Raw genomic sequence first — 144,179 nt, 5'->3', positions numbered from 1 at the left:
GGGTTCTGTAAACTCTGTTCACTCCCATGGTAATGATGTTCAAATAATGCTTTAAAAGGCTTTAATCAGCAGTTTGTGAGACTCGTGTTGTGAGCAGACAAATGTTGAGCGAGTGTATGACATGTTGAAAGCATGTGTATGACTGGTTGAGCGCACAGCAGAGTGATTTTGAGTGTACAATAAACAAGACACACTCGCTCAAACCGGTGGCATTAATATCACTCCATAGACGTCCGCCATGATATGATCTGCGTCGTCCCCCCCCTGTGATGACACAATGACGTTATTCCGCCCACGGCATGTCGGTTGTAGGGTCATGAAAGTGTTTGTAAACAAGTCACCCACCAGATAATGTTCATATATAAGGCTCTCGGGATTATAAGGAGCAACATTCATTTTGGGGAAAATTAGAGGCTTTTAGGAGCACTTTATAGTGCGGAAAATACGGTAATCTGTTCCCTTTTAGAGATTTAGACAAAACTGTAAGTTCATTGTAACGTAGCGAATGGAGCTCAGGTTCATCTTCATTCAAAAATACAAACTTAAAAAATTATTCAGAAAAACTTAAACAAGTCTATATAAAGTTTGTTTGTAGCAGAGGCTAAAAGGGTAACATGCTACACAGACTAATCCGGGGAAATATTGCGAGCGCTTCAGAGATTGAAAGGTTATTGAAGACGTAAGAAGGCTCTTAAGAAGGAAGGCTAAGATACAGATGCATTTTAACTGCTTCATAGGAGAACCAAATCAAGCCAAAGAAGTCTTGTAAGAAGCTCTTGGTGGTCTTCGGCTAGTGATGTTCTGATGAAGTTTCATGAAGCAGTGTTATGTTGTTTAGAGGTCAGTAGGTGGCGCCATCAGTTTAAAAATGATGTGATGTTGTATTATTAATGTGTTCGAAACAAAGGAAAATAGTGCAGAGACTGCCATCTAGTGGAATAATGACACTGCATCATGAAGCATGGTTAGTTTAATGATATGATCCTTTGTCGTCTCAGACCCACTCTGCTGAAGTCTGTTCAGAAAGCTGTTTTCTGGTGGTTTTGTGTTGAAAAACAAACTAAAAAAGAGTTTAAGAGTAACAAGGCATGGAGCTCTCTCCTTCTTGGACCATCTACACATGCTAAATGTGAAGTCCAACAACCGCATCATCAACTGTTTTGACCAATTCTGTGAAAAGTTTTAAAAAGAAAACATTTTTTGCCACAAAACGTTTTATACAATATTTATTATTCGATCTGTATACTCACTAGTTATTGATAATTGACTAGTGCTTGAATAAATGTATTTGTCTGAAGTTTTAAGAAGTAATCAAGCTTGAAATTATGTATCTTGGTTTTAACAATGGTGCAGAGAGCTGCGTCACATGCACGAGCAAATGAAAAATGAAGGAGTATCAGTGCACACTCCGGCCTGTCAGATAGCTTGACCCGGCCTCGGGCAGGTGGATGATTCCAGCAAGCTGACCTTTCCTTATCACGGCGGCCGAGAGCTGAGAACCCTGATCCGGGGTCCCTGTTGATTCAGCCACGGGGCAGCGAGGAGCTGATAACAAACCTGGACCGCGGTCGTGAACCGACTCCATCAACGCTCTGGGCGTTTCCGATCATCCGCTCGGACTTCCTGTTGCAGCGCGAATCTCACTTTTGACAAGCCCCGGAAAGTGTGCGGCGGCTTGTCACAGCAGCTCAATCTGAAACATTAACAGCCTTTGAGGACTTTATTTCACACTGAGGGCCAACCATTTGGATTTGGCAGAGAATCTGACGGCTCAGTGCCCTCTGCTACTTCCAGAACTTTAGTCACATTTAATGATGCATCACGCTACACTCCGAAGATCACAATTCACTCTCAGACACTTACTGCCGGCTCACGTTGGATTACAAAAAGCCCAAAACACAGTAATTGAAGCTTTACTTTGAAAAGAGGGGAAAGAGGAACAAAGCCAAGAAAGATGAGATTTTCCACTTTCTTTCCACTTTTGGGGTTTAGGTTGTTTTTGTGATATTGGCGTTGTGTCTTTGATTTTGAATGTCATGCTTTCAATTCTGTTTCCATTTGCTTTTGCAACCAAAAGAAAATCATTGGTATTTTGTTGCTGTTTGATGATTTAAAAAAAAAAAAAAGTCTTTGTCATCATCTTGTGTTGAGGTTTCTAGAGATGGATATTCTGGTTTTCTTTTTGTTCTTTATATTTGATGAAAAACATGTTGTCTTTGTATTTACTTCTTATAACTTTGGGAGTTTTGATATTTCTTTTGTTTTTTAATTTTCCTTTTTTGTCTTTTCTGATTCTTATTTATTATGTTGTTAGGTTAGTTGGTTGTAGGTTAGTTGTAACTAAGTTTGACTTTGAGGTCCACACGAAAAAACACCCTTAGCTTTTTAAAGTTTCTTTAGGATGGATTAAATAATAAAATAAATACTGTAGGATGTTTGGGATCAATGTCAACCTCTGAGGTGTCCTACGATGCCTAAACCGCAATTTAAAGCAAATGAATGGTTCAGTTTGTGTTTAAAGGCATTTTACTGTCATTATTTTATCATTTGAAAAACAACACTAGCATTGAAACTGCCTGGGTAAGTCAGGATTGCTTTTGTGAGTTTTTTAGAGAAAACTTTATATAAACCAAAATTAGTTACTGGCCGATCTTTGTTTCCTTAAGCATTGATGGTCACATGTTTCTCTGAATTCAGCTGATTGGTTCTTGTGCTAATATGAATTCAGTTTTCCAGTATGGCCGTTTACCAACTTCATTAAAAAGTCAAGTCAAGGAAGAACAAGAACCCGAAAAAAAGTGGATACTTTTAAGAAAGTAGAATATAAAACATGTTTTGCGTTAATGTGTTTGTTGAGTACATAATTCCATATTCAGTGATAATATACCAATTAGAAATTGTCATGGAAATAAAAGAAAGAAAACACATGGAATATAAGGTTGTGTCCAAACATTTGGCCTGTACTGTATAAATGATAAACGACGGATAATGGATAAAAAAGAAAACCAAATAACTGAAGAAACAATGAGGAGAGAAAAGGATAAGTTCAGAAGGATTGTGGGTCTTACAATTGCTGAGAGGAGCTGAATGAGTGGATATTATTTAATATGGAATAAATATGGAATTAATTTAATTGAAACTAGACATGTTTAATGGGCCTTTGCACCCTGAAATCAGGAAATCTTGCTAACTGAGTATGTAATGAATATGGCTTGAATTCAATCAAAATGTCTTTCTGACATCCTTGTATCCCACGCTTCTCTTGATGTAATGGAGCTGCTTCCCCACTCAAAATTTTCAACGAGAGGTTAGAAGTCCAAAATCTGATCTCCAGGATATACTGATTTGGGATATACTAGTGATGATAGGCACCATGATGGAGCATCAATTGTTGGAGCTGAATCATGATTCAGTGTCATCATTTTGAAAGGCCACTAGATGGCACTCTCTTCATTATAACATTTGGCTCTGATCAACAAAATCAATGGAACATGGCATCATTTCTGAAGCAATAATGACAAGAGCGTTAAAAACTTCCCGACAAGTTCGTAGGTGGCGTACGAACTTATTTACCGCTCAGGTCCATGTCAGCGTCACGTTGAGATGTTCACATCAGAGTTACATTAACCATCAATATTGATCAAAATGATGATCGACTGATGATCTTTATTTATTAAGACCACATTTATCGCTTTATACAGAACATTTAAATCCGCCATTTCACGCAATTTACTCTGGTTCATTTAGATTTGATTTAAATATGTAAATAAGGGCCTGGAAAGGGACGGACAAGTCTGCGATTAATTCTACATTAATTGGGATGTATAAAGTGTTTGTATTTGTGTGCACGCACAGATTCATACGTCTGAATATTTTGGTACGTGCACCATTTTCTGGATTTGAGTGTACGACCGTTTTTTAGTAGAAAATCCACAAACTTCTATGTACATGAGGCGCCTGGATTCGTGGGATGAAAATCTTGGGTCTGAGCAGTACATTTCCGTTGTTACGTTAGTGTTGTTTTCCAGTGTTGCATTAATCCGTGTTCACCGGTGACACCGTGTTACCGGGAATTGCAAATCCCGCCGTGTTTTGCAGTGAGACGTTTTTTCCCTGGAGAGCAGGAAACGCCAGTTTTGCATGTTTTCTAAGGACCCGACAAAGAAAAAGCACTTTTGTTTGCAGTATCATACTTGGGGCATGTTGTTACGGAGAATATTATTTATCCTAATTCATCAATGAACCCGCGAAAAGCTTTGAAGGCCTGTGAAAAAGAGCGTCTCAGAGAGAAAAGAAAAAAAAAAACATTGAGGGGGGAAAAACAAAAAAAATGAAACATTGAAATTCCTCACCAGAGGAGAGAGGGAGAGAGAGAGAGAGGAGCTTTGAACCAGTTGGCTGTCAGTCTACTTCTGAGCGAGAAGATGCATGAGAGTTCCCTGTTCCTGCTCCGTGTTACCTCTCCCCTGAGTGTGGGCAAAGCCGCTGCACAGGTTGGAGAAAAAGTTTGTAGACTTTGAAAGAGTGGGAGAGGAAAGAAGAAAAAAAATCTCCCTTTTGAACTTCCACAACAGCTACATACACAACAGTCGTACCTGAGCAGAGCGTGGATGGGAATAGGAAGTAAAAAGTCAAATAACCTGGGAGTGGAACATTCGGTCAGGGAGCGCTCCTCTGCTCAAATCTACTGTCTGTATTTCCTCTATTTCAGCAGCAAAATATTTATCTTTGCTGTTTTTGACACCTCAAAACCACAAGGACAGAAGCAGCGAAGTTTTTAGCAACAGTCTTCTAGGGATGTTCTGGGCTGTAATGTAACTTTTAGAAGTAGCTAGTTTGTGGGTTGTTTATTGTTTACGCCAAGAAGCTTGTGTTAGTTAGTCGGTTTGTGAACTGACTCACTGTAGTTCCAACTGGATTTGGTAAAGTTCAAGGTTTCTTCATTCACTGAAGAGATCGCCTGATTTTTTCAGAACTAGCAAAACATTAGGAAACAGAGAAATCGTAACATTCAACAGTCATTTGAATCAAATTCCATGAAAATTTGGTGAGTAATTTTGTTTATTAACAGTTTATTAAAAAAAAACTGTTTTCCACTGAAAGAGGAAGTGCTGCCATACAGAAGTATAGTTGTCCACACCAGAAATGAAACATGTCAGTTTCTCCATTATTACACTGGAAAATTGCAAAAGTGAGCTTCTGTTAAAAGACGGATATAAATCCGGAAAGTAGTTTTTGAATGATCCATCCCATGTCTACGCAACAATCTTCTTGCCTTTGATGTCACATAACAACTAAAGTGATATTGTCTTTCACACGAGAAGATCATGTCACGCGACATGACGTGTTGTTTTGTTATCTTGTTCGTTCCATGATAACCGTCTTTCACTGGCCGTATCCATTAGAATAGGAAACCTGTTGCCGGGCAGATACTTTTCCAGAGCCTGCTGAACACCTTCCCAGTGTGTACGGTATTTAAACTTCAAGGCAGTTTATTTATCAGGTATGTGGAAGTTTGTGATGGAAACAGCTTCTTTGTGGCATGTTGACTGGTGTTATTGTAGCAATAATGGCAACATTCAGCAAAAATACCACATTTAATCCTCATTGAAAATATGTATTTTTCAAGCTGCAGAATAACAGCTTACAACGTCAGTATTGACTTTACAGTCAAGTGATGTTAACAGCAACTACTTTCTGAGAGAGTACACAACAACAGTAAAAAAAGACTTTTTAATAGAAAGGTTTTTTGGCATCGCTCAGAGATCAAGGGCGGCGAAGAAGAGAGTGAGGTATGTGTGGTGTACAGTGTGGGAGAAGTGTAAAGGCTAGAGAGCAAGGGAAGCGTTATGTTAGGGTACTGATATTAAAACATGATGTGAGGTTAAAGGAGTGACAAAAAGACAGGAAGATTAATAATTTTGATTTACAGTACACTGTAAGACTTGTATCCACGTCACTAAGATGGCGGCCGTTAAGGGTGGAAAGTGTCTATCGATCCACACTCAATTTTCAGGCAGGTTAGAGCGCCAATTGAGTGCTCATTGTGCACTACATTTTCGCACACTTCTCATCCTGACGCACTGAAAATACATAGTCTTCTAACAATCACGAAGTAGGGCTGTGTTCCAAAATCGCACACTTGTGCACTTAAACTTAGTATTTTGTGCGCCTCAATTAGCAGTGTGCGAAAATGTAATGCGCAATGAGCACTAAATTGGTGCCCTCAAATGGCCAGAAAACTGAGTGTGTATTGATGGACACTTTCCACCTCCATCTTAGTGACGTAGACGATGCTAAACGTAGTCATTTCCGGTAAGTGAGTTGCGACAATGTTTGATTTGAGACAGTACTATCTGTGGAAAGTTTGCCCACTGACCAAGTACGTATCTTAATGTGTACTATAAACCAGTGCACTCGGAGAAGATTTGGGGACACAACCATGGTGATGTAACAATCAGGAAGTAGACACAATTCTTGGTACGATTTTGAAAGAGTCAGCTGCACACGGGCTAAAAAAAACCATGTGTGATTACTTTAGTATTTCAGTAAATAAAATAAATGTCAAATGTCCTCCAGATGTAACTACAGTGCAGAATCGAGCCTCTACACATTGTTTATTTAAGTAAAACACTCTTTTTTTTTTTAGTCTTCACCAACAGGTCCGCGGCCGAGAGTGAGTGATCGTCACTGTTAGAGCTCTAATGACCCACTAGGCCAGTCTCATTGTTATCGTCACCATCTAAGCCCTACATCTGTCCAAACTGGGGATGTTCACCAGCAGCGGTGACTGCCTCCATTTGTCTCAACTTCTGTACGGCCACCTCTCCTCTAAATCACTCCCCTCTGAAACATCTATAACAGTGGAGCAGTTTGAGAACCGAGGGAGAGAAAGTGCCCGAAATGGCTCGCTTGATTGCTCCGGCACTGCAGCCACTGCACTACAGCTGCGAGAGGCAGAAAACAAGGGTGAGAGGAGAAGGAAAGTCGCGGCCCGGCGAATAACAGGCAGCAGCACATAACGAGCCTCATCCTCCGGCTTCATTAGAGAGGAGGAGTCCCTAACCCCGAGGGGAGAGGGTCTATTCCCACAACACCCATTGCACTTTTTAACAAGCCCCTGTTTCAGACGGAGCCCACCAGAGATTTGTCCGGTCCACCTGATTTGCTGAGTCCGGCCCACTATCACGTCTTAGTCTAAACAGGCGCCCGCCCCAGATTACGAAGGTCCTGCGGGAGGTGGAGGAGCCTCTTCTGACACCGACTGCTCATGTTTGCAAACGAGAGGCTTTGCCGTAAACATTGTATTACTAGCTGAGGACGAGTCACATTGTTTATCTCCAGTTGAAGATTGGAAATATGGGAACTTTTAGCAACCAAAAAACTGCAGAGAAATATAATCCGTCAGTGATCCTTCCAGTTTAAAACACTTTACACTACAACTCCCGGAATTTTGCTGTTCTACCTGTAATGCCCACACAGCAGCCGATTGGCTGGAAACCCCCCGTGGACATTCATTGTGTTATTTAAACAATGCGATCATTGTAGCACCACAGGAGGGAACATGGTGAGAGGGAGGTTGCAGTTGAAGTTGGGGGAGGTCTCTTCTTTGGTTGAGGATCAGTCTCCCAATCTGCAGTTTAATATTATATTATATATACTATATAGTACTTAAAGTTTTAGGATGCGCTGACAAGAAACCAGCTTAGTTGGGAACCAATTGTTGCAGGTTCAAAGGCCAAGGGGCATCTAAATCTAGAACTTTACTGTCCCTAGACCACACCAGAATGTTCTCCACAGAAGTGTCCCCAGCCCTTTGCCTGAGATCCAACTGGTAAAACACCTAAACTGGAAACATTCAGGGGTCTAAACTCATTCTTGAGTACGTTTCCTTCTTAACCACGGCCACATATTTGATACTGGGGAGGTACATACCTTAACAACAGTAACCAGTCGACTTTCAGTCAGGTCCTGCCCGTTTTATCAGAGAGCTGATTTGTTAACTCATGTGTCCTCGACTGGTTGGAACAAAAACCTGCACCAAGCCTGCTCTTTTTTCAGGACCATGTTGAATAGAGGGACTGTAGAAGCTGGCTTGCTGTGGGTCCATGAGGTTATAGTGCAACAGTTGATAGACAACCATATGTTTCACAGCCGCATAAGTTGGTGGATGCACAAGCCATCTAAAAAAAGTACATTTGTAGAGCGATCACATTCCAATAATATTCCTGAAAGGAAACAAATACCAGTGGGTCACTCTTTCTTCAACTCAGCTTCCTGAGGTTCTTTAAGTGTCTATATAGGGTGATTTGTTATCTCAGGGTTAGACTATCTCCAACTTCAATTTTCTGGAAGCTCTTCTCAGTCAAAACGCTGGTGGAACACAAAACACAGAGATCCATTTCCGGTTGGCAAAGAACCAAAGACCCTCTGCCCTCCAGAGAAGCCAGACGAAGGTAGCCTCCCCTCACTCACCACACCCTCCGGTTCAAAAGTACTCTCCGCCACAGACTTGATCACTATGGACGAGAGGAACAACCCTGTCTCTGAGCCACTCTCTCTGTACCAGACTTTCTTCCTCTTCTCTCTTTTCATCCTCTCCTCTATCTCCGAGCCGACGATCCGTCATGACGGATGCCGGCGCACATACCACCGCCCGCCTGGCGTCTGGACAACCTGCCCCGCAGCACGTATTTGAGATATTACAGGAATTACTGGGTTGAAATGTGTTGATCACAACTGTACACACACACACACACACACTATCTCCTGCTAATGGCTGATCGGCTGATAGCGAGATGTTTCATACGCCACGTTTTTAGATTTAGCTTCATAGCTGAAACAACATTATCGCAGTGACAACGCGCCTCAATCCATTAAGGTCTCTGTAATCGCTCTCCAGGTGTGTTTAACTCATTTCTGTAATGGCTGCAGCTCCAAACAGAAGGAGGAGACGCCAACCGTAATCACTCTGTTTTCTCAGAGAAAACACAGTTATTATTCAAACTTCACTGTGAATAATTGAGCAAGTGAAGGGAAGGGCCAAGAAACGAGACAGTAAGTCGGTGTGTGTGTGTGTGTGTGTGTGTGTGTGTGTGTGTGTGTGTGTGTGTGTGTGTGTGTGTGTGTGTGTGTGTGTGTGTGTGTGTGTGAGCGCCTCTTTAGCATGCGCCGGCTGCCTTCCCTTCGAGGAGCAGCCATTACTAATCGCTAAGAAATTTCCTCCCTTTTTCCTACCTGCAGGCCTGTCAGGTCGTAAATGAAAAGGAATTAAGTAGAAATCCATACATTTCCAAGGCTTCTTCCATCCCCGGCCACTCGCACCTCTTCGCCGTATATCATTAGAGGAGCAAATTAAACATTAGTGCTTGGGCTGTTGCTAGTTTGGGCTAATTGCTAATCAGCAGTTAAAGTTGCCTGGCACGGAATATTGCTTACCATAAGCTAAAGGTAATTTGCTTCTCAGGAAGAGCCGGCTCGTCTGTTGTTGTCCAGAGTCCATGCCTAATTACTGCCGCGGGGTGATGACAGTCACTCAATGGAGATTAAGACCGAGGCGAAAAAATGGAAATGTGCCATAATGCTGGAATGAACTAGAAGTGCTTCTGTCTGCTTTTCTTTAATTCCTTCGCTCTCTGGCTGAAAGAGATGGATTTCGGGAAGAGAAGTCAGCAGTTGGTACGTCGCTCGCTTCACTCATATCAACAACTAAAAAAAAAAAACAGCAACACATGAGGAGTACACACCTTTTTTTTTTTTCAACCTTCATGTTTTGGGTTTAAATAAAAGTCAGCAAAACTGGGTAGCGGAGAAGTAATTTTTTTTTAACAAGCAAGTATCAAAAATATTTAAGTTTTTATTAGGATTTTTTTTATATACAATTTATATAGAAGAAGTTATAAACTTTTCTGTAGCGAACCATCCATCCTTCCATCCATCTATTTCTAAGGTAAAATAAAAATCTTAGCTTTTTTGAGTCAAATAAAAACACTACAAAGTTTAAGTTATTAAACATGGAAACATATTTAAGGTTTTTACTTCAGTGTTTTACAATAATGTTGACATTTAAAGTTCAACTAATGTGTAGATATAAGTGTGTCTAAAATAGATGTTGTACCTCTATTGTATCATCAGTGTCTGATATTTACATTTACATTAGAAAATGTACTTAAGCCCCGCCCACTGAAAAACACTTTGTGATTCTAAAGATTAAATATTGTTTGTCATAACCACGCCTACTCTGCTGTGATTGGTCAAGCACCAATGTTTCTCATCTCATGTCATCAATCCCTGAAGTCTCCACCTCCAAAATACTTTTTGTTGTAAAAACAAAGTAAAGGAGGAGGGAAGACCATTATTATGTCATAATAGACTCCGCTCTTGTAACCTCTTGTTCGCTGAAATTTCAGACTGGGGAGAACTTTAAAGTAATAAGTTCAAGACATAGTCATGATGAGGGACTTACTGTATCTTGGAGAGGAAGACCTCAATATTAGAAACATGTGAGTGAGTCTGCAGAGTTGGGTTTTTAAATTATTTGCACTTTAACAATTGGTGTTTAAAAAGGATCTCATATTGTAAGTGAGAAAGAAAAAGCAAATTCTACAAAAGAGAGCGAGACCCAGGAGTGGAAGCAGAGACAGTCAGGCGAGCATTTAATTTAAAAAGTGTATTAATGAGAGTCAGTAGCTCGAAAAAATAAATAAAACACCCACAGCCGAAAAGTCCATGGAGGCATCGTCCTAGTAAAATACTCAGTGAATGATCTCAACTAAACTAAGAAAGCAAAGCACAATTATCATGAAGCGAGAAAACATACGAGGAGAACAAGCAACACCTTCTGAAACTAAAGGTGACATTTTTTAAAGGATCCAGCGGGTGATCATTGGTGATTGAGACAAGTTGTGAAGCTTAGACTCCTGATGATAAGTAAGTAAGTAAGTAAAGGTTATTTGTAAAGCACCTTTCTAGACCAGAGTCACAAAGCGCTTAAACAATCAAAAACAATACATAGTTCAAATATATACTTTAAAATGCCGAGACACATAAGACAAACACAGGAGTCCCAGAAAATCAGCCTACACAAATAAGAATGTGTTAAGATGTTTCTTGAAGGAGTCAGTAGATCATCAAACGTAGAGGGAGAGGAAGATCGTTCCAAAGCTTAGGAGCAACAGCCTGGAAGGATTTCTCTCCTCTGGTCTGGAAGCGTGTTCAGGAACCATCAGTAGATTTTGATCCACAGACCTCGGAGCCCGAGGTGGGGTGTAAGGCTGGATCAGATCAGTGATGTAAGGAGGAGTCTGACCATGAATAGCTCAGAAAGTAAGAATTTTCAAACTGATCCTGGAAGAAACTGGCAGCCAGTGCTTTAAGGATCGGGGAAATATGAGTTCTTCTACTAGAGCAGGTCAGAATTTTGAGAGAGTTTTGGATCAACTGCAGGCGAGACATTTCCTTCTTGTTAAGACACGAAATACAGGAAGTAAAGAAGTAACAGGAAGAGACTTAACAAGAAAATCAAAACAAAAGAAAACAGGAAGTGGCCAGTACTGCTAAGACAGACTGTTTTGTACTTGAAATAGTACAATATGTAATAGAGTGAAAAATGAAAAAACATATGATCATGGAAACAAGCAAATTTTGAAAAACTCTGAAAAGATAGCAGTGTTTTACACTGATCTGGTTTGTTTTTTTAAATTGTTTTATTATATATATATTTTTTTTTTATTATAAAATTGCAATAAAAACATTTATTTTAAATTTAATTTTTTAAGCCATTTACTGATTGATTGGAAGTTCTGAATGCACCGCGACCTCTTCAACTATAGATTTATGAATAAAAGAATCACAGTTTAAGTGGTCCATGGATCTTTTTGAGGGCTGAAATTATTGTACAGCCCCCACACAGCACCAAACTATTTAAGGTAAGGTAAGGTAAAACTTTATTGATCCCTCAGGAGGTCTCCTTTGGGAAATTGTTTTTTACCAATAGCCAGCAATTTTTCATAAACAATAAAAAATAATACATAAAAAATAAAATAAGAAGAACATAAAGAGGAAGAACAAGATGACACAATCTAAGTCTAAAGACAAAGACAAAGGACATAGGTCAAGGAAAGAAAAACAACAAAGACAAAGATACAAAGACTAACATGGAACAGAACATCCAGATACTTTCACTCCACTCCTGCCCCCGAACTCAGAATTGTACAATTTAATAGCCCAAGGGATGAATGAGTCCCTGAGTCTATTTGTTTTGCACCTGGGTAGGAGCATTCGTGCACTCATTCTGCTTCTCTGCTCACTGATGACAGTGTTCAGAGGATGACTGTCATCATCCATGATGGACAGTAGTTTGTTCAATGATATCCTCTCAGCAACTGTCACCAGTGAGTCCAGCTTCATTCCAACCACAGAACCAGCCCTCCTGATCAACCTGTCCAACCTGTTGACACTCCTCTTGGACACATTTCCACCCCAACACACCACAGCATAGAACAGGACACTGGCCACCACAGACTGGTAGAACATGCAGAGGAGCTTCTTGCAGATGTTAAATGATCGAAGCCTCCTCAGAAAGTACAGTCTACTCTGAACCTTCTTATACACATGGTCTGTGTTGCAGGACCAGTCCAGTTTAAAAGACCATAAAACAGTCTTATACTATGGATAAAACAAATAATTAAAATATCTTGTTTCCTTAAAAATGAAACAGTGATGGAAAACCCAGGTAATGTGTCGTAATAACTATGATATCATGTTGACCTTCATAAGCTTTGGACAAAGTTTCAGTTCTTCATTCTCCGGATTTTTAAAAGGATAAAAAAATGACGTTGGAAAAGGTGAAATGAAGAAATGTCTGAGAGGACAGCTTCCTCGGGAGGCAGTAAGGGACAATTTAAAGATGTCAAGTCGAGCTGAACAAGTATTGACTCACTCAATACATGTACATACATTAACCCGGAGTCACAAATCTACTTTCTCACTGACACCAATTAACTGCCTTTCAGTCCTATCAATACAGGCAAAATTGCACATTGTATTTGACGCTACTGGTGCAGAAATTATTCACAAAGAATTGGATTAATTAATGGATTCTTTTGACTAAACATTTATTCATGGACTCAATGAGGTGAATCAGAATTTGAGTTAGACATTTTTACTAATAATCAAATCCGATGAAGGATACATGGATCTAATTTTTACTCCTGGATGGATTCATCTCATGTAAATGTTCAGACCTTTTTGATAACAGGATACAAAGTAGATTATCTGTAGTTTCATCTGTATTAAGTAGGAGTCTTCGGAAATAGAAATATGGAGATATATTATGATATGTTTTTTCATGGTTTTAATTCGATCTATTAAAAAAAACATTGTTTTTGGTTAGCAAATCATTTTTTATGTGTCATCATTGTTCTTTTATGGTTGTGTGTAAATAATTAAAATTATTCAATTTTTTTCAAATGTACAATTAACATGCAAATATTCATGTTGTGTTTCTATTTGTGTTGCAATCAAACTTCAATCCTCTAGATGACATAACAACCTTCGCAGGGAAAGTAACATTGTAATCCTGCCAGATTTCGGCGATGACTGAGGACGAGGGGACACAGTTGACTCCAACCATTTCCAAAGATGATGTTTGGACATATTTTGGCTTTAAACTGAATGAAAGCAGTGACGACTTTGTCAAGTGGTCTGTAAATTCTGCCATACTCAAGTACTCGGACGATACTACAAATATATCCGTGTTCCTACAAGATCACAATATATAGCAACATATCCTATTGTTGCCCCTGTGTCGTTGTACGTATCGTATCGCCAGATTCTTGCCAAAACACAGCCCTGGCATAAAGCAAGGTTTTGAAAGATTATTTGTTTGAAAATGGATTAGAGTTGGTTTGCGGGATCAGATAGATTTTTATTTCCAAGCTAAAGCTTCTGCTGGTGTAGGTTCAATTCCAGTGCTTAACATTTCTAGTAGTGATGGACTGATGAAGCTTCATGAAGCAGTGTCATGTTGTTTAGAGGTCAGTAGTATCAGTTTAAAAATGATGTGATGTTTAATTAGAACAGTTGTTCAAAACAAAGGAAAATAGTGCAGAGACCGCCATCTAGTGGACTCTGACAATAATGACACTGCTTCATGAAGCTTCATCACTCATTTATAGTATGTTAGCCTGAGTCCATAATAAATCCGGAGGAAACTGTATCATGCATGTATATAAACACAAAGTACAAGCTCACATTGTAGGTCCGTCTTCATCAATGAGTGTATTTGCTGCACAGTTTGACAGCTTGTTGACTTTCTTCAGTTTGAAAATAGCTGCAAACCAACATGAGCCAGATTCGGGGCGAGAGGTGTGGGTGTCTCTGGCGAGCGAAGCAGCTCGGTTGGATGCTGGTACAGTCCAATCGATACATCGTTATAGATCGTAATCACGTGAAGGGTATAATCGCCTAAAACCTATCAATTATAGAGAGAGAGATAGCCGAGGCCCCCAAATCCTGGCCTGCAGCCCTCTTCCTCCTTGGATTAGGATCTGAGATTGGGCAAGGATCATAGGGGCTGCGCCCGGGCCGACCAGATATCAGATTAATGACCACTCCAGGGGCACACATCTCAGCCAGCAGTTAGAGCGGGAGGGAGCGGCGAGTTACTGAAAAATAAATAATACATCATTTGGTCTGGGAGCTGACATAATTATCACCTAAGACTCAGGCGATCTGACCACCGAGTCTCATAGATATCAGTCTGTTTGGACTGCCGGCAAGATTTGACCTGGAAAAAATAAAAGAGGGAAATGAGTCAAAGACACGAGGAGTCTCCATGAGTCCACGAATACAAACGCAGTAACTGATGTGAAAGTCAATTATCAGACACACAAAAATACATATTTTATGTTTTTCTGAGGGAGCTTCATTAGCCAGTGTTGAACTTTATCTTTTACGTTTCTGAAACCTTTTCAATGTTTAGAACCGTCCTCTGCACAGAAACCTCTTGAGTTTAAATCGTTACTTTATTTAGCTGACACATAAACCTCGTGGATGATGCAGTGTTTTCACTCTGGAGTTTGACTCTTAAATCAAGAAAAAAGGCATCACTTGCATACATGTAGAAATAGAGAGGATATGTTATTAGTAAAATAACTGAAAAAGAAGAAGATTTGACTGAAATTGTCAGGAAACCTTTTCAAGATGATTTAGTTTAGTCCCCGAGGATTCGTCACTCTCTGTGGAGAGCTGCAGTGTAAGTATCTGCTGTCCTATTTTTCAAATGCTAAAAAATGATATCACATCATAAATCTAAAATATACATTGCTTTACATATATTTTGGATGTTGTGATGCACTTTTATATTTTAAAAATGTGTCAAATTTATTTGTATTTATGTGTGTTAAATCAGGTGGGAATGATTATTCACATAACACAGCATAGCTAAGAACCACTCTGATGTGTATCAAGTTAAAAAAAAATTCCAGCCGAACAATGTATACTTGCTAGCCTGGCTAATGGCTAACATTCCTAGCGGCAATTTACCATCTTTATAACTTAATAATCAGCAAAACTATAATTTCAAATTAAAACATTTTCATGTCAAAGGATACAGATTTATACCAGAGGTATCAAATTATAAATGTAAACAGATGAGCGGTGAGATGAAGGTACGTTGTTTTTAGATTATGTTTGTGTACATATATTTTAGATGAAGGGGTGCACTTATTTACATTTAAAAGTCTGTCAAAAGCGTTCGTTTTTAGGTGTGTTCAGGCAGGTGCTAAATAAAGACCTCAGAGGGAACGATAATGAATGTAACAGACAAAACCCTCATTGTGACAGAACGACCCCTGTGATGCATATTAGGTCAAAAGCCTGTTTTTTTCCCCCCCTTCTAACTACAAGGTATACTTGCTAGCTTAGCTAATGGGTTCCAGTCCTAGTAGCAGTTTAATGTACTACCTCATAACACTTATCTTTGTAACTGTATAATCAGCAAAACAGGGATGTTAAAAATGTTTATGACATTAATAATATAGATGTATTCTTGAGGTTAAATACATCACACAGGAAACAATAATTGGCAGCAGGTTAGTTCTACTACCTGCCAGACCATACGTCCCTCCTCTCTCCAGCCTTACTCCCAACGCCTCCCATTAACAAGGCCGTGGCTCCATCGTGTACGCATTTGAACCAAAGATTTGAGGCTTTTGTTTTTCATGGAAGAACAATTCCAAGGAAGAGCGGCGCCCTGCTGTTCTGATCCCGCTGAAGTTAGTTAAACCTCGCTGCTGCAGATCATAGTATTGACCCAGCTACATGGCCAAGCTGGTAGGAAATTGGCATTCCCCTGCCGAAACACCTTGTTGCCAACAGCAAGGCAATTAAAGTCTCAGGAAGTCATTTCACATGCGTGTCTCTTGAGCCTAAATCTCCAATCAGGAGCCTGCCTGTGAGGTGAGGCGCTCTTATTACCCACATCTGCCATATGTGAACGTGGCGCCCTCCTTCCTCCAGTTACCTTCTGCTCCGGTACAAAAAAAAAACAGTCTGGAAACTACAAAAACAAATATGTATATTTTCAATTTATCTCACCTCCCATACCTGCCTTTGCTCCCCACAGCCTTGGCATCTCTCCTCGCCGTCCCTCCAACTCTGTATTTAAATTCAGAATTCCTAAGCGGATTTTCTCAATTTAGCCATACTTTTAATCTTTGCTGAAAATGAGTGATGACTTCTTTCAATAATAAATAAAAAAAAAAAAAAAACCTGACAGGCTTACAGCACACACCGGCGGATTAGTTTCCCGTGGAGATGAGGTTTTCCTTTGTGCCGCCGTGTGTCTGTTTGATGGGGTTTAACAGGCGGCGTTGGTGCTGAAATTGGAGGCAGCAGGGATCGTGGGTAGATGGCCCGGGTTCGATACAGACCCCCACGCTGCAACTTTGCCCTGTTCCTCTGCCTTCATTTCCCTTTCCCTTGGGTCTAGTGACTGAGGCTTTAAACACTCGCTGCCACACAGATACACACATTACTCACACCGATACAAACAGAAACCTTCTAAACTCACACACATCAGCACATAAATATGCACACATCCATCCAAAAAAAAAAAAAAGGAAGCCTTTGAACAATCCAGACGAGTATTAAATCCCACCTGGTTCATAATCTGAATCGGAAGGTCCGGACTTTGTTGTGCGCGCTGCACTCTCGCCTGCACACACACACACACACACACGACCGAGCTACACAACTTTAACGAACCGGCATTGTGGCGGGAATTGAGTCCAAGGCAGAAGGTTAATTTCATCAGATGAATACAGGAGATAAAACCGTCTGAGCTCTGGGACCGATTCCTCGGAAACTGAGATGTTGAAGTATTGATTGAAAGCACATGATTGATTACATCATTTTGTCATTCAAATTTAAAGAGTTTGTTTTATTAGCAAGATTGATTGAACAACTTCACTGTACAACCGACAGACAAAATAATTTAACGTTTTTTACTAACTAGACAGGCACTGAGACGATTCATATTGCAGCCAAGGAGATCGTTTTTGTTTGACACGGCAATTCTAAAGTTTCTACATTCAATGAGCCGCTGAGGAGTTAAAGGGTCAAACATCAAGAAATGTAAAGAGACTTGATAACAATGCTTTGAAGGATAGAAAGCACTGCATATATAAGATGGTCAGATCGAAGTGTTCACAATACATCCTGGACTCCAAGAGTCTCCTTTTGTCCACAAGTCTATCGACAGGAAGAAAAAAAAAGATGGTGAATTTGAAATTTCGCTTTTGATAATTCTGTTAAAATAACTTTTCTACTGAGCACCGGTACACTGTTAACCAAAGATGTCTGGCACACAGAGTCAAGGTCTTGTAAAAAAAATAGTTTTGAAAAACATGTTTTTTCATCATTACTCTGTATACATACAAGGTGTTTATATATACATTTAAAAAATAATAATTTGAGATGTGCATATTGGGGGACTACTTGCTCAAAAACTATTTATATTAAATAAATAAACATTTTTTGAATGGCTTTCCAATATATCAACATCTAAGAATCATGGGGAAAAAAAAACATTAACCGCTGCAAAGAAAATTTAAATGCTAATTGTGATGAAAGTTGGAATGTCAGAAAGTATAATATCAACTCTATTGACATCCTCCTGTCAATCATTTGGCTTAAGGTTTACTAGAGAAGTCTGTTCCACTGGTGCTACTGTCTCTTGTTAAACAATCACTGTCCAGCTCATGAGCAGTCGCATGCTCTGACGGTCGAATCGGCCACTTTGGGCCGACGGAGGTGTGAGAACAGGGTCATGACAGATGGCTCTGGTAGACCGGGCTCAGACAGTCTCAGACACTTGGCTTGGTGTGACTGGGTGCTCGGGTTCAGCCAACAAGCAACCGTGCTCCCAGGCTGAGTATCTATGGCTTGCCATTATTCCTATACCTCCTTAATCCAGTATAGAGGACTTAAGCCTCTTTGTTTGCTCATTTGACTGTGTGGGTGCCATATCCCAAAGCTGGGCAAAGGATTAGTCAGGCATTGTGTCAGTAGCTGGTGATGATGCTGGGGAGGGGGATGGGGCTGCTTGATTAAACAAGAGCCGACAGAAACAACATGGGCTTTCATTTTGAGGAGCGGCGCTGGATCCCACGAGTGCACCAACAAATCTGTGAGATGCTCCAAGTTTGGCAATATTGACTTATAGGTCATTGTTTGAAGTGGCTGCAATTTTACACACATACAAGACAAAAAATAAACAAAAAAAAACTTTACATTGAGTAAGTAAGAATGCATAAGACTGCAAAGAAAAGTTTTTCCACCTCAAACACCCTCAATAATAATTATTAATTTATTGTAAACAAGTCTTCTTTTTAAAGAGCAGAATAAATGTTTTCTACGTGTAATGCTAACATAGTAGATTTACTTGGTATGAGACATAAAACCAGGGCTATATACAAACAGTAGTGATGGCTTTTTATGGTAAAGTGTTGTAAAATTTCAGAGCTCAATATGTGGTTCTTTCAGTTTCTAAATGTTGGGATATTTCACTGAGGGTTCCATCTTGTGGCTGTTGAAAATGATGACACTGTCAAGATACCTACAAAAAACAGGTGCATTTTCTATCTATTAATTATTATTTTTTATCCCTAAAAAATGGACAAAATAATGACTCTTGTTTAGAGGTCAGTAGGTGGCACCATCAGTTTAAAAATGGTGATGTTTTATTATTCCAGTTGTTCAGGAAAAAAGGAAAATAGTGCAGAGACCGCCATCTAGTGGACTCTGGAAATAATGACACTGCTTCATGAAGCTTCATTATTATTCCAGTTGTAAACATATACGCTCATATAGTGCAAAGGAAACAACTTAGCTTTCTTAGGATGGTTGAGGACTTATTGGAGAGTTATTGAAATCAGTTTACAGTTTTAAGAGCACATGGTCCATTAGATGTCACTGTAAACTCACACAGGATATGACAACTACCCAACTTTGATTTATACTTAGTAATTCTAATCCTTACAAACATGGAAATGGACAACAGGCTGCGATAGCGACATTCTAAACATGAGAGAAAGACAAAGAGAGTGCCATCAACAAAATCCAATTTTCTCTTGTTATGTATCAACAATCTATTGAAATCCTTTCATCCTTTTAAGGGTTAATTTCCGAACATAAACACAGATTAAACCTCAGACAAAAGACCTTCGGTAATAAAAGCAGCTGTGAACGGGATCTGTTGAGTCATTTCTCCGTGACCCCAGCCGTGCACACACCAGCGGGAGAGGCATTTAGGTAATCTAACAATGCAGGGAGCGCTTGTAAAATAGCCATTCTCATCATTTCCTTTGATGTGTACATACATTTAGCGCGAGCCAGGGCTGGGTAAGAAGCATGACAAATCACTGGAGGGAGCTTCCTCTCTGTACCTTTCTCTACGGGCTCCGGCCCGGCAGTCCGGGTGAGCGCGGGAGTGGGAGTTTTTTGGCATTCCTTTTGGAGTTCTGCTCTTGACCTACTTTTTGGTTAATGGGATGCTCGGTGAGAAAAGAGCACTGTTTAGTCTGTGATGAAAGGCATAATGACATTTGGTTAAAGGCAATGGGCGAAGTGAATGAGGTCCAATCGGCTGACCCCTGCGGGTGTTTTGCCTTTTGTGAATGGGCGAAGCCGGTCGGGGCCCGGGCTGAGCGGAGAGCTAGATGAGCTTAGTGACACAAACACCTTTTGAAAAATGTTTGGTGAAAGCACTGCTGGGAGGCTTTCAATGCACTCGCTCATGAATCCACAAAAAGGCAATTTCAGAGATGCTCGGAAACCTAAAGTCTAAAGGGGATATATTGTATGAAGAGTATTCACATCCATCATACTGAGTGGAGATGAGCTGGCCTTAGGTGGAGAGATCTCCAGAAAGTTTGACTCCGGCTAACTACAGTGACAGCAGGTAAGAGAGACGCTGTCCGGAGAGAGAGCGAGAGCAAGAAAAAGCCTCAGCAATTAGAGTCTAACCTTCGAGGTCCACCTGACATCAAAGAGAATAATTCAGGTTTGTCCGTATTCTTTTATTTGATTGGGGCCGTCCTGACCTCTCGCCGCTCCAACCACAATGGTTCCACCAATTAGCCGGCGCGATGTAGATGCAGACGATGTGTTGTCAAAGCATGAAAGGTGGCCCGGCATTCCTAATCATGCGGCTCAGTCTGCAAATGATCCTCTCAGCACATAAATATGTTATGACCTGCTCCCCACGGGAATATGTCGGATTTTTATCACCAAACTTTAAGTGGGCCACGCAGAAAAAAAAAAAAAAAAAAGTATATTAAGTTTGTTTGTGGGGAATTTTAAGGTGCTTTGTTACACGCAGAGTATCAAGAAAAAAGTATCTAATAAAGCAAAAATGGTTGTTCCTTTGAAGGTGATGGTCGTTTCTCACCTACACAGGTGGAATTTCATCATGTCCAGACAGCTTATACTCCATTCTACCTACTGCTGCAGTGAAGCAGGACTCATCAAATGCTACAGACGGCGTTTTTTAAGGACTTACGTTTACGATAATAGATAATCCTTTAGTGCAGCGGTGTCACACTCAATCATGTAAGGTGCTGGAATAATAAACAGGCAAGTTTCGGGCTGATCACTCTCCATTTTACTTCCTCAATTCTAATTTTAGCATCAGGCATCTGTGGTTTTTGACATTTTTATGTACTGATGAAAACGTATAGCATAATTGTAATAAACATCCAAAGCTTTAGACATAGAAAAAGGCTGTTTTTGGAATGGAAATTGGAAAAAAAAAAAACTGTTGTTAAGTCGACCAAGGACTCTCTGGACATGGATAACTTTTACATGTTCTTGTAAAATTGCATTAAATGTGTGGAATTATATTCACAATGAAAGTAAAAACGAATTGAAAAGAGTGAGAGTTTAGTAAGACTTGTTATCGCCTTGACGCTGAAATAACTTTGTGTTATCTCAGGGTCAAGGTGACCCGAAGACAAAATGGCTTGTGGAACTCTGATGCTGTGTCTCAAATCGCATACTACTCTTAGTATACTAGAAGTTAGTATGCATCAGTTTAGGGTACGTACTAACTAGTACACAAATTCTCCACAGATAGTATGTCTCAAATCAAACACTGCTGCTACACCGGAAATCACATGACAGCTTCTTCTTCTACTTCTATTTAACGATGTTTGAACGCTATCGCCGACACCTGCTGGCAGCACGTATTGCAACTTTGGAAAAAGAAATAAAGAAAAAATATGAGAATCTAAATAATCGCGAGATATTTAAGCTGGTATCAGCAGCGAAGACGTGTTTATCCTCCTACTGCTGCTGAAAATGCAACTGTAAGTATATGCATATATATGCATTTATATATGACGTAACTTCCGTTTAAAACGTCACTAAGATGGAGCTGTTTAGTGTGGTTAGTGTCCATCGAACCATGCTCAGTTTTGTGGGCGTGTTAGTACGCCAATTTAGTGCGCCATGCACACTAAATTGGCGTACTAAGAATTGAGACGCACTAACGCACTAAAAATACTAACTTTTAGTACGCTAGTATGCGATTTGAGACACAGCATGAGATAACAAGGGTCCAACCATAGACACATATACATAGACATCGACCGCTGCTGCCCACTCGAGCGGTGTGTATACAGGGCGGCCATCTTGGTACAGTGACACTCGCTCCAACAGTGCATTACGTCTATAGAGGAAAGATGTGTTTACAATATACAGTAAATGTGATCATAAATCGCTGTCAACTTTTTTCAAGGGGTTAGTTTTTTAAACCTCAGACCAAATAGACAGACATTATTATATATATTTATATTATTATAAAAAAAACATTTTGAATATGATGAATCTGGGAGATGAAACAATCGGTCCAGAATTCAGCGAATAATTGTATTTTAAGATTGAGACGTACCTCCTTCCCTGCAGTTGTTATTTCCCCTGCTGCCTCTGAATGACACTGTACCAAGATGGCGGCACTTTATACACATCCGTCAGCAGTCGATGCCGTGTCTATGGATATATGTCTATGGGGTCCAAAGGCTCGAGCAGCCATAGTTTAACCAATGAGGTTTCAGCTAAAACAAGCAACACCAGACTGACAATCTACTGATTACAATCCTAAGACACCTGATTGGTCAAAACTCTTGATTGGTTGGAACAAAAACCTGCTCTAAGATGACGTTCACTCCGACTTAACAAGTGAATCTGAATCTGATTTTCCTTGCTCAAATTTGACCGAAATGTGACTTGCTCCTGACAGTACGCACAACACAAGTCATTTTGAATCTGGCCTTTTTCCAATCAGAAATAGGCCACTTTTAAATTTGATCTGAAGACTGCCTCATACAAGTCTGGATTAAAGTTTTTGTGGATCCTTGAACCAATCGTGACCGCGGAGAGAAAGTGCAGCGTCTCACCATCATCTGATAAAGATTCCATTGACAATTCCTCTATTTTCAAGCCGTGACCACTTGAAATGGGGGTTTTTTAGTGAGGGCTGCTTCATGAAGCAGTGTCATGTTGTTTAGAGGTCAGTAGGTGGTGCCATCAGTTTAAAAATGATGTGATGTTTCATTAGAACAGTTGTTCAAAACAATGTAAAATAGTGCAGAGATCGCCATCTAGTGGACTCTGAAAATAATGACACTGCTTCATGAAGCCTCATCAGACCATCACTATTTTTTTTTGGACTATTTGAATTGAAGTTATAAGTTGTTTCATTGTATCTCTTTGGAATCATCTGTACAGATGTTGTACCATTGCTCTACATAGAGTCACCGTTAAATATATAATTATCTTTCTTCTTCTTGTTGGCGTGATGTCATCAATGACCAGCTATCCATGATGGGCACTTGAGGAGCCAGGAAAGTAAACGAGCTGAAACAAACAATAAATCTCACAAGTGACACGATCGATGATGTGGGAGACGATAACAGTTTAGTTGCCTTGAGACGTTGGACGGACCGGCCGAATTAACGCGTCAAATTCTCGCGCGATCAAGTGAGACTACACACTACTGGTGGAAACCATGAATAAGAAAGCTCAGGAAACAGGAAGTAGATAACAAAAGAAAAATAACAATACTGTATATAAGAGATGGGAGAATAGTCTGAACACAAAAAACACTGACTAGAAATCATCATTTTGGTTAATTAATAAATCTGTATCAAGCTGTTTCCAGATGTAAGGCTGCTACGTTGAACAAACAAAAGAGCAAAATTGAAATAGGACATAATGTTTTTGCGGATTTAATAAATGTGCCAATTTCCGAAATATTTTGTTCACGCTCACCTCGACAGTCCGACCTTCGTCTGCTGAATAGATGTATTAAACGCTTCTCATTAAAGTGTTAACTCATCGTTTAAGTGGGCGTCTTGAATATGCAAGTGCTTTAAGGTCACGTACAGTGCATTGATAGACGAAAAAAGCTGTTTCAATTGAGAATATAGATGTTTCATAATGTTTCTCTCGGCCTTGTCGTAACCATCTTCTTCTCTTCCCTCCGCTTGCTCTCCTCTTCCCCTTCCTCTGCTCTCATTTGCTATTTGAAGCAACTATTAGTATTTTAACACCACAGGAAAGCGGCTTCATTGAAATGCAATGAAAACTGCACAGAGAAGGCAAAGTTAACTAATGGGCTCAAATTTTCAAACGAATGCAAGATTAAAGTCAATTGAATCTCCCATTGGGTTTTGACTGGAACCCTTTGAAAAGAAGCCCCACAGTGGGTTTCAGAAATGAAAAATAGGGCTTGTTCTAAAATATTAATAACATTTTATACCCTCATTACGGCGAGCAATAACATTTGTTCAGAAACTTCTTTACCTTGAGGTGGTTCATGTGAAGGCAGACGGGGCCGGGAAGGTGGTTTGTCTGCTTCACCTCGCTCACCGCCGGAGCGTCTGAAGATGTTGCTCATCGACACATCAGAGGACAGGATTTCATTGCAAATAGACTATATTCATATTTGATCTGCGGCTCCGACACGAGCCGCCGTTTCTCATGCTTTCTTCATTTCTTTTTTTTTTTCTATCCGTGATCCAGTTAAAATGAATGAAAGGAAAGACATTCCCTGACAATATTATGGTGTCTTGGCTTTCAAAAAAGTACAGAATATCGTAACAGAAGAAAGCAAGCTTAAGCTTCAGAGGGAGGGAGGAAAAGAAGGTGTTGTCTGACTCAAAACCTTAGAGAGAGAACCACACGGATTCCTTAGAGGACCTGTTTTTTTCCTCCTCACTTCCTTTGCACTATTATTTAAAGCACACACAGCAGATACTGCATCAACTATGATGGCCTAGTTTTTCAACTTTATATACCATGAATTAAATATCTTTTACAATACGTGCGCTCATCCTTTAAAACCTATTGCGCGGTATAAAACACATTAGGGGAAGTTGCTCCGGCAACTGATTAGAAAACTCTTTGTCTTTGGCTGACATGATTCCGCGAGTGTCTGTGGAGGATTTAAATGTGTCAAAAATCACATTGGTGGCGGAGACAAAGAGCAGCAGGCCCAAAGGACTGACAGGAGGAGGATCTGAAAACTCTTCCATCGCCTGTAATGGGCTAGAAGTCATTAAAAACATCACTGCCGGCCTAATTAAGACGGGACATCTGGTCTTTCCTCACAGAATGGATCGCAGCAGAGTACAAATAACTCCTCTATGACAAGTTGAGAGGTGTCATACATCTCAGTGATCGTCAATCAACATGGGAGTAGGAAAGCTCTTTCATCATTAACGAGCAAATGCTTTGTTTTTGTCCTATAAAAGCAAACAGTTAGAGAAAAAATACGTAGATAGGAAAACATCACAAGAAGCTTTTTCTTATTTTTTTTTATTCTTCTATTGCCGTTCAGGCTCTCCTTTTTATGTTGCTGCCAATTAGTTGGAGTAAACTTTACTTTGTCGTCGACAGAAACGTTTGAATGGTTCAAACTCAAGCAACGTGCACTAACTAAGATGTTTGTAAACAATGACCCTTTCTTTACACACAGATGTTCGCTTTTAGGCCAATGAGTCTCTTTGCAGATGATGTCCTAATATACATGCAGGGTAATTGAATATAAAACAAAGTGCTGGACATTATGACTTTACTTGTGTTGCTTCAGCAATTGTGTTTTAGGTAAGGGGGGGTAGGGTCACAACCTATCTAAGATACTCTCTGAGATTTTTTTTGCTGGTAAGGGATTTCATTGTTCTTTTAGTACTGCTGATTGTGTGCACTTTGAACACTACATTTGTGTTTATTCAGAATGATGTATTACCTTCCTTCTGTAATAAAAATTGCTTTTAGGTACAAATAAAGTAACCTTGACACCTTAGTAAAGCTTAGGGAGGGGAAAAAAAAGAATTTTAATTCACTATTTCATGATTACGATTCTTGAAATCCAAAATGACATCCTAACAAAACTCATCAGACTTTTCATTAGGACTTGGTTGACAAGTCGACTGTTGGATTCAAATGGAAACTCACCAGCGGCTTCTAGCAATGACTAGACCATGACTGATGGGAAGGTGGACGCAGTAGCTGACACAAGCTTTGTTGAAATGTGGCAGCAATTTTTTTCTTTACCACAAACGTGAAACCAAGTGCAGTATTCATTGAGCAGTGTCACCCAAACTTGGTTGGTACTGTTGCCATGACGATACGTGACACCAGCAATACATTAGACCAAGATGCAGAAATGACCCTTATTTGGAGTTAGTTATGTAGATAATGCAACCCGTTGATCCATCCATCTTTGCTTTGGTTAGTTCCTAAAGGTTAACGTATAAAACATTATTTATGCTCAACTAACTAACTAACCAGAAACGGTGAAATACATTTCTTTCATTGTACTTCGGTCATTGTAACTTAACAACATGTTAACACAACACGCCGACACCATACTGCAATCAATTTATTCATAGTTTGTGATTCTCGCTTTACTTTGCAGAAATATCCCACAATGCCATTCAGAAGAAGGTACTGCTTTCAAATTAAGAGCATTATATCAACTGTGCCTGCCTTGTAATCCTTTACTATCACGGTTATACTTGGTATTGTTTAACCCTTGTTTTATTTCAGGGTCAAGATGCCTGGCTATCAGAAATACATACTGCAGTGGTGAAGGTCGTTCACCTTGACCCCGAGTTAACACAAGGGATACCACAAAAACATTTGTTTTTCTTGTCATATTCTGAAATCATGCAGGCTTGTTTTCCTCATTTTTCCCATCCATGAACCTCAGCTGTTATCTTTCTCTTCTTCTTTTACCTGTTCTTCACATTCTTTGTCTGAACAGTCTCCCTTACCTCCTTAAATTTGTCCACAAAAATATCCATGTGTGTCGCACCTCTAAAATACCCATCACTGGTTTTGTCCTTTGTAGTTGCACCAATAACAAAAACTTGAGCATCTTTAACTATGACTATTCTCCAACTCATCAACTTGACTTTCAAAATCACTATATCATCAGCAAAGATGTTCATGGACACCTGAATATGTCAATCATTTTAACAAACAAGAGCGGATTTTGTACCTCGAGTCACTTCTTGAATTCTACACCCCACCATCCCACTGACCTCATGCATGTGCTGTACAACCCTCACACCCTCTTCAATGTACCACAATTCCTCATATAGTATCACAGTTCCTTTCTTGCACAATGTCATGGTTCTACAAAGATGGTGGACTCCTTTGACTTTCTGTATTTTTTAATGCAAACCACACTCCAGACTCTCCTACATCTTCATGGTGTGACTCATGACCCTTCTATAGTCTTCATGCATCAAAGTTGGCATCAAAAAAGGAAAGAAAACATAGAATGAACCACAGATCTATCCATCTTATAGTGTTACTGTGGTTTTGCTTATCCATGGCATCCATCCACGGACGGCATTCTAAACAACACCCTCGCGGCACCTCCAGACCAACTTCATTTTTACATTTCCAGGACTCCATTATGCATCACATGGCAGCGTGATATTTGCTCACAGGGCTTCAGCAAAACACTTTTTTTTTAAACTCTAAAAAAGAATCTAGTTAGACACAGAAGGAGCCAATGCATGAAAATAATTGGAGCCCAAGGGGTAATATTTGTTCTCCTGAAATAATAATTATTCTTATGGTCTTTGTGTGCTAATGCTGAGCCACAGAGGGAGAGCAAATCCAACATTATGTTTTCATCAATAACCGTTTGTGGAGGTCTGCGGAGGCAGCTGTATTTCATGCGTGTCACCGCACCTCTCTGTTTACACTAGAAAACCTATTTCCTGCCACATAATGCGCAGCTCATTTACCTTGTGGCTTTATGATTGACCACATTACAGCACTTCATTGATGTGTTGTTGTTTTTCTGCTTCATGGCCGCGTCCCTACATTTTCAAGCTCTGGATGTTGTAATTAGAGGCAAATTATGTTTGCAAATTTCAACACAGAGTTGAAATGAAAAGAGTACACAACATCTGGAGAGCTGATGACTAATATTGATGGGTTGGCAGGAGAGGTTCCTGTGTTCTGCTTGTGCTGTCCCGGGTTTTCCTGTCACAGTCCAAAAACATTGAAAGTCAATTGGTGGCTGCAAATTGTCTGTGGGTGTCTGTCAGTCTTTATGTGTCCTGTGATTGACTCATAAACCTTGGGTGTATCCTTCCATGCCTCCCACCCCAGATAGCTGGGAAGGACTCTAGCCTTCTGGGATCTAGTTGACTTCCCCTTCCACCTTACCTTACTGATCTTCCCACAGCCAGTTGGTCTTAGACCACCTGTCAAACTAGCAAATTCTCTCTGAATATAAGACAAAACACAGGTTTTTTCTGTACGCATTTTATAAAATGTTGTATAAAAGTATTATATTATATCTTCTGGATTCTCGCCTTATTGTGACACACATGAACGACGTAGCAATTTAAACCATGACGACAAAGTTGTTTGGGCACCTTGAAGGACTATATCAGATGATTCTGAGTAAAATCCATAGTCAACTACGAGTGAGCTCTAAGAGTAGATTACATGGATTTTTCCGGGTTGTTCGAGACTTCAGTGAAAGTACTACCATTCCTTTTGCGAGCTGAACCTAAATCTGCCCCATCTAGTCCTTATGTGCGGTAGGAGCTATAAAGCCTGAACAATAAAACTCTGAACTCTGGATTTGGATTCACAAGGTACTTATTGGGTAATCATTGTTGAACCAATTTACTTTTTGTAAAGTTAGTACTTTTGGATTATCCAAGTGCCTTGTATCACTTGTCGTGACCAAATCGATGCTCAACACTGTAAATATAAGTATTTTGCACTTGCATATCCAGAAAATAATAAGGAATCTTTAAACCGTCCTGCTGTCTGTTGCTGTGTTAATACAGATCTATAAACCTCACAAGTTCTGTTCTTCTGCTACTACCAATGGTCTCTTACAATTGGCATTTTACTAAAGCAGTTTAAAAGTAATGATAGGCAGATGAAGCTTCATTAAGCAGTGTCATTTTGTTTAGATGTCAGTAGGTGGCGCCATCAGTTTAAAAATGACATCATTTTTCATTAGAGCAGTTGTTAATAGTGCAGAGACCACCATCTAGTGGACTTTGAAAAGAATGACACTGCTTCATGAAGCTTCATCAGACCATCAATAGTTAAAAGTATTATACTACTAACTCCTGTTACAAATATAAGTTAGTGGAACAAAAAGCTGCGCTTTTATCGTCTGGCCGGTAATCTGATTGTTTAATTTGACACTAAATCAAAGGTTCGTCAACGATACTGAAGGGACTTCATGACCCTCTCTTAAATCTTGTTGACAAGGTGACAGAAAGGTTGTAATCCACCATTGTTATTATCAGATTTGTTGTTATTGATACTAAACTTTGGAACGATCTTCCTCTCGTTCTGCGTTTGATGGAGTCTACTGACTCTATCAAGAAACATTTGAGACCTTTTTATTTGTGCAGGCTTTTGGGATTATATTTGGGCTACTTAGTTTGTCACTGTGTTATCTTGACCTTTTAAAGTTTAAAAATGACTATTTATTTTTACTGTGTATTCTGTTATTTAACTGCCTTGTGACCCTGGTCTGCGAAAGGTGCTTTACAAATATAAATCACTACTTACTTACTTACATTGATGTTGCTGCCTGAATAAAACGAATACAGTTGTGGGTCTTTTTATCTTACCATAAATATGTATCAAAAATAATTAATGAATCATTTATAGTAGGGGTAGTGTTAAGATTAGCTCAAGTGGGCAGATTGTTCTACGAAACCACACCTGTAAACTGGGACTGATTTTTTTTTTTATATACATATATTTGGTGTGGACGACCAAAGTATTTGATGGGTTGCTGCTTTATATAAAGGATTTTTTTTTTTTACTATTTAATAAATAGTTACTGTTATATATTACATATATGTTGCAGCTATCAATATTCACAGGTAAAAATAAACTGATGATTCAACTTGAACTTTGACATTAGGGTTGTTATCAAGAGATCAATTAAAGACCATATTGTGAAACTAGGAGACTTAAATATATCAAAAGATGACTGCAGCGTGAATATGTTTGTCTCTCTGTTGATATGGCTTAGTAATAGCAAGTCTCCATCAGCATCACTGCCATTGTAGCCACATGAGCAGCAATATGAATCTTCAAACGAACACTTAGTTCTGATCGCGATGAGAAGCTCTCACCTTCAGTAAAGGGTCATTTTCAAAGTGGAAAACCCACCAGTCAAACCTTGAAACCACACGGCATCCTCTTCCTGACCTCAGATGAACGGCAGCGATAAGTAAAAGAAGTCCTCATTCCCGGCTAAAATAAGGCAATTTCTATGTAAATGGCCAATAAAGACAAACTTTTACAAATGCATAAGCCGGCCCATTATCGACACGTGGTGGTCGAGAATCGTTTAGCTGCTTGATAACCGTCATCTTATCTCCACAAGTATTTGCTTATCTTCCCTTTGTATTAATGTTTCCTGCAATATTAAGCCGTCCTCCCAGGAGATAAATATCTGCAGTGTAGCAGCGGCGCTCGCGATTCCCTTTGATTATTTAGCCAGGTAATTCCTTCAAACAGACGCGGCTCGGCCGCCGCGCGATATTAACTGCGAGCAAAATATCAATTTCAAATTGAACCTAGGATGCATTATTGATTGACCGCCGATATTGTTCCACGATCCAAGTGCCATTGGGTTATTGTTTAATATGAATGATAATACCGAGCCTCTATGTGGAAATAAGGTCCCGCTGTCCTACGCTAGCCTGTGGAATACGCTCTGATTGGCTCAATTGATACTGTGGGATTGTGCGGGAGGCAATTCTGGTGGCATCTGAGGTTCAGTCATTATTGGATCCACATTCACAAACGGAGAAGCAGATATAGTATTGTCGCATCTGATAGGGTTTTTATTACTTTTTCATGCAAGTTTTCTGCTCGCAGACGCGGAAGATATAGCCGATCCCAAATCCAACTTCTCGGGCTTCCTTATTTTAATTTAAGAAAAGATGGGAATATTGACATCGTATCATGATTTTATCAAAAGAAGTTTAAAGGGAACCATCAGGACCAAGAAAAACCGCACAAACAAGGAGACATGGAGCGCATTCTTCTGCTTATCTTATGATTATTTGTTGTGTTAAAACATAGCTTAAAAGCTAGCAAACCATGTGTGTTAGTGGAATCAAACCCACATGCTAAATCTATGTATGAAGACCTTTAGAGTCAATATTGCAATGAAACAAATCAAACAGCGTTCAAGTGCAAGTCTGATTATTGACAAAATAAATAATAGAGGCTACATAAAGATTCATATGGAAACCAAAGAGTGTTTATCATGAACTTTTCTAGCTATAATGAGAGAATAAGCAAGTGTTCCCAGACCAACCAGGAGACAACATCTCTTCAACATGGCCTGGCATCTTTAGTGGTTCAGCAACACTGATCAGCAGTTCTACTTTGAGTCTCTCCTGAATGACTGTATTCAGAAACCCTTTTTTAGAATCTGGTCACAATATGAACATGTCCTTCAACGGCATTATACAGTTTGTATACAGTCACTGCTCATTCATCTTAACCAATGAATTTAACACTGTTCTTTGTGCGGCGTGGATACGGTTGTGAGTTGAAAACCTGCAGACCGTGATATAGTCAGAGCAGAAGTGTGCAGTTAAAGTTCCAGTGTCAGGGCAGTTTTGAGCAGGTCTGTCAAATTATTTTATATATATTTTTAGCATGAATAAAATAAATACTGAGATGATAATAACAAAAGAAAAACATAAAATGCAGTTTCTATAAAGCAGTTCTATTAATATATATATACAGTATATATAAAAATTACCCTTAAAATAAGTAGTTACTAGAGTGCATTTATATTGACAGCAATGTTTTAAATACAGATTAATGAGGAAGAAGAATCATTTCAAATGTATGAATGTTGATAAAATAAAAAATAAAAAATATCTTACCAAGGAAGCTGTATTACATTAAACAAAAGATGTGGCAGAAAAAGAAAAACCAAGATGGATTATTTTTATTTATTTTTTAAAAGAAAGAAGACAGGGTTTCAGGAGTCCAACATGAACTTGACTATTTCATTGTTTTTCTGTCACTTTATTTATTTTTTATTTTTCACTTGAGAATCTAGTAAACAGTGAATGTAGTCACTTTAATATTTATCTAATTATCTTTTTTTTTTAAGCCTTTTTTGGCCTCCGAAAAGTAGTTTGTGGGACTTGAGTTTGACACTTGAACTACAGCTGCTCGTCTTGACCCTTGCTTGAAAAGCGTGAAGCTGCTAGCACGTGATTAGCATTAGCGAGAGATATAGCAGGTAATAAAGCTGACACGTGAGTCGCGGAAAGAGACGTTCATCAAAAAAAAAAACTCGGCAGCAGATGTTTTGTATTAGAGCTGTCGTTTGATTTATTTTTGTGTCATGCCATTACTCACTGTTTGCTCATTAGCACTTGTCACTCGAGCCTCTTGTACTCTGTGTTCTCTCTGCTGAATAGCTGTTGGCACCCGCGTAAATCCAAGACCTACTTTATTTTAGAGATTCTGGGAGTGTTACCCGCCGCGAAAATTAAATTGGTGAAGTTGAATTAGAGGTGAGAAGATCAAGAGCGGGGGGGAAAAAAAAGTGCACATTAGTCAACACCTTTGAAAATATTAAGCGATCTGCGGCTCGTGTTCTTTCACCCGAATCCCTCCACTCGACACACAGTGTCAGCGTGTGAATGGATAAAACTGCCTCCCACTTGTACCAGGGACTCTGACTGTTCTCACCCGTAGCCAGAACTTCTGCAGGAATTTGAATCCCAGTCAAGTGTGATTTATCTGAACCGGAGGCTGTTTGGGTTTGATCCAGTTGTCTGTCACAAGCGCTGGCTGCTGATAAGTACATCCAGTAGTGGGGCATTGATTTATTCATGTTGTTTCCTTTAAATATTCACATTGTGGTAATCCACGGAGACATGTGTTTTATCTCCAGAGCAATAGACGCGGCGACACATGCGGCTGAGGGGAGAAGGACCGCGCCGGTTAATTATTTAATGAGTCAAAAATAACCAGCAATGTGTGTTCGACCTCTGAGGAGTCCAAGCATCTGTTCGGAAGAGGAATTGGAACTAAAACAAGTTCGGCTATATAAGTCAATTTGCCATATACTGGCAATGTCAATCAACTTTAATATCATTTAACTTCCTTTTCTTCTAACTATTCCTAATGGTGAAACTTTTAGCAACCACACACATACAAATGAATGCCCATAAACACACACACACACCCACGCACACTGATTTATTGTACCAATTAAAAGTATAATAAATAAACAATTTAATTATGAATTATGATTATTATTTTTTTAACGTGATTCTTTAACATATTTTTTTATTTAAATACTAACTAAAGAACAATTTTTCCATTTTTACTTTTGAACTTATTTTATATGTTTTTGAAATAATCTTTTCTATAATATATTTTTTACAATAAATATTGTAATTCATTAAGTTTCACTGAACCAACAAATAATCTTAATTTAAATACTGTCCTCTTAAGTAAATTATGTAGTGTTAGTAGTAAGTAGTATTTAATTTTTGTAAAAATGATTTCTTTGTTTCTTTTTTCTTAAACCAAAAATATTTCACAAAGTCACTTATTTATTTTTAATCTTTTTTATCGATTCAAACAGAGCAATAAAAGGAAACAAAACTAGAAACAAACTTTCGTGTTTTCTTTATTGTTTTGTTTCTTTCATCCCATCGGAAATATACCATCTTTAAAAGTCTGAATAAAACAGAGTTTTTTAAAAAGAAATAGGAAGAAGCTGAAGAGGAGCTCTTTGTGTCGTTTATACTTTCCGTTTCAGAGTTTACACGTAAAGGGAGTCGTCAAATTGTTATTTCTCACCCAATATCTTGTTTTAGTGCATTAATCTGAAGGCAAAACTAATGAAATTCTGTGCTGCAGACTGTCTGGCGTACCACGATCACTAGAAAATTGCAGTATTGACCAAATGTCAGCTGCGGAGCAATGCAATGATGGAATAAAAGAGGATACATAATCAAGCGTGTGTGTGTGTGTGGAGGTTTCTTACATTGAGAAATTCTCAGCTTGAGAAGAAGCTTGGACAAAGACACTGACACAACCAAACAATTATTGGTTGATGATTTTAATGTGTTTTTGTCACCTGTTACGAAGGCAAGGTTCAGAATATAAAAGTGTCCTAACAAAAAAGTTTCATGGCCTGCATGCATTAAATACTTACTTACTTAAAATTAGGATAAAATAAAAACATTTATTTATATATTCCATCCAGAGTTTTTCTTAGAAGAGTTGAAAGAAGTAAGAAACTTTGCTCAGACTGGTGCCACCAGTAGATGGATGGATGGTTAGGTAGATATATGGATGGGTAGATTGATGGTTGGATAGGTAGATGGATGAATGGTATTTTGATGGACGTGTATGTAGATGGTTTGATGGCTTGGTAGATGGATGGATGGGACATAGATGTATGGTTGGATGGATAGATGGCTTGGTAGATGGATGATTGAATGGTAGATGGATGGATGGCTTGGTAGATGGATGGTTGGATGGGTAGATGGATGGATGGTTTGGTAGATGGATAGGTATGTAGATGGTTGGTTGGATGGGTAGATGAATAGATGGCTTGGTAGATGGATGGATCGGTGTGTAGAGCCATCTACATATACCGATAGATGGATGGGTATGAAGATGGTATGGTTGGATGGGTAGATGGATAGAGGGGTATGTCGATGGGATGGGTAGATGGTTGGATGGGTATGTAGATGGGATGGTTGGATGAGTAGATGGATGGATAAGTAGGTAGATGGGATGGGTAGATGGTTGGATGGGTAGATATATGGATGTGTATGTAGATGAGATGGTTGGATGGTAGATGGATGGATGGGTAGATGGTTGGATTTGTAGATGGATAAATGGGTAAGTAGATTGGATGGGTAGATGGTCGGATGGGTATATAGATGGTATGGGTAGATGGTTCGATGGGTAGATGGATGGATGGGTATATGGATGAATGGGTAGATGGTTGGATGGGTAGATGGTTGGACGTGTAGATGGTTGGATGGGTAGAGGGATAGATGGGAATAAGATAGAATGGGTAGATTGATGATGGATGGGTGGATGGATGGAAGGGTAGATGGTTGGATGGGTAGATGATTGGATGGGTATGTAGATGGTATGGGTAGATGGTTGGATGGGTATGTAGATGGTATGGGTAGATGGTTGGATGGGTATGTAGATAGAATGGGTAGATGGTTGGATGCGTATGTAGATGGTATGGGTAGATGGTTGGATGGGTATGTAGATGGTATGGGTAGATGGTTGGATGGGTATGAAGATAGAATGGGTAGATGGATGATGGATGAGTAGATGGATGGATGGGTAGATGGTTGGATGGCTAGATGGACTGAAGCTCACACTGGTGTGACTGTCTTTGCTTCCAGGTACTGACCGTCAGAGCGTGAGGTCACTCATCCAGAGGTGAAGAAGAGAGTGCAAACAGGGCGGAGCCTGCATTTCTAAAACCACAACAATGTTAATGACCTGCAGTTTTTCCATTCCCCGCTCATTTGAAGTGTGTTTGTTGTGTGTAATTCCTCCATGTTGCGCTGGATGTGATCTAATGAATCTAAAGCCGCAACCGTCGCCGCGGTGATTTGATTTCTTTTTTGATTCGAGCAGTTAAGGCCCATCTGTTCCACAACACCCTCAAAGCAACCTTCAGCCTCGCACCGTGTTTGATGGGAACTCCACTTGCCTAATGGACCTGCACGAGCTCATTTGTTTGCAGCAATTATTCCAAGGCAACTCTTTTTTCACCCTCTCACATCACATGGAGATTATTTGCATCCTTCCTCGCAGAATGACTGAAGGGCACCCGGAGACACCCGGCTTCACTGCAGCTCCCAATAAAAGGGAGGGAAAAGGTAAAGACTAGTGAGTGGCGTCTGCTGATGCGGTGTGAATGCGGAGATCGACCAATCAGCTTCCCACATGGAGAAAAACAATTTAAAAAATGAAAGAAGAAGAAGCCTGAGTCAGCAGGAGGTTTTGCTTTTGGTGTCCTAAGCCCTCGCATCAAAATGTAGATTGAAAAGGGAAAAAGAAAACAGCGGCGGCAACACAACCGTGTGATTCAGTGTCGCAATTAAAGATGATGGTGCGTTCAAGGGGTTCTGACACCAGGGGGCTCTCTGATTGGTCAGATAATAATGTTTATTAATGATACTTGAATATAAATTGAGATCTTGAATACCATAATTAAATATTTACATTCAAAACTTGTTTTGAAAGGACATTTTGGGGTCTAAAGGCTGAGTGGCGACAGTGACACCATAGAGTGACTTAGTGAAGTATGATTTGGTTTATGTTGCAATCAATGCAGAGAAAACAACTTCAGATTCACTTGTATGGGGCTATTATTGTTACATTCAAAATAAGAAGTACTAGACGGGTCTCAAACCCAGAATCTTGAGGTGAAGTGCTGTATAGAGTAGCGAAGAGCTAATCAGGGGGTAAAATGCCATAGATTCATTAAAAGATTTATATTAATTTGTGATACCCCTAGATAAATATTTTCAGGGTCACAAAGCGCTTAAACAATCAAAACAATACTTAATCAAATATATTGTTAGAGTTTTGACCGTTTTAATATACTAAAAAGGTCAAGATAACACCGAGACAAACAAAGGAGTTCCAGAAAATCAAGGAAAAGCCTGCACAAATAAAATGTCTTGAGATATTTCTTGAAGGAGTCAGTAGATCATCAAGTGCAAAGAGAGAGGAAATCTTTCCAAAGCTGAGGAGAAACAGCCTGGAAGGATTTCTCTCCTCTGGTCCTGAAGCATGTGTGTGGAACCATCAGTAGATTCTGATCCACAGACCTCAGAGCCTGAGCTGGGGTGTAAGGCTGGATCAGATCACTGATGTAAGGAGGAGCCTGACCATGAATGGATCTGAAAGTAAGAACCAGAATTTTAAAATTAATCCAGTGTGAAGAGTTTTAAGGATCTGAGAAATGTGAGTTCTTCTACTAGAGCCGGTCAGAAATCTCGCTGCAGAGTTTTGCATCAACTGCAGGCGAGACAGCTCCTTCTTGTGTAGATAGTAGTCCAGGCGAGAAGACACAAACGCATGGATTACAAGCTCCAGATCATGCTCTGACAACATTTTCCTAAATTTAGAGATTTTGCTCAGTTGAAGGAAACAGTTTGTCAGTTTTCTACATTGTTGAACTAGAGACATGTCTTCATCAAATACAACACCCAGGTTTCTCAGGCTCAGTTTGACAGACTGACCTAAGTCACCCCAATACTGACTCAACCCTGGAACCTTATCATGAGGAGCAATAACCAGAGTTTCAGTTTTGTCCACATTTATCTGCAAAGCGTTTTCACTCAGTCATTGTTGGATTTCTAGCAAACAGTTGACTAAGCTGTTCAGCCTCTGAGTTCATGAGTGCAATTGTATGAATAAAATATTTTGTTTTTGCCACTGTGAAGATAAATCTACACATTAAAATATTTTTGACTGAACACAAAAAAATCCCAAATGCTAATATATACATTTTAAATTATCCTTTTTAAACCACATATTCATTATTTAATTACTCAAATTATGCCCTTAATATAATAATTTTAAGTAAAAGTAGAATATCTTCCTTTAAAAAAACATCTTTCATTTATATCCTGCTGTTTTACAGGAGCCAAGGCCTTAAGAAGGCAAGTACCTGCACCGTTATGATTTATTTGGTTATTAGATAGGAGTTCATTTAAAGTGATATTTCACCCAAAATTAAATTTCACTCATTTTCTACTGACCCTCTTGTCAACTAGGGGTTGGGATTACTTTCAGAGTAATCTGTTACTTTGTAGAGTGATGTTCATCAAGTTCATTCAACGGTTGTGAACACGGCTCACTTTTGTACATCCAAAAATAATCACTTAAAATCATCAAAATATCTCTGTGGTGCTTTACTGTAATGTTTATTTTCTAATGACACCTCGACAAGAGACTTATATATCTGCCTTTAACTCCAAAAAGAGACAAATTAATACTGAAAATAATCCAAAACCTTAGTCAACATGAGGGTGAGTAGAAAATTAGTGAAGTTGGGTGAACTATCCCTTTAACTCTTCCACCTGTTAACACTATATAAACTGTTAATTTTTAAAGTAATAAAAAGTAAAAGTGATTTTAAACTGAATCCCATGCTAGCTAGCTAGCTGCTAGTGACCAATAGGGCTAGCTGCATTCATTTAAAGGTGAAATGAATCACGCAGTAACACTTATTAAATATTATATGTCTAAGGTCAAATTTAGGTCATTTAAAAAATATTAATAAATGCATTATGTGTCAATTGGACTGCATTGTTTCCATTATTAAGAAGTCAAAAATGAAAAAAGGCTTGTTCGCAAAGATTTTAAAAAAAGATCGATACGATAACAGTCAAATAGAAAGAGCCATTGTGTTGTCTCAGGGTCAAGGTGATACAAGGGGGCCCAAAAACCAATGTGTTTGCGGTATACCTTGTGTTGTCTCTGGGTCAATGTGAACGACCTCCACCACTGCATATGTATTTATGTTCACCCATATGAGCCAGAGACAACGCAAGGGATACCACAAACAGATTTGTTTTCAGGCATGCGGGTCACCTTGACCCAGAGACAACACAAGAGTTAATTAAGTAAATATTCCCTCTTTTTTCTACTGTTTTTTATTCATTAAACATTAATGCTATTTGATTTTTAATAATCCCAATAAATCCATTCTTGTCAAAAGATGGTGACGAACAGCAAAGAAGCGTCAGTTCAGTAAGTGACACGTGTCTTATCTTTCCAAAGGTGTTTCTGTGAGCCCTCTATATGTAATAACAAGACCTGACACGGCGCTCGTCACAGATGTTTGCCAGATCCCGAAGCATTATCACACATAACAGTGCCTTTATTACGTCGCTCTCCCTCAGACAGTCACAATTTAGCATTAGGCTGCGCGGCGATCACAACAGCGGCAGATAAACGCTCCGTTTACGCCTCAAAATAAATTCTCACTCAAGTGACATTTGGCTGGTAATTAAAAATATAAGCTTATCTGTCAGTCAACTATTTTGGATATCCAAACCTGCCAGATTTCCAACCCCCCCCCCCCTTAGACTGATCACCATATTTAAAAACAGCCCACAGCCAAGCTTAAAGGGGCCTAAAGGGGAGGGGGACGTATCAAAATGGCTACTGAAGATGACAGCCAATGTGTTGATGCGCCTGAATCTCGAAAATATATCCCGTCAATTTTTTTTTTTTTTCCCCTCAGCATATCAATCCCCTGGATGCGTGAAGAGGAGAAGAGATACTTCTTCCTGCTTTTTCCTCTATTAGCTCCCAGGTGGATCCTGTCTGATGTGAAGTGACTCCTTCTCCAAATCTCAGGCTTCGCTTGTGTGCTGCACGACTTGGAATGACTCAACTTCCACTACTTTGTTGGATCCCACCTCCAACAGTTTTATCAGGGCCATCATGTACTTTCCCTCCTGCAGACTTTTAGAGTTTAAAAAAAATGACTTCAGTCTGCTAAAAATTTGACTCCGTCAGACGCACGTTTTGAGTCCACAAATCAAGAGGCAACATCTGGTTTATAAAAGTGAAGTAAAGGCAGAAGTGAAAAAAGCAGCCACTTGAGGCTGGCAGCAGAAAGCCCTGCAGTCACGTACCCAACCAGGAGTAAACTGACTTTTACAGCATTCAAACGTATTCACAAATGGCTTAAAAGCTATTAACACACGTATATGGGGGAGAGTTTTCTTCTTACTCTTTTGATATAACCATACATTGGGTATTAAGGAGCCTGGGTGACTTGACGAACAAGTGAGCATATGTTGGATGGTGGATTCTCAACTAAAGGGATTCATTTTTCGACTCCGCCTCAGGACTGAAGTCTGAAAACGAAGACTGCATTAACATTGCAGGCTTCAAAAGCATGGTTCAGTAACAGACGGGGGACAGATAAAAATATCCACGGCCCCATATGCCACATATGTACAGTATATGATAGCCTAAAATGTTTTATTATAACCTGCTCCCACTAGTAAAAAAGGTTTTTACAAGGTTTAGGTTCATCAGTCTTTCTGTTCACTACATAACTCAAACTTGAAAATATCACTTCTAAAACAAAACAAAATATTTTTTTAAACTCAACTCTCCTAACTCACTCATTTGTTTCAAATGTTGAAGTCTTCCTCTCCAAGTCTTCCTCTTTTAAAGTTCTCCCTCATCTGAAATCTCAGCGAACGAGAGGTTACGAGAGCAGAGTCTATCATGACATAATAATGGCTTCGCTCGTCCTCCAGCCAGCTGGATTCACGCCAGAGTATTTTATTTATACGAGTTCCTCGGTGGTGGAGACTCCCAGGATTGATGACGTGCGGTGACAAGCCTTGATGGTTAACCAATCACAGCAGAGTGGATGTGGTTATGGTAAACAAGATTTTATCTCCAGAAAAAAAAAAAGTGTTGTCAGTGGGCGGGGCTTAAGCACATTTTGTAGTGTAAATGTAAATATTTCAATGAAAAGAGATTTTTGACATACTGATTATGACAATAGAGTCCAACATAAATTTAAGACAGACTTAAATCAACATATAAGTTGAACTTTAGATATACTATTGATAGTTTGCTATAAGTTTTTTTCAAAATAAAAGTATAATTTCTCTAACTTCATACCACCCCTGTTACACTTAATTTTTTATTGTTTTTATTTACAAAGATACTGTTTCTTTAAGTGACATCACACAAACCAAGGCCTCAAAAACGAAAGTTCCAACACAATTAGATAAAGAGTACTTGCACTTTTGTAATTAGATAGTCATCAATTTACAAACCTGTAAGACATGATAGAAAGTGTTGAAATGCATTAACATGTTCATAGAAACGTTTCAGAAACATATATTTGTGTATTATGGACTGCTGATGACCGTGCTCTTGCCTCTGTTCAAAAAGATGTAACTTTCCAGATTGCAAGATCCACACAGACACCAGACACAGATTTATACTGGTATTTGTCATATTTTAAATGTTTTACTATGGTTTTATTTTAAGTAGTGATGGTCTGATGAAACTTCATGAAGCAGTGTCATGTTGTTAAGAGGTCAGTAGGTGGCGCCATCGGTTTAAAACTGATGTGATGTTTCATTAGAACAGTTGTTCAAAACAAAGTAAAATAGTGCAGAGATCGTCATCTAGTGAAAATAATTACACTGCATAACTATTTTTAAGTGTTTTTTTCTATTGTTGAGCGAAATGTTTTATTTGTCATAAAAAAAATAAAAAAAACTTAATTGAAAGTCTAGTTCAGTTTAAAATAAGGCGAAATTCACAAGTAGGTGTCGATTAAGTCTGAAAAAAAATATGTTTAACACTTTCACACTACTGTAGTTGTTTCTAAAATGTGGTCAGATGATTGACATAAAACAAAATAGGAACGTCATCCATGCATTCCTATGTAAAAGTTGCCCTGATTTTGCTGAAACACTTTCAAGAAAATGAAGCCAATAAAGAATGGGACAATGAACGGCCGGCGATATAGCAGGAAGGACTGAGTAATGCAGTCAACACTGTAACGGCAGCTGCAGTTTCAAACTGCTTATCCAGGTTCAATCCAGCAGGGAAATCATTCGCTAACAGTTTCCTTTCATAAGCTAGTGGCTAAGCCCGGGCTGTGTTCGTCCCAGCACACAAATCACTTTTGAGGAAAGAGCAAAATAAATGACGGCAGAGGAGCCGGGGTTGTGACGGAGGAGAGGTTCTGATCCTCGGAGGGGGTCGGTTATCGATATTATTCAATTAACAAAGTATAAAAGTGCCGGCGCTGCACCAGGCTGGGTCCTAACAAGAACCTCCTGCAGGCACAAATGTGACATGAATATCAACTCCCTCATGAATAGACTGATTTCTATTGTTGTGTCAATTATCAGGTATTTTTGTTATCCGAGGACTTTCACCCGAAACCGAAACGGATCTGTTTTTGGAAGTCGAGGAGCTGCAGCGGCGATCACTGGGGACTTTTCCATAGATTGTGAAGTCAATTAAAACTTGAAGAGTTGAGTGTGCTCCCTGGAAAATGAGGTAAATCAAAAAGATAAAGTGAGATGTAAAGATTTGGAGGTTTCTTGAACATCAAACTGTGTCACCCACATCTGAGTTGCAGCCCTCTCCATCCTGAGGGGCCTGGAATCCCAAAGGAGAATTAGCTCCCCGCCTAATTTACAGTTGACGACACCAGAGGATCCATCAAAGTCGCAGGTTTGTACGCGAGGAGCTGCCAAATGAAGCTTCAGTCTCTCATTGGCAGGTTTTACATCTCAGTCAGATGAATAATTAAAATAATCCCAGAATATAAAAACCATTAGAAGAGAACTTTTCAGATTTTTAAAAATATATTTATAGGTTAAGACTCAATCATCAGGGATTGTTTTTAAACTGTATAGGGAATTTACACTAATTTATTTTCAGTTTTTGGGCTGTGAGGTTTTTTTTTCAACCTTTTAAGAAATATTTTCTTCTTTTTGCTTACAGTACATGAAATGTAATCCTTAAAAAAGTGTATTCTCACTGATTGTATTGTAGGTGTTGTCACATAAAGCTCTTTCTGTTTCTGTTATTGAGCAAAAATAAGAATTATTTCACAATAAACTATGAGTTTCCATATGAAAATGTGGCTCTGTGTTATTATTAGATGTCAGAAAATACATTAAAAACAATTCAATTCAACCAAAAAAAACTATTAGATTTTATTAACTCAATTTTGACGCCTAATTCATTTTAGGTCAGATTTTGTTGATCATGTCCGTGCTCCGACGTACATTCATATTAACAGGAGAAGAAAACGTTGAAGCTCTTAGGAGTCGAAAGAAAAGGCTATAATTCATCAACGCTTTAAAAACCTCTGAAAGAACAAGATCGCAGAAGTGCTAAGAAAAGATTTCTGTCTGGACTTTCATATTGAGTAAAAAACGATGACATGCTGGGCCGACTTAAATTAAGAGGTTAACATATTTTGGGATGTATCTTCTCTATTAAGGTGTTGGGTGGGCGTCATGGGGCAGACCCCGGACCTGTTGAAGAGGTTATGACAACCATTTTCGCTGCTCAACTGCAACCACACCCAGGTGACACATGGATTTGAAAATAACAATTTAAAAGAAAATAAACACTCTTATTAGTCTCCACAGCCAACCTTAGCTTACATTCACTCTTCCATGCAGTTCCTTCATACAGTCATTATCTCTGTTCCGAACATAAATTAAAGAGAAAAAAAAAACACCAATTGCTTTTTTATCATGTCACAGATGCCCACAAACAGGTGTGGACGCCAAGAGTGACAGAAGGGGTGACGTGGTGAAATGAAGTGATTAGCCATCTTAATTAGCTGTCGTCTTTGGCCCTGGACGGCGCCGCATGATGGAAAGTTGATCGTTCGGGATCGATGGGAAGTGAAACAACAGCAAACCCACTGCTTCATAAGCCTTATTGTAAAAACTGAATAAAGGACAGGAGAGTAGGTGGATTGTGATCATGACATTAATGGTGTTTTTTTTAACCTTTTTTTAATATATAAAATGAACAGATATATTTTAAGCTTAACCCCTTCAGACAAATGAGACACTCTCCACAGACTTGTCCACTTCAGCCACTTGTGAAAATGATTTTCGTTTCCTTTTAATCAGAACTCAAAGTTTGCAACCAGGATTGAAAGTTGGAGAAGTATTGAGTCTGAAGCGTAGGAAGTGTTTAGCAACCCAGTTACAGTATCTTCATGCTACATCTGTTGATATATTAGTTTGACTTAATTCAAACCACTTTATGCACATTTTTCTCCCATTAAAACATGGTATAACATCTTCGTTTGGTCTTTGTTCTTCTTCTTCTGGGACTGATCTTAAATCTTTGATGAAGCACTGACTCGTGTTGCTTCAATATCCTTGTGAATAAAAAAAAAAAGTAATATATATACAGTAAAAAGGTTATCTTATTAAGGCTTTTTCATCCTCACTATCTACATTCACAGCTCTCATTGAAGCCAGATTGAAGGTTGCAATAAGCAATACTAATAAACTGTAAATACAAAACAAAAGGGATGTGATTTAATAATAAAAAAAAATTATAGGAAATGTAAGGTAATAAAAATTGAAAACAGATAGAAGCAAAAAGAATGACAATAAATCATACCAAACAAATCTGACAAATATAAAAAAGGATTGTGAAAATGTGCTAATTGCAACATTATGGATATGGAAAAAAACACCAAAAACATTTGAGAAATTTAAAATATTAATGCAAAAAACATTTTGAGTAAAAAAATTGAGAGTAAAAAAAATCAGTCTTTATTTTATATTTTCCAAAAGTGATAAAACATGTATTTTTCGGAAAAACAATTGCTTGAAACAAAATGCAAACATAAATAAATACAATTGAAAAATACTGTTATGAGAACTTTCTTGTTGCTGAAAGAAAAGGGATACTGGAATTGTCTGGAAATCCCAAATATTGTAAAAACAAAACAAGAATTATTTGTGCGGACGAGGAAAACGCGAGTCAACGAGAGTGAGATTGAATCTGTATGATGCCAATATTATAAAGCTACCATCATTTTAAGGTCCTGATAATCAGCTTGTCAAACCCAAACTGTCCTCTGCTCTCCAATCATGTTCTGAGCTCACGTACGTCCAGGGGAGCTTCTTTGTTAGACTCCATGCTCCTCCAAAGCTGCAGCTCCTTGCCTACTGATGGACCTCAAGTAGACTGAGGGTCACAGATGCTGCGCCCAAAAAATGTTGGGAAGCAAATGTTGACGTGCTGTTGTTGCTACTATTAGAAGCAGAATTAAGACTGCAGGACCTCTGAGTTTCAAATGTTCAAGGAACCTGAAAGACGGCCGTGGACGTCTGCAGGAAGAAGAAAGAACATCAAACGTTACTTGACTTTAGCTTTTTTTTTCTAGTCTATTTGTCGTCCGGGTTTCCGTGCAAAAACCTCATTTGAGATTTCCTGATAGATCCAGGTTCTCTCAGATCTCCCATCAAACTTGGCTGACACATCATAATGGGTTCGCGTCCCGCTCTGACAGAGCTAATCCTCGCCGCTTTGTGGGATGAGGTCCAGAACAACAAACCTCATACCCAAGTCACAGCTTAAAGTCAGTCAAATAAAAGCCATTTGTTTATTTCTTTTATTTCTAAACCATAATTTGTTTTTAAAAAGAGTCTCTTGTTGATCTTTTGTTCTTCAGTGCCATCGTGCAGACCGGCGCGCTCTCTCCATTACCGCTCAATTGACTATTCACTCCGGTCTACGTAAAGATGGCGACGGCAAATCCAATATAAATGTCCCATTCCGCGCGGCGCAGTTTGGCTGTCAACTGATGCTCGGCATCGCAATCAGGGATTGTCGGCGAGAGATTAAAAGATATTTTCCTCTTCAGGCGGAGTAAATTGGTTTTGGATTAAAGCTGATTGATTGCTGCTGAGGTATACAGCAGTCTGTTTGAAATGTTCCTTCTGAACACACACACACACACACACACACACACACACACACACAAGTAATTTCAGCCCGAGCTACTCAAGGAAATCGCGCCGGATGGAATCGATAGATATTATGTAGCAGTTACCAGCACTGTGCTGTTCAAGGTTATCATCATTAAAGACTCCCAGAAATATTATTCAAAAGCCTATCTTCAGGTGGTGAATGAGTTTGCATGTTGGTGGGAGATAACGTCGACGAGAGTCAGCTCGCCCTCAGATGTATGCGCGTCTCCCGCCTTCAAAAACACGCGTGCAACATGTATGTTTGCGTTCATAATCTTCGGCGGCACGTTTTTTTTATGGATGAATGTGCCATTAAATGGGGCAGGAAAGCCGATAATGGGAGACATTACTCATCACATAGACACCGGGATGGATATTTAAATATCTGTTTACAATTCCGAGTCTAAATGTTTCCAGAGTAGAAGAAAACATGAAACATGGATGAGAAAGAAGATAAAGGTTTCACTGGTGGACAGATTCAAACTACTGCACAAAAACTACTTCATCTTCAAGATACTTTATTAAGTGTAATACTTTGTGTTGATTTCAGGGTTTATTGCTCCATAGGGTTTGATGTGAGTCTGACCACAGGTTGAAGACCCAGTTTGTGTAGGATATAATCAATAATATTAAGGTTTTTTTTCACAGGAAGGAGCATGAGATCTAAAAACTGAGGGAAATGGGTCTCTTTGTCGCAGCTGTTGCCCCCTCAACCTGGCGTGGGAAAAGCAGGAAGAAAATGAATGGACTGAATCTTCAAAGTCGTAGACTGGTACCATGATATGGTTAGGGTTGAACTTCTCTAAATATTTTATCCCATTTTCTATCCAACCACTATTTTCGGTCAAAAGTGAACGTCTCGCTGTGTTACTGAAGGGCTGCACCGTTGCCACACTTGCTGTTCCCACCAATAGTTAAGTTGTGTTTCATTGTGTTATCATTGTTGTTGTGTTGTTTGTGGTAAAATGAGAGTTTTCTTCGAGTCACGCGCCTCTATCTGCTCCAGCGTAGCTTCCGCTTGGTGTCATCTACGTCACTAAGATGGCGGTGTTCGCTCGCTGCTTGATTTAGACGCACTTGTGCACTCCAAATATTAAGTGTGAGTGCAGAAGTGAGCGATTTTGGACACACCTCGGGTGTGAATTCTGCCAAAAAGAAGAAAGTGCCACAACACAGTAAAACTTTTAAGTTAATTTTGTAAATCTTTTGTTGTTTATTTAGAAAATATTGTTGAAAATAATGGAAAAATGTTGCAGTTTTTAGACCTAAAATGCAATATACAGGAAACATGACCACGCCAGGAATATATATATATTTTTGAGGGCACAAAAGACTCACAAAAGACTCATGCTAATAAGTACAAGTTACACAAAAGAAAACTCTCAGAGAATTCTGATGCCACCCAACAGTTATGTTGACCATGATTACACCAATCTCTAACCTTCTTTACATAGTCCAGGTTTAAGGTTGGTAAAAATGGCCAAAAAATGAATTCACATTTGTAAAACGGTCTGTGACAGTAGGAGTTTAATTACAACACAGCTGAATTTATTCTGCGGTCTTTTTATACAACGTATAAAGTGGAAATTGAGCTTGAGTGATTCTGTGCAGACGAGTTAATCGCTTTAAAATGTCGGATTCATTTCGCCAGCTTTGTTAATAATCAATGTATTGGTTAGTGATCCTTGATGCGGAGACTCCAGGGACACGGAAGCCGTTAAGAAACCGAAGCCGTTCCTCCAGCTTGTCCACTCTTCTCACGTTCCCTTCCATACACATTGTGTTATATTCGTGCTGATGAGTTTCATTGATGTGATAAAGAAGTACGCGCATGCTAAACGTTTCCAAATGGAAACACGGCGTCTCTTATTCGAACGCCGTTTCAATTTCCACCACTCGCCACCGGCCAGAGTCGTGTTCAGGAGTCGGGAGGAGAGGAAGACGGCGATTACCGACACCCGCCACAAAATCTGCTGTTGAATCCCGAAAACTAAATGAATGCAGGCTTGAATTAAGCAATCTCCATCAACTCTCTGGTGCGTCATGAGAAGGGTCAACACTCTTTTGGCCCCGGCTCCTCTTAAGATTTGGAGGGGTTCCCTCGTGACACATTACAGAAGTTGATTCTCTGGACTTTTTTTTTTTTTTTTCCCTTCCTCAGCATGGATTGGTCTTCCACATCAATGGCTGCCGCGAGACAGGGAAGAAAAAAAAATGGCCTGCAGGGATGAAGAAAAGTTGTCATTAAAATATCCCTTGACCCCACTTGAAGGTCATCTACTGGCAGCAATTATTGAGTGTGTCTTTAAGGGGAGGCTCTGCCGGTCGTTAGCGGAGCCGGTCCCCCGGGTGATCCCCCTGAGGAGGACTAGAGGGCGTGAGTGTGTGAGCGGTGAGGGCTGAAGGGTCCTGATCTAGTTCTCCTGGATGGTCTGTTGAGGATCGTTGAAGAGTCGAGCGTTAAACTCACAATCTACAATTTTTATGCAGCATTAAGGCCGTGACTTCAACTGTTTTTTTTTAATATTCCTGTCGTTTTATTCTATAAATCCTCTGATTTCTTAATTAAAGCTTGTCGCTTTAATGCACATTTCCACAGGTTTTCTTTTTTTAAATGGTCTTGTCAGCACTGGCTTCTTGACATTTCATTAATTTCTTTCTTAATATAAATACTTAACGCTTGATGTGCACGACCGTCCAGTGAAAACACATTTCTTATTCTTATATTTATACCGTTCCAATTAACACAATTTCACAGCTTGAAGCAAAGTTACTTTATCTATTCAGTTAGTTATCGGGTTTTGAACTTTGGATTTATAAAGAAATTCATTGAGTATCTTCTACATTCACTGAAATGGGTAGATCACTCGAAAAAAACACTTTAGTCTTGGATTATTTTCAGAATAATTAGTTCCATTTTGGAGTTAAACGCAAACATTTATGTCTATTTAATGCATCATGATCAGTGATCGTCATCCGGAAAGATGCGACTAAAAACATCCCAAAAACTCCTGCTTGTCTGTAATGTAGTGATGGTCTGATGAAGCTTCACGAAACAGTGTCATGTTGTTTAGAGGTCAGTAGGTGGCGCAAACAGTTTAAAAATGATGTGATGTTTTATTAGAACAGATGTTTAAGACCGCCATCTAGTGGAAAATAATGACACTGCTTAAACAAGTTTGTAGCAGAAGCTTAAAGGATAAAATGCTACAAGGACGGGAAGTACTCCGGGTAGTTTAATTTGTGTTATTTTGGCAACATAGTTAATGTGTTATGGGCAACTTTTTACACAAAATATAAAAGGGGCCTTCTATTTCTTGTTGGTATCTGGACATTATTTATGGTTTTCTTGATAATTATTACATTGATATCTAATTGTCCTGAGAGAAAAGTGCTTTTAGGCATTTCGTTCTTTTTGAATGTTATAAGTTATTAATGAAATAAGAATTCACACGTTTGTCGTTTCAGTTACATGCACGTTGTTGTGTTTACTAAAGGTAAGATGTTTTTAATTTATGTTGTAGCTAATATTAACATGTTGTGATTTGTGTTAAAAGAAACATTGTATGTATAATGTTTTTTGATATTAAACTGATATGTAATTTGTGTTTCAACTTACTTACTACAGTTGTGGTTAGGATCCAATAGATCAAATGCAAAAATTGTGATTTCAAATGTGTTCATTTTGAAAATTGTATGAATACAAAGGCTTTTCCAGACACTTGTGTGGACGGTACTGACTCTGCCTTCATATTAACAGGGCCTTGGAGGGTTGATTGCTGGAATTTAAAAAACAAATCTCAGAGGGTTTTGATAGTAATTAATTTGACTGGCATCAGGACATTCCACTGGTGAGACAGATCTTTCCAGAGAGGCAGATGTTGAGATGGACATGAATCAGGGAAAAAACTCCAACTCCTTTAGTGAGATGATAGAGATTGTGTGACGACAACAACTTCAACTTGCGACGTACAATCAGCATTATTGTCGACTACGAATCAAGATGCAGACGCAGGAAGACACTTTGCAGAGACCTCAAGTCAAGCTGTCAGCAGGACATTCGGACAGAGGTGTCAAACTCAGTCCTCAAAGTGTCCGGGATGGTGTAAAGTTTTTCATCTGACCAGTCGAGCGCAGTAGAACCAATCAGGTGACTGTAATCAGTTGATTGTCAGTCTGGTGCTTTGAGTGGCAGCTGACACTTGATTTGAAAACCTGTGTGTGTCTGATTGGTTGGAACAATAACCTGCACCATCCCCGACCTTTGAGGAGCTAGTTTGACTCCCGTGTTCTAGAAGGACTTACAGTGTCTCCTTCTTCGAGGCCATACATACATCAAAAAAGTACGTAACTGGACATCCGACAGAACTTCATGGGTTTGAAGAAGATCGCTCTGGGTGCTTAACTAGCCAACCGGAAAAAATAACTTTTGGACACCCTGGAAAGACCCCCAGGACATGAGCTTTTCGTCAAAAAATAGGAAAGTTGGCGCACAACACATAAAGACCGGCTACTTGCACCACCAAGTGATGGTCTGATGAAGCTTCGTGAAACAGTGTCATGTTGTTTAGAGGTCAGTAGGTGGCGCCATCAGTTTAAAAATGATGTTAGATTAGAACAGTTGTTAAAAACAAAGGAACGACCAATGAAGCTTCATCAGACCATCACTAAAGAACAGACACGTCTTAGAAATCTTGAAGAAAGAGAGACTTTATTATTTGGAAGTGGGTCAAAAAGACCCTCCAACCAAAGTGGGTATTATTAGTGGCACTAAACTAGGGATGAAGCTTCATGAAGCAGTGTCATTATTTTCAGAGTCCACTAGATGGTGGTCTCTGCACTATTTTACTTTGTTTTTAACCACTGTTCGAATGTAACATCATTTTTAAAATGATGGCGCCACCTACTGACCTCTAAACAACATGACACTGTTTCGTGAAGCTTCAGACCATCGCTACACTAAACAGCTCCACCACAAAGATCATCCTTCTCTTCCTCACTTGATTTTATTAGAAATAAGATCCAGAGTTTGTTTCATTAGCTCAAGCCTCGCATCTGTCTCGATGGTGAGAAGTCTATCAATCTCAACTGCCACGATCTTCTCTCGTAATTAGTTTTGACTGAATAGAGTTTTTGGCCTGCTATTTATTTTTAAACATGCTTTGGCTCATATTTTGATGCTTCCCACCTGCCAATAATGCAGAAAAATCATTCCCTGCTGAGATTCTGCTTGGCTGCCCCAAGGAAGATTCCAACGATAGCAAAGTCTGCTTTGTGCTCACTCTCATCGTGTTGTGGTGGTGTCCACACTGAAAACAGCAACCTGCACACGTGTAATTTCATTTAATAACATTGTAAATCTGCTTGTTTGACAAACTGAGCCTATAACCTCACTGTAACCAGATGTTCTGCTTGGCCAAATACTATTACGGGAACTAATACAAGTTAACTAGGAACAATTATTATAGTTTTTGTTTTAGCTCATTAGGATGATGTCCTTTGCTCTACCTGTGAATGAGCTGTTAGCAGTGTAAGTTAGCTCATATGTTTTTTCAAGAGCACCAACCATAACATGACAAAGAGTCATTTTAAGTGACATCAGGAGGCCCCGGGAACCACTGACCTTCAATGTAGTAGTAGTCAGATGTTCTTGGGGTCATTGCAGTTCAAATGATCATCACTTGAATCATTTTATAATAATATAATTTCAACTTCTTAATAAGCAGTTAATACAAAACTTTATAGCAAAAATTCTGAGCTGCTCTAGTAGGAGAACTCACATTTCCCCGGTCCTGGAAACCCTAACCCTTTCTGGAATTCTGGTTCTTACTTGTAAAGCTATTCATGGTCAGGCTCCTCCTTACATCACTGATCTGATCCAGCCTTACACCCCAGCTCGGGCTCTGAGGTATGTGGATCAGAATCTACTGAACTCGCTTCAGGACCAGAGGAGAGAAATACTTCCAGGCTGTTGCTCCTAAGCTTTGGAATGATCTTCCTCTCCCTCTGTGTTTGATGATCTACTGACTCCTTCAAGAAACATCTTAAGACATTCTTATTTGTGGGACTTCTGTGTTTTTATCTGTATTTTGTCCTGGCCTTTTTAAATAATATATATTTTTATTTTTATGTAATTTTTAAACTGTGTATTGCTTTTCATTGTTCAAGCGCTTTGTGACCCTGATCTAAGAAATAACTATTCCTTATTTACTTACTTTAAGATACATTGCTAAATATTTCTTTGCGGTTTTATCGTAATTGTCATTTGTATTAATGCTCTAAAATTTCCAAATTTCTCAGAGAATTTCCCATCCAAATAAGCAGGTAAAGTACTTTGTTGTACATTTAAATGCTTTTTAAAGGATAAATAAAACGAAAACAAAAAGATCTGTATATGTTTGCTATTGTCACCGGCTCTGTGAACATCTGTATCGTCAAACGCTCCAAAGTTTTGTAAGTGGGAAAGCAAGCTAGGACGACATCTAGCTAGCAGGTGTTTGTAAAGTGGGACGGTAGTATATGCCGCCACTCCGGGGTCACAGAACCAGTCTGTCGCGCTCTCATGTTTCGCTACATGATCAATTGATGGCTTTTTTTGAGGAAGTTAAGACTCTTTTTTTCCAACGTTTCAAACGCAGCTTAGTAACATCTCAAAATATTCCGTTTGAAGTGCTTCATTACACCTAATCACAAATAGTTTATTGTACGTCGGCTTGGAAATTGCCCTGTTTTTTGAATGTGACAACGCCGTCTCCCCGAGTGCTTTCTATTTTAGCACGCCGGCTAATTAGACGCTTGATAGGAGTGGCACTGATTGGCATTATAAACGCCGCGCCATCACTCCTGGATGGTTGGAGCTTCCTGGCGGCTCAAACGTTGCCATCAGAGGTGTTATTTAAGATAAAAGACCTTCTCCCCTGACAGATATTATCATTACAACCTTTTATGGAAACTTTTCTTTTTTTTTTTTCCTCCTCCTCCTCCTCCTCCTCTCTGTCTGTGCCACTCACTGGTGGAGTCCCGACGGGAGGCGAGAAAGAAGGAATGGAGGAGTGGGTGAGTGAGCTTTGTCAATTGGAGTGAGTGCTCTGCTAAGTCTGGCTTCACTACAAAGGTTAGCAGATCTGACTGTCAATAGTGTGTTGTGGAGGGGAGGGGAGGGGGGGAGGAAAGGGAGGAGACATGGAGGTGAGGTGGTGGTGGTGGTAGGAGGTGGAAGGGGGGAGAAGTGGGGGAGGCAAGAGGGTAAGGGGGGGGTGCTTTGAGAGAAAGAGATACTTTGATATTTCGGAATGTAAGAAGGGTGAATGTGGAGAACTGGAGGTTGGGGATCTAATTACCGGGCCATAATTGGGGGCTGGGGAATAGGTTGCCGTCCTCTCAACTCGCTGCAGATCAATTATGTTAAGAGAACATCTGTAAGTAGAGCTTAATGAGGTCCATTAGAGCAACATGCGCTGCCTTCCCTAACGGTGCTTGTCAGCTTCTTGGATGAGCTGGAGTGTGCTGCTGACTGGGGACCTGGTGGAGGGGCTTAAATAGGAGAGGAGGCTCGTCTCGCTGCCGCTTTTCCATGTCGGAGAACTAGAGACGCAGACGGAAAAGGAAAGGAAAGGTGAGGAGAACTTTGGCGACTTGACTTTTCCCCCGAAAGAAGGAGGCAACTTGGAGAACCACTCCGAAACCGGTCTTTTTGGCCAAACTTTTCCTTGAGGAGTCTTTCAGGTTCAGCTTCGGGGAGGACGGCGAGTGTGTGTTTTTTTGGAGCTCCGGTGGTTGCACTTCAAGGTATGTAACTTTTTTTTATTTAAAGGAAAACTGGATGATCTATGCACTTTTAAAGTGACGCCTCTCGCAATCCAAACTGACCTGAAATTGCTGTATTTGATCCGGGGGGGTTGGTTGGTGTCGTGCACTTGGTCCCCGCTCTAGTCGCTCTACATCTTTATTAGAGTTTCCTCCGTGAGTCCGGCGCGTGCTTTTGTGTTTTTTTTTTTTTCCTCCGGAATGAAGAGCCGCTCACTGACGCTCTCTCCTCCTTTACCTTCCGTCTTCCACTCACACGCCGGATGAATAATTGGCGGAACGCAGTGAGTGAAAGGAGGGTGGAAGGGCACTGGGAACGAGGTGGCAGCCTCACACACACACACACACACACACTCACTCTGCAGCAAATTGCATGATTACCAAGATAGGCCGCCTTGAAATAATTCAATCCATGACAAAACCTAATTACTGGCAGGTAATACCCTGTCAGCTTTAATGCATCTCATCACTCATAATGGCGCGCCGAGCATTTTATGACCCATCTCATTATCGCTGCATTTTTAGGCTGGAGCCGCATGCCAACTATTGACTTGTGTCTCCCCCCTCCGCCTCCTCTGCCTCTCCTCCTCCTCCTCTTCTACCCCTCTCTCCCTCCAGAATATTTAAGAGAATAACTTGTCAAGGCTTGCGTGTTGGAACATAGCGGGGGAAAGAGGTGTTACATGGGGGGGACACTTTGGCCTAACATGGGCAACCTCGTCGCGGCCTTTGTCCGGGTCCTAACTGTGCGGCTAATTGATGCGGACGGGTGCCATAACAGGAATAATCCCGGGCTTTAATTACGGGAATGATTTAAATAAAGATCATGGAGGACGTGTTAATCGGTCTGGGCGACCACAGAGGACCACATGCGTGCACGGGAGCTGGAGGATGAGAGACAGCGGAATCAATGCCCCCCTGCAAAGATTGATTAAATTGTTAGCAGCGCTTCCTCTTCATTTGCACTCTTATTTTGTCACACTTGTCTGTCTCTAAATATAATGAAGGAAAGGAGATGTGGTTAAAACCAATTACCGGGGTCTATTAAATCTGACTGACAAAAACATTCATAAATAAAAATGCAGATAATAAGTAATTAAAAATGAACTACAGTTTTTTTCCCCACCATAGAACTGATTTATTCATCATTATGAGTGGATGGCACGATGATCCGCAAATGGGTTCGATTCTCAAAGTTGATGAAAAGAGTCGCAGTGACTCAACAATCATAACAAGTGTGGTTCTGATTCAGGATCCGACCTTCTGTCTGTGACCCAACTTTTCAAAATACCAGAAAAAAAAAAGTTTGTTGATTAAAAAGCACAACAAAATGACCCGATCCAACTTAAACATTTCATTTCTTGTCCAGATATCCAAGCCAATGTCAGTATCGGTATAGGGTCAATACAAGCTTTTGGAAGATACTTTACATCTACAAGCATAAAAAACTGTTACCTGGAACTTTTGTGGGGAAGTAAATAAGAATCTGAAAACATTAAGCTAGCAAATCATAAAGGATAATGTTCAAAGGTGTGTTTTGTGTAATTTAGAGATTTGATTTAAGATGCGTAATTGAAGTACTAAACAATCTTAACAACAATAACATCACAAGTAAACCATTTTAATATTCACCTCATCTTGATCTTATTTTAACGTTTAATTTGTGGTAGAGTTAGTGATACAGTTATAAGTTGTTGGTCACAAAGTCAGTGTTAGATTATTGTCATCGTGTGAGTTGTATTCGCTTGTGTTAAACTATTAGATTAGAGTCCTACTGTATTCACAGGGTTCTTGTGAAATCTTGTAAAATCCAGGAGGTTGAAAATGCTTTGGTAAAAAATATCTCAATGAACAAAGTACAATACAGTACAACAATACAGGTACATTTGAAAGATTTCAACAAATTACTATATAGTGGCGAAGAAAATCCTTTCCATTCCTGATAATACTGATAATAATAAATGGATGAAGATAATCTATTTATCCATGACCTATGATTTCTCTAGCAGAGGGATGTCGAACTCAATCTCACGAGGGGTAAAAAAAAGTTCAACACAGTCTAGTTTTGGTACCAAATAAATGGGGAAAAGCATATTTCTCTGAGAGGAAATTAAAGTCTAAACAAAATATGTTATTATACGACCCAACATTGTGTCACCTAACCTTTTCTGTCAGAAGATTTAGTTGTGAAAAATTCTAATAGTCAATCGTACGTAAAGAGGTTATCGTGATATCGTCAAACTCTAGTTTAGTTTTAATGTTGAGGGAAGTTTGTGTTTGTGGAAGTGTATGTGTTGCACGTCACACTTTTGGTAAAGTTCATCTCAGGCCTTGACCAGTGGTTTTGAGACCAAAACTTTTGTATTGTAAATTCTTTCAACGGCATCCATTCTTACTCAGATATTCCTTGAATGCATCGTCTACTCTGAATCCTCCGAAGAAAAAATGGGTTGAAATAAAAATGAGAAAAAGACTTAACAGCTTCAGACATGACTTAATCTAAACAAATCGTTTTTTTTGATGACACGCCATTGTGTTAATATACCGACAAAGCACTTGAAAAGGCACTGAGACAGTTCATACCTCTGCCAAGGAGTCTCATGATTTGTAAAAACAACATATTATCAAGGTAAAAAAACAAATTCCAAGAATTGTGTTAGCTAGCGGAAAAACAGACAAATCATGTTTCATGTGTGACCATAGTATTTATATGGTATGTAGTTCAATAAAGTACTTGTTAAATTAAATAAATCATATTTTTGTATTTACAATTAAAGATGCAAATATTCCACCATGTTCATTTTTGGGTTGCAATTAAATTTTCGGCCACTAGGTGGCAGGATTCTTTACGTAGAACAATAAAATCGTTCGAGATGAATGAGCACGAGAGGATACAGTCGACTCCAGCATCTTGAAAACCACATGTTTGCAAATATTTTGGTTACAAAACAAATGAAAGTAGTTACGACTTCGTCCAGAGCCATGTGGTCTACTGTATCACAAGATATCGTAATGTCGCCCCTGTATTGTAATGTCAATACACACCCCTTATACTTATACTTGCTAGCTCAGGTTTCAAGTATATGTACGTTGACCTTGAGTGTCCATAAAAATCATTATTATTATAATAAATAAAGCTGAAACCTTCATTTTAGCAGTAAGTATCTAGCACGTGTTACGGGTGTAGTAAGGAAGTGACCAAATATGACTGAATAAATAACATCTCTGACTTGTGAACTTGGCTCCTGCAAGGGTTTGATTGAAGTAGTCTGTTGTCTGTGATGTCACTTAAAGAAACAGTATTTTTTGTAATAGTCACAACATAAGTAAGTTTGTCATGGTGGTTTGTAAAACAACAGTTAATAATATACTGAAAAACATGTCTTAGTATGAATGAAATGATAAAAAAAATGGTTTAAAAATGTGAATTCTAAAGGAGTATGTTGGTTATAATCCGAATGGAACAATGATGGAGAGATTATTTAGTAAAAATGACCAACACTATTATTAAGTTATGGTATTGACACACTAAGAAGTGTTTAACTCACTAAAGAATGGAAGGCGACCCTGAGAGTGCTGAGTTCACGGTCTTAAACACACTTGTGTTGCTGCTGCTGTCTTTTCATTTTACTGTAAATCTCGCGCTCCGACATACAACCAGGCGACGGACTCCGCGTGCGTCCTGCGCGCACCCTCCTCACTCCCTCAAGAGTGAGGAGCGAAAAAAAGTGGGCGTTCCGGGGAGCGCGCGCGCACGCGTTATAGTTAAAGTGGAGCGCGCACTCCAGTCTAATAAGTGAATGACCTTATCTGTGCTGTTGTAAATGAGAGATCGCGGCGCGTGGAGAGTGAAAAAAACCTCTGCGTGGACGAGGATGAGCACCTGTGGCTGCGACAGACCACGATACTGATCCAGGGCGGAGATTTTTATTTTATATCCCAAAAAAAAAAAAAGAAAAATCTCATCCCCGCAACTTTATTTTTATTTTTTATTTTTTATATTTTTTTTAAAGTAAAGACGCCGCGGATTCCACGCCAGGATTCTGCTGCTTTAAGGGGAAAAAAAGAAGAAAAAAAAAGGTGAGTGTTGAAGTTGTGTGGCCAGTGGGATGAGACTCTTTGTGGTCCCTCCTGTCATTCGCTGGCTGCGTCTCGTTGCGCGCACATGTAGCTCCGATCAGCTCCTCACACACACACTCTCTCACACACACGCTCTCACACACACATCCTCCTTCCTGCGTCTTCCTCCTCTCCTCCGCTCACTCCCTCCTCTGGTCGCCGTGCTGGATCGTCCTTCCGCGCCGCGCACACAAAAGCGTTCCCCCCTCTCCTCCAGCAGAACCGCCGCTCTCCGGACCCGGGTCGCATGGTGGTGCTCGCAGCCAGAGCGGCTCAACAAATGCAGAAAAGGGAGAAAAGTTTCGGTAAGACGCTTCTTCTTTTTTTTTTTTTTAATTGACGTTTTTTTTTATCTTCGCGTTTCTCTTCGCCATCATCGCCTCCGATCCGCAGAAGAAAAAAAAAAATCTCTCTCGTTATTAAATCCGTTATTTGGCCTTTTCCCCGGCACTCCGCTGCCATGGCAACAGTAATTAAACTGATAGTGTGAAATGTCAGCATCTCGTCGTCGGCGGAGGAGGAAACAGCTGGGACTGAGAATAGCTCGAGCAGCCGTTCATCCTCCATCATCCTCGCATCCACGCGGCCGCCGCGAACAATGACGTGCGCGCGGACACACGAGGGATGGATCACGAGAGCTCGCGGCTTTCGTGGAAGTAAAAAAAAAATGGAAGCTTTTGTTCCTTTTTTTTTCCTTTCTAAAAATCGGGAAGAGCCAAGTGGCCAAATTCCTGCCATGCTTCTTCTCTCCACTTCGAGCACAGTGGAGAGAGGGAGGGAGGAGGGGGAGGTAAAAGGGGGGTGGATGAAGCTTTCTCCCCCTTTTTGGTTTGGTAATGAGTCGCGGGGACTTTGTAGTGTTAACGAGGCTCGGACGGATCAGCAGCCGAGCAGCAGCTCCTCCAATCCAGCCAATTAACAAATGAACGGCCCCTGACGCACCGGAACAAACTCGCACTTGTGTCCCTCACACATCACCACTGGCTTTTTTTTTTAAAAGATGTCACCTGTGGATCAGTCACACACACTAACACACACACGCTCTAAAAAACACACCCTTTGTTTGTTCCACAAGAACTCGTTAAATACACAAAAGTTGAATCTACCTCTAACTAGTCGAGTGTTTTATTTTGGTTGTTAGTTTAACAATAAGTGTGTGTTTCGTGTTCACATTCTTCTAAAAATTCTACCCGCTGTAAGTTCAGAGTCGTTTGTCTCTCACGTTATACAGTGAGTACATACGTGTGATGTCACTAAATACTGCAAAAATGACCCCCTGAGAGTGTCGAAAAGTAGTTCCTGAAAAACAGATGTGAGTCTTGTGTACAAGCGACCTGGAAAGTTATGTTTATTACAGTTTGTAGTTGGTTTAACTCACTAGAAAGTTGAATCAATGCGACTCGCGATTCTTTTAGAGTCACTGTGTTGTTGTTTTAGTAGTTTAGGGATATGAAAGTGCCAAAAAAACAAGTGTTTATCTTAAATAGAACTTCCTGCTCCATCTGTATTTGTAATAGCCTAACAAAGTCACTGCTATAAGTCAATAACATGAGTTTAAAAAAGGTAAAATGCAGTGAGAAGCTTAAATAGTTTGTGTATCATGATCTTAGTTTCGAGGATGTATAACCTGGGGCTCAGTTGTGTATTAGGCAATAATCAATATCGCTGAAAAATGTAAAGAGAAAAAGTTGCTATTTCTTAGTTTTGTTTAGAGAGAATTGATGTGATAAGTTTCTCAATGGCTTCTCAGTCAGACTTGGGGCAGAAGTTCGGTTCAGTGTGTTTCATGCAGCAAGTTAAAGACAATGATCACGTATGACGTTCAGAAAGTTGGACTGATAATCAGAGTGAAAGTGAAAGTGTTTGTCATGAAGAAGCAATGTTTCTTTAAATGGTCTCATGACTCTTCCTTGTTAACTTGAATGTATTCATCAATGAAAAATAAAATCAACACAGTGTCTACATAAAGACCTGAAACTCACTTATTATGACTCCTGACAGCCCATCATGAAGTTGAAGAAACACTTGACGACATGAATTATCACCTCAATATAATACAACGTTTAATAGAGAAGATCCATAAGTTTCATACTTTTTTTTTTCATACGTTTGGTCAAGTTACTTGAATAAAACTTTATTCAGTAACTCATGACAAAAACTACATTTAATTATAATGAACATCATAATGTAAGAGGCATAAACATGTGAAATATATTTCTCTCATCAAAGCTTCATAGTTTTATATTGTGTGTGTTATAATGTGAAAATAAATGAACTTTTCCGCTACGAATATCTAATTATATACTTTTATTTTCTGTTAATCCGTCTTGTTTGGATATCTTTGTATAATCAAATCATAATTTCTTTGAAACATCTCAATTTTCTATGTTTGATACATCATATTTTACACTTACAATTTAAGATACATTTTATGTATAAAAGTATAAGTCTGGCTTTCCAAGTGATAAAAAAGTGTCAGGCTAAACTGTCAATAAAGATTACACGGTTAGAAGGATGAAGAGAAACAAAACACTTTGTTCTTCTGATGGAAAAACTGTTGTTTTTTAGTAAGAAAAACAAAAATAATCTAAAATAAACAGGAGCATCAACATTGAAGTGTGCTGATGAGATGTATCAACAAAAAGACTGAGTCCAACTTCGGTGGCTGGATCTGGTGTTTGTCTGTGTGAGCGGGTGACAAAAGGGGGTGTGGGGGTGTCCTCTCTGGGGAATGGCAGGAGAATACTAATTCCAGCCTGGTGTGAAGCCACACTGCTCCCCCTCCTCCCTCCTCCGCTTGTGTCCCAACAAAAGCGCTCCATAGTTCGCTCGGGCCGAACAATACGGGCCGCCTCGGAGCCCCCCCGACCCTCCAGCCACGCCCCTTTAAACACAGAGGAGGTCAGCGTTTAAGGCTGGAAAAAGTGTCCAGGAAGAAATACGAAACTGTGGCTTTGTGTCTGTGTGGCCACGGCGCTCGTAAACAAGCTGATGTGGTCGGGACAATGAGCGACGCTGACAAACGGAACACGTTTGTCTTCATGGGATCATAAAAAAAAACACAACAGCAGTAACAACAATTAGAGATGAGGTCGAACAAGTTGTGAGCGTTCAGTGCACCTGCGAGAGCTCAGGGGGTACATGTGAGAAAACTTCTTCATGTTTACAGCTCATCTAGAAGACGCTTGTAGCCAAAGCCACTCACGAGAGAGTCCAAGAAGAAGAGAGAAAACAATAACAACATGAATAAAAACATGTTCACAGATCTTCATCATCCTACTCTTCACACTAGGTGACAACTTTTCTTGTATGTAAGAAAATATTTCACAATACTTTCACAACAATCAGCAGAAAAAATAATAGTATGAAGAAACATCTACCTTTTTTCACATTATAACCTTTTACTTCTAATCCAACTCCTAACATCTCTTCTGTTCCTTTTTTTTTAGGTCAAAAATAATTTATCTTTTTCTTATATTAATATATTTACAGTTATAGTTATATATTTATATTTTTTAATATGTCAACATAATTTTAAAAGATTTCCCTAATTTATATTTTAAAATAATATGAATAATATACTGTATTTTATCGCATCTATTGTTTCCTTTTTAAAATAAAAATACACATTATTCCTCAAAATACAACATGTACTCTCAGCTCAGCAGATATTCACACTATTTTCAATTCTGCATTTACCTTATTTTATATATCCTACTTTATTGCCCTTTTTGTATATATTTATTTGACATTCAGCCTTACATTTTTGTGTAATATATGTATTTCTTTTGTATTTATATACTGTTTTTCTTATATTATCATTGACAGATTATAATAATAATACTTTTTAAGATTCTTCAATGTCTTTTATTAAACGATTCAGGACATTTACACTTTTATTTTTTATTAAACCTAATTTTAAGCTTTTAATATTTTGGTGCCAATTACATTTCATAGGTACAATTTAATTTTTAAGTTTTAGATTCAATGTTCTTCACTCAAGTGTTGATTAAAAGTCATAATATCTTTTTTTTACATTTTTATTATGTGTCATTTTTTCTACCCTCATGAACCGACCTGACGATGACAACTGGTTTCCTCTCAGGGATTTGAACCCGCGGCTCTCTTCCTAGTCAACCTCCGAGCCTAGCACGCCTGTCCTCACCTGCTCCCTCTCTGCTCCTCGCAGGTATACAAATGCTCTCCGTCCAGCCGGACACCAAGCCAAAAGGCTGTGCCGGCTGCAACCGGAAGATCAAGGACCGCTACCTGCTGAAGGCCCTCGATAAGTACTGGCACGAGGACTGCCTGAAGTGCGCCTGCTGCGACTGCAGGCTGGGCGAGGTGGGCTCCACGCTCTACACCAAAGCCAACCTCATCCTGTGTCGGAGAGACTACCTACGGTAAGAGACGCGGCTGACATTTTAGCGAGCGTGACGCCACACAAGCGCTGATCCAGATAGCGTGTCATCCCCGAGACTCTCGAAGCAGCAGGAGTTCTGCAGGAGTACTTTCTCTTTCAATTACCCATTTTGAATTTGACATTTGGCAGATAAACAAAAAGATAAAAAAATAAAAACATTTAAAGCACATAACATTTACTGTATGTTCCACGCAGGGCGTTTTAAAGGTCACTGGGTTTTGTGTAAACAGTTTGAAAACACCGTGAACATGCAAAGGTTTGGGATGAAGGATGAGTTTATCCTGGGAATAGGGGGACGTTTAACTAAAACTTAAGTTAAGATAAAGGTACTTTTTAATGTAGTTCACTCATCTTCTGTTGTTCCAGCTCACCGGGGTGATACACAGAGCAAAAAAAACGGAAACATCTGTTAAAATAATGTCACCTGTGTGATTTTAAACACACATACATGACCCATGTTCACTCCTTCAGCTGCTTCAAGCTAGAATCACACCTATGACCTTTTCTGCTCTGGGGCCGCAGCAATAACCATCAAAGCACCGTATTGTCTATGTTTTATAAGCATGCATTTCTTACATTATTTTTAAATCATTTCATGGTTTGACAAGATAACCTTTCTGTATACACACACACACACACAGATAGTGAAAATGACATTATAATATAATGTAAAAAATAAAAATTGGTTTATTTAAAACCTATTTCATCAAAGTAAATTACATTTATCTTTTAATGTTCTAATAAATTAAACAATACAATGAAAAGGAAGTCAATCATTTATGGTTTTGTTAACCCATTTATAGACATTGAGGTTTATTTTGATTTTACGATTGAAGAAATGTTTGAGTGTATACTTTTTGTTAAGATGCATTTCAGCTGAAACATGTCTGAATTGAAACTAAACTTATATTTCTTCATGATGGTTTTGAGTCAGACTCCAATATTGTCAAGCAACACGTTCAAATAGTTTTTGTTAATCATATAAAATCACTTTCAGACTCGCTTTCTAACTCGCTTAACTCCAAACACGGCTCTCACGTCGTCTCACTCCCTCCCAGTGAACTCATCACTGACAATACATGCCAATCTTTACTGACATTGTGCATAAAAACTGATGTTAAAATAATCCGCAGACTAAAATATTAGTAGATAAATGGATTTCATTAAATATATCTATTTTTTTTTCTGTACTTCTATCAGCCGTAGATACATGTGTGTGACGCCGGTACTCCGGCGACATGTAGTTGTCATCGGATGACTAGGAAGAGGGGCAGCCCGGCAGGTGATTTCCTCTTAACAACTCTCCAACCTTCTCCTACAGCAAACACGCTGAACATGTACTGTGATGTCTGAGAGACAGTGTGTGTGTTCGTGCGCCTGCTGCAGGCCATGACACCCCTCATTACGCTTCGACATTATGAGAGTGTCACTGTCGACTAACAGGCTTCTGTTCCGGTGAAGAGCAGGAAAGTTCAGAGTCTGACTGCGAGATTATCACAGCGGCTCGGCCCCTGCGCTTCAACAGGCTGCCGGTTATTACCCCTCGCTTCATTATCAAGCCAATCCTGCTTCAAAAAAGGCTCAACTTTTATTTCTTAAAAAAAAAAAAGAAGTGTTGTTTCTGTCATCCGATGATTCTGAAGTGGCTGAAATAATGTCTCCCCCCGTCGAGGTGTCCTTGAGCAAAAGCGTGGAACATTAAATTGCCTCTGTTGTGTCACTGTCTTCTCCAAAACCATTTCCAACAGAGAGCGGTAATCAGAAGTCATGACCTCCCACAGTCAGACCGGGTCAAACAGCGAGAGGCTTCGGTCCAGAAAACACAATAAAAAAAAAATTACAGTTATCAGTTTAGGTGTTGATCCTGGAAGCACACAGCCCTCGGATGTACCTCGAATTCAATGAAACGCCACCTCGATTTCAACTTTTATTAGAAGTGCACCCTGTCATTAAGAAACTATGTTTGAAAAAAAAAAAACCTCACTTTTAAATAGTAAATAACGATAAAAATAAATATATATTAACCATAAACAGACTTTATTGTAAAGATTAAAAGGGGAAAGTGGTGTTAGCTAACCGCTAACAGATGTAGCTTGTTGGGTCACAACTCATTGAGTTGAATCTACTTAACCTAAATTTAGTAAATGTATAGATTCTGTAGGATTATGCTAACATCACGGCTGATACCAATGAATGTTTTACCATTATCTTCAAGTACCAGTCATTCTGCTAACATTGAATCCGAAGCCGGCGATCACATGACCTCTACGATGGTGATTTTGCCATGTTTTTTTATTTGTTGTGGCATGGATCAGTCGCTGTGGTTTTGCTACGTTTGCCATTCATTAGCCGGCGCCGGAGCGATGTCGGGGCCGATCGGCAGCTGGGCCACCGGCGCGATAGCGAGCGTCAAATCAATTCAGTCACCTTGAACTTTGAAGATGGAAAGAAAGAGATGCGGGAATTGGTTCTCTCGCTCTTAGCCGGCGCGAGGGTAGCGACGCTAACATGTACACGCCGTGTAAGGTAAACATGTTTGCTGATGACATTTAGAGTTTTTGTTCGGGGAGCAGAGCCGATTATTGTCAGGAGAGACGCTGGTGTATCTCGTTCCCGATAACAACTCTACAAAAGATGTGTAGTTTAGTCCACCCGTCGACACAAACGGGGACCAATGAGGCTTGTGTCGACCTGATCGCAGATACTAGCGGCTAAAAAGTTTTCTCTGGACTATCCTTTAGAGATATGGGACTCAAAGTAGAACCACTGCTACTTCAGATCCAGATTAGCCAATTGAATTGACAAGTTGGAGTCACTATAGCTGAGTTTTCCCCTAAATAAGTGATATTTAAACAATATTGACATTAACTTAAAGATTGTTTTGGGCAGAACCACTTATTCAAAAGTTAAGCTAGGCTCTCTTTTTGTTTGTCGTCTAATAGGGAAGTCTTATATTTCTATAGTGTGATGCAAAGAAGATTTTCTTTTTTTGTCCTAAGATAACAAGTGCTATGTTTCCCTCAGAGTCAGCTGCTCATGTGACCTGGTCCGTCACGGTGAGTTTGAAACCCTACTCCAAGATATGTAGCTTGTGCCAAGGTCTGATGTTTATCGGGAGCAAGATAATGGTTACCTTTACCTTACCGCCCAGAAACTCATCGCCAGGACACACTGGTATATATACGTGGGATTTTCTGTGGCTGTCTTCAGAATTGGTTGTACCAAAACAAAAAATAAGAAGTAAATAGATAAAGATAAACAATATATACAAAAATATACAAACAACAACTCATGACAGATAATGGTAATTATGTTTTTTTCTTTTTAAAAACAAAGTGTATAAATGCACAAATAACATATATATAACACAAGCATTTAAGGATAAAGGTCAAATAAATATACACAAAAAAGGCAATAAAGTAGGAAATTAAAAAATAGAATAAGTTAGGTAAATGCAGAATTGAAAAATGTGAATATCTGCTTAGCTGACAATACATGTTGCATTATGGATTAAAAAGGAAACAATAGAAGCAAAAAATACAGTATATTATTAATATTATTTTAAAAATATAAAAAAGGGAAATCTTTTGAAATTATCTTGACATATAAAAACTTATAAATATATAACTATAACTTTTGTGTCAGGAGCACTTTAAACTGGACAATATACTTGCTAGCCTAGCTAGTGGCTAGTCATTCTATTTGCGTTAAAAAAAATAGCTCCTGTGTCACAATAACAGAAATATATTAATAGGGATTAAAGCCTGAGGTGTGATTTATTTTAGGTCGTGTTACATAATGTGTAACGTCCTTGATGATAGTTTTTATGGCGGAATGTCCCTGCTGTGTGCGCCTGGGTTAGAAGTGCAAAAATGTAGAGGACAATATCAAATGTGGTGTTCTTATAGCCCCATGGTATTAAAGTGATTGAGCCTTCATTATGCCTCTTTCTTATTCCCTCCCAGTCGGTTCCGGCAGGCAATGAGGCCTCACATAAACGGGGTTAATAGAATTCTTCAGGGGTTTGAAAACCTGTGGGGAAATAATAATAGGTGGAAAATAACTTCAGAACCGATGAAATGTGATGAATCTGCGCGCGTTCAAAGGAAAGACATTATTGCGTAAAAACCTGCAAACATAATTACAGGTATTATCTCCCGCTGGTTGATTCTGAACGTGAATGGTGGCTTATTGAGAAGTTTGTGCGATGATAGCGGCTAATAGAAAGTGCGCTAGTGTTTGAAAGTAGCCAGACTGACACTAAAAAAAAAGTGAAAATGAAGATGGAAACATAGCGGCCTGCTGAGTACCGTCACATACACTCTCTCTCTCACACACACACACACACACACACACACACACACACACACACACACACACACACACACACACACACACACACACACACACACACACACACACACACACCACCTCCAAGGCCAGGGTGCAGGCGTGAAAAAGCTGTTGGGCATCAGTTAATGGAAAACTGTAAATTCCAGGCATCCATTTTAAAGACAGCACCAGGAGAACACTTATTTATTTATCTATGTATTCATTCATTTTTCTAATCCAACTTCAATTTTCCTCTACAGTGGTTTTACTAAGATTGTAAATGCAGGCAAACCCAGCGAGCAGTCAACATGGCTGGATTTATTAACGTTTTTGGAAAGCTGGCTATCAGCGAGAGATAACCAACATGTCGAGCAAGGTTCTGTGTAATAACTTTTGCTTCCCTTCCACTCCGTCGTCCACTACCACCTTTTATACCCATGTATGTAAATGTTGTCGGAGGTAAAAATGTATCTTTTCTCTTCATCTGGCGTCGAGCTTTATTGTCAGTTTGTTTGTCGTCGTCAGGCATGACTGTGACATCAAGTCAAGCTTTATCTCCCGGGACTGTCAGGGAGTGAAGAGAGAAAGACTCCGTCTGTCTGAAACTCATCTATTCTGTTCAGAAATCTCATTTAGATATATTCTTTGGTACCGCGGAATGTGTCATACCTTTGGTTAAGAAAGCTCAGTTTGTGATTACACACAATGTGGCGAGAATATAGTTTTCCACGCTCTGAATCACAGGATTGAATGAGACGTTTTCGAGACCCGGACCCAGTTTGAAGGGGCCATTTCTAAAACTCGCGGGCGTTTAATAGAATTCTGAAACAAGTTAATTATGCAAATCAGTCCCTCTCTCTCGCTAAAATGAGTCATAATTATTACATCGAAACGTGAGCCGTATCCTCGTCTTACCTCGGTTTGATTCAAAGTCGTAAAAAAAAAACGTGACAATTTTTCCACATATGACAACGAGAGAGAGAGAGAGATTGGGATTATCATCGTTGGCCAGGTATAACGAAGTAATCTTCAGAAGTAGACTTAGAATCATCAACTCATCTGGAAGAACATTCTCATCATGTTATACAGTACAGGACAAAAGTGTAGACACATCTTCTCTTTCAATGCTTTCCCTTTGTTTTCATGTTTATTTACATAAAAGATTCTCACTCAATGTATCAAAACTATGAATGAACTCATATGGAATTATGTACTTAACAAAAAAGTGTGAAATAACTGAAAACTTATATAGAGACTTTTGGCATTCTTTGGTGACCTTCGATAAGTGTGCCTTTTCAGGAATCTTTTGCATTGTGAATGAGGTAGAAACCATTAGCTGTTGTGCAGAAATCAGGTTGAAACAGCCATATTGTTCAACCACATTATTACTTTTATCGAAAGAACCAATCAGCGAAGTAAAGAAAAATAAGTGACCATCGTTACTCCTTAAGATCAGTCAGTCGGAAAACATGCAAAAACTTTGAATAAGTCCAGAAGTTGTGTACAAACCTTTGGCCTGAATTGTATAAAGTAGATTTTTTGTCAACATTTTTACTTAAGTGACAAACCTGTTCTTAGTGATCATGATGGTTATCTTCACATAAGTCTTGGTTCAAGGAAATATCATTGAAGACACAGGGGCTATCGTTAGCCATTTTGATAAAAAGCTAATGTTTCCTTAAAACAAAGCCAATTAGACACGCGTACTTGTATAATTTGACAATGATGTTAACATTTAAATCAGTTTAAGAATTGGAAAAAGAGTGTCACTTAAAGTTGTTGTAAAAAATAACACAAGTAATAATGAATCTATCAGAGATTCAATTAATTTCATTGTGTTACAAATAGCTAACAACTTAAAAAAGTGAAGCTAAAATAAAATAAAATAAATTGTTGCCACCTGTCGTAACTGATGGGTGGAAATCAGTTTCTTACTGGAGACATTTACTTAATCCGACTCTTGTCTATGTAAAGTTGTTGTGTAAAGTGCAATATAATAAGTATGAACGTCACTTCAGCCAAGGCAAAATTTGGTCGACCAGACAACATTTGTCCAACATTTGCACTGAGGCTGGACTAGACTCTCAACATATTCCACATTTTAAAAAGAAACAGAAACACCATTTGTTATTTACGGTCAGTGCCTTCTAGTAATAAATCCAAACATGAGTCATAGCTAGTCCCCAAGAGCTAACAAAAAGTGATAACAGCTGACACACACTAAATGTTAAGTCATTACCAACTGTTTTTTGGGTAACAGCATATTTATAGAATAGAACTCTGTCCAAATTCTTTCCCAGGCTTCCCTGTTTCTCCTCATCATCTTAATCATGACCAGAAAAAGAGCTTCCCATTCCTGAAATTAAGCTGGTTTCAGGTTCTTCGTAAAAAAAAAAAGTAAGTTGATGTATAGTAGAAGTGGTGGCGACGCACTAAACTGTAAAATAAAGTCACCAGTGAGCATAGATCCTCTGCCAAAGAAGCTACATAATCAGTCTCTGGTACAGAACACACTCCCAGCAAGCACGGCCATTATTGGCGCAGCGCCGGATGGCAAACAGCACCACAAAGAGCTGAAGGCTTGTGATTAGCCGCTGAACAACATTCCCCTCTCCTCGCGATCGGCACGCTCCTGGGAGATTTGCAGGAAGCTGGGTGTAGTTTGTCATCGGCTCACTCCTGGCTGATTCTCCGCAGGCTGAAAGATTCAGGCCAGCTCCTCTTTCTTTAATGACTTAGCGCAGATGTTCAACTGTTCTCCCAGGTAACACTGAAGGGCACTCGGACGTCCTCGGTCAGGCCGCCGGACAAAGACTTTGATGTAGGCTTCTCTGCAGCAGCTCTGCAGTAAGAGCTTTTATTCACTGCCATTTGTATTCTTAGGTCTTCAGAAATGAGGATACTTTTTAGAGGATACACAATTTCAAGAGAAAAGCTTGTTTTCAGGCACAAAAAAGTAGTTGATGCATGTGTAGTCATCATTCAGCAAATTCAACATCATCATCTTGACATGACCATTCAAGCCATATCTTGTCATTTGAGGTTTCCACGCCAGAGTGTACATTTACAGTCTGCTTACCCAAATCTACAAGGGGTCTCTCGCGGACCGGTCTTTTAACAGGTCTTTGGTCATGAGTGGACATGTAGCCAAAGATAACAAAGAAAATATTTTATTTTTCCTTCATTTTTTCCCCTAACACTTCCTGGTTCTTGTTTACCCTAACAGTGGTTTCCACGCATTCCATCCTGTCTGACTAGTCTGTTCCCCTCCCTCTATCTTTCTCCATTACACTGGATAACTGATCCCAAATTGTTAAGCTGCACTTTCCTCCATCTACTCCATCTTGCTTATACAATCATCTTCTCTCCATCGTATTCCTTCCACCTCCAAACTCTTCCTGACTGAAGTGAAATCAAAGATTTTGTTCTCCGCGTCGCTGCTAACTCTATGGTAGCCCAGAATAATGTGATTTACCAAGGGATTGATAACTTTAGGTAAGGAAGTAAAGTCTATGCAACAAAGAATCTATCACATCCAAGAGATTATTTGAGTAGTTTGGTCCGAAGTTGTCTGTCCAGTTGCAAGTAAAATGCTCTCGAATGAGGTTTTCTATGTGCATGAAGGTGTTTTCTTTCTCTCAGTTGACCAGTTTATAGTTTGGATGTTTGAACAGTTCAAAAAAAGTTTTTGGACGCACTGAATTCAAAATAGTTTATTTTTCAAAGTGTTTTCAAAGTGACTTGAATAAAAAAACATTCCTTCCAAAAGTTTTTTTTATAAAGAATTCGATGAAGTTTTGCTTCAGGTCAAGTGAAGATTTCTGTTCCATTGAGTGGATAATTACAGAAGTTTAACATTTTCAGGGTGGATTATAGCAGACGTGTGACAGAAAATATATTCTCCTCCCTTGACTGCACCTGTGTCATATTTTCCAGGAGCATAAAGGAAGGTGGTGTTTTTCTATCTGGATGTGAAGGATGTGGTTCTCGGAAAAGGTTACGGCCCCTGCTGCGACCATGAATGCCACCAGTATTACTCTGCGTGTCCTTGCGGGCTAACAATTTAAGAATTAAATCTGAGTTAACTTGTTTGCTTTAAGATGGTCTTTGTGGAGAAATCTGAACAAAATCACTCAGAGAAAGCAGCCTTCAATTTGAGGAGTTCTTTGAGCACTCGATAGAGAATTTGTGTGGAATGCGCCGCTTCATTCAGGCCTCAGATTGAATCCTATCTGCGCTGCTTGTTATTACAATGGAGCACTCAGGATGCACAAAAGCCCTGTTCTGCTCCAGCTTTTAATGGGCCTTCTAGGTGGAGAATGCAGCACTCAGTCCGTCATCCTTGGCACTTTACCTTCTTATTCCTTCATCTCCCTCAAACATCCCCCGCCTGAGCCGCCCTCTTGGCCTTCTTTGATGCCACTAATCAGGCCCTCCATCACTTCAGTGCATGATTACCTGATTGTAATTACTTGTAATAGGGAAACTTTGTTTGATGTCTTTTGTGTCTGTGTCTTCCTTTCACATCCACACCTTCCTCCGCCTTCTATCCTCCCTCCCATCCTCCCCAGTTCCCCCCACAAGCCCCCCCCGAGACTTCTCAGCGCGAGGCTAGACATACATGCGGTGGCCACAGCGCTACAAGGTGAACCATTCCCTGGCACGTGTTATTATTAATAACTGCCAGAGAGAAGGGTCACCAAAGACAACTCCTTGAAAAAGAACCGCGGGCCAAGCAACTAGGCCGCAGCTGGGTGCGTTGTAAAACAATACCCCCTTTCCCCCCTGGAGGAGACGCGCTACTTAAAGCAAGAATAATGCATGGAGGACGATCGAGTCGCACAGCCACAGTTCTCGCCCCGTGAAAAATTAAGATGTCACCACCCGGCGCTACCTTTAACACCGAAACTGAAGGCGCTTGAATAGGCCTGAGCTACAACTTTCTCCGGCGTCTTCACATACTTAACTTCTGGCGGCCGTCCTAGGGTAAAGACGATTTCCGAGGTCTCTCGGGTTGTTAGGAAGAAATATTCTCGGTTGCTCCCGGATAGGTGCACTTTTTACCCAGCAGCAATGATTCATGAAAGTAAACTCCTGGCTTTAGTCAATAGATGGCACTCTCTTTAGAAAATGTGTTTCATGGAAATAGTTGCTAGAAAGGCACTTAGACGGCAGATACCTTCATAAAATAACAGTCAACTAAGCAACTTCTAGATGAGTCTTGACCACTAGGCTAGAATTAGCATTAGATTGGTAGATTTTCTTAACTTAAACACATCTTGCCATGATAGGTACCTCAAAGTTTATTCCAATGTATGCTGAATTTTATGACATTTTAATAGTTCGTAATAGAGCTAGATCCATCAGCGGTGTTTAGAAGCCATGCATGTGAATAATGTAACGTTTTTTTTCCTGAATCCAGATGGAACCTAAAAAAAACACCACCATATCTGAATATTTTGTTGAAACGTAATTTCAAGTTTTAAATTATTTGACATATTTCTGAAGTCTATGCGCATCAAATTGTGTTGTATTTTTTGTAAAAAAAAAGCAAGAAATGCCAGGAAAGCCCAGTATGTTGCAACTAAGCAAAAGCAAATGCGAAGTCTGTAATTAAAATCTCCAAAAACTATAATAATATAACGATACTGTACACAATATACTGGCTCCTAACCCCAGCTCATTTGGAACTGAAGTATCTTCTCATCTTTCCAGAACTCTAGACAGTCCAGTTGACTAGCTTTCGAACCACTTGAATATAACAATAGTTTAATTGTTAAATGAATACTAATCAAGAATATATAAAATAATGAGTCTTGCTTAATTGATATTATTAGAGTAAAAACTTAAAACGAAACTAAAAACGTGGTCCATCAGGACGCTTTCATATCTTACTCTTCAAAAACTGACGGCAGTCCTTCACCCAGATCTGCAGGATTGCATCGACTCCGTCGTCCCCATTAGACGACATGAATAAGTGCCAGCTAATAAACTGCTGAGTGAGTATCTACATCTTTAATCAGATTCCACTTTGATAGAGATAAAGCCACCACACTATCTCCCTGCCAAAGTTCTCACTCAGTTTGTATTCATCACAAATCTTGCTTTAACAACCTCGACACCATGACACAAATCATCCCTCCAATCTCTTCAAATGAAATTGGATTTGGCGAGGTCAAGGTTCAGCGAGTGGTCTGTGTTACGTTTGGATGGGATCCGCGCCGTGGGAGTGGAATGGTGTATTACAGCTATCAGATTCATATTTCCATGCCTCGGCGTAAAGTCCTCAAATTTGCAGCGCGGCTTTTTCGATTGTTTGTGTTTGGGATTGAAGAGAAAACCCGCTGCAGTCATTTCTCTCGCACAGAGGGGAGTGTGAAGGTTCACGCTGTGATCTCATAGGTGTCTGGAGGCAAACGCTTCATTTAATTAATACCGAGAACCTGTGAGTCATCGCAGACATCATTTTTCCTGGACTCTCCTGCCAGAGATGTATGGATTCGTTTTCGAAACACACTTGCCTCAAAACAGAATCAAGGTGTGGAGAAAGACTGATTTATTATGACCACTTATTTTTTCTATTTGACATTTTATCCTTAAGATTTTACACCTTTTTTAGCATTTGAAAAACGGGAGGCAAAAACCATAATGGAACAGCAGAGGCAGTATCGCATGGAAATTTTAATCACACAACAAAAAGTAGGAGAACACAAGTGTGGAATTGTAAAAATAGTTTAAAAGATTTGAACGTCAAAAGGTCATACGAGGTTCTATCTCTGTATTTATCGAGCCCCCACAAGATTAGTCCTGCAAACTAATCAATGCATATTCCAAAGCTTCTGTTGTGATATTTAGACATTTCGTTTTCTACTTTAATGCATCTTGTCATCAGAATGAGAAACTTTCATTGCCAGTGTTGTAAACACAACATAGGATGTATTTTGTGGTGGCATACAGGCGGAATTTTCTTTTGTTGTTTCAATTATTTTTGTATAATTCCGTGGCAATAGTTTACCTAAATTATTTCCTTTTTAATTTTGTACACATTTAGTTACAGTGTTGATATTCTTTGCAAATTCTTATATAACAAATTCATTGATTAGTTGATTGATATAATTGTTTAAAATAGATCAAAATACAATATATTTTTTGTATTTTTTTAAATTGCAAATATCTCAAAAACAGGCATTATTATACTAATTATTAGTAGTAATGATAATAACACGCTCTGGTTAATCTTTGGCTTACTATACTTTATGAAACATACATGTTTTTTTTACTGATGTCTTTGTGTTTTGTTTGTTACCACATGCTTCTAATAATTTAACGCCAGCTTGCAACAGTATCAATATATAATATATAACTGGGAACGTATAGTTTTTAAATTCCAAGAGAAGATTTTGGTTTTAAAATCCAGACGCAATGATGCGTCTACTGTTCCAACCTCACTTCCTGTTTGAGAATAAGCGATCAAGGGTAGTGGCGTTTGGCTCTTTGTCTTATTTAGCAACTAATGCGGTTGTTCTTTGTCATAAAATCATCGGTGTGCTTGTTTTTTTTCCCCCCTGCGTTAGCTTGTGTTTGGCCAGAAATATGAGTTGCTATGACAAAATTGAGTTTCGATCCTCCTGTTGCTGTGTAGGAGCAGGTGAGGTGATTACTCAGAGGTGAGCAGACAGCTCATGCTAGCAGAGCGCCGTGTCTTCTGTAATGCTTTCAGCAGCCGAGCCGGGTTTGTGTTTGCCTTCGTGTTTGTGCTTGTTGTTGTTGCCGTATTGATTCCTCGCCGCCACATATTCCTGCCGGACTCCGTGTTATTCTCCGAGGTTTCAGATCACACGTCTTCACCAGAGATGTCATCACATTCACTTATTCTCTCCTAACCATCTCACTGTAACACCTTTCTTCCTCCCTGCTGGTGATGATGTGAATGGATCAAATCAATAACTGTTCAATTTCAGAAGGAGGTTAGAGCTCGCGACGAGCTGACATCGCGGAAATTGGACTGAATCGGCTCAAGGGCAGAAAGAAATCGAGGAAGGCTTGTTGATATCGTTATTACAGCGTTCATGAGTTCACTAAAGTTTAACCATGGAGCTCAAAACATTGTTGGACAAAAGACAAGTCTCCAAAAAAGTGTCACTAAAAAAAAATCAATCACTATGTTTGGTTTGTTTTATATAATCTCCTTTAATTGTGGTGCATCTACAATTTACACTTTTGCTTCCTATATTTCTGTTGAAACAGTCTTCTTCAATTGACCCAGAAAAGGTCCAGCGGTTGCAAGTTTCTCGGAACAATCAATCAACTGATTGACACTCGGTGTCCTCTTGTTTGATTGGAACAAGAAATCAGCTCCAACAAAGAACATTTTTTTGGATCACAGAACTTTTCTACAGTAGAAAAGTGGGCGGGATCGAAGGGAAGTCACATGATGACTTAGGGTTAGCATGGCAGTGGAATGTTAAAGCATAAAAGCTTACTGGTTGAAATCTAAATTGTATAAAAAATAAGGTAAATTAGAAAAAAAATGTGATCATGAAGTTGTTGTGTCAGATGTTTTAATATCGAAATACAAATCTTTTCATGGAATCATTCTTGAAATTATCACTGTACGCTGTATTTGGCCACAAGCAAATGGAAACCTAGTTATACAGCACATTTGAACAAACATTTAAACTCATTTGGATATATTTTTAAAATAATTACTCCCCGATGAAGTACAACGGAAATATTTAGGGATGTTTTTTCAGACAAAAGAAAACAGAAATGCTTTTTTTCAAAAGGATTTATAGGATTGTTCAGTATAAAGGCCAAAGTTTGACTCTTTTAGGTCAAAGAATGAACTCAGTTTTTGATTCAACTTTTTTTAACTAAGGTCACATGGTGTTGAAATATGGTGGTCATCGTAACTATTGATCATGAAAAGGTTTAAAGGTCGTGAAGATGTTTCCTACATAAAGCAGTGTTTCCCTATGATGAGGAGAAAGAGCCTTTCCCTATAATCTCTATGGTAATTTAGTCGTGGCAAAGAAATCCCAATATATCGATCTATCTTTTGGTAGCCCGTTGGCAAGTTGTCTCCCTGTGTGTCCAAGGTTTGTCAGAATACCTTCTAAGAACCATCTGAACCTTTGGGCCACTTTAGAAATGAAGCGACGAGGCCAGTTGTGATGATTGTCCAATTTTTTCTGCTCACAATTATCCATCACTTCAAAGGCCCGGCATTTCATTGGCTTTCCGTGAAAAACCTCCTCTCTCCCATGCCCACCAGCTTCAGGTCAGGCGAGGAACTCCGAGTCCTCTTCCGCGATCCAACTCAATTTGAACCTTTTCTGCACATCACTGAGGGCCACCGTGTACCCGGGCGAATCGATGCAAATGTAACAGCGAACACGTTTGTTTGTATCCGCGGCGATCCTGAGAGACGCGTTCCCTCCCGCGCCGCCCCGAGGACACGCCGTCTCAGCTCGGTTTCATCGGAGGGCTTATCTAATTCGGGTTTGTCCCAAACACATCAACCAGGGTAATGAAAAATTCATCGAGTCAGTTACTTTGTGCGATTGAACACATCCATCATCTTCTGGGGTAATATTGTAAACCATGTGACCGTCCCTGTTGTGAACCCTTCTCTCTGACCGGCCGGGTCTTTTTTTTTGTAATGGATATTGACTTCTATTGTGCTAAAGTCATTGGAGCACGTCAGGCTTTTCAAACGTAAAGGACCGCCACCGCGCTCCGCTCTGATCAAAGGCAACCAAAGCATTTAATTTGCTATTGAATTTTGCTCACAAATTCATTACCTGATGAGTGGTCCAAATTTAACTCCACGGTGGCCGCCCCTGGATTTCTGTGCTCAAGCCCACTATTTGATATCCTCTCTCCTTTTGGATTAACCTTTTTTGCCCCTAATAAATGCTCTATATTCACTTCAAAGGGATGATGGCGCAATGGCTTATGGGGGAGTGGACCACAGTCCCGCTTAAAGAGAACCGGAGCCCACCACGGAACAGCATTCGTGTCTGTCCACTCCAAAATTATGCTCTTCTTTGTCTTTTTAATTAAACTCAAGAGCGGTTAGGCGGCTATTTGACCCTCGCTGGCCCCTCTTTACGGGGAGTACCGCAGGTCATTTCTATGCATATATTAATTTCCCTTTTCCTCTTAGGCAAGGCTTTGCAGATTAAGGGGAGGTTGGGGGTCTCGAGCAATGGCTGTTTTTAATCTGCTACGTGGGAAGTTCTTTGATGGAGAAGCAACACAAATGTTTAAGGCGGTGAAATGGAAATGTCGAAAGGGAAAGTGTATTTAAATGGCGGAAGACGGATTTCTTTTTTCCCGTTTCGTGATGTTTAAATGAGAAATGAATCCATTTATCCTCACCGGATTTCGTTAGGAATTCAGTCCTATCAAGTTCAAGCTATCGCAAGAGTATTTAAATGACTGCATCATCCATCCTATCGGTATTCCAACAAATTCCTGAAGCAGGAAGTGACATTTCTCACGAAGTATACCTTGTATATGTACCTGAGAATTTGGGATATTTCTTGCCATCATGAACCCGTAGACTTTGTTTAAACTTTGTTTCCAAAATAGATTAGGGGCCAACATTCCATCTCACCGAACCTAGTTTGTGGCATTCTTCGGATGTTCAGATGATCCAAAATGGGGAAACACTATCAAAAAGACAGAATCAAAATCCTCAACAACAAAACAATCATAAAAGGTAGAAGCGGTTCATACCAAAACGTATTACGTCCGATAAACGAAGAAAGAAAATGTACCAGCACAGCAGGAGGCGATGCACGGCTGCAGACGGGGCTCAAGTGTGGCCGAACTAACGATCAAAAACATGTGGACTATAAATGCTGACATCGACAGAAACAGTCCACGGATATAATTCCTCAAAGCTAGCGATGAGATCGGGAACGTGGGATTGGCCGGTTCGGTGTCAGGAGACGCTTGTACGAGATTGGGGGGTACGTTAGGAAAAGGGGAAGCTGAGACTGTATCAGCTTGGAGCGAAAAACCAGAGGTGCACGTATAAATATAAGAAATGGATCATAAACAACGTGAGCAAACTTTATTTATGAGGTAAAGTGTAACATTTTATTCTTAATAAAACAAAAATGTGGTCACACATTTTCAAAATCTAGCCTTCACAGTTTCAAGGAGGTTCTGAAGCTCCAGCATTTTTCCTTTTTTTCACTCGAAACTCCAGAGATTTGGAACTAAAACTGTGTTGGAATTTTTCATATGTACACACTGAGGAACAAAAGACAGACGCAAAATATGTCGTTTTCGGTTAAGCTGATGTAATTTCTCGAAAAATGATTCAAACCCTCAATTGAAATCATGATTTCATAACCATCCCTTTAAGTGGAATCTGTGACGACGAGTTCTCATGAACCCCCCCATCCCTCCCTGCGTTGTTGTGTCATTCCTGGACTGCTGCAGTGTTAAACGTGGTGCATGGTTAAAAACGCTGGTCGCCGCCTCTGCCCGCCGCTGCCGGCTGGCTCCACATATTTGGCCGCCGCTCCTCCTCTGCAGGCATGTGCGGGCGCGATAACAGCCCCGCTGTTTGACACTCGCTGATACGCTCGCACCCCCCTTTCCCTCGTCCGCCCGGCAGCTTTTGGCATGCGCTCCTCTTGTTTTTGTTTCAGGCCATGTGTGTTTGGGAGGCTTCCATCGCTTCCTACCTGCGCGCCATCCAGCTGTCACAGTCGGCCCCCGAAATATATGAGGCCACGATGGGGGAAGTGACACACTCTGGTTTGACGTGGTGCTTAATTGTTGGGGGACGGATGGATACCACCTCTTCGTATACTTGTCTTCTACAGTTCGTCCAGATCAGATTCCGATCCAGAATAATCAGGTCCTTACTGACTGAGGGGTCCGATCTCCGGTCCCACTTAGGGCGAACGTAACAGGAGACTTTTGCACCTCCATGTGTGACCTTTAACCTCTTTGTGTAAACTTGCAGCTGTCCTCATGCACGCGGTCGTTAGCGGGCCGCGAGGCGATGCAGACACACCACTGCCGCCGTTCAAGAAGAAGAGGACTGCTGGGAAGCAAAGGTTCTCCAGCCGGTGTAGATCTCCTGAGGGGTTTCGCTCGACACCGCTGGTCTAGAGTCAAAACGTCTGTTTCAAATCCTTATACCATAGAAATAATAAGACACATTTGTACAAAGTCTTTAAAAAGCTAGGAGACACATAAATAACACCATCGTCGGCATACAATCAAACAAACATAGATGCAAATACACGTCGGTTCGTGAATATAATCCTGACACAGGTCTGTGGTACACAAAAGGTGCTCCAGACTACAATGGATTTCTGGCATTGTCTTGTTTCCTCATATGTCGTCATGAGATAAGGATTATATAGGGTCAAAATCAAGACTATGCATATCATTTAAAAATAAATGTGACAATATAAATATGTAGAAAAACGACTTTATGCATGTTATAATAAATGTGTTGCTTGGCTTCACCTCCACATTGTGACTGAAGTCCGAAAGCTTTATCATGGAAATGTGTGAAGTTACGACCGGTCACTCTCGCAACAATTACTACGAGGGGTGAGAGTGGACCCGGTGAGTCCGGTTCTTCTGTGCCACGGCCTGGTTAATGAGGCCCATATGGAGATGAAGCAAGGCAGTGGACGGTGAGCGAGCTCGTAGCTGCAGCTGTTAGCGTGGAGAGGAGGAGGAGGAGGAGGAGGAGGAGGAGGCGGCGTGGTCGGAGCAGCACTGTGGAAAACAGGATTTCAAAAATGCTGATTGGTCGGTGTCAGCCCCACTTACAGGCATTATTTGAATGGTTTAGGCAGAGCTGTGAGGCCGGCGCTGAACCCCTGAGCGACTTCTCAATTAGTGGGCGGCCTAGCGGAACTGCCAGACACCATTGTGATCCCCACAACCCGGCACTTACCCCGTATCTTACCAGCGCCTTCCCAGACCTGGATATATCTCCACAGGTCAAAGTATTCCTCCGATAGAAACCTTTCACCCGAAAATGTAAAAAAAAAAAAAAAAACGAGTTTACATACGTAGCTTCCAGGAGCTCTTGTCATCCTTTCTGTGTCCATAAACGTCTGGACCAAAGCTGGATCTCTTAGATAACCACAGCGAGGATCCAGCTCAACCAACTCAGCCGAGGACGGCGTGCTGCACTCGTGTGAAATGAGATGTAAATGTGGCAATTTTAACAGGTTGATTTATTCATGAGGAAACCAAAAGAAAGAGAGGAATGCTAATGCTACACGCTACTTTGCCCTTGGCCAGGGGCGCATCGGCAAACAAGTCACACAGAGAGAAGAATTAACAACTTCTTTAAGTTGGTCGACAACGCAGGCAGTCCATAAATATGGTAAACATTTGTCACCCAAACAAACCGTGACATTTTAAAATCATTAATAATGTCATTATTGAGTGTCCGTGTGTAATAAAATTAGAATATTTGTTAGCGTTTTTAGACATATGAAACTTGATTTTTAATTATATCAAAGTATTTTTTGTTCATATGTACTGTATACTCAGTAGATCTTTTAATTTTGTTTAACATGTTTTATATGAAGCACTAATCTACATTATTGTATATATTTATACTCTTTTTATACCTTTTTAATCACTGACACTGTATGTATACTTTTATGTGTGTATTTATAACTAGTTTTTGGAATATTATTACGTCGTTTATATTTTCATTCATAAAATTTCTAAGATTGCTGGTTTTATGTTTCTTTCAACCTTTTTTTTGATTAGTTTTCAATTATTTAACATTTTCTTTTCAGTTTACCAACAGAAAGAAATGCTTGGTTTCCTAAATAATGTCATAAAAATTGGATTTAGTTGCATATGGAGAAGGTCGACTGTTAAAAGATTAAGTGATCAACGCAACTAGTCCATAAATATGGTAAAAATAAAAAATCATGTTCCATTTAAAACAAATTAATCATTAAAATACTCATTATTAAGTGTCAGTTTGTGATCAACTAAGAATATTGAATTTATTTAGTCGCTTTCTTTGAAATACTTCATCCATGGTTTTGTATTATGTATCCTATTATTTTTTGTTGATAAATATTGTATAACTAGATGTGTTTATTTTGTTTAGTATTAAAAACCTCAATATCATATTCCTTTTAGGGTCGTAACATTTTAATATATATATTATATATTTTCCCTTAAATACTTTATTTTATTTCATTATTATTAAGCGGAATTGTTTAAAAAATATTAATAGTTTCATATTTTACATAATAATAAAACAGTAAAAGCCTTAAAATGCCAAATGTTATATTTATTACAATACATTTTAGGAAAGTCTTTTAAAAACTTTATTATGAAGACATTTACTTGTTTTTTCGGGGTTTTTTTTCCAAATCAACAATAGTTTTGACTCTGTATGTCAATAATTACATTTTGTCTTTTTATAAGTGATTATCGGCATATTAACCTGTCATAAACATACATATTATTCATAAGACAACTTTCAAACATTGCAGATTGTTCCCCTAAATCATGTCCTCAATATTGTGTATAGTTGTTGCTCATGGTGGTGAGGGGCCGGTCGGACCCCGCTGAGACTTCAGAGGGGTCTGCCGCCGCATTGATTGCACTTTCTAAGCAGTTTTCCATACGGCTTTTAATCTGTGAAATGCTAAAGAGGCAATCAGAGCGATCTGCAGCCGCGCTGTCAGAGCGGCGTCCATGTGTCACTCTAGTGATTTCTCAGCCACCATCGCTGCATTAAGAAGCTTGATCAATGGGTGGGACGGGGAGGGAGGGGGTGAGCGGCAGAAATCACAAACAGCCTCATGGAAACTGTTGTTGTCGATATCTTTACCCCTTTTATTCCCCCAAAAAAAGACTGAAGTCGTCGATGTTTAAACCCACAAAACATGAATGGCGATACAAAGGATGCTAGAGTTCAACGATACAGATGTATTTTCGACAAGTACACAAACGTTAGTGACAAGGAAGCGCTACAAGTTCGACTCAAGGAACTCCTAACAAAGCTTCTCGCTCTCAGACATGTCAAGCATTATGAGATAATCCCGTCAAGGTTGCTCGCTGTTACGGAGTCGTATCGCCGCCGGCTCCGAAACAAGACAAACAAAATGAAATGCATTATCAACAGTGAACTTGAACTGAATTCGTTGGAGTCAGTGTCGTCAGATCCACGATGGTGGGGATGAGATGAGATCCTTCTTTAATCTGTGGGGGCGGAGAAATAGAAATCTTTGAAATAGAAAAAAGCTGTTGTGCAGAGAGAAACTGTCACATGTATATGATCTTATATGATCTGTAGTTCTTTCTGTATGATTAGGTTATTTTACGTCGCATTGACTTTTTTTATTTATGTAAATCCACTACATAAAGGAAATGTCGGTAATTGAACCCAAGACTTTTTTCCACCTTTATTACTGTCCCCGTTGTTAGCTTAAGTACATGTGTTTGTTTTCGGAATGGTCACATTATACACCATTATATACCATAACTGTAATAAGGGTCCTTCAAGCCTAAAGAAAAGTGATAGTAAAAAAATGTTTTGTAAAATAATTTATTTTATTTTAAGATGAAAACATATGAATCAAGTTACTTTATTGCAAAAAGTTATTTAACTTTCTTTTGACTTATTCATGAAAAGGAAAAAAGCGTAAAGCAAGGCTTAAAACTGATCGAAAAGTATTTATGTTCCCAGTTTAAATACAGATTATAAAAGAAAGTTAAAAAATGTGTTTGAAAAGTTAGTTACAATAGTAAAAAAAAATGTTCCCTAGCTTTCAAAAATGTATTCACGAGTGGATGAATACATTTAAAGGGTCGCACTTTTTCACGGTCTGACCCGGTGATAAGAAAAACTTCTTATATAGTTGATTTACTTTTAGATATTATCAAATCTATTTTTTGTATATATGTCTCAGTTAGTAAAAGTTTTGTTAAAACTCTTGGCTACTGATAGAAGAGTGTAGAATTGTTGTTTCCATTTAACATTAAAAATTCCCATCACTAGTTTTCCCGCCCTCCTCCCCCCTCCTGCTCCTCCTCCTCCTCCTCCAATCCTTCCATCCCTCCCACCACTTCAATTGCTCCGGCCTCGGCGTGCATTCATCAGCTGCCGGATTAGAATTTGTTTCCTCACAAACCATTGATCATCAGCCTATTACTAGGCAAATGACAGTTAATTACCCACTACATTAACCACCGGGACCCGGGGACCGACTCTCGGTGCCATCAGTCAACATGATGAATGTGGCAAGTTCAGTAATGCACGGCCGTTCCCTCGTCCGCCTGCCACACCGAGAACAACCTCAGGATCTCACTCTCGGGCTCCCGGGGAAAATCTATGGTTATCTGCATAATTACAGGCTCAGGGTTAATAACAGACAAATGATTTGTTGCATCTCAACATCGGCTTTTTAAAAAAAAAAAAAAAAGGGATTGTTCTTTGTCCGTTTGACGACCCACCTTCGCCGCGGACCTGCTTTGAATTCAATCACGGGGAAAATATCCTCCGCTACTTGTTTTCGAACAGCGTGGCGCCGCGAAAGTGAACGTGGAATATGTTTCTTGGAGCCGGGGGTGTCGAGAGGTTGCCGATGTAATCAGACTCCAGCGGTTGTCAATTTACTGCCCCCTGCACGTGTGATTGTCAGTGATTAAACAACTCTTGGGGCAAAATTATTTCAATTACCGCGGGCACGACCTGGGAATTGTCCCTGGGATAAGATTTTCCTCCTTGAGTGCCCCGACTTGCCTGGCTGCCGGCTCTATCAGTTCTCATCTGCACCTGGACTCTGATATCCTAATGATGAATTATGGCCTGCTTTAGCGAGACACTGCCGAGCGCACACCGGATCGCTCCCCTGGACTGTCAGCCCGAGGAGCCCCGGCTAATTAGCTCGTATAGAAACCCCTCCAAGAGGTCGAGGAGCATCAGTCATTTTGCATCATGCGTCAAGGAAACAGACAGAGGGAGGAAATAAACCAAAGCCTTGACTGTCATCTCCTCCATTACTGTCATTAGATGTTACTTTATGCACGGTGAGAGCATCCGCAAATCTTTTAAATGTCACGCAAGCTAGCACTTAACCCCGGTGAACCCCCCCGAACGCTGTCTGGACATTCATTCTGCACCTGTCACACTTTCACTCGTTGGAAAAATAACACGTTTACTGGAGTCAATGCAACGTCATTTTAACAACTTAATCCCAGGTTGTGTTCTTGATAAACATCTAGTGTGAAGTAACCATACGATAAATGTTTTAGCTAAGTTTTAAAAAGCTAACTTTTCTTAAAGGGCAACTGTGAAACTCCAACTCTCTTGACTCACTCCCATGTTTCAAATGTCTTCCTCTCCAAGATGCAGTAACTCCCTCATCATGACCATGTTTTGAACTTATTACTTTATAAAGTCTTCCTCATCTAAAATCTCAGCAAACAAGAGGTTACGAGAGCAGAGTCTATTATGACATAATATCAGTCTTCACTGCTCCTCCAGCCAACTGTAATCAGGCCCGCTTTGTTTATAAAATGAGTCTGTTGGAGATAGAGGCTACAGGGATTGATGACGCTGTATGACAACCTTGATAATGACCAATCACAGCAGAGTGGGCGTGGTTAACTTGTAACTTTTTATCTGGAGTGATTGATGTCAGAAATTCCAGATAACAGATGAATGAATGGAAGGCTAATATATATGAGAGCAAAGACGTTCTCCAACCGCTTGGTTGCATCAATATTTATATATATTTTTTACCAAAAATAATTTTCCTAGACTTTCAGAATCAAGATAATTGGATAACTTCTTGGTTTTTGAAATGGCATACGTCACACATTGTAAACAAGCAGAAAACGAATTTATTAAAATACATTTCTGCTGCACTGTGGTTTAATTAAAGTCAACAACTAACCTCTTGTTTTTTGATCTCTGGGAGGAAATCAGAGTGTAAACCTGCACCATCAAGAAACTTTCTGGAGTGTAACAACATCATTCATTTAAAAAAATATGTTCCCCACCCCAAAAGTTAACATTCATCGCAACTTTTCCTGGCACTATAGTCCGCAGGTCATTTCGAGGAGGAAGTTATGAAGTATTTGGACCCCCGCGGGGGCCAGATGTGCGCTTGGATGTGCTCCTCTCGATGCCAGCCCACCTGCTACAGCGAGCCCGTGCCAGGCTTGTGGCTCACTCTCGCCGCTATTATCTGCACCAAACACGCTCGGTCCCACGAGTCATTGCTCTTCACAGCTAATTTAACTAATCTCAACTGGAGGGGTCGGTCCAAAAAAATAATCGGCTCCGGCGACTGAGCACGCAGACGTTCTCGTCGAAATTGAAATGCCAGGGTTTTTGTTTCTGGTGCCGAAGGATTGTTGTACGTGGCAAAAAAGGTGGGGATGGATAAACCTGTTTATTTTTGGTTATTTATAACCGTAACCACCAACTAACCGTCAATATAAAGGGCTAAGACTTGAGTTCTGTCTTGGAGCACAGTTAGTGCAGAACAATATGTTAGAGTTCTGAGTATATTATACATTTTTATGAATGTAAAGTAATTCAAAAGGCAAATTTAAAGCATAGTCCAAACCGGAAACATAGGGTTTAACGCACTAGAGGTTCTCACACCAGAAGTAGAAAATGTACAACAGTAAACCATAGTCACCAAAAATCCATACAAATTGGTAGAGCCACAACAAGAGAAAATACTTCAGATTCATGAGCAGTTTGGTGGCACCTTGCTTCTTAAGAACACTAGATGGCGATTGCATTCATTGCCATTGAACAGGAGAAAAAGAAACAGCAAAAAACGTTCAACTCAATGCTCTGTCCTGAACAGCTGTTTTTTTGTTTTATTGCTTAATTAGCACATTTTTGGCCCCTCACCCTCTGTCCGATACTTTGACAATGAAAAATAGCCTTGACCCACTTTTGGAAAAAAGTACATTTACTCGGATCAGCGGCTCCCAAATAACAGAAGCTTTAAAGGCCTTAAAAGGAATTGTTTTCTTTAAATTAATGACAAAATAAGATTGTTGGTTATTTTTGAACTACGGTTATCTTTCTCGTAACATTAACTTAGTGCAAGTTATCGAATATATTAACTTAACCGATGTGTTATCAACATTTAAAGGCTTGATCTCAACACCGGTCACATGCCTGCACAGGTGCGACGATCTGTCCGGTGACAGAAGTCTGAACCTCATCAGGGTTAAACGATATTTCCGTCGATGACCCACCATCTCGAACCCCAAAAATGGCATTCCTTCCCTGCTTTTATGAAACAAAACGAAGCCCCCCACTCTTGACCCCTCCTTGAGGAACTGTGACCCCTCTCATCAGGACAATTAAGCAGCGGGTGGAAACGGACCCTCCAGAATGTGCGACCCTCCTTCAGACGTAATCACTCGTGATTACTGGTGCCCAGTTTGACCCCTTAGCATTTTCAAATTACATGTGAAAAGCCCAATTTAATTACAGGAAATTTGGACGCACGCATTCGTGAGGCTCCGACGTGGCCCGGCGAGGTAATTGCTGGACGTGTGAAGTGAGTTGTGGCATTGTGGGGTTAATGGCAGCCAAGCTTTACGAAGCACAACATAACAATTATTGGCGGCTTGCAGAGCTTTTAACATCAATACGTCGTCTCATTAAACCTCGGGCTGAGATGGAGGCAGGAGAGACACGCACGCTCCTTTTGTATTGTGTTGTTGAGATGAACAGATCATGAGAGAATGGAAGTCTATTTCGATGGCTCTTTCCATTCAGCGACGTTTGAGTATCTTTCACAACATTCAACGAAAACATTCTTAAGGTAATTGCCAGTTTGAGTGGAAATAGTGAAGCACTATGATGAGGTTGCCAGATCTGGGACCCTAGTATTCAGATAAAACCCACAAGGCTGTGTGATAACAGACAACAGAGCTGTGTCTCAAATCGCATACTTGCGTACCTAAACTTAGCATTTTTAGTGCATAAGTGCGTCTTAGTATTGGAAATGTAGTGCGCCATGCACAATAAATTTGTGTACTAAAACGCCCACAAAACTGAGCATGGATCGATGGACACTTTCTACCCTAAACGTCTGCCATCTTAGTGATGTTGTAAACGGGTGTTGTCGATAGTGTTCTTACAGCTGGTTGCAACCATCGTTAAATAGTAGTAGAAGAAGATGCTGTCGCGTCATTTGCAGTTAGTGCGTAGCAGCAGTGTTTGATTTGAGACATACTATCTGTCAAGAATTTGCGTACAAGTTAGTATGTACACTATCCTGGTGCATACTAACCGCCAGTGCACTAAGATAAGTATGCGATTTGAGACACAGCACAGGAAAACATATTCATGGCCACAGAGTGTGTCCCAGGATGTCCTCGAGTTGTGTAACATTAGGTATAGTAGAAAGACTCGAATCAATGTCGAAAAATATCAAAACTTCATAGTAGTAACTAAAAGAATCTTCTCCGTATGTTTTTGTTCTTTGGTCTGGAACACTTTAAAGAGGACTACTTGAGGTTGGGCTAAGGAGAATAACAGGAATTGGTTTTGAGGTCTATAAACCAAAATCTATTTTGACTTCCAAAGAAACCAAATACTGAGAATTAAAAATAGGGTAATATGTTTTTTCTCTTTGGTCCTTGACAGTTGATAGTGATAATTATAAAAATGAAACATCTTTCTTTCCACACTTTTTTTTTCATGAATCTGGAATTGCCTAAAAGATCAATTCTAACACTATGGCTTTCTTAAAACCCTACATTAGTACGTTAGTACTTAGTAGTAGTGGGTGACAGCAGTTGGCGCCACTTTATGATGAACGACATCCACCTATTGGACTGGACCAACTATTTTCCTGGTTGCTTATACTTGAAAGGGAATAAACATGGATAAGGAAAACCTTTCTTTAGTGGTGACAGAGTTAAAGATTTTTAAGAATTGTCTGATAGCAAAGATGAGTTGTCGTATCGTATCCAGTGAGTCTCCACTGCAGTACTACGTGATATTTTATCACAAGTGTAAGGCCAAGAAATGTGTCTTTGTGAGTCAATATACATCGTAACATCTTGAAACACGAGAAAATGTGCCTCGTTCTGCGATGTGAAGGTGCGAAAACAGTGTACGATCTTGCAAAATATTTCAACATCGAATAAAAAAATATATATCATCATGAAAATGTAGAAACTTTTGACAGATAATTGAAGAAATTCTCAAGATTCATTCATGTATTTATTCATACAGCGTTTCACCACACAAGTGAAAAATACTTTTACCCTCCGACTGAAACGGAATAACACACTCAAATTCCCCCCTCGTTCTTTTATCCGTATATTTCCCGACTATATCATTTCCAACACTTCAGTAATCACTCGGGAGTCGTCGGATTCTGACATCATTTAGACTGTCAACGGCGCCAGAACCCACTGGCATGACACCGCTAGCGAAGAGCATGGGGGTCTGTCTGCAGACTGCGATTGCTTTTTGGGGTCCACTGGGCTAAAGCCTTGTGGAATAATTTAATTGGTGTCTGTTTTCCTCTCATCAAATAGGTACCACTGAGCCGTACCCGGCTGTGATACATTGAGAATGCGTTTAGGTGCCTCCGTTCTCTTTCAAATTCAGATTTGCGCGAGAGCATGAATTTTAATTTCATGTTCCACCTTCGACCTCTTTAAATATACATGCCATCTTGTCTGCCATGGATATGAAGTGTGTGTCAGACTATTTTACATATGTTTTCTGTTGGGTTTTTTTTTTTGGAAGCGGCTTGCTGTCGTTCGGATTCATCGGACAGCTCCTCTCGCTGTCAGCCGAAAGAAAAATGTATATGTTTATCAGTAATTATAATCCCGGGCTGCGAGCGCGGAGACTCAAGGTCTGGTTGTTACACACAAGGCCTCGAAACGCCGTCATCCTGTGATTGTGTTGAAGCCCCTGCCTTTGAATTCATTACAAGCAAAACCACGCTTAATTTGCCTCCTCCCTCGAGAGCCATTAGCGTCTGTGGCATCAAACTGGCGGAGCGGCGAAAGACGAGTGGCAGGTATGCTCCATCCATCTTCCCTCCCCGCAGGGTGAGGCAGTCTTCCCTCCTTCCTGCTGGTTTGAAGAGTGCTTGCCACACAAGGGCCAAGTGAGCTCAACTTGGCCGGCGCCGACAGTCTCCGCAGACTATTATCAGCCACTCTGTCTATTTAGATCAGCTTGTCTTCGCTAAGCAAAGAGCTGCTGATGGCGACATTGTCTGGTTTGGTCGCCGGGGGGATGATAGTTTTACTGCAGCTCCCATCCTGAAAAAAAAAGTGATTTACTAGTCACATGTTTCATCAGGAAATACTGTCGTTATTATCTTACCTGTTTCAAGTATTTGAAACCAAACAGAAGTATACTATTCTGTTTGGTTTCAAATAAAACACTACTTTAATGTATTTATAGCTTGCTTAAACACATGTATAAATGGTTATTTTAAAAAAAACACTGAAATCAATTAATATATTGGTTAATTCATAAATAATTATCAATAATATATAACTGTTTCTGTATTTCTGTTTCTTTAGATGAGCATTAAATTAAAATGTGTTTCCATTCATATTAGAAGAAAACTTAATAATAAAAGTCCTGCAGTAAAGATATTGTACATAGGTTAAACAGGCAACATTTTTATTCAGTCATTATTGAGTTTTAAAAATGAATGATCATGTTTTTTGTGTTTTGTTTTTAAATGGTTTTAGAAGCTGTTACATGAGCCCTGGCCAAAAACACAGCGAAGACAGTTACAACATCCAACAACGTGAACACAACACTACATAGAATGGGTTGTTGGGATGCATACAATTTAGGCAAAAACTTAAAGAGAAAAATTTCAGGCTTTCAGTTTTGAAATAACAAACATTTAAAAACATCCAAGCAAACAATGTCAGGCTATTTCAGAGATATCCAGAGTTTTAAAATTCTTAAAAGCTGTCTTTACAAATTCAAAACAATATTTTTGCAGATACTAAAGATGTAACTTGTTTTTCATCCATAAAATCAAAAAGAAACTCAGGCAGACTATTGTCCAAAAAGTCACATAATGACATGACAAGTGTTTTCTTTTGTTTATACGTTCTTATGTTAAGGCTGTGTAAGCACGAAGATTTCGATCACACTATGTAAAAAAAAAAAAGACTCGAAATTGGTCAAATGCATTTCAGGTTGTTACACCCTCTGTGTTCCCAGAATGCACGTTGGTCTTATTCAGAGATGAAGGTTTCACTTTAGCTCAGCGGTAATCAGCCTCTCAAGAACATCGTGGTCTTACTCATTGGTTCAAGTATCACACCGGCACACAGACCAACAGCGTTCGGCCTCAGACACAAGGACTTCCATCAAGAATTTCTCGAGGCGCGCTGCTGTGACAGTCCTTTTAAACAGTCGGGGCCACGTGAAATTTGCAAGAGATGAGGGAAGTGCATGGACAGACACGGTCGCACAGAAACAGAGCAGGGTTTTGATTCAACCTGACAGGCTCAATGCTTAAAGCATCACTTTTTTCCTCAAAAACATTCCATCATTTATAATCGAGGGCCTTGAGAACATAAAAAGGATCAGGTTATTGTAAGACAAGGACGTTCGGGTGGTTGGAGTCAGAGGCGACTCATAAACCCAGAATCAAAAAGGACAGCGGTTACACTCAAATACTCATTATCTCACACCAAATCTGTCTGCTCTGTTTTAGAGGTCTTCTGCTAAATGACGTGGTCCAGAGGTTTTAGAGCTGAGCTCAGTTTTAGTACCTGATATCACCTCGGAGCATTGTGGTGAAGAAGTCTGGTGGTTTAACAATGATCCCGGAATTCAAGGTGATACTTGGGTAACATCATTTCTACAGGATTTAAATCCCAGACCTCCATTTCGCAAGATTTGTTGTCCATCTTTTGAACGTGGAATACATCCAGGTGGCCTGGGTTTATGGTCAATATGTAGCAGTTATATGACACACATTAGGAGCCATCACGGTCCCTCCTTCGACAGGAATTAGGAGTCTTTTAATTTGGGAATAAACTCAGATTAGTAGTGTCTAAACACAGTCCACAGGGATGAATTGAAGACCATAGTTCTTGAAGGATGAGACCAGCATGTTGTTGGGAGCGTTCTACAGTTTGGTGGTCTGCTAGCATTTAGCCTCTCTAACAAGCTACCCGGCTTTATTTACTTTCCGTGGTACTTTTTGCCATTAATGTGTCTTCGATCTTGTCTCTAATCTCCATGCTGAACTGCATCTGGATGATGTCGTCTGGCGAGTCAGTCTACCAACTTTAGATCTCAAGGAGGAGACAATAAATACCATCTATACTCTACATTACATGCATCCAAAATGCTTTTTTTTTGCAGTCAATCCAGGAGAACGAGAAGCTGCGGCACTACAGTGCGCCACCATCTTAAGTACATTTTAAGTTATCAAGTTATATTTACTTGAAGTTAAAAGATGCGGCTCAATATCACATTCGAATGTCCACAGCTTGTTATTTACAGGATTTTAAATAGCCAAAGAAACCCCCAAAAAACTCCCTCTGATGATGAGCAAACCTGCAGATTCCTGGTTTATTCTTCATCATCTGATGATGTTACCACCACAGAGGTAACTAAATATAGAGGCCTCACATTGGAGGGCGTAATTCTTTTAATTAAGCCCGGCATTAATCCTCAGAGTTGGCCCCTCTTTTGTTTTCACGTTACAAGACATATCCTTCATTGTCTGAAGGTGTGTTGACAGTGGCCCTTAATTCTGTAGGTATTCATGAGGGCACAATCTATCTGCTTCCGTTGCCTCTGGGAAACATACTTTCTGAAGGTTAATAAACAACCCTGCATATCCCCGGCCCTTAGATCATTTATCAGATTGTGATATCTTACAGACTCTGAGAGTGGCATGCCGTTTTATCATTTTAACAACGACGGCTAAAAGTGCCTGAAGAAGTCCGCCTAATAGGTTATTTTGTTATATGACTTCGTTATCAGATTTTTTTTTTTTTCTCTCCCTCGCTGGCCTGGTCTAGGTCGCGGTGTAGTAACAGCCCTGAATCCCTAATGAATACTCGCATTAATGTCCCCGGAGCAGGCCAGGAAATAATAGGATCCTCTCTGGGCAGTGGTGGAAGCTACAGCCCATCTATTTCCGTGGCACAAGCTGTGGCCCTGCTCTTTTTTAAAAAGGAAAAAAAAACAAAAAAACAATCCCAGTGACCAGGACTTATTCAGCCCTTTTCAGTGAGTTATTCAGACGCTCAGTGGCTCGTGTTTGTCGCTTTTCCGCCAATCTCTTTGACAGCTGAGTCACCAGATGCAGTCTGTTTTAGTGGGACAACACAAGGTAACAATGTTTCCAAGATCATGAGACACTGCTGTTGGTGCACTTCGGGAAATCCGGAAATAGACTTAGTAAAGCGGGGGTGATAGCGAGAACTTATTCAACACAAACTGGCGTCAGATAACAAGCCTGATCGTAATTTTGATTTTTTTTATGATCATTGAAACATTTCTTTAAATACTGCAATTCAATAATTTGTTTATATTGAAAGGTGGAATTTGTTTCAGTAAATAATTGAGGTGAATAATTCAAATAATAAAAAAAAATTCCATTTAAAAATATATATAGTTTTATATTATAATTCCAATATTTCAAAAAACAAATATTACTTTTTTTTTTTAATTTATTTAAAGTCTTTTAAATTTTACACAAAACGGTGGTATAATTTTGTCACCAGGCAATACCAAAAAATAGAACATTTCAAAAAAGTGAAATATTAAATTCTACCATTCAATATTGTGATGGCACTGATCTACTTCCATACTCCTGGATCGCTCTCAGTTTCATGTCAATATTGTCTTGTTTTCAATGCTTTAATTCAGAGTTAAGCTGTCTCTATTTCACATGAATAAGTCTGTAAACAATCAAAAAAATCTCAAGTGTACTAACAAATTAATAAGTTCCCCATTACCTAAAACGAGTTGTATTTTGTGTTGGGATCTTTTCTGTTTCTTTAATTCTTCATTTTTTTCGTACAGGTTGTTTGGTGTAACGGGGAACTGCGCGGCATGCAGCAAGCTAATTCCAGCCTTCGAGATGGTGATGAGGGCCAAGGAAAACGTCTACCATCTCGACTGTTTTGCGTGTCAACTCTGCAATCAAAGGTTAGTCTTCCAACCCAGACACAGAATGTTTATGGAAAACTATGAGGGAGGTCCTATTTGATAGCATACCCTGAAATACCGGATGCCTAAAGACACAGTTAGCACGTAGCCAAGGTTTTATATTGCAAATATTTAATATGCTTAAGTGACATTGTTTGTATTGTAGTGTTTTGGTGGGAAATTTAATTGAGATTGAATCTGTTTTGTCAGCCGATACTTAAAAACTAACAGGGTTACCTCTCATACCAGTTTAATATCAAGTATGGTTTAGGGATTGCAACCTTCATTCCAAGATTGCATTAAACTGTAATGCCAATTTCCCTTTTCGGTTGCCTTGTTTTTTTTATTATTCAATGTTTTTCATTAGCTTTTTCCCAAACCATTTATCAAACTAAAACATAAAAGTGCTTAGGAGTAGTTTTATTCAAATACCTCAAATGTTAGCCATTTGTTATACAGTTTTTATGTCGTGGTTGCGATGGGTTACTTATATAAAGTGAAATTAATGATACCGATCCTGAATGGAGGTAATGCTTTGTCTGAAAACTCGGTGGCAGAAGTCGAGAATCCAGACACTGCAGGCTAAAGTCAAAGGACCTGGTTACGCACAATTAGCACTGGGTTATTGTCTTGCCATTTCAGCCGGCTGCACTAGACAGCCCGTCCTAATGGAAGAAGTCAGCTAATCTTCATCAGCCGGGCCCAGGCAGGCCAACTCTGCTCCCGCACATTAAAACCCACTTAAGCGCGGGCAAATCTTTCTTTTTACATTAGGGCGGCTGATGAACTGTTGAATAAAATCGACGTCGGTGTGTTCGGCGCGGTCCGCCGTGGCTCCGCGCAGATGCCCATCACAATTTCACCGGTGCCTGGACAAGATTTATGGTGTGGCACCGGCTTTAATTTAGCTCTTCAGCTTTTGTTTCTTCTGCAGCTGTTGTGGTAGACAGAACATAAAAGATGATTTTAAAAGAATTCTTTCACATCACGGAGAAACTTTGTAGCCCGATAAAAACAAAAATGACTAATGATATCATTTGTCAGGAATTTTGCGAAGCGGTCTAAAGAAAAAAAAGGCAGATATAAATTATTATAGGCACTCCGGTTTCCTCCCACAGTGGTATGAGCAGAGATTGTTATTTCTGGCTACATGTAACCTTACCTCGTACCCTAAGTAGCTGGATTTGACTTTAGCACTCGATGGCACTATTAAGAAAATTAACAGAAGATAATTAATTATGTATTTTGTATTTAGTGGTGCCTTGTTCAAGTAAAACCTTTAGAAGTTAAACTTTCTCTCTCAGAGTTACCGTTGAGAATTTAAAGATATCCTGATTTCAGGGAACTCTCACCTTTTTAATACAATTTTCATAAGGAGTAAATCAAATCAAGATTTTATTCAAAGCCTTCATTTTACTGGAATGTATCATGAAGACAAAAAAATAATTAAAATACTGCCAGTAAACGTGTTTACTCTGATTCCATGGGCTTCTGCTACAAACATACTTAACATACCAGCTCAACCACAAGGTAGAATGTTATACTTATATTATATTTTATAATATTTATATTTGATTTTCATTGTTTGACTAAAACTGACTAGAACCAGAATTAGAACTAACTTATTGCTATTGATCACAATACATTTTTGTGTTTAGATTGTGTGAACGTGACCATAAGTATGTGTTTAGCATTTGAAAAAGGAACAAAAATATACTTTTAGAAATTCAATTGTTACAGTAGCAGAAATCTTGAAAAAAGCTCTGAAAAAGGTGCTTAAAACATTAAAACCATTTCCTTTATTTGGACATTTTCTTTAGAATATCTGAAACACTTTTTACAACATTTGTGGCAGGCTAACGGCGGCAGGCTAACAGCTATGCTAACTTAGTTAAACAACTTTTCTTCAGGATATCAATATGAGGAGTTTGGAGTAAAGTGACACATTCTTCAACAAAATCAAATTCAATATAGAAGCTCTGTTTAAAACGCGTCATAGGACATGTTTGCGTCGACGCTAATTTGTCTTTTCCGAAGTGTTTCAAAGTCATGTTTGGTGGATGTGAGGCATTAGTGATAAATCTTCTGATTAATTATGAAAATTAATTACTGAGTGTCTTTCAAACTTCTTCAATGCCTAGGGAGGATTTCTTAGCAATGGCCAAAACATAATTAAATCTGGACTTGATTAGGTTTCGCAACATTCATGTCCTGATTAATAGAATGACCTTTCTGCCGTTTTAAGTCCCAGATCCATCAGGAGATCTCACTTAGGATTCCCTGAATAGTTTCTCAGGGTCTCCTTGCGGCCGCTTTGAAAATGGGCTCCTGTTCTTTGTCTAGCATACCGATCCGCCCGGCCTGTTCATCCACGGCAGCTCTGTCCCCTCTCATTTCCCGGTCTCAAACAAACATGAAAGCCCCCATCGACCCCCAAACTCCCCACAGACCCTTCAATAAAGCAATCTAATCCATCTCGCAAATGGCCCCGAGATTTCTCTGTGGAACATCGTCAGAAAATGTGAAATCTGATAAACAGAGCAGGCGATTGCAGGGTCAGCCGGGGTCAGGCGGTGTAATTATCCGTCGCTCCTTCGGGTCAGCGGCAGCGAACATTGCCGTTTGAAGGTTGAATTGCTACAATCGCGTGTGAGCAGACTCCCACCGCTGGCACACATATACACTTACTTACACTCACCGTGTATCCGTCCACATCATGAGCTGTGCTGAGGGGGCATCTACCAAAGGGGTCTGGTCCGGTCCGGGACTTCTCTGAGCAGCCGTATGGACCAATAGAATCATTTTACACTGCAAAACTGATGACCTTTCATGTCATTTGGAATATACTTTATTTCAATTGTTATTATAGGTTGCACTATTTTTAAAAGTACATCAGTTTCTAAACAGTGCCAAATAAATTCAACTTGTAAAACAGAATACATAGACACGAAGTAAAACTACCAAAATACAATATAGTAAAACAGACCTGGGCCAAGTACAGCTCTTCCAGTGTATTCATGTGGCCCCCATGATGTCAAAGATGATGTAGAAAATAACTAATGATGACTGTTCTCTTAATAAGACTATAGTTTGACTTTTATCCTTTGCTTTTGAGTATTTATTTCACCATCAAAATGATTCTAGTGAAGAGATACAAATACAACAATGCAACTAAATAATAATTTTAGCTTATTAAGCAATATTTTAAGACTTGAAGTTGACAGTCACAGTGTATGAAATGTGGCCCCTGAGGAAATATAGTTGCGCACAACTGTATTTAAAGGTATTAAACAATGCACTGAGAAAAAGCACTATTGCAACTTGAGTGGCTCAAAAACACAGTATAAAGAAAATATTAATGAGTAAATGTTTGTTTGAAGTTATACTCAAGGGTAGTTTACGTGTGGGTAAAATAAAAATAAAAACTCCGCTTTAGAAAGATTACTTTCGAGTCCCAGAAAGGCAACATATATATTTTTCATTTTGTTTTTCATGATTTTCCTCAATAAAGTCCCAAAAACCTGTTTCAACCGGAAGAAATGTATTTATTTTTATAGTTCATATTTATTTTTAGAAATATCCCTTTGATTTATCAATGTATTTATTTTTCAAAAGTACTGTAATACAATTTTCTGCTTTGGTTTCAATTAACCATTATTGCTGGCTATACATTGGAGGGTTTCCTTGCCATTTAGTATTTTGTTGTGTGTTTAAAAAGGTGAATTGTGAAAATCAAAGTCCGTGCCAACTTTTCAAAGTACCATTATTCAGGATAAAGTGACACCAACTGTAAGGATGAAGGTGGTAGACCATAATCATCAGCGTCCATGAAATGGCAGACCATAATGTCTAATCTACTTTATACCATCATATCGCAATCCCTAGTTGGTTTTTGGACTAATTAGTCCATTATTTTCAACCTTTTATCTTTTTCAATGTAGCCTTTCAAAGTTTAACATCCACTTTACTAGTATGAGGAGTTGACATCACCAGCGGAAGGTAAATCATGCCACTGTACGAGGACGGAAAACTGGAGGCCAGTGATTATTCTGATTTCATCACAGACGTCTCCGACTCCTCTAATGGTCCTCGCCATGCTGAGGGCCCTTTCTTAAGTGGTGGGCCAATTAGTGGAGCGTAGAAACGTAGCCAGTTAGCTCAGAGTAGACATGTCACTGTGATCATGACCAGCGACTTCTTCCCTGAACTTCATCATCACCGTCACATGGAAGTCTATAGAGAACACTTGAACCCTTTTTCTGGTTTTATTTCGATTTCGGGGCTAAAGAGTCGTGAAAATGTGTGTCTTTTGCCCCTTAAGTTTTATTTTCAATATTTTCAATAATATTATTCATCATTACTGATTGTTTATTGTAGTGACCTTTTAAATGACATGTTATGAACTATAAACAGACATGAATAATCAAACTTCGAGGATGAATTCAAACTTTTAATATATTTACAATGACTTTTACCACAGTACTTTGTGTAGTAAGGCAGTGGCCACCCAATCCCCAGTCTGGTACCGAGCCATAATACATTTTTCGTCGAGCAGCACAAAAGGAAAAAAAAAATGAGGTTGTATTTATTATAACTGCGTAAAAAGTTGTTTGATTTAGAAAACGAAAACGGATTTTCTCTAAATAAAAATAGCATGAGACCATTGAATAGTGAAAATGAGTAAAATATAAACTCTAGAAACAAAACTTCTCATTCCATATAAAATATTGATGAACACCAACATGCAAACAAATTGGTACAAAGTCTATAAAAGTTAAGAGACACACACATACAGAACCCCATCGTCGGCATACAATCAAATATACAAAGATGCAAATAAACAGAAAAAAAATGTTGAAGCCAGAGCTCTTGCTGATTCATTGGTGAGATATTTTTATAATGCACTTTATTGTCGTTTTATTCCAGGTCATGCTAATGTTTTTTGCCTTTTTTCTCTCCGTACATTGGTCCGTGAACATAATTCTGACAATTAAACGGTCCCTGGTACGAAAAAGGTTAGGGACCCCTGTAGTAAGGAACTGCATAAGAACTAAATAAAGTGTGTAAAGTGAGTTAGTTTATCATCCTGTATCGTCCACTCGTGCGAGGCAGTGAACTGGAGGCCAGTGATTATTCTGATTTCATCATTTTTCTAAGACTAATGGTCATCGTCGTGCTGAGGGCCCGGTTCCTAAGTGCTGAGCCAATTAGGAGAGTGCAGCGACTGGTCGGTTAACTTCGACATGTCTCTGCGATCGTGACCTGCGACTGCTTTGTTCTTAGTGGCCATCATGGTCAAATTGGCGGCGATCTCTCTCCCTCGCCACAGAAAAGCCATCCAGAGCTGTAGCAGCTTCAGTAATAAGATAAATGGCAAAAACTCACCAGTTATCTTACTTGTGTATCTGCCCGAGTGAAAGCCTTTCCTTTTTCTTTTTTTTTTTCCTCCAGACTTTTTCCCCTTCTCCGTGCATGACTTTGAAACAGTATCAAGCTGAGAAGAATGAATAGCTCCTGTCTCGGGTCTATCAGTGAAAAATATAGGAGCCATCATCGGCTTAGATTGCTCATGTCTGCGCTCAATGTGGCCTTTCTCTGTTAAACTGGACATAAATCTACTTACGTGACCTTCCCACCGGCTGGACTTGTTATTTCCCTCTCGCCCGAGCTGGAAGGAGGAAGCATCACGACTGCTTTGGAAGGTGTAGTGGTGGTGTTGTTGGTTAGTGTCGAGGTGTTGGGAATAAGGAAGGAGATATGAGCCCGGACCGGGCGAGCAGTTAGCCACAGATCAGCCCTGGGGGACAGCTAATCGATGGGGCTGTCGTCCGGCCTCATCATCTGGCCAGGACTGGCCCAATTTCCCCCTGATGAGCTGGAGGCCACAGTCTTTGGAGGCTGGAGTAGAAGGGAGCGCCAAGGAGCAGGACGGGTGACAGTGCAAGGGAAGGTCAGCGCTGATAAGGGGGACGGCCTCATGCTAGACCCTCAGAAGGAGAGATTGACGCCAATTGGGTTCAGCAGAGCTAAGCTTAGCCACGGGTGCCTTGTATGTCATGAGTTGGGCTTGTTAGACAGCAGCCTAATAGGCAATAAGGGACACAGTTGTCACTTTGTGTATGATTGGTGTCGAGAACTAACAGCCTGTGCATCCGACCTTCCCGAGTACACAATCCCTAATCCACAACCATTGCCAACATCACAGTTTAATGTAAAAAGATGACAAATTACATACAAATAATTGACAACTTTGCCTTATCTTAGTGATGGAATTGTGTTTCCATCCATGGTCCGGCGTAAACACTCGCAAGCCCTTAAAATTCATCGGGGACCTCATCCATCTGGGTTTTTAGGGATGTCAAGGAGGGTTGATGTGTGGCTCTTGTTAGTCAAACAATGTATTGTGACAAAAATAGAGTGTACACTGGAGGGGGAAACAGTTGTGCACAAGTCAGAACTTAAATCGCAGCATTGAGACTATCCGTGAGTTTTTCCAACAAAGACTATTGCACTTAAAGAACTGGTTACAAGGAGTCAGTGGTCGGAAGTATTGGAAAAGGATTTAATGGAAGATAAACAAGGTTTGAGTTGGTAGTCCAAACCTTCTGAAATGTTCCCTCTTGAGTATCCAGTATCTCTTGTCCAGTCTGTTCCATAACCTGGTTTAGTAGAAGTAAAAATGTTCGTTAACATATAGTCAGACTAAGACTGTAAGTGATCCCTGATCATTTGACACATTCGTGTTTATAGCATATCATCATATCTAAATCTAGCACTTGATAACATGAAGTCCTAATATAACTATTAACTGCATTATGAGGTATCGGAGTACGAATGAGAGAAGTAATATTTCTCTTCTATAGTCAGACTACTGTCAGATCTTGGTTCGTCTGACACGATAATTTAGTTTTTTTCAGCTACCATGTCACCTTGGTGAGTCGAAATGAACCGAAAAATATAAGTGAGAAGAAATAGACCTAAAACAAATTTCAGAACATTTTCAAACTACGAATCCTTTTTTTATCAACAAGAAAAACCTTGAATCAAAACATATAAAAGTCTAATTGATTTGAAGTTTAAACTGAAAAATGTAAGTATTTATGTACAAGATTTTTTCCAAAACAAAGTTACAAACGATGGTTCAGGAACAAGTCAATCACATCAAATGTTATCGTTTATATAGCGTGGATTTTAAAGTTAAGATGGAAAAGATGGTTGAAATAAAATTTGATTGAAATGGCGCAAATTCACAGTAGAACAACACAAAAAAAACAAAAACAACAAATCAGACCCTGTGGCCCAGTCTCCAAAAGGATTGACCTCCGGTGGCCCCCCTGCCAGTGGAGACCCCTGAAGTAGCCTTATCCTAACAGTGTTCACTTCTCAGATTTCGAGCACTCTTCTGTTGGATGTTAACGATTGTATCTCCTCTCCGATATAAATTCAAGTTAAATCTTTAATCGTGAGCTCGGATAAAGAAGAATTTGGCCCCTGAAAGGTGGTAAAGTGATTAATAATGGTGTAGAATAATCACCCTTTACCACAAAGTGCTGCTATTTTCTCAACGCGTTCCCTCAAGAAAAACTCATCTGCTGCACGTCCTTGTACGACTGCCGCGTGATTGCCCAGAAGCAATCTGCCACAGAAGATTTACAATACGCAGTTAGCGCTAAGCATCCTTTTCATAGGGCCAAGTGTTTGTGAACCTGAGCGCATCCTAACAGTAATTAGATTTGCTGCAGTTTAGACTATTTTCCCTCTTTGACAATCTCACTGTTTCTTCATTTGAGGAGAAAGTGACTACTCTAGTTAACACGGGCCTCCGAGGCAAATAGCTGGCGTCGCAATACATCTTTCAAGTGTGCGCGCCGGTGGAAGCCATTCTTTCTCTTCCTCCTACAACAAGAGGTCTCCCAAGACTCATTAGTCACAGTCACCTCTAAGTAAAGGAAGGAAGATGGAGGGAAGAAAGCGAAGGCAGGAGAGGGAGTCAAGGAGGACTGAGCGGGAATCATTAAAATGACACGCAGATATCAAAACTGATGAAACGAGCCAAATTGTTAATGATGTGTTATCCTCCTGTGGCCTCGCCGAAGCAGCACCGAAAAATAGTCCAGGATGAAAGGATTCTCACAAGAAAGTTTAGGTGCGAGATGTAATTACGACTGAGGAGCGACGCTGCTCCGGCATTCAGGAGAGACTCAGAGTATAACCACTGATCGTAAGTGTTGTCATTAGCCAGCTGTGTTAGCATCATGGTTTCTTTGGTTGACCCTTGGAAAACTTTGGAGAGGAAAGTCCAGCAACACCTGACCTTGAATCATGACCTTTGCGTTGTTATCGCCGTAATGTTGTAATAAGTGTTGGTTGGTTTGTAAACAGCGTCTCAGGGATTGTCACGGAATTATCGGGATTGGTTTGAAACAAGGCTCAGAAGCAAAGTCACCATCAGACAAACGAGTCAAGTGAACTGCACGACTTGAACACAAATCAAAGTTGTTTTATCTTCTGGTCAGGGTGACCCGGAGGCCTAGTAACAAATGTGTTTAAGGTATCCCTTGTGTTGTCTCTGGCTCAACTTAAGCGACCTCCATCACTGCATATGTGTTTCTGGAAGCCAGGGAGTTCTAAACTAAAGGATTGGTCTGACAGACGAACAGAGTTTTAAGACTGAAGACTGTGATCCAAGTATTAGTTGTTGAATAACTAGTAAGGAAGACTAGAAGGAGAAATCTGATGGTGAAACATCAGATTAAAACAGGACACAGCAAGAAGAGGGTGAGGTGTTTGTTGACAAACATTAGGAAAACAATGTGACAAAAATGATTTTGGTGGTGATCTATATCAAAGAAAGAGGAAGATATTATGGATTTGTTGTTAACTCTTATGACCACCAGTCTCTGTTCAGGTGGACCAAAACTAAAAACAGAAAAAAGTAAAAACTAATGCTCTAAAATCAAAAATGTACATTGCCAACATTTAGTCTTGAAAACTTGTATTGTTTGAACATTTAAATATAAAATCCCTTCACAAAAGTGTATTCTCTCAAAAACTGCTATCAAGAGAAGGTTTTAAAGATATCAAAAAATATATTCCAAAAGCAAAATACAAACCTTGTTTTTTTACCCAAGTCAAATTTGCAGGTGAGGCTCACATGACAAGAGTCACGAGTGCTAATAAACAACTTTTCACGGTCTGATGTGGACTTGCTTTTGTAGTTTCATTTTATAGTTGAGTAATGATTGAAATGAGATTCAGATATTCTCGCAAATTGTGCTCAAAAGGATTCAATTAACTCATTTTTGAACATTATTGGATTGTTTTCCTGAAGACAAGTCGACCATGTCCGGGATCTGTGCGTCCAACACATGACGTTGTCGTTTCTAATAAATGTGCAGCAATTAGAATAAAATTTAGTCCTGCTTGCTCGACATTTCTGAATCTTTGCCCACATCTTGTACCGTTTAGACAATTTTAATAGAGAGGCTGTTGTGCTCATTAGCAAGGCCTCCTCCAGTTAGGAGGGAATAAATAGCTGTTTTGTGAGCAGGATAACTAATGAGACTGTAATTTTCCTTTCTTTTTTTTCCCCAAATTGAAAGAACACAAGAACAGGCTTCAGTAGAATCTTTATTCTTAAACTTTCCATTTTCTTTCCATCCTCAAAAATCAGTCATATTTGTGACACAAATCTCTGAGAGTGATTGACTTGTTTTCTCAAACAAGTCAATCACTTAAACAGCAGGTTGTTATTGAGATTTTCATGGTGATTGTTTTTTTTTCCCAACATGTCAATATTTCATCAAACTGATGTTTGGCTTCATGATTGATTGAAGACAATCGAAAGCATGTGCTGATAATCATTAACTGCCCTTTGAAGGTGAAGGAATATTAGTGACTCATTTATTCTCACGAAACAAAACATTTCAATGATGAAAATGATGTTTTTAATTTGTATTAAATAAATATAGTATTAATCAAACATTGTGTTTGACAAGTAAAGCATTATTCTAGTTTGTTGCTCTTCGCCTTTAGACGTTATTCATTATTAATATTTGTTAAATCCTTTATACGTCTTTAATTGATAAAAATGATTTCACATTTTTTTAGATTTTTTTAATCACAAACAAAAATATTTTACCAAAACCTTTGCTACATTAATGCAAAATATACTAACATAATTACATAACGTTTCTTTCCAGTTTTTATTCTTTTATTTTGGGTGAAAGTATTTATTTTGTTATTTTCCTATCTTGTAAGTAATACTAGTAAGTAATTGTGCAGTTGTCTTTCCTTCTTTACAATAGGTGTGGTACAATATTGCCAAATATTATTTTTGGGCGATTTTTATTTGTATTTATCCTATTTATTAAATATTTTATTTTTTTACATGTGTATTTCGGCACGTTAGTAATTCTGGACACAGTAGTAACAGTAATACAGTGTTTTAAAATACAATAAATAAAGAGTTTAAATGTAATTTTAAGTATTTTTTCCTATGTTCCTTTTTTTAAAAACATGTTTACATTTGATTATAAATAAGTATGAACCATAAATGAAATTATAAATAATGTTGAATTCTTTTTCTTTGCAAAAGTTGACCTACTTTACATTTTAACACATTCATTAAAGTCATTTTCCTGACATGGATTCACCTCCTATTGCGATTGTTTTCTTGAGACAACAAGGTTAGACGTCACGTGAGCTCTCGTGAAAACCAAGCGAGCTCCTCTGCTCAATTGTTTTTGTGAAGAAAGTGGAAATAGTTGTGTTTCACGAGCTATCATTAGACACGCCTGTGATGGCCCCGGAGTAATATCCTCATCATAATTGGTACACAGATGTCACATATGCTGTTGACATTTCACAGAGCAGAAACAATTTGGCTGTGTGGAGTAAGTGCACGGCGGGGAAAAGCGCTGGAGGGAGGGAGGAAGGGATGGAGAGGGGGAGGCAATTGGGAGAGAGGGTGAGGAGAAGCCGGGCCGGAAGTGGACACGGTGTCACTAAATGCAGACAGTAATGGATTCAAGGAGATAATGTGCCGTTGAAGCAGGACATTTTCACTAAAGTGGATGACACTATTACAGCAGAGGCACATTTGTGTCTCTTTAATCACGGAATCAAACCGTCGACGTGTGGAGTGGAAGTCTGTATTAAAAAGCAATTTTCTCAACCTGCTAATTCACAGTCGGCTGGCTTTATGACGCTTTATCAGGAGAACAGTATCTTCTCTTTCCGGCTTCTCAAGTGAGGACTTTACATTCAGAACTCTTCAACTCATCTTATATTTTAGCTCATGATGACTTCACTTAACCTATTGCTACAGTTTGCATCATGTTTTTGAGTTTTGACAACAAACTTAAGCTTCTTTTTTAAAAAGAGAAATACCTTTGTCATATTTTTAACATAAAGTTGACGATAAAAACAATGAATTTTATTAAAAAAAATATTTTCAATCGGCAACCATTTTATAGTTGATATACTTTATAGTGATGGTGAACGGGTGTCATTATTTTCAGAGCCCACTAGATGGCGATCTGTGCACTATTTCTGAACAACTTTTCTAATTAGTGATGGTCTGATGAAGCGTCATGAAGCAGTTTCATGTTGTTTAGAGGTCAGTAGGTGGCGCCATCAGTTTAAAAATGATGTTTCATTAGAACAGTTGTTCAAAAAGAAAGGAAAATAGTGCAGAGACCGCCATCTAGTGGACTCTGAAAATAATGACACTGCTTCATGAAGCTTCATCAGACTTTTAATAGTTCTAATGAAACATTGAGTCCTTTTTAAACTGATGGCGCCACCTACTGACCTCTTCATTCTTCGAGTCTTTTCCTGAATCTACCTAGAAAACACTTTTTTTTTCTCACAATAAGAAACTGAAAATACGACCACATTTGATATACGGTCTCACATCAACTGTAGAATTTATTTTTATTTTTTATTAAATACATTAAAGTAACACAAAAGCTTCTTATGAAAAGATTACAATGAATTTAAATTGAAGTGCCAATTCCTAAAATGTTTTTACCGTCTGAAGACGTTCTCAATTAAGATATAGGAGCTTTTATTTTAGAAGTTCTGAAAAGGTGTTTCCAGATGACTTAAAAGTTAGGACAGAGCTGACTTCCAGCGATGATTTCGAGACTGTAACTCGGACACTGTGTCGCTGCAACGCTGATCCTTGTAAACACGGAACCGCCGCTCACTAACCTGGTCCAACCTCAATGCTGAACGAGATAAGGTCGACCCTCAACCTCACCTGCAATGGACGCTACCTGTATCGGCGTAGAAAGGTCAGGTTTAAGTGAGTCCACTCGAGGACAGTGAAAGAAAGGTCACAGAAACTGACTACAGTCAATGTTATTCATACAAAAACCAAAAGATCATCTTTTTATCATATGTTTGAAGTCTTGAAAGAGAGCTCTGATGTAGAAATGTTATCTTGATGTGTCAACATGTATGAAACTTTGTTCTCATAGACCCGCCTCCAGATAAAGTAGGAAAAATATAAAAAGAATGACCAGTAAGAAAAAATGAATCTGTAAAGTGCATGAGAGACATCATACTATAATGCTGAATCAGCAGGATTACTGAGCTTGTTTCTCCACAACAAGCTATGATAAGATATGCCTTTATTCTTCTCACACAGCAGCTCACAAAACAATGATTAACAGCACAAACTGTTCTATGAAGACACAATACATGTTTTCAAAAAACAATAATATGTAAAAATAATAATAAAAACAATAGAAATAACAACAATTAAAAAAATTATAGAGATAATAAGTGCACGATGTTGAATAAAGTTATGATGAATAAATAAACAACAATCAAACTTTAGTGCACGTACACGTAGTGCAAGTACAGATGTTGGGGGAACGATATATTTTTGTTCACCTTGACCTAGAGGCAACACAAGGGATACCACAAACTCATTTATTTTCGGGCCCTGGGTCACCTTGACCCTGAGATAACGCAAGGGTTCTCAGGTGAATGAGTCTGTTCAGTGTTTGTGTTTGACTCATTTTTGCCAAGTTTACGGACTTATCTTTTAAAGAGATTGTTATGTTATTGGTTTTGAGTTACTTAGAATCGTGACGGTAACTGAGGAGAAGGGACGTCAAGGAAAGTCTCATTATTTCAGATGGATTTGAACATTAATGTGTAATAAAACAACGATTCCTGCACAAATATTGTCAGCATTCCATCCATCTATCCATCAATCTATCCTTGAAGTCTGAGGCAGAGGCTCTTTTTCTCTCCCGATAGGATGACGTGTTTACGTGTTTCACTCATCATCAAGACATAAAACAGAATCGAGAAAAAGTGTTTTGATCAACGACAATAGTCAGGATTGGATTCTAACAAGACGCTAGATAACCAGCTAGCACAACCTGCTAGCTTCCAGCTCTGTATTAATGACTCCGGCTTTGATGCTCGTCTAACGTCGTCCCTCCTTCTCTCTTCGCAGGTTTTGTGTGGGCGACAAGTTTTTCCTGAAGAACAACATGATCCTGTGCCAGACAGACTACGAAGAGGGGCTGATGAAGGAGGGCTACGCTCCCCAGGTCCGCTGATCCTGGTAGACAAACAGGTGGAGGAAGAGGAGGAGTGGGAGGAAGGAGAAAGAGACTGAACGGAGGGCTGGCAATCACAAATGGCCTCCCGGTGCAGCTCCACCCACCCACGTGTAAATAAGGAGGACGAACTGGGGAGGAGAGACTCTACTGTACAGAATAGCCATAGAGACTGCAGCGTGGCACGGACCCTCCCGACAACTGACCAGAAAAAAAAACGACAAAAAAAAACAAAACGTGTCCACTTGTTTGTGTGTGAATGACGGGCGCCTCAGACCAAACTCTTTTTTTTACCAACAACAATGGAAACCGTGGATCCGGCTGATCAACTTCTACTTGAATATAAAAAGTTCTTGTCAATCATTGTGACTCGGGAAGGAAGTTGTCGGAATATTTCAAAATAAGAGCCACAACGAAACACAATGGTTTTTTTTCAATCACTCATTCCTTCATTGTAGAAACAGCCGGTCTGGTCCACTAAATCAGATTTTTTTTTTCATTTGAAATAATAGTTTTTAGATGAAAGAAAAGCACAAGATAAACCCTTTTCATCTCTTAATAAATACTATTAAGATAAAACAATTAGCAACAGTAGCTATTTCATTTGTATTAATTGAAAATTTTTTTAAAAAAAAGAAGAAAATCAACAAATTCTCGACTTTACCTAAATTAGTTTTACTAATTAACTTATTTCATTTAAGGTTATTTATTTTTCACTTTTGTTTTTTTTTTTAAAAATATGGGGTTTCTGGTAGAACTGATGATCACACTTACTTGGGGGGAGTTTTGACGTAGCTCCATGAATTCTGATTGCCTCCCATTACCATTTATCAATTGGCAAATTAAATTTTATTTAAGTGTTAGTGGTCTGAGTTGGACTTGAGTTTTTATTCAAGATATAAAATCATCTAAAAACCAAATACAAGAATGTTCTACTCCAGGGCACTCAAACCTAAGGCAGGTGGGATTTTACACGTGAAATAGTGGAGAAATAAAGTTCTTTAAATCAAATTATATCACTTTAACTTTGATTATATAGTTAAGTTGCAACAGAAAACAACAAAAACCAACAAGAAATGACCTCCCTGGCCTGTAGGGTTCAAGTCCTGTGCTCTACTCAAGAAACGTGATATGCTAACACAAAAATGTCCAACATCTAATCCACGCTACGAAGATGAACATCTGATCTTTGTGGACCAGACTGACGCTAGAATTTATGGTACATTCCTTCGGCGGGGCTTATCCAGCAGTTTGGCTGACTCGGCACTATTTATTAAAGCTAGCTTACGGACGTGTTTGAGAAGTGTATCCATTTTTTGTACACTATTTATTTAACTGTCGGTTGTCCTAAATTTCGGCTTTACGTTCAATTCTTGGTACGTGAATTCCAATCAATGACGTCCCACGTTAAGGGTGTGACTTTGACATTTTTTTGCTGTTTGTATTTTCTGCATCAAAAAAAAAATACTGAAAAGTAAACAAAAACATTTGTAAATGAGGGTGTACATAAAAAAAATGGAATATTCTTTTTTTCGTTGCTTGCTATTGTACATGATTTCTTTTTACGTGTCATCCAGCATGAGATGTTTATTTTTAGGACAACACCTGTAAATAATGGAATTGTAATAATTTTAAGCACAAATGTAATACAGTTTTATTGTGTTACGACTGGCGTCTTGTCTTTACCCCATCACACACACACACACACAGACCAACACACACACTCACCCCCACAGAAGTTGTTTCTACCAAATGTCAGAGAAGATTTATTTCCGAAGAAAGTTTACACGTTCATACTCATTTATGTTGTGCCGTGTTTGCTGAAGCAACTAAGGTTAAGTATCTAGCTCAAGGGCACGGTATTAGATGCAAACCAGCCACCCGAAAGAGCCGGCTCCGTGTCTATTACCCCGGCCAGCCGAGCATGCTGCAGCCCATGATATATGATTGATCTGAAGTGCAATCATTTTCTTACTTTCTTGTCTCTGCTGCACCGAGAAACACACTTTTGTCTTCAAGCCGACACCCTGTAGTTTGTCTTTCCAAAAGCTCTTAAACTGAAAACCTAGACACTCTAAACCATCTCTCAACCATTCAAACTTTTGCTTTTAATTATCACATTCTATAATTGTTTAAATGTAAAGCAAAGGCCATGTTATAACAAGGTCTCCCTTTGCATTAAAGGACTTTGTGTCTGGGGCTGAACCACAGCTTGTGGGTGACTCACTAATTTCTGACTAACGGAAATATCGTGTTGTTTTTGGACACATGAAAAGTGGGGGCCACTAACTGGTTTTTATTTGGGTTTTAAGACATCCAACATTGACTTTAATTGAATTTAACATATCGAATATTTTCTTATCTTATTGTACTAGGTTGATTAAATGTAATCTAGTAAATAAAGGTTATATTGTAATGAATTTTAATCCACAAAGCAAATGTTGGTGAAGTTACTAACTAAAAGCTCATTAAAATTGCTTTGAAAGATTCTCAGTTCACTTTTTCAGAAATTACTGATTTTCCAAATATGAAATCAGTTGTTTCAATCTACAGCTGACTCATCCAATTAAAAACTTAGCTCGCCGACTCACTAGGCCGAAGTGAGAACATAAGAAGTTTATTTTCTTAGTTGCTGGTCCAATTAGCTGGACCTTCACACATACATTGTTTCCATAGTATCAATAAAGTTTTACATGCATATTAACCCTTGTGTTAACTCAGAGTCAAGGTGACCTAGAGGCTCAAAAAAAAACATCTTTGATGTAACCCTTGTGTCTCTGGGTCAAGGTGAACACCCTCCACCATTACATATTTCTTTCTGGAAGCCAGGGAGGTCATTCTCAGAGTGTTAACACAAATTAAATACCAAAGTTCAAAGTGAACCGATGGTGTGTTAAGCATTATAACTCTCCTGGCAGATTTTGTTGTGAGTCATCGCAAAGTTAGGCGCAGAATCTAAGCGAAGTTGTATACAATACAGGAGGACATAATACCGACCCTTGTGGCACCTCATGGGAACGGGGACATGGTTCAGATACAGCCATGGATTTACAACTTTGAAAAGAAGTAAAAAAAAAAGGTGCATTTATTTTTGTTTTTAAATAATTCCATGAGTTTGTAATTAGGACCAAATTTAACTAAATAAATGATTTAAACGTAGCCTAGAGCTCGATAAGAATGGATTAGGAAGCCAGGCACTCTTCGGACCTGGTGAGTAAGTTTGGGAAGTAACCAGTTGACAACAATGTGTGAGTAAAGAACTTCAAGTGGTGTTGAATACAGAGGGTAACATGATCAAAATCAAGGGGACAGTTGGGGGGGACAGGTCATTCAAGCATCAGTGTCACCGTGACAGTGACTCAAAATTGTCATAATGGAAAGAGTAGGATCTACTCCTGCCAATATGCGACAGTTTTCAAAACGCTGTCAATACCTTGTGTTGTGTCTTGTGTTTTCGACAAACACATCAACATCACTGGATTATTTTTTTCAGTTAAACACAATCGGCTATAAACAAGTCAAATGACAACAGACGCCTTAAAGTGATAGTTCAACTAAACTTCACTCATTTTCTACTCACCCTTATGTCGACTAAGGGTTAGGATTGTTTTATAATCTGTTCCTTTATTGGGTTATAGACAAAAATATATGTTAATTTTAACGTAGCAACTGGAGCTCAGGTTCATCTTCATCCAAAAAGACACTTAAAACGTCCTTCTTGTATTGAAGCCTCGACAAGAGGAATTGTTGCGGAAAAACTTATATACAAGTCTCTATTTTACGTTCGTAGCAGAAGATTTAACAATAACATTAGATCAGATTATATATTCTTTATTTATCCTTCTGGAGATCTTCTTTTAGGAAATTAGATTTACAGTTCACAGCAGAAGATATATAGGTTTAATAAAAGCAAGAACATGCTACACAGACAGGAAGTACTCCGGGTAAATATCACAAGCGCTTCCAGTAGACTAATCCCAACTCTCAAGTCGACATTAGGGTCCGTAGAAAATAAATGGAGCTTTACGTGCTTAAAAAAGTCGCAGGAAACAATTGTTAGAACCACATTTTTATGGAATAATCAAATTCTTATTAAGGAAATGATGTTACATTTCTAGTTTTAGAGGTACCTTGATAGTACATAGGACTGAATCATCAATTAAATACTATCATTACATACCAGGCAACTCCAAAATTGCTGGACAAAATCACTTGGAAATTATGAGTGGTTTTATGGCAACTGTACAGGTCAAGGGAAAGGGGGCACAAGGGGGGCAGAAGACCCCCATGAAAATAAAATGCGTCCATTCCAGTAAGATTTCAACCATATAAATCATACAATAAGTAGGGAGATTTACCCTTTTTCTGCAATTGTAATGACCATAATCTGCTTTAACGTCCTCTTTTCTCTCTATCTTTGAAGTCATTTGTTTCTTTACAACTTTTCACTCGCGAACGCCAGGAGCTTCAGCTCGGTGTCTATGGCGGTGTGGGAGCCACGACATCACACCTCTCGAAGTGAGTCACAACACAATCCCGACGTCTTTGTGAATGTTCTGAACAACTCTTTACCGTTTGAACAAAAATCAGCAGGTTGAAAAACTCTGCCTTCAAAGGAGATCGCTCAAGTTTTCCACACGTTTATCTTCCTCTTTTTTTTTTTCTTCTAAAATACCACAGACTCTTATGGCGGTTGAAGATGTGGCTCTTCTATTTCCGTATATGTCAAGCATGGGAGAAGAGAAGAAGAAGAAAAAAAAAAGGGAGGCTTCATTTATTCTCCGCCGCCAGCAGCCTTCAAGAAGGGCGTTAGATATCTGCTCGCGGGTTGTTTCAGCTAATTACCTGGATTTCAATTTAGAATCATCTGGAATGTCGAGGTAAAACATTCGGATTAAAGTTATGGCGCTAATTAGAGAGGTGCTTCCAAAGTGCCCTGTGAAGTTTGTCGAACGCGATGCTTACATCACATTACGGAGAGCAATATCCAGACCAATTAAGCTAATTGAATTTCCTTATCCAGCGACACAGAGAAAAGAGGGGAAACTCTTTGATTAGGCTCAAGCTGTTGAAAGTCCTTTAGTAGATGAAAACACTGCGAGAAGATGGAGATTACAGCCTCGTCAAATTAAAAGAAAGTGTGGCAACCAGGGAGAGAATCCTCACTAATGGCGGACATGTGTCATGTGTTATTACCGCCCAGCTGTTCCAGAGTCGGATGTTAACCCCTGAATTCCTGCCTCTGATAACATGGCCTCATTAGCGGCGTGTTTTCTGGTGTGACTGGAGGTGACGCAACACACCGTGATGGCTATTCTCGGCCATTAATGCAGATGAATAAAGGAGGATTTTTGACGGGATTGAAGGAGACAAAGAAGCGTCGGTCAGGTTTGCCGATTATCTCCACTGAGCTGCTCTTCACACAGCCACTTTGCATCGTTACGGTAACTTCACTGAAGCACAGGAAATCTCATTATTTCAGTTGTGTGTTTTTTCGCCGACTTTAATGGGCAATGGAACAGCGATCTGGCACAAATGTGATCATCATTTGTTGATTAACCAGTCCTCCATGACTACCAGCCCAGACACTACTTTGAATATGGTCTTAGATGAAGGAACTGAGTTGATGTATTAACTGTGTGTTTCCAGGTTTTGAGAGATTATTAACACAACAAACAACCATCTGTTATTCTGAAATTACTCCCAATTTCTTATTTCCCATCAGTTGATAACAATTCTTACTACTTCTGCCATGGTGTGGCTTTTTTGTGTCAATTAAATCACTAAAGTTAAGTAAACTTTTTTTCAAATGGGCCTGCTACTTAAAAAATAATAATTTCTGGTGTTTTCTTTGTCTGACGGACTTTCATGAAACTTTTCTCTCTGCTACTTCGATCAGTTCACCAATTGTGACTTTTTTTTTACTCCAAATTCTGCACTAAAAAGATATACATGTAGATACCAAAGAACAAACGATGTCAAACAATACAACACCAACCAAATTATGTATTGAATCATAAAAAATCTCCTACCTTTGATATCATAGCAGGAATGGAAAAAATACTACCTTATTACCCAGTGTTGCCTGAATATTAAAACATACATTTTAAAGCCAATTAACTAAACAAAAACTCTGAAGATGAGCAAGAAAGAAGTGTTAGTTCAGCCTTTTTATTATTAGCAAAAAGAGCTAAAAAGTTTATGTTCTGTGTATTTTAAATGTAGTGCAATTTTGAGTTATTTTAATTGTGAATGGGGGTCTACAGTCTTCCTTGTGTCCCTTTTCCCTTGACCTGATTGGTTTGACCGAAACCGTAAACATTCACTGAGAGGTTTGTGAGTCACTATGACTCACACACACGATTTTATAGGTAACCATTTACTCATTTTGGTAATTTTTTTTGTCAAAAGAATGATAAGAATCGCTGATTACTCTCAAGTTGCCATTAAAGTGACTGTGAATTCAATAATTCCAAATTTTCTGGGAGAAAGGTGTAAAGAATCCACCACTTAACCCTTCTTTTAATCCCACAGATGCAACTACACAAGTGTAATGAAAGTTAAAACGGTAAAGTCGGACTAAAAGTCATCTTTTGAAACTTGAACATCCTCAGCGTCATCTCCAGCTCTCGACATTAAAGTAGGTTATGATTCAAAAGTTGTTGCAAGCCAAGGAAGAGTGAAGAAAGTGTGAAATATAAATCCTCGACTGGATTGTTTCTTTGGCGTCTGCGAGAGAGCTGACCGAGAGGATCAGAGCACCCGAACTCTCCCACATCAGAATCCGCAGTCATTAAGAGCATTTAGAAAAAGCATTAGCTGCCAGCCTGCGTATCGTTAGCGTCTTCGTCCCTGTGTTCCAGCTGACCCCGGAGTTAGCGCTGGCTGTGTAGTTAGTACTACTCTCCGTTGCCAAACGGCTCCAGGGGCAAAAATAATGATCTTTACAGACATGCCAATGCTATCTGGACCAGATAACACTGCTTTAATGACTCCTTATCCTTTGGCCCTTTTCAAGGAGATGGGCGCTGTAGCAAATGTATTCTCGTTGTTGGGTCATTAGCTCTTTATTGCCGGGATGAGGGAGTTTTGTATTTTTGCTGGGATTTGAGAGGAAGACTTCTGAATGTCGTAATCAAGTCGGTTCTTTGATAAGAGCGAAGGTCGCGACTGAACCACTTGTCTGGAGGGGGAAAGTGTGAAAGATCATCTGATCATTGAGTTGATTCAATTTGTTCCACATTATCAAGAGTTGCTCCAACATTAGCATATATTAGCATGTTTTTTGAGTGTCTGCATTTTTTAATCTCTAAATTGATTCTTGAGACAAAAAAGTGTCTGTTTTTGTCTTCTTGTTATGTCTTTAAAGCCGTTTCCATTAAAACACCGTGTCCAGTTTCTCAGGGGAGGAGTTGAAGCAACATAGAGGCAGCGTGAGTGACGGATGAAGTCAGTCATGGTGACTGTTTCTAGCAGAGATTTTCTTTTTAAAGCCAAAACTCTCCATTTACTGGTCAACCTCAACCCAACTCTCAGCTGTAGTCAAGAGGTTAGGTTGGTGGTTGAGGGAACAATGTCACATATACAATCTAGCAAAGACCTGGCCTGTGTCCCAGATCGTGCTCTTCTGCACTTAAACTTGGTATTTTGAGTGGTTAAGTTCCCAAGTCCCAACTAGCAGTGTGCGAAAATGTAGTGCGCAATGAGCACTAAATTGGCGCACTCGAAAGGCCAGAAAATTGAGTGTAGATCGATGGACACTTTCCACCCTCGATGAATGCCATCTTAGTGACAAAGATGACGCTTAGCGGAAGCTACGTCGCTGAAGAGAAAAACTTCGGCGCAGTTACCGGCGTAAATGTCTAAAAAAAAACAACTAAATTTTATCAGGAAACAAAACAACAACAATAATAACACAATGAAACACAACTTAATAACTTGTTTCGATTGGCGAAAAGTGCTATCAAGTGTTGGTGACAGTTTTCCAACTTCCGGTTGCGATCAGCATTTAAAAGTAGAAGAAAAAGAAGCTGTTGAGTCATTTCCGGTAAGTGTTTATTGGCAGTGTTTGATTTGAGACTATCTTTATGTGTACTATAAACCAGTGATCTCAGAGAATTGTCCGATTTGGGACACAGCCCTAGTGCCACTATCCACTTCTGTTTTGTTTTATTTGTCAGGGTATTTCATGCTTCGCCATTTTCTTTTTCTTTGACAGAAAGCGCAGTTCCTGACAGTGGTTGGCAGAGTCGCACAGCTGCTGGTGATCTTCAATCAGCCCTGACAGATTTTAGGGGCTGATCTCCAGCCAGCAGTTGTCAGCTCGTTTCCAGTCCCACCTGGTCAATTTTTGACCCCACTCAGTTCTACCTGCTTGCTGTTCCATCTTTGTTCCTCGGACGTTGTTGTTCCTGACGATTTTCGAGTGAGCGTTTTTTGTTACTCCGTCTTTGGTGAGTGTTTGATTTGACTTTTATTGTTTCCCCCTCAGTGGATTGTGCATCTTGCTGCCCTGTCTGAATCTACCCCCTTGTTTTTATGGACTGGTTTTTGAGAGAAAGGACTCTGGACTTGATTCTTTGGGTTTTTTTGGACCTTATTGCCATCCTGTGGACATTCTGGTGGTCTTGTGTTTCTTAAATTGTGATTTTTGTACTTTTCTCCTGTATGCCGCTTATTGTCTCCCGCTTGTGGGTCACCTTGTTAAGTATTTCATGACACCTAGTGGGGCCTGGGGGCCACATGCGGCCCTTTGGCTGTATTCATGTGGCCAAAATATGGCCAAGTTCATATAGAAACAAAAGGTTTTATTTTGTCTTCAACTCTTGTTTTTGGAATTTTGTGAAATTATCGTGATTTTATTTATTTCCTCTCAAAAAATTTAAGGTAATATAAGTTAATATATGGGGGAAAAGGACTCTTCTTGGATTTAAAATGGAAAAACAGTTATATAAACTAACAATTTTGGCATATTTGGCTTGATTTTATGAAATGTTTTAGTAACAATGTATGTATTGTTTTATTTCTTCATGTATAGTAAGGCTTCTCACACTTTTTGCTAGATGCCCCCTATCAGTCACTGTATACAATGTGGCCCCTGAGGAAATGTAAATGCTCACCACTGATCTAGTGTGAATCTTTAAAGGGCAACTCCTGTATTATATACGATCTTGGACCTCTATTATATTAATCAGTATGTGTTTTGTTTTCACATTTACAATCTCATGATGAGGGACTTACTGCATCTTGATTTCAACACATGAAACATGTGAGTGAGTCAGAAAATTTGGGTTTTCACTTTAAAGTAGTTGTCCTTTAAAAGACCTAAAGCCTAAAACTGTCATTGGTAAAGCAACCAGCAAGTAGAGTGCACCTAGCAGAAACATACAGTTTGCTAGAACTCAGGAAGTAGTTTCACAAATTTTAAGAAATCATGAAAAACTGATCTTCAATCATTCAACTGTTTTGAGTCCTGAGCTCTTCACCAACATACTCTAGGTCTGGCTCAGTGACAAGACTCTGTCAAAAGACTCTCAAGACAGAATTGTAAAGTCATTCATGGAGGTTAAATAGCATCTGATGTGAAGTATTGGCATTCCACCCAGCAGAGGATGCCAGACACACAATTAGCAGCCCATTGATTGTGTGGCCACATTCTCTAACTAATGTGACCCAGTCAACTGATGTTCTATTCACACGACGCATGAGGTGAGGAATCTGCCTGCCATTAGCGTCCGCGGGTGCATAACGAGGAGTAAATAGCGGGGAAGGAGCTGGATCCAGTGGAGACTTTGCCACTCGAATGTCTGACATTCCCCTTCTGATGTTTGGTGTAGTTACTTCAAGCTGCGGCCAGAGTTTGCAGCTCCCCTTAAAAAAATGAAAACAACAGGAATTAAAGGCTGAAGAAATGACACTCCTCGAGTATTGTCGCAACATTTTCATCCTCTTTCCATCTTAAAATAAAGTGTCTTCTATCTCGGTGAGAATGCTAGCAATATAATGGTCTCTCCTTTAGTGCAGCATCTTTCCAGTCAACCTTTCAAAAAGTTGGTCGGAAAGTGGAACCTTTTGTGCCCTAATGTTCTCCAATGTCTTTTCGGATTTCCTTTTGCATTTCCTGACAATTAGAAATGAGCCAAATACAGGTCCTTCTCAAAAAAATAGCATATTGTGATAAAGTTGATTATTTTCCATAATGTAATGATAATAATTGAACTTTCATATATTTTAGATTCATTGCACACCAACTGAAATATTTCAGGTCTTTTGTTGTTTTAACACTGATGATTTTGGCATACAGCTCAAGAAAACCCCAAATTCCATCTAAAAAAATTAGCATATCATGAAAAGGTACTCTAAATGAGCTCTTAACCTAATCATCTGAGTCAACTAATTAACTAAACACCTGCAAAAGATTCCTGAGGCTTTTAAAAACTCCCAGCCTGGTTCATTACTCAAAACTGCAATCATGGGTAAGACTGCCGACCTGACTGCTGTCCAGAAGACCATCGTTGACACCCTCAAGCAAGAGGGTAAGACACAGAAAGAATAGGATGTTTCCAGAGTGCTGTATCAAGCCACCTCAGTGGGAAGTCTGTGGGAAGGAAAAAGTGTGGCAGAAAAATTACTGTGAAAATAATCCCAACCTTTAGTCGACATGAGGGTGAACCAACCCTTTCATTAATCTGCTCTGTTGTAGACTTGTAGGAGAAAATCATATTCCAGCGAAAACATTCAAATCCACACAAAAGAAGCAAATACGACAAACCCAGAGTTGGTGTGGGCTGGATTAGACCTTTGACCTTGACACAAAGCACATTTGAACCTTTCTTAACTTCACGCGGCCTTTTAAAAATGTAAAAACAGTTTTTTCTTTTGAGACGTTTTTTTTTTGGGGGGGGCGGGTGCTCTCGTAGTTCGAGCAAGCATTAGTGACATCAGATTGCGCCATCAATGTCAATTTTGTATTCCAGGAAAAGTAATTTGTTTACTCAGATATGATCTACGAGGAATCAAAAGAATCGGAGCGGCGGCGTGTTTACTGATCCAGCTGAAAATCAAACACGCCGTCAGGTCATGCTGATTCAGAGGAGAGTAAGAGGGAGGTCGACTTCTCTCTTCCTCCCGGTCGCTCGCAGCGATCTGTAGATTTCTGTTTGTTTGCCGCGTCGGTTCTCTCCCCCCCGACGCCAGTGTCACGGCAATCAAGGCCGGATTCGCTGAGAACAGGAGGAACCTACACCAATCCCCTCCGCGATCCTCCGCCGGCGACCTCGTGTGTTTACGATGCACTGTTTCCATATGACCTAATCTCAAACAAATTGGAAAGATGATTGTCATCTGCGGGGGGGCAGAAGTTGCATTATCCTCAACAATAACCTTCAGAAAACCTTTCAGGGAAGAAGGAAAAAAAGGAAATCAAGAAAGAGATTATTGAAAAGGCAATTTTCTCTCAGTTTCAAATCACCAGCTAGTTTGGGGGGGTGGGGGGGCAATAAAATGTCTTATTTGTGTGTGAGAAAGTATTCAAAGGACTTTCTCTCTCTCTCCCTCACTGGAGTGTAATCAAACAAGGCAGATGGAAGATCTGAGAAAAAGTGTGTGTCGGCGATAAACGAGGGAGAGTTTCAGAAAAACACACAGCAATCGACCACCTGCCTGCACGCACACGCACACACACACACACACACACACTGATTTGACATTGAAATTCCACGTCTTGTCAACACTTAAATGAAGAGGCGACAGTGTTGTGTAGACTTTGTCTCAATGACGACACATCAAGTGGTTAAAAGGTGTTACATGTTTAATACTATGTTAAACAACTTTCGTCGCAGATTGCGACGCACAGTTATGGACGTTGTATTCATTGTAACATTTTCACGTTTCTCATATTTTTTGTGATGTTTGGTTTCTTTTTGAGCAGACGGTGGAACCTTTTTGAAAAGTTCGATTAGGCCGGGCACCCATTTGATCAACACTGGGGTTTTATTGTGTAACATGTCAGAACTCGTTGCAAAAACATATTTTTTTCATCTTTAATTCAAAACTAAGGATGTGGCTTTTACTCGGACTCTAACGGCAAGAGAAAAATAGAACCTAAGCAGATCCATCAAACATACAAAGCAGGTTATGTGCTCTGGTTTACATATGCTTGTTCAGGCAGGAAATTAGTTAAAAAAGTAAAGTGCATCCAGTAAATTTACAAAATTAAAGACTATTTTGAGACCTACTGTAATTACAGTACAGACACAAGAATTGAATTCCATTCTGACTTCCATTGATATAGAGAAGTTCATTTTGAGGTTCCGGAACAAACAATTAAAAGAACAGGACTCGTACTATGGAGTACTGAGGGAGGTCGCTGGCATTTTGTCCAATGGAATCAGAACATTCGAAATAGATTAATCCAACGATCTTCTTTGGTTATCCAGGTTCTGGTCATGGGGGCAAGAGCTTCAGGACGGAGGTCCAGACTCTCCTCGCCCAGCTGTTCCCGGTGGACCCCAATGCGTTCCAACGTTCTTTAAAATGCCAAATCCGGTTATTTAATTGACGACTGGCCGATCCAAAGGAATCTTTTAGCACTCGATAGGCGGACTTTATGACAGAAAATGCCACCCATTGGTTCATTTTCTAACTAGTAGAGGGTTGGACTAATCAATTGTACCGTTATTCTGGGTGTCATGTGATAACACAAATTAAAAAAAACATTCTTAAAATAAAAAAAAAAACTATAGAAGACAACTTTTCTTACTTCATTAGCAAAATCTTTTCACAAGTTTAGAGTAATTTCAGTGTAGTAACTAACATGAACCATGAGTTTTCACTTTTCTGTTGTTCGCCTTTAAAGGTTTGTAAATGTTTTTTAGAACAAAACAGTAATTGGCAGTTAAACCACCTGTCTGTCCACTGTCACAAGATCTTCAGAAAACATCATCATCATCATCTTCATCGCCATCATTACTGCTCAGCAAATTAATTGTCATTAAAGTTCCAATACAATCCTTGATGGTGACTATTTTACTTATACATAAGGTTTTTGTTGTACTTAGAGTTTAAAACTTTAGTTAATAACAAAATAGATACTATAGTATAATATAGGTTTTTGTCTTAGAGAGCAACTATTGTGTTGATTTAAGTGTGTCTTAACTTGACCTTGGACCTCTATTGTACTCAATAGTATGTGTCTGTTTGTACAAAAGTCTGTTTTCATTGAAATGTTTACATTACAAAATGTACTTTTGGTACTTCAGTGTACGCCCACTGAAAACACTTTTTCTGGAGGTTAAATCTTGTTTATCATAACTACACCCACTTTGCTGTGATTGGTAAAACAACAAGGTTTGTCACCACGCGTCATAAATCCCAGAAGTATCCACCTCCAACGTGCTCATTATATAAACAAAGTGGGGTGTACTTGCAGCTGGCTGGAGCAGGAGAGACGAACATTATCACGTTATAATGGCTCTCATAACCTCTTGTTCGCCGAGATTTAAAACGAGGAAGAACTTTCTAAAGTAATAACTTCAAAACATCATGATGATGAAAATGATCATTGTTATATAGTGAATGGTTTTTCTTCATTCATCCTGAGTAAAATCCTTAACCTTGAAATGTAAATGAATAGATTGTTAGGCACTCAGCATGTTTGGAGTCTCAGAGATTACACTGAAAGCAGCTGTTCAAAAACAACATTTAAACAAGGAGTTTCCTTCTCACCTTTATAACTTTTGTTTCATAATCCAAAGGTTGCATTTATTATTTGCATCATCTTGAGCAAAATAAACATGGAAATATTGTTCCGTTCTCACTTAGACGAGGGTACAGTCTTGAAGAGATGTTCACATATTTTCCAAAAGTCTAATAGAAGTAGATAAAATGAAGACTCTATATAATAACGTGGAAATTAAGTGTCTGAGAAGCCTGCAGCCTTTTTTAATAGCTCATAGTTCCAGTGCAAGGTCAAAATCACTCAACCAATCAGATCCCATGTAACATCACAGAAGCCAAAACCTCCATCATTGACTCACGGCGCACGTCTTCCCCTGCTGACTGAGGGTCTGCGAGCTCACACTGCTGAGCGCGTTATTAAGGAGGCTGTGGACTGAGGTGACGCTAACAACAACAGTGAGCTCCACAAATGAGCGGCCTAAGCTGTAATTGTGCAGTGGAAGAGCACCGGGGTTCGGCTTGATCAGGACTCTGGGCCTCCGTCCTAATGGGTCCTCTGGAGACCCGGCGAGCAGAAGCTCCTCCTGCCAATCCGGCGCCGTCTGACTGACACTGGGGATCTTGACGGGCGCCGGGGCCTCGCTGTAATTACCCAGCACCGTCCAGTCGCGGAAGCTGACACCCCTAATACCCCGACAAACCCCAACCTGAAAGGCCAAGGTGGCGCACAGAGGCTTCACTTGTGATCTTTCGAAAAAGGAAGAAGGAAGAATTTAAAGTCTGAGGATTGTGAGGAGAGACAGACTTTCTTCTGGTTCATTTTTAAATCCCCACATTGAGTCGTAGACCATCTCAGCAACCTCTGAGTAGTGGAAGTATTACTTCTTATGTTTCAACTATATATATATAGATATATATATCTATATAGATCTGTATATATTATATATATATATATGTTTAATTTTCCTGTAAGTCGTCCTCAGAAATGAGAAACTTTTTCATTACCAATAAAAAACAAACCTTGAAATTGTTTTTTGTCTGAAAATGGAAAACAGTTGGAGTCGTGTTCCTCGAAAGTTCAATCTGGAGCCACAAACCACGAGGAAACAAAACCTCAAATTAAGTAAGTAGATACAAATACACAATGTGATCATGTCTATGTGTGTGTACATACTGTAGCATACTTTTGCACCTATTTGTGTGTGTTCATACTTGCATGCATGTTTGTGTGTATTCTTCACATGTGTACTCTAGTGTTTGTGTGTGTACTTGCATGTGATCTTGCATTTTTTTGTGTATATTTGCCTGCTTACTTGTGTGTGTTATTGCGCATACTTACATGCGTGCTTATTAGTTTGTGTCTTAACTTGCATCTGTACTTGTGTGTTTGTGTGCATACTTGCATCTTGTATGTTTGTGTGTTAACTCTCATGGAAACTTACATGTTTGCGTGTATATTTGCTTGCTTACTTATGTGTGTACTTGCATGCGTACTTGTCAGTTTGTGTGCTTACTTGTATGTATACATGTGTGTTTGTGTTTGACTCGTATGTATACATGTGTGTTTTGTCTATCCTTTCATGCATAATTAAGTGTTATTCTTTGTATACCTGCATGTATACTTAAATGTTATTCTTTGTATACTTGCATGCATACTTGTGTTTTTTATGTGCGTACTCGTGTGCATACGTGTGTGTTTGTGTGGATACTTGCATGCCTACTTGTGTGTTTGTGTGCTTATTTAAAAGTATCAAATATCTGAATTAAAGTTGCATAATTTTCTTGTAATCGTTTGTTAATTTCCTGCATATCTATGGCTATAACAATAAATGTAAGGGCAGTGATGGCGCTGCTTCATGTAGGAATTAGAAACACACAGTAACAAAAAATAAAACAACAAAAAACAAGTCTTATCTAAGTAACTCAATCAGTACTCTCTCTCTGGAAGAATCTTCCTATGGTGCCATGTGTGAGAGAATAAACCCTCAAAAGGGTTACTTTTGATCGCCTCCAACGTTGACTCCTGCACCCCTGCAGAACGAATTTGGAAGATCTCGCCCACGTGGAGGACTGTTGATGCTGCGTGCAGTGAAACAAAAGCATGAGCCATCGGGAGAGAGAAGTATCTGTTGACGCTGTTTTTGTTTTTGACTTCGAACAGCAAGTGAGGCCAGTTGAGCGTCGCAAAACCATTTTAATATCTGGCGGACCATGTGAAAACATATACATTTTGCCCAAATGATGAAAATGTGATTTTCTGAAGTCTCTAAAAATGGAAATAATGTCGCAAAAACCAAAGGTGCGGACCATGTGAACACAAATAAATGTTGCACAAACGTAGAAAAAAACAGGAAAATTCGACGAAAGCCATTGCCAGAGGCTCAACCCCAGGGTCTCTCAGTCCCTCGCACCACTACAGAGGCACCAGGACTTACCTGAGACCGCCTGCAGGGGCAACAAAGAAAGTGAAAACATGAATTATGGAATTGAGACAGAAGCTAGGTTTGCTGTGACTAACACGTGACTGAGGCAGGATTAAATGTGTGTAAATATGATTCAAAAGTGAGAGAAAGTTTAGATGAAATTAACACTAAAATGATAAAAACGTAAGTGATATAAGTGTAACATACATGATGACGCAAAAATACATTTAACAAGTTTAGTTTAGTCATAACACCGTTAAACGTTTTACTAACTAGCTTTTAAATTGTGTTAATCACAGATCAAATTGTTGTACAATTTGGGTGTGAAAGAAGTTAAAAAAATTAAACACTGACAGATACTGGATATTGCTTGTTGCTCCTGGTTGTTTAAGACTGTTAATGCACTTCATTGTTTATTGTTAATATAGGTTTACGTTTTTTGTTAATATTTTGAGAAGCACTTTCACATTTGATCAGAGAAAGTATTTGCCTGAAAGTGTTGTTACTTTAATAACAATATATTGTTGTTCCTTTTGCCTCGTGGTATATCGCAATACATCGTATTGTATTCACATTCGTGCTAATACACAGCGCTACTGGGAACACCTGAGTATTACCCCAGAACAGCTATAGGAGATTCCTGTGGAGAGAGAAGGCTTTGTTGTGACTGCTGTGGTCATAACTTGACCATGGAAGAAAATGAATGGACAGAAACAACCCTCATACCACTGGTTAAAACCACTGTATCCCCCATTAGTAACTTCACCTCAAAATCGATCTTATTTGACGGTAACAGGAATCTTCTAAATGAAGGAGTTTCTGTCATTAGTTTGGTTTTCCATCAGGGCCTGTTCAGTTAGTAGATACACTGGCTCACACCCATGACCCAGAACACTGTGTCCTACCATAACTCTACGATCAGTTAATAATATCTTACTATAAATTGTCAGTAAGTAAATCTACTTCCGGGAATTGACCCAAGTGTAGATTTTGCCCCACAAACTCAGACTTATACAATCTAATAGCACAAGGAATTAATGAGTCCATGAGTCTATTAGTGTTGCATCTGAGAAGGAGCATTCATGCTCCATCTGCTTCTCTGCTCACTGATGATAGTGTTCAGAGGATGACTGTCATCATCCATGATGGACAGTAGTTTGTCCAGTGATCTCCTCTCAGCAACTGTCACCAGTGAGTCCAGCTTCAAGCCAACCACAGAGCCAGCCCTCCTGATCAACCTGTCCAACCTGTTGACACTCCTCTTGGACACAATCCCACCCCAACACACCACAGCATACCACCACAGACTGGTATAATTAAGGGTTGATCTTAACCCCTAGGAATAAAGGGTAACTGAATTCATTGGATTGAAGAATGGCTCACGCTTATACCCTTCCATTATCTCTGGTGAGGGCCACTGCTCTCCAAGTACAAGTCTAAATAAACTCACACACAATGTATCCATGCGGCCAGATACCTGATAATAACTTTTATGTTCTGGAATTTCAACACTGTATAAGCAGCACTCTTGGAGTTTCTTCAGGCCAGTGGTTGATACTAAAACTGTCAAACATAAGGCAGTCACGATGCATCGTGCAACGAAGGAAAAAACCATTGTCTTCTCACCTTCATGTGAACAGGTGCACTAAAACACCAAGAGCAGCCTCTTTCTCTGCTCATAAGTTATGTTCAACAAACTTCTGCATCGTCAGCATTCTGCAAAATTCATTACCATTGCTAATAAAGGATGAACCGGAACATCTGCTGCACTTATTCTTCACCAATAGTCCCTCCAGCTGAAAACACCGGAGGGTGTTATATCAAATTTGGACTGAAAAGGACTCGTCCCACAAGACACCATCCGCCGCACCGGAGCCCTTAAAAAGTACCCCAATCAAAGCAACTCCTTGAAGACCTATTTATTGGGGCTGGCGCTAAAAGGTGTTCTTTCTTTCCTCCCCTCCCTAAAGTTAATCAAGCGATGGAGTGAGGAAACAAGGGGCAGTAGATAAAAGTGTTGGGAATGGTAATGATGCCAAGTAATGATTTCCCTGGAGGAAATCTGATCTATTGCCACGGGGAAGAGATGGAGAAGAAAGACCTGGGGGAGGGAGGAGGGAACCGCATCAGCATTTCATGCAGGCGCACCTAAGCTTTGGAGGAGGGAGGGGAGACCAAAATAATGGAGAGGAAAGACTTTTTAGCACCCTGTGGGTGGCTTCATCTCCCTCTCTTTTCCCTTTCTCTTCCCCACCCCGCCCTCCTCCCTGCTCCCTCTCTCTCTCGCTCTCTCACGCACACACCTTCCCGCTCTCTTCTTTCTCTTCATCCCTCGTCTGTGCTCAGAGCAGATACCGAGTCAAAAGGCAGGAAGACTCGGGGGAGCCGGGGGTTTGGTGCAAGGTGAAATTAAAGCGCTAAAAGGTGATTTAACAATGTTTAAAAGTGGGCGAGTTTAAAGTAAACAAGAAATTAGATGTGTCCGTGTCAGGAGGAAGGAATCGGGAGCATCGCTATTGATCACGTTGGAAAATGAATGTGGATCATTGGCGCTCCTGCCAGGGCTGCTGCACAGGAGAGAAATCAAAGCTTCCCGGAAGATTCTCATTTGTGCTGCTTTCCCAGCCGCGGTTGAGTTAAAATCTTTGTGTTAAACACTGTGTTGTTGCTCTGCCGGGACTATTTGTTTCCCACAGAAAGACTTGTGAAACCTAATTGGACATAGTCTGAATGTTAAACACTGAAACAATGAGGGCAGGCTTGCTAACTGCAGAGAAAAGAAAAGTGACAATAGACGTTTATAGATTACAGCAAGATTCCACGTTTCAAAGTCGCTGAAAGTCACGCTCGACTTGTGTTTTTGCCTACAGATGTCAAAGTTTAGCTTCAGAGCAAACAACTCTGGGTTTCTTCTGTTATGATATAAAAAAGTAAAACCAAGTTCAACTAAATAAAGCCATTTCAACCTATATTTATATGTATTTATTTCAGATATTTAACAACATATACCATCTTATTTTATCACGGAAATGTTATTATGTTCAATTATTATCTTAGGGTAAATGTGTGTCTTATATTTACTATTTGTACGACAACGAATAAAAGATTTTTGATTTAATTTGTATTATATTATATATTACACTGCCTATTTTCAGAACACAACTCAACTGCTGTTTCTTTTTAAAGTGAATTTTAGTATTGGTGTCCTTCAGTGCCAAGAAAAGTGGCTTCAAATGTATTGTTGTTGTGTATCGTAATGTATTATTTTTAATATTGATATCATTATATTAATATATGCACTTCAAGTCAAAACACAGACTTTGCCTTTAGATCAACCTTAATATTACATTATACACTTTTATACCAAATTCAGGTGTTGATGGACGAACCACTTACGCTGAATCACTCACAGTTTAACCCTCGACTGTGACTCCAGGAAGAAAACTCCAACTAATAAATAAAAATGGATCTATTGTGTAACATTTTATCTATTCAATAACCCATCAAGGCAACACAGTGAGCGTTATGCCCATTATTGTTTTGTCAAAAATGTTTGACTATGCAGTGATTCGTAATCTTTTCTCTTTTGTTAGAATGTCAGTAAAGATTCAATCTAACTCTACAGTTTGCTGAAGAGCAAATATAAACTGTGGCAAGGACTTTAAAAACAGACAAGGCCACAATCCATTGCACCTTTGTTGCGAATCCAGTTAACACGAAGAGTAGCTTCGAACAAAGTCTTATCATATTTGTTCATTACACCATTTCCATGCCTCCTCCATCCGATAATAAAATGAAGGAATGAAAAGGGGGAAAACTATCGTTAAAGTTGCAACAGAGAAGTCTGTTATTGTTCAATATCTTTGTTAGTTTGATCATCATAACTGGACTTCTCACAGGAAAAGCAGCTAACAGTGTCTTGATTCACTTTTTTACAACAAACAGAAAAAAATTATTTTTTGGACCACCAGCAATACGCCGCGATGAGCTCCGATACACAACATTGTAGTGCGTTTGGCAAAAGTTGCCTCTCAGCTTACATGTCGTTTCCAAAGATTAAGCTTATAGACATGTCGTCACAGCCACTATTTATGGATGTTTTTGAACAAAAGCACTGCCCATCTGACAACCTTTAGCTTAATACCTGCTAGTTGCTTTGGGCCTGCAGATAAATCCCTGTAAGCAGCACTTTCTGTTTCCGTCATCCTTGAACAGATCAGCATTTCTTTTCATGTTTCTAACTTTATCCACACTTGCGCTCTGGAATCTGCTTAAATCTCCAGAGGAGAGGATTACGGCCTCATTATAACTGACTATATCATGAGGTAATGATGACCAGACTGAAGCCAGCCTTTCTAAAGGATGATACAAATGTCTTTTTTTAATCTTTGAGGAGAGTTTTTTGCGACCAGAAGGAGGAGAGGAATTATTTATTCGAGACATTTTCAGCAAATCTAACACGTGTAAATGTAATGGTACTTGTCTACATTTTTGTAGTTTCACCAAGAAGGAGGTTTTCGTAACTTAAGGGGTTGTCATGGGTTTTAATGAAACTATGGTCTATTTAGAAAAGTGCTGACTTGGATTTTGAACAGATTCGTCATCGACTTGTATGGCTTTAAACTGCAGCACATGTTGCACTCAAGCCTTAGAAGCTGCCATAAAAACAAAATAGCACAGTTGAATCACTCAAGAAAAAACTGTGTTACTTATTGGGATGAAAGGATTACATCATGAAATTATTTTGTTTATTAGATTGGATTTTTTCTTTTTTCATCTGGCAAGTGGTGTCCTGGCAGACGTATGCGGTTTACTTTTTATTTTACATTATAGAAGGATGTGTGAGCCACTTTATCTTCTAAAGTTTTATCGTCTTCACCTTTTTCTACATGTGGCTTGTTACTCTAAAGTTTCCCTTTCACTAAATATTTTGGTGTCATAGATAATAGATACTCTGTCGTTCACATTCAGAAATAGAAACTGATCCCAACTCTCCTAAAAACCCAGGTTACCTGATGTAACATTGGTTCTACGAATGCATGATAGGCCTTTCAACAGAGATTTGCTGATGGTTGGCCAAAGCATGCATGAAGTAGAACATAATAATAATTTGTAGAAAACCACATAGAATATTCACTTAAACACCTAAAAATGTGGTAAAGTAAAGTGTAATACAATCACTATGGATGTTCCTGAAAGAAAAAATTTGATGGACAAAGGGATGTCGAACCATTCGACAGATATGGTTGTCCATCACAATTGTCTTTTCTCTCTCTGTCCCTGCTGAAGGTATGAAAAAACAAATCTGGTGTGAATGGAGTTTCATGCCGCATGTCAGATACGGAATAGAAATTGAATTCAGTTTCAGCTTTCTTACCTGAAGAAAATCTTAAATTCACATTCACCATGTATTTAATAATGAGTGTTAAAACCATTACCGACTATTTTTATAAAGCAAAAATATTTACAGCTCAATTAAATATTTAAGTAATATGGCTTTTATTTTGAAAAAATAAAATACTTTTGGATCTATTTTTCCATTCTTTAGCAAAGGTTAGACACAGTATTATGACGGGGAGATTTCAGAAGAACCAGAAGACGTCGTTTTCTTTCTTATATGTTGTCCATCTTCAGCTTGTTAGCCAAATTTCCCAGCAGGTCAACATCCACGGCAGGCCAGGTACCTCCTCCCCCCCCGAGCAGCAGAGTAGTCCCTCCCTCCAGGTGGCAGCAGCATCCCTGACATCCCCGCAGCTGCATGAGCAATGTTGTCTTGACAGATCCCCCCCTACTCCATTCTCACAATCTGATCTGTCAGGACGGCTGGCAACACAACTAACACACTGACATCATTCTCCACTCCGTCCTGGAGAGGATTTGTCTACGCCTCCTCTGCTGGGAGAAATGCCGGGAAGATCACACGCTAAAGCTGCAATAATAATCAGTTACATCAGCGTAACACCTGCTGTCATGACATCATCTATCAGTTATGTCGAGGAAAAGTTTGCCGTCCTGGGGAGAGAGGTGTCTCCAGGTGATGAATTACACGAAAACAGGGGGGAAAAAAAACAACGATATCTGTTTAACCGCCAAGACAACAGGTGCGAGGAGAATTGATTTAATTTGTATTTAGACGTCTTTGTCACGCAGGCTGTCACATGAGCCGGTTTAAAAATTATCTACTACAAGACGTGATATGACGTTTGCCAAATATAGGATATAACTGCAAAAATGGTTTTATTAATCAAATATATATCTTTATCGTGAGCAGGTATCATTTTTAACCTTGAGTTATCTCTCGGTCAACACCTCGACCCAGAGACAACACAATGGATGAAACAATTATACATTTTTCAGAGGCTTTTGGGTCACATTGACCCTGAGATTAAAAGAGATTTGTTTTTCTTTACCACCCTATAACAGAAAATATTTATTATATTTTAGGCATGAATTTACTTCATAAAAAGATCTGTTATATTACTGTAGATTTACAGAGTGTACATTTTAATAATAAAATATAAGTGTTACAAGATGACAAGATAGCAAGAATAGCATTCAGTTTAAAATGTCCATCACTTGACATTTCAGTTGAACAAACTTTATTTTTAAATAATGCGTTACAGGGTGGTCATGTACATGAATGTATTGTAACTTACAGAAAAAGCAAATAAATTACACTGTGCTGGGCGTTTTCTGCTTGAGACCTTGGCTCCTACAAGGGTGGCCTTGTTGACAGTCTTCCAAATAGGTTGTGTAGTGTTTCCTAAACTTGTTTCCTTCAACAACTATGAGGAAATTACTACTAGAAAAAACGAGACCAGGCGAAAATGAAATGCCGATCCAAGTGATGATGACTAATTCTGTTTCTTGTGTCCAGTTCGAATTGAGACACAGACCAATAATACATTTCCTAGTATTTAGAACAGGATTAGACATCGTTGATGCATGAGTAACTCTGAAAACATGGAAATCTCAAACAATCTCATGTAAAATGTTTGAATAATACTTCTTATAACCTTGGTTTCTACTACAGGAGTTGATGGCAAGTTCCTTTTTTCCACCTTAGATTTGTTTCAATGAAAGTATAAGTATGCTGATTTTTTAATGTAAATGATTTGAAAGTTTTAAACACTCTTTGAAAAAGCAGTATATATCATGATGGCAAAGAAAGCGTGGACACCACCGATTTAATAGACACACCACATATGAACCCATTACTCTCCTGGTCCTACTAATCCGTTGAAAAAATGCTGGAAATGAAATATATCTGGTTATGAAGTACAAATGTTGCATATATTTTTCCTAATTTATAACCTTTTTCTCTGTCTAGTTTTCTCATTGTTAACCTTTTCTTCAGTGATAAACTTTAGCACTTCCTTTTGTTCCAGGACTCTAATACATCACATGGTGGGAAAACAGCGGGACAGAAGAACATCGGCGAGAAACAAACAAGACAGGCGTAGCACTGGAAACTTGCCCCATACGGAGCGGCTGTAGACGGCCAATTCCTGCGTCCAGAACAATGTCAGGCAAAACCTGTATCTCCCCGTCAAGAGAGGCAGGATGTGTTTTCAGATGAAATCAAGAGGTCAGGATAAGAACTGAGGCGGCAACAGAAGCCTCCTTGAGGCACATGGGGAGTTCATGTTTTTTTCAAGTTACAAAAAAGATCATGCACCAAACACACAACAGCCTACAGCTGTTTGACATCAAAGAGAACCAAAAGAATCTGAGAGAAAAAAAAAGAAAAGTTTTTTTTCAGGCGTCTACGTTAGGAAATGATTGTACTGTCTTAAATGACATCACTGGCTACATACATCTATCTTTAACTAACTGAATGATAAATTGAAGGTCACCCTCTTGATTTTTTGCACAATAAGCCAAAATTGTCTCCTTCCACAAAACTTCCTTCTTTCTTTGTTTGAATTTTAAATTGGCCGAAAAAGCCACTAATATAAATAAATGATATGTAAGTAATTAAGTAATTTAAATTTGTAAAATGAAATGCGTTTTAGAAATATAAATCTTTGGATTTGGGCAATTCCTGGGATTGTGTCAATTCAACTCGATTTAATTTTATTTAATGTGTCAAATCATAAGAGAGTTATCTCAAGGGAGATGCAAGTGTAGGGTAGGGCAGCAGGGTCCAGAGAGGACCATGGAGAAAAAATAAAACCAAGACAACTTGGTCATGGTCTCTGTCGTGTCTTGGTCTCCACAATCTACAGTCTGAAAAACAAGTTCCCTTGGTGAGAACGATACCAAAAGCAATTTCCATTTAGTATATCAAGACTAAAATGTTTGAGTAGACTGAAAGCTGGACTAGAAGAGACAAATAAAGAGACAGTTTGACACAAAGACGGGACTTAAACTTCCTTAAAAACATGCTGCCAAAAGAAAAAGAGTGTACATTCTTTTTTCCATTCTTTGTCACTTTCTTTGTCTTTGTATGGGACAGTCTATGTCTTGACTCTGTCCTGATCTGGGTCTTATACTCAACACTCTCGAGAATCTTGGCCTCAGCTGAGGTGGTCTTGACTACAAACATTTACAAGCGTAAAAGAAACTCAGCTAATATCAGAAGACTCTAGTTAGCAGTGATGCTAACTCACCCATGTCAAATGGGTCAATTCAGATGGTTTGCATAATTGTGAGATGATAATGGAAGTATTTAGATGTTGGTCTGATTCCTACCAGTTACCAAAAGCACTGCCCGTTACCGGTTTATTGGAAATTATTTAAGCTAACGGGTCATTAAGAACTTGTACATTGCCAGGGTGGGTGGCAGGTCTAGGCTTGATTCCAACACGTGGAAGATGTTAGTGTGATGAGGTATCTTCAGGTGTTTAAGTTTACCTCATGCCATTTCTTCTGCTCAGCAGAGCAGAGAACCACAGAGTCTACAAGACGATCCAGTTTAATAATCATTAACATAGAAAGTACGGAGGTTAACAAAGATACGAGGAGACAATTTGAAGTCTATCGAGGGCCTTGTTGTGGTCAGCATGGCTTTGCCACATTTGTTAGCATTTCGAAGAACTCCAGTGTGTCACAAACAACATTTGGACGTTGGAAGCAGTTGTTACCCATGAAAACAATCCTTGGGACGAATATAAAACTTGAAATTTCGTACATATAATAAAGATTATAACAGATTAATAAAGATTATAAGATATAATTATAAGATATAAGATATAATAAAGCTCCTGCCAACAGCTTAACAATATGAATCATCATCCAATATTAGTGAAACTTCTTATATAATATTTATATACTTTTGAAGGCTACTTATTCTCTCTGGTGACTTCTGACCTTAGAGATAAAATGCATGCTCTTATGTCCTTGATAAAAACATACCCCATCCATCTATTATTAATTTGGTTCCTTATAATGAAAGCATTCACATCTTGCCAAAACGGGGCTAATTGATTAGAATTTAATTAGCCGCCCTGCAGGATATTGATCTTTCTCCCACAGAACTCATTTAGTCCGAGGAGGCTGCCCGCAGGGTCTGGTTGTATTCTACTTCACACTCAAGCATTACCACCATCCCATTACTGAAGTGTCTGTAGTTTAGATATTCTCAACTGGCAGGTTGTCATGTAGGAGTGGTTTGGTAGTCGTGGAGATCCAAATTTGGAGATATTGTAACAAATATGGAACTAGTACTGCACAATACATTAAAACCAAGGCTGCCAAACTTTTGTTATTGGGTCCTTTGGTACGCAACACATTACCAGTCAATTTTGTATTCGATTTTTTTCACGATGATATGACGTCAAATGGCTTCCATTTTCATTGAAGAAGTACAAAAAGATGCTACGTTAAGGATGTTGTGCAACTGGGAAACACATCACATCAATCACCAAACGATTGTGTATCCAAACCCCCCTGGTACTGACATAGATTGTCCATGCTTTGCTAGCCTTTTGATTTTTTACCTAGCAAGCCAGATAGGTTCATCTCCTGGAGTGTTGCATTAAAGGGTGAAGGTGGGTCCCAAAGTCAGACCAGTAGGGAAACATGTGTTTATTTTTTGGATTATTTTTCTGAAAGGACTTCACCACTATTCTCCTCAACTATATATCCGGGTATCTTTCAACCAGTTCAAGAAATAATTGGGAGTTGTAGGGGCAAACTTAGGTGGAAAATCGTGGTCAAGTATTCAAGAGGTTCAACAGCGAGTCAAATGGACTGTGTAGAGTTTCTAGGACGACGTTTCGCTTCTCATCCGAGCAGCTTCTTCAAAACCTCCTCGGATTAGAAGCGAAACGTCGTCCTAGAAACTCTACACAGTCCAGTTGACTCGCATTTAAAACTCTTGGATTAAAATGACCTGGATGAATGAGAACCTTCACGGATATACTGTGAGGTTTTGACTAGTGCTGGACCGAAATGCAGATGCAAATAACCCAAACAAACAAAAACGGAAATTTAAAAAAAAAAAGGTTTTGTCACAATAGTTACATAAAAAACAAAAGCAAAGTTAAAATGTCCATATCACAGTTCAAGGGGACTAAAAGTGCACCACAAGTCGGGCAAAGAACAAAACTCAAGGAGACAGGGAGAGACGATTATAATCTGGTGCCTGTTGCTGCAGAGGTGGCTTTAAGCTCTTCTGCCGAGGTGGTGATTGCACGAGGAGCTGCAAAGCTGCTGTCAGAGCAACAGGCGCCGTGGAAGTCAGGAAGGACAAACAAAATAAAATCAGACATGACAAATGCCATGTTGTAGGGTTAAGAAAGAAGTAGATTTAGAAGATCCAGAAGTTCTTGGCGGCGACTCTGACATCAGAACTGGGTCTATCAGAGGGACATTCGGAGAGTTTTTGGATTCAAGTTTAAGAGAGAGAGTGTTTAGAGGAGTGATTAAGAGGTCCATGATTGATCAGGACGATGAAGGGGATCGATGTGACAAGGGACTAGTTGGTGTGGTAGCCTCTGATAAGTCAAGATCCCACTTACTTCTTCATGACTTATACCACAAGTCCATGAATAGAGCGGCCCTAATGAGAGGTCTGCAGCACCCGGTGCCGAGGATGGACAGCGACTCTCCTGATGGAACACATAAGTCTTTGTTGAACCGCTGGCTAATTTAAGAGCTTCACATTTATCCCTTTCTAACTCAGAAATAGCAAGTGACTGATGACACTGGACATAAGACAGTAAGTCTCTGGCAAAAAAAAAAATCACCATCACTTGCCTGCTTTTCTTTCATCTGACCGGGACCCAGAGATGAAGAATCGGCGGCAGAACCTCTCCACAGATCCCACTCAGCTGCCACCAGTGTGGAGAGCCTGACAAGCATAAATTATGTTAATAGATTTTAATAAAAAACACTTTATTCCAAAGGTTTCGGTACTTTGAAATGTCAAGATGATCTAGTGCGCTACCTGGAGAGAATTCTGAAGCTTAAGTTAGAGCACTAAAATATTAAAACAAGAAATCGTGATCCCTCGTGAGGGATGGCGGCGCGTGATGAAAAATGGAGAAAGCGCCAGAGAGTCTCGCAGGTGGAGTTTTCAACATTTATTAATTGATCTTGGGGCAAAATCTACTCCTCCATTATGGCTTGGTATAATGAAGAAGATATGAAACAGATTTGGGAATATTCTAATGAAAGAAACGCCTGTATCATTCTTTTTTGGCAATTTCATTTGGTAATTTACAATCACACTGCCCTTGTTATCTAAAACAGCAAAATTGTAATTAAGTAAGAAATTGGGCTTTTGTGTTTAGCGCCGTGATTAGTAATGGCGGTCCATTGAACGGTGGGATTATCAGAAAATTATTCTCATGAATACAAAAAACATAGTGTTTTGTGTGCGACCTCCTGCCTGTTGAAACACACACACACACAAATTGGAAAAGTAATGATGCTGAGACTGTAAATTATCCACTGCTGGTTGTTAATTGAACAGTTCCATTGTTGCAGAGACAGACTGTCGATTGATTGGCTATCGGTGCTTCCCATTGCCCGAGGACTGTGAGGGAGCTGGCTGTGGCTTAGATTCCTGCGTTTATTTGGCAACAACAAAAACATAATGGGGAAACAGGAGTCCAAATGACCCAAAATGTAATGAGTAAGCGAGAAAATGCAATAAAGGAGCGCCAGGAAATCTTTGGGAAAAAGGATCTAACACGCCACTGTGTTCAATTACAGCATGCAAGAGGATAAATCAATATCATTTAAATTGCTTATGGTAATCACCAGCGTTTCAATCACCAGGATCAGCCAATGTGCTGACCCAGTCACGCTCGAATTGAAACACATGAACTCAACATGGATTTTTGTTCATATTCAGCCGACTGGAAAACAACGTTTTTGTTTGGCGGGGCCTTTTTTGTTTATTTATGTCTCGAGATACGCGAAGGAGTCGAGTAATAAAATATAGCAGGACAATCAGAAGGTCCATTTGGGTTGTATTAGTTACTCTATAGCACGTTGGTTTGTCCTCCTGAAAGACTTTAAATATTCATCTCTATGTTATCTCTCTTTTTACCCTCCTCGGGAATATGGAGGTGTTTCAAGGTCACCTGAAGATGGTATCACTCGTATCCCCACAAGGTCTGCGTTTGGTAGTCCTAATGTCGTCAGTAGGCTGACGAAGCTTCATGAAACAGCTTCATGTTTTTCAATAGAGGTTTCAAGAAAGCAGCTGTTCACAGAGATAGTCACACAAGAGGGAGTGCTATGGAAGTAAATCAATGCCATCAGAATATTGAATGGTTGAATTTATCTTTTTCAAATAGTGGAAGGTTGAAATCATTTAAATGATTCAATTCAATATTTGTTATATTTTAATTTCAATTATTCAATATTTGTTATATGCAAAGACGCTTGAAGCTTTTTGTACACCCTCTCTATGTTTAAAAACAATCTTAAAACCTTCCTTTTGATAAAGCCTACAATAAGGACTGACTCGGACTTTGCCTGAATCAGCCCTTTCTGTTTATCTTAGCCGCTATAGGAAGGAAAAGGACAAGGAAGCAAAAGTGTCGCAAATGGCGTGAAAACTGACATATTATGAAAAGTGAATGTAGTTTCCACTAGATACCTATTTGGCTTTTTTTTTTCTCACTCGTCTTGATTCACTTTAGTTCGTTTTGGAGACGACTTGTCATTTTTAAAAGAAGTTAAAAACAATACTTTGTATGCTTTTATATGCCTTTAAACTATGACAAAGTGATGTTAATATATTTTAAATTGCCAGGTTTTGCGAAAATTAACTGATAAATAGTGAAAAAGTAAACTGAATGAAGCAATAATTATGTTTTTAGACTGTATTAAAATGGTGTGAATCATGTTAGTTCACAACAGTTTCTGTTGTCGCTTCACATCTGATAAAGCTAACCAGAAGTAGCATACAGAGCATCCTCCTGACGATATCGTCTAGTTCCACCAATCGTAGTTAAAAAGCTGCTGATGGTGAAGAGATAGACATCATGAAGCAGCAGCAGAGTTGACTCACACTCACAGACAATCCTGCCGCTGGTGGCGCTCTTCTCCAACAACATCCACGCTGAAATCCTCCAGATGAAAGGTGACTCTCATGACTCATCCTGAACAAAACAGCTGATGACTTGTGCTTGATCTCAAGATGGAGCGGTGAGGAGAAGAAACTTCTGTGGAACTCTTTACAGCATCATGACTCCAGTCTGCAGAGAGATGCTTCTTATGAAATATACCCTCTGGAGGTTTCAGACTCGGGTCAGTACCAACAACAGTGCTGGACCCAGGACAACGTGACGCAGAAGAGGAACTCCACTCCTGGTTTGTGACGAGATATAAGTACTTGAACCCTTACGTTGGACAGGTACTTGAACCCTTATGTTGGACAGCCAAATTACATTCACAGATGGGTAAGAGAGAGTCTGGAGCTGAACTGCTCTGACATCAGTGAAAACAAACAACACATGTGGTACTTTTATTCAGTGACAGAAGAAGAAGAGAGTCACAACTACACTCTGATGTTTCCATCACTGACCTTGAACCACACAGGTAAATACATCTGTGAGCGCAGTGATCAATTTTAATGATACCTGTATGTGTGTCCTGAGTCTGACCCGCCTGCTGATGTGTTCTTCACTGGAGGAGAAAACGTGACTCTACAATGTGGCGACTGGAAACAGTCTGATGAGATTCGCTGGTTCATGAGGACAAACAGAACTGAAGGAAGACAATCACGTGTATCATATCAAGGACAAGAAGACGGAATCTTTCACTCCGACATGAGCCTCGTAATCACTAACATCTCTCTGGAAGACAGCGGAGAGTTCTGGTGTGTGATTGTGAAAGACAAACGTTGTGTGTTCACATCTAAGACCCTTGTAATGTTCGGAGTAGGGTCTCTGCTGCTCTGTGTTGTGATCTTCATGATGTGTGTTTTTGTTGTTGTTGTTGTGGTCTGGAGGAGCAGGAGTATAGAGTAGCTTCCAGTATGTGTGGAGGAAGTGGAGATGTTTGATCTTGTCTCCAGCGTCAGCAGATGTGCAGTCAGACACTCAGAGGTTTCAACATGATCCACGTGTGTTTGGATGAATCTGCTTTTCTTTGACTTCACTGTTTGTTTGTAATCATTGTGACTCTTGTTTCCTCTTCAGTGTTAATAAAGTTTAACCATTGACCTCCAATAGAAGACTGAAGTTGATGACTCTAGTGTACGTCAGATATTATTCTGCCTTTTTTATTCCTGTTTTCCTTCTTTCTGCTCCCCAGTCTGGTTCTCTACATGATTCTCAATGACGTCTCTTTATTTTTTCAAACATTTTCTCCAGAAAACAAGGTGATCAATAATCTCCTTTTTAATCTCCTTTCTGATCACATCACGAGCTTCTTCAATTCAATAATGATGTATTTGACAAGAGAACACAGTGGATGTTGCAAACTGTCTCCCATCTTTCTGAGCAAAAGAAAAAAACATTTCTACACTTGTAAATGCAAGGATTTTGAATGCTTTTATTTTGTTACGTGATTTGTTATTTTGAAAACCTTTAACCGGAAGTTGAACTCCTTGCTTTCTGCACGGCTGTCAAAAGGCAGAAAAGGTTACTTTTACGAGCGGAAAAATTTGGTAATATGAGGTGAGAGAGAGACAAAGAGATGTTCCAGAGAATCCAGTGCCGACGCTTGATAGGGAGACCAACGTTGTTCTTTAATGTGTACTTGTAACATCTTTACCTTTTTTTGCTAAGGTTGTTTATTCTCCGCAAAAGTAGTTCTGCTGTGTCAGTAAAAATCAGTAAAAGTGCGTTAAATTGGGGTCATATAAAAACACTATGGTGCAGAGGTATGGAAGTAAATCAATGCCATCACAATATTGAATGGTTGAATTCATTTTTTTTTATATATTGAAAGGTAGAATTCATTTAAATTTTTCAATAATTGTTATATTTTAATTTCAATTATTCAATTTTTTTTTTTTTTTTTAGCCTTTTAAATTCAATATACATTTTTTAAAACACAAATACTTTATTAACAGAGACGATCTTGTTTGAAACCTCTTGAGAGGAAGTTCAACAAAAATTAAACTGCAATCACCTTCAAACTTACTTGGACGTTGACAGGTAAAACTACATTGACATGTATAACTACGCTCTCATAGATCATGAGGCTCCGAGGTTCGAATCTGCGACTTTAAAGGAGAATAATTTTTTAACAGAACCAGGGTTATAAAGAGAGTCAGTCTCACCAGGTATGAGATAATTCTAAAACATGACATCGCTTAACAAAAGTTCTAGAGCAGGTTTAGAACCAGCGACTCCAAAAGACGAGACATCACATTAACTTACTGAGCCAAACAGAGGTTGTGGGAGGGGCTTGACCTTCAGAGTGAACTATCGTTTCTGTTTAAATCCTTTGATCAGAATCTACTGATTGATCATGAGATGTATTTTAAGATGTTTAAACTCCGGACGTTAAAACAAAGTTGATACTTAAATATCTAAACTGATGCAGCAGTGATGACTTCACCTGATCGTTTATGCAAGTATGATCCAGTAACTCGGTACTTGTTTGGTATTGTCTGGTGGCTCTGTTATGCTGAATTTAAAAGGCTTCATTTTTTTTTTTTTTAATTAAAAATGCTCCGAATTTTTTTATATTTAATTAAAAAGGCTACGAATTAAAAAATATTGAATAATTTAAATTAAAATATAACAAATATTTAATATTTTAAATTATTTCAACCTTTCCATATTTGAAAAAATAATTTGAACCATTTAATATTCTGATGGCATTGATTTACTTTCATAGAGTGCCATCTACTGAGCTTTGATAATACATATGGTGTTTCATAAAGCTTCATCAGCCAATGACTAGAATTCCTTGGTAAGTCACTGATTTTCTACCCATATTTCGCCCCAGAATGTGTCACTTCATGTCAGTCTGCAGACAATCTTGGACCCCGATATCCCTTATAATGAAAAGAAAACAATAAACAACTATAGTCTTGTTTTGTGAGTCAGTTGTCAGAGCCTTTGATGGCAGGTGAGGACAGAAGTATAGCTAACGTCAGACTTGTCCAAAGTCAGGCCCCTTGAGCACATATAACTCGGCCTCTGCCAATAACTCCATTTTTCATTGAGAGAATCTAAAATGTAAATTTAATTATAAAAAGTAATTTAAAGCCAAAACAAGATCATGAGTCAAGGAAAAACACCACAAGGTGAAGCAGCCAAGTGTTGATGCTCTTTCCATTGTCCAAGGAAAACGTTAGCCATTTTTTGGTTGAAGTGGATGAAGATACAGACGCTTTATACTTTGAAATCCTGAATGTGATGAAAGTTTGGACACCTCTGGTTTACGTGGTAAAGAACCAGGTGACATGCTACCATATGGTTTCCATTGATGGCATCACATTGTGAGGCATACCTTGAGGGGTCCACAGAGATTTGATTTAAATGTTTTATTAATGAAGAACTTCAAACATTCTAGAATTGAATAGTCAATAAATAAATAGACGGTATTTTAACTATGCAACACTAGAAAGGTGTCTTATTTACGTTTACACTCTCCATAACCCTCGGATAATGAGGTCCACAGATATTAGTCAGTTTATTTATTTAAAAGGACAATGTGGAGTTACATTAAAAAAAGATGGCCGCACTAAATTTTGCACAATGCTAATTTCCCATATTCGTGTTTAGTTTGAGTTTTAAGTTCATCATTCACAGTGTGGCAGCTATCAAATGGTAACCAAAGGGTAGCCAACTACTAGCATAAACTAGACGGACTTAGACCATTAAGAGATTTATTAACCAATCAAATGCTCTTAAAATGAATTCTGAAAGACACAGGAAGCCAGAGACATTTGCATGGATGGCATCAGGATTACTTTTTTCTTTTACATTGGGTATTAACTAGAGTATATGAAGAAGATTAAGCTAACTTGAAAGGTAGCGGGAATAAACATGAATAAATAACAATGTTGTGATGACATGAGTCAACTGCACACACACCGGAAGTAAACCGAGGCGACATTTTGCCCCTTTTTAAAAACTTGAGGGCATGAGATGATGGGTTATCTTTGTTTAATTTGAGTCTCAACTGTCATGTCAATGAATCCCCCCTGCAGCGTCAGGGTTATTAAGAGAGGAAGTGAGAAAAAAAAAAAAAGAATCCATGGCCTCAAAATGTCCACCTGGTGGCATCCGGTTGATTCTCACTTCTCCCCAGCAGTCATGAATCTCATCTCGTCTACCTGTTCATTAAATTTCCTGACGCTCTGAGTCGCTGTTGTAAGATATAAATATCTGATTCACCTCGGCGCTGGCGCGCGGCAAGACTTTGAAGTTGTACCTAATTAAGCGTCTGTACAGTTAAAGAGGCGAACAATAAGGCGCCAGGACGATCCGGAGATGACAGCTAATGAAACACAGCGACAAAGCAGAGAGAACAAACGCTCAGAGGTAAGATCTTCAGCCGGAGACGGCAGCGACTCTAATCAGGATTGAGGACAGGGAGCTGTGTGTCTGTTCCAGAAGTATATTGGTATTAATAACGCTCATCTGGAAGAGGTTTCATCCCACAGGGAAGAATCCATTGATGGCGACTAATAAAGAGTCGTTTTTTCTTTTTGCACTTCATAGAGAAAACGAACGACGAAGCAGGACTCAAACAAATGATGGGAAATTATCTTCAGGTCTGATGACACCGCGTGGACAAACACACTCAGGATGGTTGTGAATTCATTATTTCTAGAAGGTTGAGAAAAATGTGTCAAGAACTATTGTTGTGTTGGATCTATGCTGCCCCCTCTGACAGAGAGCAAAGGTGGGACTTGAAGGAGCCGAGATAACATAGTTCAGATTGTATTATACAATATTGTTATATCATGAACATTCCAAACAAAGACCTCACGTGGGGATCCACTAGGCTCAATGTTGAGGTCACCTCTTTTTCAGAGTGGATATGCTGCTTCTTGCATGGATCAAAAAAGAAATCAACATTTGTTTTGTTGTAGTGGTTGGAAAAAAATGGCACTCTCCTGACTCACTCTCATGTTTGAAATGTTGAAGTCTTCCTCTCCATGATGCAGTAAGTCTCTCATAGTGACGATGTTTTGAAGTTATTACTAAGAGGTTGATACTAAGATAAATTAAAGACACACTCAGTAGTTCACATTCAACATTTATTACATGTTTGGGGTCGATAGGTTTCATCTGGATAGTTAGTACACATCGTAAGATCATTGTTGATACACTTCAGTCCGAAGGGACGACAATTTCTGAAGCAACACAAGTTTCATGCTTTACAAGATAACCTGAATGCTAAATGACATTCACCAAAGACTCATGTTATTGGTTCTTTACAAAATTTAACAACTACTTGAACCAAAGACAACACAAGGAATACCACAAACACATTTCTTGTCAGGCATTCCAAAGTACTCTTAAACTCAGTCAAATGAAAACAAGCCAGTGAATTAAAGCACATTTTTTCATAAGAAAATTGTGGAATGAAAATTGCGTGTATAATTTCTCCTGACGTTTTAGCCCAATGAGATGTGAGAATTTTGGGACACGCTTTTAACCACTGGTGGACCGTCCTGGTCAGCAAGGTATTCTCTACTGGCCTGAACATACTGAAAACAGTATGTTGGTAAGTGTGTTATGTTACAGTATATCTACTTGGTAGTGCAGTTTCCAGGGTCAAATATGATGGTAGATTTTTTTTTTTATCCAATCATGTTTCAGCATCTAGTGATGTCCTGCTTGAGGCCAGCAGAAAAGAGAAAGTTGGCCCCTGTGTGTTTTAATACCTGGAGACAACAATCAGTAGACTAGCTAGCGTACATAATGTGTAATGTATGTTTGATGTGATTGGATAAGAACCACCTACAGTTGATTTACATGTTCATGTAGCGTGGATAGGAACTATGTTAGTGGTACAAACGTTTCAAATTATACACCATGGTTGAAGGAGAAAAACGATTGGATTTAATTATAAAAAATATAGTTTACTCGTGGAACTGAAGAAAACATAGAATTTACAACATTGAAGACTTCTTGACGGAAAAAAGAGGTGAATTTTGTAAGTAAGGAGTCGACGTAGGGGAGATCCATGTTGGTGATGTATTTTCTTTATATGTTTGGACATTTTATTTATTCAGTAACCAACAATGTTGATGAAAAATATTTAACTAAAATGCTACTTATTAAAAAAAAAAAAATTCGGATCCAGTGCAATTCATCATGTAAATAAGATGGTGAGCAGAGCTACATCTACATGAACAAATGTTTTGCTGTTTTTTTATTTTAATGAATTGTTGGTTTCCTTATCGCCTGGTATGTGTCTTTATAAAAAGGTGATAATGTGCACTTTAACGGACAAACTTGTTGAAGCTCACATACACTTTTGTGAGATTTATAAATCATTGTTGTCTAATCTCTTAAAATCAGCTTTTATATTTCAGATTTATCTGCGATAGAAGTTTCTTATTCTAGTGAAAGTGAGCTATGATTTGCTAAGGAAATTAAGTGTTGCTGGAACATTCTATATTTGGTTTGATATCATGTTTTTGTGTGATTCTGTATGATTCTCCAGCCATATTTTCATATTAATACTATGATGAGTTTGTTTTTTTGTTTATGTTGGACTAAGTATGACGTCCTGTCTGGCCTCGTGCTGAAAACACAGTCTGTCGTCGTACTTTTCCTCCCTTGACTCAAGTAAAAAGTACTTTTTCCAGCTTCATTTAATAGTTTAAATTTACTTTAGTTCAAGAAACATTTTACGGCACTTCATATGGGTTCGGTGCTCCTGGGTGTGTCGGAGGTTGTTAGTTAACGTCACCGGGATGCTCCCAGCTCCTCCCACGGGGGAAATTACCGGAGGGCCCTTGAGGGCCGAGCGTCTCGAACAAATGAGCTCCCATAAAAAAAAAAAGCTACTTGTGGGCACAACAGAATGCAGACGAGCAGCCGCCCCCAAAGCAGCTTCATGGTTATTCCTCCCCCTCCCACCCGCCATTTACAGAGCCCACCCATGGGTTTCACTGCCGTGGATTCACGCCAGTCACCTTCATGTGCAGCGGGACACATTCATCATTTCGGCCCCTGACAAGTCCAAAACTACTGAGAGGAAATTCTGAGAAGGAGCGAGAGTCAAAGCAAATTGCTTCAATTACATCCAAGCTGTGTATGTTCTGCGGCTTTAATTCAACATCGCCGCCTTTGCTTGGAAATGGAATGAAAGCAGCATAGTGGGACATGCAGAGGAATGTTTTTCAGCAGAGCTAATGAAGTTAATTGCTGGAGCTGAGGCGCTTTTATGAGCTGCACCTGGTCCATAAAGGAGTGCTAATGAGCGGGAGCTGTTGCGTTGAATATGTCTCCCTCTAGTGGGCAGCCTTTGCATTTCATCATCATGTCGGGAAAAAAAAACCTTCCTATCGCTTTGTTTTTATACGTTATTGCAAATGAGTCAATGTAGTATTTTATTGTGGTTTTATCTGTGGCAAGCAGTGGAGGAAATTAAAATGTCCCGAAAAAGATAAATTCTTCTTTTTTTAATTAACTTTTGAATGATATATTCATATCGTAAATGAGACTTTATTATGGAAGGGAAAATAAAGCCTACGTGTAGAAATGTATGACTTAAATCAAGAAAGTCAGCAGTTGTGGTTGCAGATGTGATCCTAATAAAATACAAAAATGAAGGTTTATTTCCTAATATTACACATGTATAATTCAGAGGGTTCACACTGGATTAGATAAATATAACAATATAACAGATTAAGATTAAGTATAACATCAAAATAAATCATGTTTTTCAAAACCCAGAAAAAAGACCACACTTCACGCAAATCATTCACAATTATTACAATTATTATTTTGATAAAGGTTTATATAAACGTATTACTTTCAAAATTATGTTTAAAATGTTGTTTTTATATCTCCCAGTGTCAAAAAGGTGCAACTGCAATGCAGTCAATGCTGTTGCCAAATAAATGTTGAATAAACTAGCGCCGCTTTAACACAACCCATAGCAACTCAAATATAATAAATGAATAACAGTCAAAACAATTTAATTGATTTTTATTATTAAAAAAACATGTTTTGCATATTTTTCAAGACTCGCAAGACACACACAATAACTAGAAATACACCTCTGGGTATTAAAACATATGTTTGGTTTAACCGAAACAATGCAACAATGACCTGTAGCAGTTTAATTCAATTATTTGTTTTAAAACTGTCATCAGGACAGTCACCACATTAGTATTCATGTTTAAAAATAGTGTAATTTTTGAATCACCCGATAATTGTCACAAACTGTTTAATGAAGGGATGTTCTGGACTCAGAGGAGGAGCACCGAGCCGAGGACCCTGATGGCCATGTGGGCGTTGACCAACTGACCCACCAAGAAGCCCAGAGCCCTGCACGGCTGCGGGAAAGGCCAGAGGTAGGCGAGCGTGTGAAAGATCCGAGCGCCGGCGAAGATCCGGTAGTGAAAGAGGGCAGCGGAGAGCTCAGGTCCGGTCAGAGCGTAGAGAA

At 39.3% G+C, this 144,179-nt stretch overlaps 2 protein-coding genes across 5 annotated transcripts in view; one reads left to right on the top strand and one right to left on the bottom strand.

Annotated features, from left to right (window-relative positions):
- Positions 1-53,280: 53,280 nt before the first annotated feature.
- On the top strand, positions 53,281-107,745 carry lmo3 (LIM domain only 3). Of its 3 annotated transcripts, none has more exons than XM_087787364.1 (4): positions 53,281-53,423; positions 61,750-61,963; positions 92,372-92,497; positions 105,975-107,745. In XM_087787364.1, exons 2-4 carry the CDS (start codon positions 61,758-61,760, stop codon positions 106,078-106,080), a joined length of 438 nt encoding a protein of 145 aa, XP_087643490.1. In that variant the 5' UTR covers positions 53,281-53,423; positions 61,750-61,757; the 3' UTR covers positions 106,081-107,745. The 3 variants fall into 3 exon arrangements, with proteins under 3 accessions (XP_087643490.1, XP_087643489.1, XP_087643488.1); XM_087787363.1 differs by lacking the exon at positions 53,281-53,423 and adding an exon at positions 57,266-57,521; XM_087787362.1 differs by lacking the exon at positions 53,281-53,423 and adding an exon at positions 57,584-57,865.
- Positions 107,746-143,702: 35,957 nt separating this feature from the next.
- Positions 143,703-144,179, bottom strand: part of LOC148084277 (microsomal glutathione S-transferase 1-like) — a 3,138-nt gene continuing 2,661 nt past the window's right edge. For both annotated transcript variants that reach the window (XM_087785886.1, XM_087785887.1), the window contains exon 4: positions 143,703-144,179. This exon is cut by the window's right edge and continues 50 nt beyond it. In XM_087785886.1, coding sequence (XP_087642012.1) covers positions 143,983-144,179 — 197 coding nt within the window. In that variant the 3' untranslated portion in view covers positions 143,703-143,982.

Source organism: Callionymus lyra, chromosome 3 (assembly GCF_982586985.1).
Source record: "Callionymus lyra chromosome 3, fCalLyr1.hap1.1, whole genome shotgun sequence".
Classification (NCBI taxonomy): domain Eukaryota; kingdom Metazoa; phylum Chordata; class Actinopteri; order Syngnathiformes; family Callionymidae; genus Callionymus; species Callionymus lyra.
This window is presented reverse-complemented; position numbering and strand designations above follow the sequence as displayed.

Excerpts from the sequence above, each read along its gene's own strand:
- lmo3 (XM_087787362.1), top strand. The coding sequence starts at position 57,808 with ATGGTGGTGCTCGCAGCCAGAGCGGCTCAACAAATGCAGAAAAGGGAG. Across the intron at positions 57,866-61,749 it reads GAAAAGGGAGAAAAGTTTCG|GTATACAAATGCTCTCCGTC; the intron begins GTAAGACGCTTC and ends TGCTCCTCGCAG. Across the intron at positions 61,964-92,371 it reads TGTCGGAGAGACTACCTACG|GTTGTTTGGTGTAACGGGGA; the intron begins GTAAGAGACGCG and ends TTTTTCGTACAG.